At 58.8% G+C, this 138,637-nt stretch overlaps 4 protein-coding genes across 5 annotated transcripts; 3 read left to right on the plus strand and 1 right to left on the minus strand.

Annotated features, from left to right (window-relative positions):
- The first annotated feature begins 29,930 nt into the window (after nucleotides 1–29,930).
- Nucleotides 29,931–53,378, plus strand: TAF8 (TATA-box binding protein associated factor 8). 2 transcript variants are annotated; one of them, XM_055136609.1, is made up of 9 exons: nucleotides 29,931–29,986; nucleotides 31,904–32,060; nucleotides 35,806–35,904; nucleotides 36,387–36,449; nucleotides 37,350–37,474; nucleotides 40,901–41,048; nucleotides 42,003–42,145; nucleotides 45,166–45,305; nucleotides 45,611–46,932. In XM_055136609.1, the coding sequence occupies exons 1-9, from the start codon at nucleotides 29,942–29,944 to the stop codon at nucleotides 45,621–45,623; spliced, it is 933 nt and encodes a 310-aa protein (XP_054992584.1). In that variant the 5' UTR covers nucleotides 29,931–29,941; the 3' UTR covers nucleotides 45,624–46,932. The 2 variants fall into 2 exon arrangements, with proteins under 2 accessions (XP_054992584.1, XP_054992585.1); XM_055136610.1 differs by lacking the exons at nucleotides 45,166–45,305; nucleotides 45,611–46,932 and adding an exon at nucleotides 53,241–53,378.
- Nucleotides 53,379–59,530: 6,152 nt separating this feature from the next.
- Nucleotides 59,531–96,606, minus strand: C4H6orf132 (chromosome 4 C6orf132 homolog). The gene is made up of 6 exons (XM_055136684.1): nucleotides 96,462–96,606; nucleotides 84,306–84,412; nucleotides 65,561–65,636; nucleotides 63,353–63,358; nucleotides 60,119–63,161; nucleotides 59,531–59,703 (listed from the first exon to the last, which is right to left on the minus strand). The coding sequence occupies exons 1-6, from the start codon at nucleotides 96,604–96,606 to the stop codon at nucleotides 59,586–59,588; spliced, it is 3,495 nt and encodes a 1,164-aa protein (XP_054992659.1). The 3' UTR covers nucleotides 59,531–59,585.
- Nucleotides 96,607–108,898: 12,292 nt separating this feature from the next.
- GUCA1ANB (GUCA1A neighbor) lies at nucleotides 108,899–118,372 on the plus strand. The gene is made up of 2 exons (XM_055136685.1): nucleotides 108,899–108,916; nucleotides 118,073–118,372. The coding sequence occupies exons 1-2, from the start codon at nucleotides 108,899–108,901 to the stop codon at nucleotides 118,370–118,372; spliced, it is 318 nt and encodes a 105-aa protein (XP_054992660.1).
- Nucleotides 118,373–125,411: 7,039 nt separating this feature from the next.
- Nucleotides 125,412–132,757, plus strand: GUCA1A (guanylate cyclase activator 1A). Its single transcript, XM_004605919.2, has 4 exons — nucleotides 125,412–125,657; nucleotides 130,003–130,152; nucleotides 130,998–131,091; nucleotides 131,788–132,757. Exons 1-4 carry the CDS (start codon nucleotides 125,457–125,459, stop codon nucleotides 131,949–131,951), a joined length of 609 nt encoding a protein of 202 aa, XP_004605976.1. The 5' UTR covers nucleotides 125,412–125,456; the 3' UTR covers nucleotides 131,952–132,757.
- The last annotated feature ends 5,880 nt before the right edge of the window (nucleotides 132,758–138,637 follow it).

Consider the following 138,637-nt stretch of genomic DNA (forward strand, 5'->3'; position numbering starts at 1 on the left):
ACGGGAGATCAGGGCAACGCGAACAAGGAGGCTTTCATCCTGCTGACAGGACGCGGTGGACAAGGATTAACTGTGCGTGCAAGGTGGGCGAGCTCTGGGAGGGGAACAGACCCCACCACAAGCCCAGTGGGCTCGGAGGGCAGCGGGCTCCGTGCAGAAGTTCACAAGGGCAGTGGGGAGCCCGTGGCCAGGGGCGCAGGGGGGAGGCGCCCAGGGGAAATCCCAGGTTCCACGGCCAGGAGCAAAGCCGTCTTTAGCGGAAAGAAGCAAGAGGGCCAGGGCGGTCGGCTGCGGGAGGGCACTTGACTTGCACATGGCTGACGCAGGCTCGATCCCCGGCGTCCCGTAGATCTCCTGGGCACTGCCGGCATAATTCCTGAGTGCAGAGCCAGGGGTAGCCCCTGAGTGTTCCCAGGTGTGGCCCAACAACAACAAAGGCAGGCAGGAAGCCACAGGTATTGTGCCTGGGCCTTGAGCAGACCACCATGCTGCCCAGACCCTTGTCCCTGGAGAGGAGGAAGACGGCCCACCATGAACCAGCCCCTGGTCAGCTCGCTAGTGGGCAGCCAAGTGGTCTGCACTCCAAGGCAAACACTCTTCCTCCACTACGCTTTCTTCTTTAGTGTCTCTTGGGGGCTGGGGGGTGGATGGAGGGAGGTGCACGTGTCAGGGATTACTCCTGGCTCTTCGCTCGGGGATGACCCCTGGCGGGGCTCCGGGGACCATATGTGGGGCAGGGGTGGAACCGGGTGGACTGCCCCCGAGGAAGCGCCTGTGCCCCGTCCTCTCAGGCCTCATGGTTCGCGTTCTCTTCGCTAGCACCAGCCCCAGGCCGGCTCCGGCACAGCACTCGAGAGTGAAGAAATCAATGAAGCAGTGTTGGGTCCAGACTGGCAGCAGAGACCTCTCTCTGTACACGTGAAGGGGGAGGCCGGGAGACGGAGCGTGGATGGAAAAGAAAATAATCGCTTCGTTACCACTTCCTCTGGGGCCGGGTCATGGTTTGTAACTGTGCAACTGGCTCTTCCAGCCTGGCATGCACGCACACACACACACACACACACACACACACACACACACACACACACTCTCTCGCTCGTGCACACATACACACATGCACACATACACACATGCACACACATATGCACACACATATGCATGCACACATGCACACATGCATGCACACACGCATGCACACAAGTGCGCACACATACACACACACACACGCACACGCACGCACACACACAGAGCTATTTATTCACTCCCTGTGTGAGGGGTAAATACAGAGCGGGTCCAAACAGGCTCCCCCAAGCCCTCCGGGGGAGACCTTCCCCAGGTGTCGCCGTGGCTCACGCCCTAGAGAAGTCCCAGGTGCTGTTTGCTTCATGCTGTGTGTGTGGGTCCCGGTCACTGGGGAGGCCTCAGGTGCAGCAGGGGAAGTCAGGAAACGCGGGGGGAGGGGCAGGGCCGGTGTGGGAGGTCCTCTCCCGACCCACCCCTGCCTCCAGGGCAGGCAGGGAGGCACAACTCACGCACCCCCAAGAAGTGGCACAGCCGGCCCGGGAGCTGGCACGGAGGCGGGAGGCCCTGCTGGGCAAGCACCCTTTGGGGGTTCTCAGTCCCCGGGGAGGGCTGGGCCCAGGTGTGCTGGGGCCGCGGGTACACAGCCACCCTGTGGCACAGGGTTGAGCCTCCTCATTTGCAGATCCCCTATTTGCAAACTTGCCTGTTCACAAAAATGTGTCCGGGACCCCGCATCAGTACCCACACGTGCCTCACGCTCTTTCACTAGCGTGCACAGACCACAAACTTCTTTTGGTTTGTTTGGGGGCACACCAGGGCTCACTGGGGGCTCTGTACTCAGGGGTCACTCCTGGCAGGGCTGGGGTCCCCAGAGGGGGCGCCAGGGATGGAACCCGGCCCAGCTGTGTGAAAGGCGAGCCCCCTCCCCGCTGTGCTCTCGCTCCGGCCCCCATGAACCACCTGAGTCACTAGCCCAGGGGCACTCAGCTGAGGCGAACCAGGGGACCTCCTGCCACCTCCCCGAGGGGTCCCACTGTTGGGTTATTTCGTGCCACTTTGGGATTTTTGTTGTTGTTGTTTCTGTTCTGTTTTCTAGGCCACACCTGGCAGTACTCAGGGCTGATTCCCGGCTCTGTGCTCAGGAATCACTCCCGGCAGGGCTCAGATGACCATATGGGGTACTGGGGGTAGAACCTTGGTTGGCCAGAGCTAAGGCAAGTAGACTACCCACCGTGCTATCGCTCTGGTCCTGAGAAAGTCTTCCAGTTAGTTAGTTAGTTAGTTTGCTTATTGTTGGGCCACACCCAGTGATGCTCAGGGCCCACTTCTGGCTCTGCACTCAGGAATTACTCCTGAGGGTGCTCAGGGACCATACGGGATGCCAGGGATCGAACCTGAGTCAGCTACGTGCAAGGCAAGTGCCCTGCCCATTGTATTATCTCTCCAGCACCCAGTTTTTCTGAAACCTTTTTTACCCTGTGGGTTGATTCAGCTGTTTATAATGCCCCCAAGGAACTGGAGCGATAAAACAGGGGTTAAGGCACTTGTCTTAGCTCCTCCGGATCCCACACCACACACGACCTCTGACACCACCAGAAGTCATTCCTAAAGCCAGGGGCAGCTCTGAACATGTTGCACATAACCGAACCCCCTCACTTAAATGATAACTCAGAAAGAAAATGCCCCCCACGTGGAATATTGGTGGGCAGGACGCCGGGCTGTGTCCGTTACATAAGCCTCCTTGAGCCGTGCGCTCCGGGGTGACGAATCAGCCGTGGACATTTCAGGGGCCCCGGAGACAGCGCCATGATTCTTGCACACTCTTTGCGTGTGGGAGGTCCAGGTTCCAACCCGGGCACCAATGGGTGCCCCCCACCCCAGCCCCTTAGCACAGAGGTGTCCCCAAAACCAAAGTAACTAAGGCACAGCTGGGCGGCTCTATCTCTCCGGGACCCGAGAAGCCGCTAGCACCTTCGTGCTCCCTCGAGACGGAATGAGTAAGTACAAAATCCACCCGCAGAGCCCAGGAGCATCTTCAGGGCGAGGGGTGGGGGCCCAGGACTCCGGGGCCTTTTGGGGTTTGAGGGGGGCCACACCCGGCGGTGCTCAGGGGACCGGGTCGTGGTGGGGAGGCAGGCCTGCAGAGACGCCACCGTCCTCTCGGGGACAGGCCGCGGCTCAGGGCCTTCCCCGGCTGGCAGGCAGGGCTGCGGGCTGGGGTCTCTCGTTTGCTTTTGGACCCTGGGCACACCTGCTGGGTGCAGCGGGCCTGGGGTAACTCAGTCTGACCCCGTCTACGGGGGCGCCCACGCTCTGAGCCACCCTCCAGGAGAGACAGAGGGCGAAGGTGGACGCCCGCAGGCCACCAAAGGACAGAGTGGGACCCTGAGAGCGCCCCAGCCCCGCTGAGATGAGGGGCCCTCGGGGTCCAGGCCACGGCAACAGGCAGCGCTGGCGAGGGAGCAGGAGGCGACACCAGGAGGCCCCTGGCGGGGAGAGAGATCATGTCTGTGGCAGAGCAGGGACGGGCCAGGGGGCCCGAGTTCAGGTGACCTACTGCCCCTTTCCAAATAAAATTACTCAGCGCCACCCCCTGGGAAGTGAACAAAGAGAAAGTCCCCCCCCCCCCACTGTACCTGAGGCCACTACTCCCCACTGGACCCTCCCATACAGCTGGGTGGGAGGGGAGAGCAAATATCACCTGCCCAGGCCAGCTCTGAGGGGAGAGGGAGACAGAGAGACAGACAGACAGAGAGACAGAGACAGAGAGAGACAGACAAAGAGAGACAGACAGAGAGGGAGAGAGAGAGAAAGAGAGAGAGAGGGAGAACACACTGTCAAAGACACCTCAGAGATCAAAGGCCCACAGGGGAAGTTTCCACACACACATTTCCACTTGCCACACAACCTCCTTTTCTGGAGCTGAGGTGCTATTGGTGAAGGAGGGGTCCACCCAAACCAGAGCCCCAGAGGACCTGCTGGGGTGGGTAAGCGAGGCCAGCACCCCTCAGCCGAGGAGTCACGGCCCATGTCCCCACCAGCAGAGAGAGAGGGAAAGAGAGAGGGAGGGAGGGAGAGAGAGAGAGAGGGGAGAGAGAGAGGGGGGAGGGAGGGAGGGAGAGAGAGAGAGGGAGGGAGGGAGGGAGAGAGAGAGGAGTGAACCCCCTGGGCCGTGCCCTGCCCCAGGACTGCCATCCCGGCTGGTGTCCGCTGGTGCCTGAGTGTCCTCGAGTGGGTGACGCCTTCCCCCACAGGGCGCTGGGCCATCCAGGAGAGCAGGCGTGGCCTCCACTGCCCCCTCGGAGCCTTTCACTCATCTGCTCCTGAGGAGAGGGTTGACGTCCATGGGGACTCGGCGTGGCTGTTTCTGAGAAGGGATGGTGGAAAAGCAGAGGCCCAGGTGCAGACGCTCTCTCAGGAGGACAGCGAGCGGCCCTCCCCTCCCTTCCCGTCCCTTACACAGGTCCGGCACCTGGCACTTCAGGGCAGCTGCCCACCACAGACCTGGGGCCGGGCCACACCACCACCTGCAGACTGGCATTTCCAGAAAAGAAAACGTTTTCCCGTCTCCTTCAGGAAGCTCCTGACTCAGCCTGCTGTCAGATGGAGTTCCAGAAGGTTCCATCCTCCTCTCCTCGAGTCAGTCTACCCATCTCTTCTGGGGGAGAGAATAAGGACTTGATCTCTTCAATGCCCTCGCTGCGGGTAGGGCTGCGAGCCACACTGGCCCGTCTGAGGAAGGGCTTCCCAAAGCGGGGAGCCCCACCTTGTGCAGTGCTCCTGAGGTGGGGTCCCACAGGACCTCTGGGTTTGACCGATCCCAACAGCACATGTTCTCACCCCCTACCCAGCACCTACCAAGCCCCACCTATTTAAAAAAAAACCAAAACCCAATTTTTAAAAAGTTGAGGGAGGTGTGGAGGTACCAAGATAGTACAGTGGGTGGGACGCATGCTGTGTGTGTGGCCAACCCTGGTTGGACCCCTGCAACCACATGGTCCCCAGAGCACTGCCAGGCGGCCCAGGTGGGTGCGGACAGCACATGGCTGGAACCACACTCTGGGTTCCCACACAGAACCCCAGCCTGGTGGGCGGGGCAACACCTGGCCTCTGGGAGGGGCACATGGAGGTGCTCAGGGATCACTCCTGGCAGGGCCCGGACTAGACGCGGTGCTGGGGATCGAACCCTGCGTGACCATGGGCAAGGCAAGCGCCCTGCCCGCTGTACCATCCCTCTGCCCCCCGCCCACCCCGCTCCCAGCCTCCTGAGTGCCATTGGGAAGCTCTCTCCCCGCCCCCTACCGCGCCCCCAAAGTAAGAGCCTTCAAGATGCTTCTGGGCAGAATGTGAAAGAATCACTCTCTCCCTGTGACCAGAGAAGGCTGGACAGCCCTGAGCCAAAGGGCAAAGGGCGTCAGCGAGGGGGTGAGGCCTCAGGGTGCCGCCCCTCTACACTGGGCCTCCCGCAAGGAAACTCTGGGAACATACTTCATGGCTGTCCCACAAGGCACCTTGCCCAAGCCCTGTGAGCTGGATTCTCCCTCTCAGACTCTGCCTCAAACCCACTGCTAGCCCTGGTCACTAGAAGCCCTGGTCACTAGAAACCAGGCCAGGGGGAAAGGAATCTGGTCTCTGCACAGGGATCACTCCTGGCAGTGCTGGGTCAAACCCGGCCGGCCACACACACCAACACCTTCACCACCGACCTGCTTCTCGTGGTGCCCTGACAAAGAAGGGCAGGGCCATTCCTCCCTATTGCCTGGGGCCCCCCCATACGTGTGGGGCTTCCTCGTGGGGGGGCTGAGTCCTCAGCGAACCCCCCTTGACTGATATGTGAGAGATCGTCATGTGTTTAAGCTCAAGTTTTTTGTTCCTTCCTGGACCACATCTGGCAGTGCTCCGGGCACTCCCGACAGTGCTCAGGGAACCGTGCCGTGCCCAGGACCAAACCCGAATGCTCAGCATATGCTCAGTTCTCTCAGCCACCTGCCCAGCCCAAACCCTTGAGCTGTGGTCTCCCTTACAGCAGTCTGACCGCCACCCCGCCCCCACCCCGTGCCAAGCCCAGTCAATTCCAGCCCATTCCACGGTGCCAGGACCCTGCCCCCAAGTCCCCGCCCTCAGCCCTCCAGGGGGAAGACAAACCCACTTTCCACCGGGTCTCTGCAAAACTGGAGGCCACAGGCCCCTCCTTGCAGTCTGATTCCTCCCACAAGGACCGTTTCTCAAACCGCCCACCCACTTGGACGAAAAAGCTCTGCCCTGTGCTGACGTGGGGCATCGTTCCGAGGGGCCGTGTCCTGTGGGAAGACAGGCATAGGAAGCCGCTCAGACCTGCGCCCGTCTCCTCTCCACCATCGAGCCACCTGGGACCCTCCCTCCGGCGGCTTCTTTTTTGGGGGAGAGGGGGTCACACCCAGCGATGCTCAGGGGTCACTCCTGGCTCTGCACTCAGGAATTACTCCTGGCGGTGCTCAGGGGACCCTAGGGGATGCTGGGAATCGAACCCGGGTCGGCCACCTGCAAGGCAAACGCCCTACCCGCTGTGCTATTGCGACATCCCCTCAGACGGCTTCTTCCTTAGTGAAATGAAGCCCCTAGGCGCCAGGGAGCTGGCTGCAAGGGATGGACCCCAGGTCCAGCACGTGTGTGGCCCTGGGTTTAAGCACTGGCACCACACATCTCCTGAGCACCACCAGGAGTGGCCCCTGGGCCTCTGAGCACTGCTGGGAGGCCAAAGAAAGAAAGAAAAGATAAAATGAAGATAATCCTCATGGCTGGGAGGTTCGAGGAAAGAATTCGAGGTTATATATTTGTAGAGTTGCCTGTGGCTGCGTGTCTGGCACGCAGTAAGTGCTCACTAAACCATGCATGTTTTTTTTTTTTTTTTTACCACACCCGGTGGAGCTCAGGGCTTACTCCAGGCTCTGTGTTCAAGGATCCCCCCTGGTGGGGCCCAGGGATGCACAAATGATGTTGGGGATTCAACTGGTTGGTCGCTGTCTGCAAGGCAAGCGCTCACTGTCCTGGGCCCACATCCGGCCTGCTGTAGGGGTGGAGGGGGGTGGTGACAAGTGAGGCCACAGCTGGAGGGTGGCCGTCCAGGAGGCGGAGGCTGTGGGCACAGGGAGGCAGGGGCTGCGCTGGCCGCGCTATCTCGGGAGGAGAGGGCGCCCACACTGGGTGGGAGGGCGGCGGGCACAGCTGTGGGCCCATCTATCAGCTGCCACCAGCTCATCCAATTCCCGTGCCCGGCACGCCCGCCTGTCCCCACCCTGCGCCTGTGTGCCCACCACCGCCACTGCTGCTCTGTGCCAGCTGCTGTCTTCCTTCCTGCCCCTGACAGAAGCCAGGGCTGGGGAGCAGCTGCCTTGCCCGGCGACCCCCCCCCCCCCGCCCTGCCGCCCCGGGCAGTGCCTGTACCCCGTGTACGCAGAGGCTGGGTTCCATGCCCCGGGCGTGCGCTCGTCTGCTCCCTCCATCCGAGGCCCTGGGATAACAGCGCCGGGCGGCAGGAATGGGGACACGCATGGTGAGCGCCTCGGCACGCGGCCCCGCACCCGGCCAGCTGCCCACAAGGTGGACAGGGCCGGGGAGTGCCGGGGGGTGTGGCTTCACGCCATGTGGCCCCTTTCGAAATACTGCGTCACGTTTGGAGCAGGGGCCCTGCAACATTCTGCCATCGGGTCCGTGGAGTGGGGGGCTGGCAGGTCGGGAAGGGGGGAGGCTGGCGGAGGTGTGGGGGGGTCATCAGGGTCTGGGGCACCCCCGCTAGGCTGCCGGGAGTTCTGCTCTGAAAGGGCTGAGCCCTCACAGTGCTTCCCTCACAGAGGTCAGGGTACACACTGCACACACCCGCTGCACACACACACACACACACACACACACACACACACACACACACACACACACACACGCACACACCTGCTTCCCTCTTTCAGTCATGCCCACCCAGGGCAAAAGTGGGGTGGGGATGAGTCCCTCCTCGAGTCAGGGGTGCTCCCTGCAGCCCTGGGGCCGGGAGCCCTCCTGGGGCCCTGGGTATGTCTTGGCAGAAGGTCACACACCTGGAGGTGCGAGGCCCCGAGTTCGACTACCAGGACCCAAATAATGGAGCAGCGACTCCCCTGCAGGCTGGATGGGGGGTGGCTCACCAAGCCACAGCCCAGACTTCGCCCCGGGGAGGCCCTGGGTTGATTCCCGGCAGTGCACGGTGCCGTGAGCACGGCAAGCGGGGATCGCCGAGCCACTGGGAGCAGCCCCTGAGCACTGCTGGGTGTGGCCCCGGACACTCAGAACAAAGGGAAACCTACGTGGCTCAAGCAAGCAGGTCCGGTCTGTCCTGTCCAGCGGGCAGAGCACTCGCACGTGCCCAGCCCGAGTCCCAGTTGCAGCAGCCCGTAGGGCCCCCCAGAGTGATCCCCGAGCACAGAGTTAGGAGTAAGTCCTGAGCACTGCTGGCTGCAGCCCTCAAGGCAGAACAAAGCGACAAACACAGCCCATCTGGTCCAGTAGAGTCTCACAGCTCGGGACGGTGGGCCTGGGGTCACAGGGAAAAGCATCAGCTCCGGCATTGGGCACAGGCGTCCCCTGGGGGAGGGCCTGGCCTCCGTCCCCAGTGACTCCAGAGGGACGGGGTGTTTGCTCCCACCCTCAGGGATCCGTGCCTTCTTTCCTTGACTTTTAAAGTCTTGGTCACACCTGGCAGTGCTCAGGGCTGACTCTGGCCCCGACTCAGGCTCCGTCCTGGAGGGCCGGGGCGGGGGGAGGGTCCATACAGGGCCCTGGGAGTCGACGCCAATAAGGCAAGCACCCTGCCCACCGAGGCACTCTAGCCCCTCTCTGTGATGTCTAAGCCCCAAGTCAGTGCTCCCAGACGGCAGTCTGGACTATCTGGGGTAGTACCCTGCATCCTCAGGAGACACAGAGTCTTCCACGGGGGTCCTGGGAGCCCCTCACCACCCCCAGAGAATGCACGTCCCGGGACTGCTCGGGGCCCTGCAGAAGGCAGGCCTGCCACTGCTGGGGGTACGTCCATCACAACCAGTGCTCCGCAGAGGATCAGGAACTCAGCCTGCGGGAGCCCTCCACTGCCAGGATCCTGCCTCAGTTTCCCCAGAATGAACCCCCCCAACCCCCACAGCAGCGTCTGGGAGAGTGTGAGGGTGGCCCAAAGCGCCGGGAGCCTGGAAGAGGCCCCTCTCCATCCGCCTCCGGCCACCTGTCCCGAGTCCTCACTGCCCTCACACAGCTGGAGAGGGGCCCCGGTTCCTGCTCCAGGAGGCGGGGGGCAGCTGCGGGGATGTTCAGGGACCTCCGCCAAGGCCAGGGGAGGCCCCCTGCAGCAGACGGGTGCTGAGCACGCAGGTCCGGGCGGGGGTGGGGGCCTTGGGAGGAGTGGGGATGGGAATGGAATGCAGCGCCCCTCTCCAGAGGACACAGCTGCTCCTGCTGATCGCTGTCAGGCACGATCCAGACCCGGCCCCTCCTCTGTTGCTGGGCCGGCCGGGCAGACACCGCCGGCTCCCAGCTCGCGCCTCCCGGCTGCCCCCGCGCCCAGCCGGCAGGAGACGGAGGAGGGAAAGGCCACGCTAGCGCTGGCTCGCCTCAGGGCGGCCTGGATATCTATCTCACGGGACTCACAGGCCCGGCAGAGAGGGGCCGGGCAGAGGCACAGCAGGAGGGCGTTTGCCTCGCACACAGCCCGCCTAGGCCCGACCCCTGGCATCCATCTGGACCCCCGAGCACCACCAGGAATGACCCCTGAGCATCAGTGGTGTGGCCAGAACCCAAACGGACAAACCAAGGTCACAGCAGGGCAGCGGAGCTGAGTTCAACCCCCAACACCCCATACCGCCCCCTGAGCTCCTCCAGGGAGTGATCTCTGGGTGCAGAGCCGGGGTACGCCCTGAGCACTGTCAGGAGTGCCCCAGAACAAGCCAAAAGAACAGGCGAGGGCCAGAGCTGTGGTTCGGCAGTTGGGCCTTTATTTGCCTTTCATGTGTGAAGCTCTGGTTCCATCCCCAGCAACACACACACACACACACACACATATTACACACACACACACACATAGTCCACACACATACACACACACACACATAGTCCACACACATACACACATACTCCACACACATACACACATACTCCACACACACACATAGTCCACACACATACACTCATACTCCACACACATACACACATACTCCACACACATACACACACATACACATACACACAGATACACATACTCCACACACATACACACACGCACACTCCACACACACATACTCCACACATATACACATACACACATACACACACACAGACGCACACTCCACACAAATACACCCATACTCCACACACACACATATACACATACTCCACACGCATACCCATACACTCATACACACTCACATACACACACTCCACACACACACATACATACACACACTCCACAGAGACTGACTTTCTATATAATATGAAACATTGCATTTTTCATGTTATTACAGAACTGGAAAATATTGAGAAAGGGTTGGAAAAGTTGAGGGGGAAAGAAACACTCATAGTGCCTCTGGAACACAGCCACTGCTAATTCAATTTTTGGTATATTTTCTTCTAGCCTCATTTCTACTATGTATGCATCTATAAATGTGTGTAAAAGGTATAGTTGAAAGTATTATATATACACGCATATATGTAAAACTCTGTATTGACTTTTCTTCCCTAACATACCCATCAAGGCAATCTGTGCGTTGCCCCAGGGTTTTCCAAAGTGACTTTGCTAACGGCTCGCGAACGTCCCGTGCTGTATCAGGAGGCATTGCCGTTATTCCAAACTTTTGTCACTGTTCATAACACTTGGGTGAAAACCATCAAGGACGGCGCTAGTTTCTGTTTGTTTTTAGGTTACACCCTTGGGGGCTCGGGTCTCATTCCTGGCTCAGTGCTTGGGGACCCCTCCTGGCGCTCTCAGGGTTGCCAGTTGCAAGCAAGTGCGCTACCCACTGTACTATCCCTCCAGCTCAGGGACTGCTTATTATTTCCTACAATTACAGTTACGGAATCTAGTCAGGGCCTGACTATATTCCACCGCCTTTAAAGTAGAATTTTAAAGGCGGCTAGTTGGAGTATTTGGGAGACGTGCAGTTTCAACAGATCTAGACAAACTGCTTCCTGGGGCGGCGGCCAGGGGAACCAGCCCGCCAGGGCACTGCCGTGATGGCGCTGCCTGCTCTGCTCCCCTCCTTCTGCAGACCTTTCTCTTTCTTGGCTGTTGAGCATCCAGCCCAGTTTCCAACCGCACTGCTGCTTCCTCCTGGGGGCTCCCATCTCCCCGGGTGTAAATCCAGGACCCACCTTCCCGACCACACCGGGGGCAGCGCTTTGATTCCTGCAGACTGGGTGCTTTGCCAGTTTCTGCCCATTTCCACACTCGATTCTCCAGCTTTAATGGTGAGTCTGTGAGTTCTCAACCTCCTTCTGCCCATAAATTCCCTCTGCTTGATCCTGGAGAGTCCATTTCTGTTCCTGATAGAACCTCGAGAGTCGTGATGCCTGGACAATGTAAGTTTTTCCTGACTTAGATTTTTTTCTGTAGGTTTAATTTTTTTTTTTTTGGAGGGGAGGGGTGATGCACACCTGGCTGAGCTCAGGGCATACTCCTGGCTCTGTGCTCAGTGGTTACTCCTTGGTGATGGGGGTGCTGGGAATTGAACCTGGGTCAGCTATACAGACAAGATAAGTGCCCTATCCTCTGTACTATTTCCCCAACCCTAATTTAGTGTTTTATAAATTTCAAGTACTGGGTCATAAAATGATGACACCAATCATGAAAAGCACTGAAAAGAACACCTGAGGGACTGGACGAGATAGCACAGAGGGTGAGGTGCTTGGTTTGCATGAGGCAAACATGAGTTCTATCCCCGGCATCCACATGGTTCCCTGAGCACCACCAGGTATGATTCTTGTGGGCGAAAGAAAAAAAGAAAGAAAAGAATGACTGAACAGGGGTCCCGGGATGTAGCTCAGTGGCAGAGGACCTGCGTGGTAGAAGTGAGGCTGAGAGTTCAAGCCCCTCCTCACCTGGCCACGTGGGATCCCCAGTGACCTGCCACCTTTGATTACTGGTTCCACCACCCTCAACCCTCAATGGGCACCACAACCAAGTGTGGCCCTGAGCACCCCCACAACAAAGAGGAGAGAAAGGAAGGGGGGTGTACGCATTAAAAAGTAAACAGGATTGGGCCGGAGCAATAGTACAGCAGGTGGGGCATTTGCCTGGCACATGGTTGACCCTGGTTTAATCCCCGGCATCTCATAGAGTCCCCCGAATCCACCAAGAGTGATCTCTGAGCACTGAGCTAGCTGAATGGGGTCCAAAAACAAAACCCAACTTAAATAGAATTAAAAATAAAATGATGTTGCCAGATAGTTCATGATCAGAGAGATCGTAGAGTGGGAAAGGTATTTACTTGGCATATGCCCGGCACGGGTTTGATCCCCAGCACTTCATTTGGCCCCCTGAGCCCATCAGGGATGATCCCTCGGTGTAGACTCAAGAGTAAGCCCTGAGTACAGCTGGCTGTGGCCCCCAAATGGAAAAAAAAAACAAAACCCAGGTAATACAGATGTTAAAACAGGCATTTGTGAGGCTGGCACCCCGGCAGGTACAGCGGGTAGGGCGTTTGCCTTGCGCAGCTGACCTAAGTTCAATTCCCAGCATCCCATATGGTCCCACAAGCATCACCAGTAGTAATTCCTGAGTGTAGAGCCAGGAGTAACTCCCACGCACTGCCAAGTGTGGCCCAAAAACAAAAAAAATTTTTTTTTTTTTTAAAAAAGAAAGGTGTTTAGGTGTTTGCTTTTCTTGCATCTCACAGATCTTGGTTCAAATCCCCAGCACCTAAGGGCCCCTGAGCACCACCGGAGCCATTCCTGAACATAGAGCCAGGACAAGCCCACATGCCAGGACTGGGTTGCTAGTTGAAAGGGCAAGAGCTCATGCTTTAAAGTGGGAGTCCTGAGTTTATTCGGTTTGGGGATGGCAGGAGAGTTAAGAAAAGGGATTTATGGGGTTGGAGTGATAGCACAGCGGGTAGGGCGTTTGTCTTGCATGCGGCCGACCTGGGTTCAATCCCCGACACCCCATATGGTCCCCCAGGCACCTCCAGGAGTGATTCCTGAGTGCAGACCCAGGAGTAACCCCTAAGCATTGCTGGGTGTGACCCAAAGAGAAATAAATAAATAAATAAATAAATAAATAAATAAATAAATAAATAAGAAAAGGGGTTTATGTGGAAGGGTGGGAGGAAGTGCTCCTCCGTGGGTCGGGAGCACAGCCTCTGGGGGAGGGGCATCTCCAAGGCTCTCAGGTGGGCAGTGCCAACGGCCCATGATTCAGGATGGACCTGGCCCCGCAAGCACCCAGATGAACCACTTTCAACTACCATTTCTTCAACTTTCATCTGCGTTAAACTCGGTCCAGCACATCTCGGGTCTTGGGGATGGGCCTCCTCTGGTGACCAGGGAACTCGAACCCGGCACAGAGCCTCAACCACATGCGCCTTGTTCTGCAGTTTGGTGGGATGGACATGGACTTGGCCACGGTGGGCCCTGGCGGCCGTGTCCAGGGGCTCCCTGCAGACCTGTCTGAAGACTGGGAGGGGCAGCACGAGAGCAGACAGGGATGCCCGGGAGGGGCTGCAGAGACAGTGAGGCTGACTTTGCACAAGGCTATGCTCCATCCCAGCACCACATACGGGCCCCTGAGCCACGCCAGGAGCAATCCCTGGGCGTCGTCAGCGGTGGCCAGTTCCCCTACCCCGAGTACACACACACACACACACACACACACACACACCTGTCCACTGCAAATCACTGTTTCCAGAAGCCCTGAGTTTGATCCCTGACACCTCCCAGTTATGGAACATCACCAGGAAAAATAATTAAAAATTTTTTTTAATGTCAAAGGTACATCTGTGGGTCAGGAATATAGTGGTAGAGTGTATGATTACTGGTATGAGGCCCTGGGTTCCACTCCTGGTCTCACCACCACGAAAAAAAATAATAAAGAAATCATATTATGTGTATGTAGAGTCCCTGTCACTGTCACTGCCATCCCGTTGCTCATCGACTTGTTCGAGCGGGCACCAGTAACGTCTCCATTGTGAGACTTATCGTTACTGTTCTTGGCATCTCCAATACAGGCTTGGGGGACCATATGGGATGCCAGGAATGACACCCAGGTAGGCTGCGTGCAAGGCAAGTGCCCTCCCCACTGTACTATCACACTCCCGCCTATGGTGCAAAGTGTTTCTAAGGCCAGAAAGTTTGATACCCGCAACCCTAGATTTCACATGCCAGCAAGTAGATGCAGTGTCTCCCCAAATTCTTATGTCTTACAGAGTCATTCAAATGACATTAGAAGTTAACTATTATTACAGAAATAGTAGTGATTATAGACACAGTCCCTCACTATTTTAGAAATAATCAGCAGCCCCCACACTACCATGGAACAAAGAATAAGAAAAGAAGTATTTCTAAAATTGGGTTTTCCGTAAAACACTCGAATCTTCAGGAAAATAAAAAGACACAAAGGCAAGCACCATCTAAAATTGCTTGGAAATCATTTAGCATCGAATCCAATCCTTTTCCATTTTTTTCTCAAATGCCACCTCTGAGAAGAAATTCTTGGTTAAGCCTCCGAAAGCAACTGTTCCTTCCTCCCGTTCCCCACAGCCCTGTCACTCAAGGCTTTCCTGCCACACTGCCGCCCCGGGGCAAACGCACATGCATGTCCTGCACGTGCGCTATCCACTATCCCACATGCAGTGCCCTGGACCATGGGAGACAATCCTGACCAGAAAAAAAAACACCACAGAAAAAAAAATACCAACCCTTTACAGAAGAAGGTCCCAACCTCAGTGCAAACCCCAGCCCAGCTCAGCGGCTGCTCGCCGTGGAGACAACCGGACGCTGCAAGGAGGGAGAGCAGGCGCAGAGACTGGGATGATCCTTCTGTTTAGCACACTGACGTGGGCGCTGGGACGTACGTTAAACCATACTGGAGTGTGAGCCACAGGTGGTCCACACCGGTACCAAGGTGTGGAGGGGGAGAAAGAGGCGGGGGGGCTTGTTTTCAGGCTAACTCTGAACTCCAGGTAAATGAGGAAGAGACAAGGACCCTGGAAGGGGGAGACCGGGTTGCAGGGAGAGGGAGGGGCCAGCCCGGGCTCCTGCCCTACACGGCCGGGTTCCACGCTGGACCAGGCCTGCGGCTCACTTCTGGCTGCAGCATCTCCACGCGAGGGTCACGGCTGTTAGTACCAGGGGCCTTTCACCCGAAAGGTGTGTCCCAGCCCCTCCCCGGGACCACAGCCCTGCCCGAGCCTGAGCCTGGGGAGAGGGGGACGGCGCCGGGAGGAGGAGGGGACCGCCTGCAGCCCCGGCACTGTGGTCAGGCTGATTCATCCCAGCTCCCCGAGCTCGAGGCCTTCGCCCCACCTAGCCAGCTCTCACGGCCGCCGCCCTCTTCTGCTTCCTGCACCAACGGCAACACCTGCGCTGCATGCGGGGTGGGGCATGGGGTTCCTTCCCGTCCCCTGGCCTGGCCCAGCCCACCAAAGAAACAAACCCCGAGCACCCGGGCCGGAGAACAGCCGGGGGGCCCACCCTCAGCTTCCCAGCAGCGCCCCAAGGCCGGCACTGGGCGCGAGTGTGGCTGGGGCCGTCAGGGCTGCCCGGGGACTTGTGTCCTCATCAGCCCACACTGACCAGTTATACACTAACCTACCCTCTTGCACAAAGGCAGCTCAGGGGCCCCCAGCCTGCTCCACCCATCCCGGGACTGTTCAGAAGGACGACTCAGCAGGGAGTGTGGCGATCTGACATTCCCCAGTGGGTGGGCAGACACACACACACACACACACACACACGTGCACGCTCACACACTAACACCACTTGCATATATTCACACACACTAGTGCACATACTCATGAGTGCACACACACTCATGCACCTATACTCATGCTCTCACATGCACACACTCACGGTCACACACACGCTCACACGCTCATGCACACACATACTCACACGCTCTCACATGCACATATACTCACATGCTCTCACATGCAAGCACTCAGTCACACACACACATACACTCACACACATCCATATATACTCACACGCTCTCACATGCAAGCAGTCACACACATACATTCACACACATGCACATATACTCACACGCTCTCACATGCACACACTCACAGTCACACACATACACTCACACACATGAACATATACTCACATGCTCTCACATGCGCATACTCACACACACATACACTCACACACATGCACACATACTCACACTCACATGCACACATAGTCACACACACACATACTCTCACACATGCACATATACTCACACACTCTCACATGCACACACAGTCACACATACACTCTCATATACATGCACATATACTCACACACTCTCACATGCACACACTCACAGTCACACACACTCATGTAGGCACACCCACTCACACACACACTCACAAAGCTAGCAAGGATCGGCTCAGGTCAAAGTCCCTCCAGACAGCAGGCTCAATGCAGACTGGCTGTATGACCCTGGGCAAGTTATTAAACCTCTGCCTCAGTTCCTCTATCTGCAAATTAAGAAAAAATTTCCTTATTTTTTTTGGGGGGTATATTGGGGGAAATCACACCTGCAGTGCTAAGGGCTTACTACTGGCTCCGAATTCAGGGATCACCCCAACAGGATGCCCGAGGTTGCACCCAGGTCGGCCATGTGCAAGGCAAATAACCTGTCCACTGAGCTATCTCTCTGACCCCTTCCTGGATTACTGTAAGAAGTGAATTAATGCAGTATCATCACTAAAAAAAACCCCAAGCAAAAAAGAAGTGCTAATAACCATAGTGATTACATAGTCTATAGCTCATGTAGCTCATCTGGGTTATATAGTAGATGTAACATAAAGTTATATGTAACTTTGTATAAGTCTTTACAGATGATATAGTCTCTGTGAGCTGCATCGTCATATGGACCTATATTTGGGTGTTTTAGGGCACACCAATTTGGAACCTCTCAGCTCGGGCGTCACTCATGGCCATGCTCCTGGAGCTGACCCTAGCCCAGAGCACACACACAGGCACACGGGCGCCTTGAGCTCCTGCCCAACCCTGAGGAAGGCTCATGACATTCTCTGGCACACTGACCCATAAGGAACTCGGGGATCAAGGTCGTGGTACCCTACACAGTCCAAAGCCACGTCTGTGGGCTGGGGGACGGCTCATGGAGTGGACGCGCTGCACGTGGAAGCCAGGGTGGGGCCCCTGTACTGCAAGGTCCCTGAGCACTGCTGCAGTGAGCACAGACCAGGTCCCGAGCAGCCCCGGTTTGGACGCCAACACACAGACATCAATGTCACTGTGTCTACTTTGACTCATTCTGCACTAACGACCAGAACCCCGACAGTCGATGAGTGAGCACACCTGTACGTCCTACTCTACTTTTACAATTAAGCTACTTTTAATTTTTTTGGTGTGTGTTGGGGGGGGGGCATTGGGTCACCCCAACTCTGTTCAGTGCTTACTCCTGGCTCTGTGTTCTGGGCCAGTGTCTGGTGGTGCTGAGTCTCGAATCCTTGTGGACCCCAGCAAGGCAAGCACCTTACCTGTTGCACTTTCTCTCAGGCCCAGGCTAGGGAAAATGCTGAGTTTCCAAGAAACAGCTCAAGGGGCTGCACGTGTGCTTTGTGTGTGTGTGTGTGAGAACACCCAGCTCTTCACGGTGTCCCAAACAGGGAGTCAGGAAAACATCCGGTGCATGGCCAGGTAGAACCTGCCCGCCCCCAGAGTGTTAATAAAATCATTTAAAATACTATACGATACCTAGAGTTTGTTTGGTTTTAGTTTCGGAGCCGTATGAGGATGTGCTTAGGCTTACTCCTAACTCTGCACTCAGGGATCACTCCTGGAAGGGGCCTCAGGAGACCCTGTGGGATGCCGAGTACCAAACCTGAGTCAGCGGCTGCAATGCAAGAGCCCTGCCCACTGGACTATCTCCGGCCCCTGGACTATGCCTATTGTATCTGCACACCACGTCTTCAGACATAAACTGTACTGTACAAAGACACACCATTACCGCCCCCAACATCCTTGCTGCCTGGGAAGAAAAGAGGATTTGGAGAACGTCCGCACAACCATCTTCCAAAAGGAATAAGAAATACAACTCCCAGAAGCAGCATCAGAGGAAATGCAGGGGGTGGGCAGTGTTGAGGATCTCAGGACCACCCAGGAGAGACCAAGCTTAAATCTGATGACTGTCGATTCTGAAGCAGGGTCCCAGAGACAGCTCCAAGGCCTGTGCGCCATGCTCCAGGCAGGGCCAGGCTTCTGTCTGGCCCCCAGGGAGAATGCGAGCACAGAGCCAGGACAAAGCCCCATGCACAGCCAGGTGCAGCCTCAGAACCGGCCGAAGTTTGGCTCAGGACACAAAGGCAGGGTAGAGAAAGGCGCCTTCTCCTCAGAAACCAGGAAAGGAAAAACTCAGCCTGGTTCTAAACGTGAGCCGTAGTTTCAAGAGAAGGTGGGGGCGGCCAGAAGAGAGGAAGAGGAGGAGGGGGGAGAACGGGGGTCTGGTCTAGCTCAGGTACCCAGGACCTGGGGAGGTCTGAGGCTTGTCTGGGGGCCACACCCAGCAGTGCTCAGGGAGGACTCCTAGTTCCACACTCAGGGATTGATCACTCTGGGCACAGGACTCTCTTTTTCTTCGGGTTTTTTTTGTTCTCAGTTGTTGGGAGCGATAGCACAGCGGTGGGGCGTTTGCCTTGCACGCCGCCGACCCAGGTTCGATTCCTCCGCCCTTCTCAGAGAGCTTGGCAAGCTACCGAGAGTATCTCGCCCGCACAGCAGAGCCTGGCAAGCTACCCATGGCGTATTCGATATGCCAAAAACAGTAACAAGTCTCACAATGGACTTGTTACTGGTGCCTGCTCGAGCAAATCGATGAGCAACGGGATGACAATGACAGTGACAGTAGTTGTTGGGTCACACCCAGTGATGCTCAGGGCTGACTCCTGGCTCTGCACTCAGGGGTCACTCCTGGTGGTGCTTGGGGTCCATATGGAATGCCGGGGATGGAACCCAGGTCTGCCGCATACCAGGCAAGCGCCCTCCCCACTGTCCTACTGTTCCACTTTCTACCTGAGATGCTGTAACCCCAAACCCTCCCTCCCATACTGGGGATAAAAATAGGCTCTAGGGGCCAGCGAGACAGTACAGGGCATCAGGCACTTGCCTTGCATGCAGCCGGCCCCATTTTGGTCCCCCCAAGCTTCCTGGTCTCCCGGCCTGACAGAAAATAAAAAGCTGATTCCACATCTGAACAAACTTCAGGTTTGTATTCAGTACGAGATCGTTCTCCTTTCTCTCTTATTGTTTGTGAGTTTGGTCCCACCTCACCGTGCTCAGGGCTTACTCCTGGCTCCGCACTGAGGAATCCGTCCTGGCGGGGCTCGAGGGATCAGATGGGATGCCGGGGACTGAACCCGGGTCAGCTGCGTTACAAGGCAGGCACCCGACGTGCTGTCCTGTCTCTCTGGCCTGACACAGTTCTCTTTTCTGTCATTTCTTTCTCACTCCCAGGGTGCTCCAGGGGACCATATGAGGGGCTGGGGGGTGTCCAACTGGGAGGGCTGTATGCAAGGCAAGCGCCCTGCCCACTGTCTCGGGCCTTCTCTGTCACTTTCTCTACCTCGGCCACCCCAGCAGTGCTCAGGATCAGAGGCTACTCCTGCCCTGGGACCCTGTGAATCCATCACAGGGCTTGGCGAGGCAGTGCTCAGGGCGCACAGGCTGGGCCTGGCTGCAGGGGAAGAGGCAGGGCGGGCTCGGTGAGGTGGCCCCCTCCCCCTGGCACTACCTGGGCCCTCAGCGCCTTCCTTAGAGAAAGTGCCTGGGCTAGGTGCGAGGAGGGGCGAGCGGGGCCTGGTGGGGCCCGGGGGCAGAGCACAGAGCTTCCCTGTGGCCGGGACAGACGGGCGTCCAGGCCAGAGAGAAGGGGCTCTCCCGGGGCCACGCCTCCGTTCCAGAAAGCAGAGCTTGGGAAAGAGTCGTGGAGACCAGACAGATGCCTTTGGGGAGACGAGGCGAGGCGGCGGGGGTGGGGGGGGGGCTGGCTGGGCCTCTGGCCCGCCCCCCACCCTCTCCCCCTCCCGCTGTCTCCACCGCCCCCGGCTGGGGCCCCTGCCGAACCCCAGGACTGCGTCTGTCTGAAGCTCTGCTCTGGCTTCCTTTCCCAGAACTCGGGTGTGTGTGGGGGGCCTCCTGGGGCGGGGTGGGGTGGGGGGTGCAGGAGGGGCCGCCCGGAGGGGAGCGGAGGGAGGGGAGCTGGAGCGAGGAAAGCTGGGGCCAGAACTGGGAGTTTCTGGGCTGGCCCCAAGTTCACATATTCCGGCCAACCGTCCACCCACAGGCCAGGGCCTGGGGGCTGAGTTTTATTTAAGAAAAAAGAAAAGTGTGGGGGGGACTAGATGAAGTCATAGATGGGATGGAGGGTGGGGGGCGACACCAGGACAGCCCCCATGGAGCTCAGCCTGGCCCCCGTCTGCTCTGCACATGGCGGGACTCTGTGGGCGGGAGCACAGTGAGGGCCCGGGAGCCTCATCTGACGCTCTGTGCCTCAGTTTCCCCGTCGGTGAAGCCCTAACGGCGGGGCCTCCCTGGCAGGGTGCTTGCGAGGACACAGACACATAGTGCCTGTCCCCCAGCGGGCACTCGGCCACCTTATCAGCGCTGGCGGGCAGGCGGTGTGGGGGAGCTGCCCTCCGATTACAGGCAGGGACGTCACTCCACAGGGACGGGACACGCGCGCCCCAGCGCTCAGGGAGAGGACGCCCCCAACGTGTGGGGCGAGCTGCCCCCCAGGGCAGGGCCTGGTCGCCCAGGGGCGACAGTGCAGCGGGCAGGGGACTCGCCTTTTGTGGTCCACCCTGGCATGGCCTCCTGAGTCGGCCGGGACTGACCCTCGAGCCACCAGTCAGCCCTGAGCTCTGCGCCCAAGGCGTGACCCAAAAACCAAAACAGGAAAGAAAAGGGGCATCCAGTCCCAAGGGTGCTGGGGAAGGTGCCCTCAGGGCGCGCCCTCCATGGCGCCCCCTGGCCACGGGCGTTTCACTGCGCCCCGACCCAGCCGGGCCTGGCCTGCAAGCCTCCCCGGCCAGGGCGCTGTCTTTTCTTTCCTTTGGCTTTTTGGGTCACACCCGGCGATGCACAGGGGACCATATGGGATGCTGGGAATCGAACCCGGGTTGGCCGAGTGCAAGGCAAACGCCCTGCCCGCTGTGCTATTGCTCCAGCCCCTCTGTGTCTTTTTAACCCATGGGAGGGGGCCACAGCAAAGCGTTGGGGGCTGGAGCTGTGACACAGCAGGTGGTGCGCTTGCCTTGTGCGTGCAGCTGCTCCGGGTTCGAACCCTGGCATCCCGTCTGGTCCCCCCAGCATACTGCCAGGAGTAACTCCTGTGCTGAGCACAGAGCCAGGAGTGGCCCCTGAGCATTGCCGGGTGTGGCCCCCAAAGAATAGCAAAACAGAACAAACCAGAGATCCCTTGTCTCCTGCCTTCCCAGAGGCCAGGCCTGGCCGTGCTCCCTCCCTCAGGAGGGGCCGTCCTGGAGGAATTTCCGCCAGGGTGGGAGACGGGGCAAATAGTTTCCTTAGGTGTGGCTCTGCAGGCCCCCCAGGAGACAGGCAGTGAGCCGGCCTTTGAAGGGCGAAGGCCGCAGCAGGATGCCAGAGCTGCCCGCTGGCCTGGCCCTGCTCCCCATCTGGGGTCTCCCGCCTCAAGGGCAGAGGGGTCAAGGGTGGGAAGGAGAACGTGCAGGAGAGGGAGCACGGGGCCCTCGGGGGCCAGCAAGTTCTGGGCAGAGACTGGAGGCCCCAGGACGGCCTTAGGGGGGTTCTGCCTGGATGTGCACCCGGTTAGACAGGACCAGCGGGAGACCCTGAGAACCCAGATGGTGACTGAAGGTGGCGCTCTGGGCACAAGCCGGCTCCTGGGGTGGCATGCTGGGCACCAGCGCCACCTGGTGGACACATCACACATGGACACCAACGTGAGTCGGGGCGTGGGGGTGGGGGCATGGGGGTGGTGAAAACCGGGGGGACCACTTGCTAGAGGTGCAAGGGGCTTTGAGCATCTCTTCCGGCAGGATCCCATGCCAGCATGTGCTCCGGACTCCCCTGGGTCGTGAAGCTTCTTCACCACTGATAACGTATTAGAAAACTCTTTGTTAGGGGCCAATAGTACAGTGGATAGAGAAATTGCCTTGCAAGTAGCTGACCCAGGTTCAATCCCCGGCATCCCATATGGTGCCCCCAAGCACCGCCAGGAGTAATTCCTGAGTGCAGAACCAGGAGTAACCCTTGAGCATTTCTGGTGTGACCCAAAAAGCAAACACACACACACACACACACACACACACACACAAAAAAAAAAAAAAAAAACCCAAGAAAACTCTTTGTTTGAAGGGCTGGGGTGCTAGTACAGCAGGTAGGGGGTCGCAGCGTATAATCCTCAGCATCCCATAAGGTACCCCCGAGAAACGCCAGGAGCGATTCTTCAATGCAGAGCCAGAAGTAAGCTCTGACCATCACCGGCTTACAAACTTAAAAACTTAAGTTCTGTATTCCAAAAACTTCCAAACAACAACAACAAAAAGAAAACTGTTAGAACTTTCTTAGGACGTTGGAAATGTCTCCACCAGTCTCTTCACCCTTACCTGGGAGACAGGCAAACTCTCAAAAATATTTGAGGCCAGAGAGAGTTTCCAGGGGCCAAGGTGCTTGCCCTGCACACAGCCTGTCCCAGTCTGTTCTTTCTGTTTGTTTTTGTTTTGGGTCACACCTGGCGATGCACAGGGGTTACTCCTGACTCTGTACTCAGGAATCACTCCTGGTGGGGCTCGGGGGACCATATGGGATGCTGGGGACTGAAACCGGGTCGGCCCCGTGCAAGGCAAGCGCCCTCCCCGCTGTGCTATGTCTCCAACCGTCCATCTTAGTTTGGCCCTCTGAGCACTGTCAGATGTGGTTCAAACACGCCTCACCCAAACCAAGCAAAAATATATGAACGGCAATAACACCCCTCCCAAGCCACCTCCTCCCGATGTTTCGACCTTCCAGGGTTTGACATATAACCCCCGCCCCTTCCTTCCTTTCTGGGCCCCACACGGGTACACAGGACTGCTCCCTTGGTGCTGAGGAGGGGGTGCTAGTGCGATTCCACTCTCCAGTGTGGGGGGACCACACAGTGTGCGGGGGGTCAGGGTGACCTGTCTCCCCCACATCTCAACCTTTCTTCCTTTTTTGTTTTTGCAGCTACACCGGACTGTGCTCAGGGTTTATTCCCGGCTGAGCTCAGGACACACTCCTGGTGGGTCCATACGTGGTGCCGGGAATCCAACCCAGGCCATGCAAGGCAAGGCAAGCGCCATACCTACTGCATCTTGTTCACTCGATTTCTTGCTTACTCCTGGTCTTGTGCTCAGGGGTCAGGGATCCCTGGAAGGGTCTGGGGGGGGCCATGTGGAGTGGCAGCAATTGAACCCAGATGCCACATGCAAGAGTCTTACTTGCTGTACTATATCTCCAGCTCTTAAAATTTTTTTCATCATTTCTAAACCATCTTTGGATTTTATTAATCCATTAATTAATTGTTTATTTGAGGTCACACCCGGCAATGCTCAGGGGCTACTCCTGGCCCTGCACTCAGGAATTATTCCTGCAGTGCTCGGGGGACTAGATGGGATGCTGGGGATCAAACCTGCGTCGACCACTGTATTGTTGCTCTGATCCCAAACACTCTGCCCACCCCACTGTGCTATCTCTCTGGCTCCTCGGGAGAGGGTGAGTTTCTCAGCTCGAGGCTGGGGCACTGCTCCTTCCTACCCGGGGCGGTCCTGGGTTGGCTGAGGAAGGCCAAACACGTAAGGACAGCTCTGTGTCGTTCAGCTCCTGACTGGCCCTTCTAACCGCATTCCTGCGTTTCAGGAGGGCACTGGGGCGGGAGAGGGTGAAAGGGCCAGTGGACAGAAGGCGGTGTGTACCACGTGACCCCATCCAACATGGACAGGCTTGGGGAAAGCAGTGCTTGCCCTGGCTAAAGAGGCCTGAGCAATCGGGCATCGGGGAGGGCATTTGCCTTGCATGCAGCCGACCTGGGTTCGATCCTTGGAACTGCTTATGGTCCCCCAAGCCTTGCCATGAGTTACCCCTGAGTGCACAGCCAGAGTAAGCCCTCAGCACTTGTCAGGAGTGACCCCCAAACCAAAAGAAATTAAATATAAATGCCTTGGCGGGTACAAGAAATACATCTCTGGGGCTTGGGCTATAGTACAGTGGGTAGGGCGTTTGCCTGGCTCGTGGCCGACTTGGGTTCGATTCCCAGCATCCCCTATGGTCCCCTGAGCACCACCAGGAGTAATTCCTGAGTGCAGAGCCAGGAGTAAACCCTGAACCCGGGTGTGACCCAAAAAGAAAAAAGAAAGAAAGAAAGAAAGAAAGAAAGAAAGAAAGAAAGAAAGAAAGAAAGAAAGAAAGAAAGAAAGAAAGAAAGAAAGAAAGAAAGAAAAGAAAAGAAAGGAAAAGAAAGGAAAAGAAAGAAAGAAAGAAAGAAAGGAAGAAAGGAAAAGAAAGAAAGAAAGAAAAGAAAGGAAAAGAAAGAAAGAAAGAAAGAAAGAAAGAAAGAAAGAAAGAAAGAAAGAAAGAAAGAAAGAAAGAAAGGGAAAGAAAAAAGAAAGAAGGAAATAAAGAAGAAGGAAAGAAGGAAAGAAGGAAAGAAAGAAAGAAAGAAAGAAAGAAAGAAAGAAAGAAAGAAAGAAAGAAAGAAAGAAAGAAAGAAGGAAAGAAAGAAAGAAAGAAAGAAAGAAAGAAAGAAAGAAAGAAAGAAAGAAAGAAAGAAAGGGAAAGAAAAAAGAAAGAAGGAAATAAAGAAGAAGGAAAGAAGAAGAAAGAAAGAAAGAAAGAAAGAAAGAAAGAAAGAAAGAAAGAAAGAAAGAAAGAAAGAAAGAAAGAAAGAAAGAAAGAAAGAAAGAAAGAAAGAAGGAAGGAAAGAAAGAAAGAAAGAAGGAAGGAAAGAAAGACCTTTGCCGGGCAGAGAAAGGGCGTCTTGGCAGCAGCCCCAGAAAGCCCGAGCCCTCCCTAAACTTCCTCTTGTGGTTTCTCGAGAGTACGACCTGTTCTCATACCCACGAGGGCTGGGGCACATCAAGGGTTCCACCGCACCCCACCCTAGGACGGGGAGGGGTGGGGAGGGCAGGCCTGAAGGTCTGTTTACATCCTGCTCACCTGTGGTCTCGGGGTGGCCGGCCCTGCCCAGCCCCCACACCCACCCTTCTCTAGCCTGGCCCCTCTCACTGCAGGCCGAGAGGCGCTTAGAAAGATCGAGAGCGGAGTGGCCAGTTCCTGCCCTTGACCCCGGCTGCCCGGTGGTCACCCACACAGAGGAGCTTCAGGTGCAGGAAGGCGGGGAAGGTGAGCCAGTGAAGCCCCCAGCCGGTCCCTGACCCCCTTCCTCCTTCAGCCCCAAGGGGAGGGGTCTGGAGCTGAGGCCTCACAGATCCCTAACCTGGGGTTGGGAAGACAAGGCAGGGCAAGGCATGGCCTGCACGCCGCCTGCAGACCCCAGTTTGAACCCCGAACCCGTCAGTGGCAGGAGTGACATGGTCCCCTGGGTGGAGAGCCGGGAGTAGCCCCAAGCACCTCCAGGAGTCACCTAACCCCCTCACCACACACACACACACACACACACACACACACACCCTCCATAAAGGAGATTCCTAGCAAAAGGGTGTCTTGGTCTCCTTCAACCCCAGAGCCCGCACCCACACCCCTGGCGAGGGCTTATCTGGCATCCGGCTTTGTTCTATCCTGGGGTGGCAGTCCGCAGGGACACAGGCACCCGCTCTGTCCTCTCTCTCCCTCTCTCTGTAGGACCCTCATAGCACGGGCCCGCTGGAGCGCTCACACCCCCCAGCTCTGGGTCATCCAAGACACACCCCGAGGGACCCCTTTTGGTTGGGGTCACAGAAGCCCCTCGGTCACCAGTGTGAAGAACAGGGTCTCCCCGTGTGGGAACCCCACCAGGTGGGCAGGCTCTGGTCACCGTGACAGGAAAGGAGCGCCATGTGGCTCTGCCCTGAGGAGGGTCACTGCCTGAGCTCGAGGGCCGTCGGCCATCGGGAGGAGGGGGACCCCCAGCCACCTCAGTCTGAGCTCAGACCTGGAACTCTTGCTTCCTTTTTTTTGGGTGACACATGGCAATGCCCAGGACCGTCTCCCAGCTCTGCACTCAGGAATCACTCCTGGTGGTGTGTGGGAACCACATGGGATGCCGGGGATCGAACCTGTGTTGGCTGTGTACAGGGCAAGCGCCCTCCCTGCTGTGCTGGACTCGGTCCAGACTTGGAGTTCTCAAGGGAAGGCCACAGGAGGGAGGCACAGGCACCTTGGAATCACGAGGCGGGGGGGGAAGAACTGGGCATACCGGGGTCCTGCAGGAATTCTAAGGCGTGCTTCCAGTTCTAGATGGGGTGTGTATGTACGCATGTGCATGCATGTGCATGCGTGTGTGTGTGTGTGTGTGTGTGTGTGTGTGTGTATGCACAGAAGCTCTGGCTTCCCTGGCATCATGTTCCCAACACACAGCCTGTGGAGACAGCACCCCCACATCAAAGGTGGCAGCTGAACCCACACATTGCCGTATCTGTCCTCTCTCAGGAAACAGAAGAACCCACCACTGGCAGTAGGGCAGCGGGGTCCCCTCACGGTCGACCCCCAGAGAACAGGTGGGGTGCAGTGGCATGCACAAGGACTGGTCAGAGAAAACGGACTCAAGGGCAGGGATGGGGAGTGGGAGTCCCGGAACTTATGTGCTGCCACCTCCCAGGGGGGCCCTGCACCTTGGTGTCCCCCCCAGAAGCTGGACCTTCCCAGAACCCACCTGCCCATTCTCCCCTCTCCGTCAGGCACAGACTGTGGGGTGAGAGCAGAGACGCCCCCGGGGCACCTTTCCCAGTGCCCACCAGTCAGGGTGCAGTGCAGCTCTGAGCAGCATTAAGTGTCCCCGTCCTGTATCATCCCTCTGAAGGCTTCCCAGCCACCCCAGCGTCTCTGCAGCCACAGAGCCAACCTCTGCAAACCCGCACCCACACCCTGCGGCTCGGTCGTGCCTCTCACTATTTTTTGTTAGCTCGTTTGGGGGCCATACAAAAACGGCCAGCGTTCAGGGCTGACTCCTGGCTCGGTCTGTGCCGCGGGCTCCATCACTCCCGGTGGAGCCCGGGCACCCTGTGGGTGCTGGGGTTGAGCCCAGGTGCGCCACGCGCAAAGCAAGCGCGTCGCGCTGCGTCTCTCCTGCGCTCGGGGTTATCCCATAGGAGAGAAGAGGCGCAGACTCCCGCGAAGACGAGCACCCAGGGGGCGAGGGACCCTCCCTCCCCGCCCCTCCTCCCGGCGGGGCTCGGGCTCGCCTCCCAACAGGCAGGAGTCTGAAGGGGGCTAGGAAGGGGGGCTTTCTTGTGCTCCCACCCTACAACAGCCCACTCAGAGGCAAAAGGAGCCCAGCCTAGGGACCCGCAGGGAGCGGGTGAGAGCATGCTGGCCCCCCACCACTCCCCCAACACGCGGACCCTCCCGCTCCCCACCTCACGCGCCCCTACCCCCCCCCCCCCATCCCTCCAGGCTTACCTCCCGGACAGGTCCAGATCGCGGCGGCCACGCGTCTGTGGCCCGGCTTCGGCTGGGGGTGGGAGGAGGAGGGTCCCCTAGGGGCGTGCCCCCAGCAGCAGGCTGCGCCGCCGCGGGCGCGGCTGGCTCGCAGGAAACGGGGGTCGGCCCCGGCTCCGCCCCGAGCGCGCGGGGAGCGCGCCCTGCACGCCGCTCTCGGCGGTCCCGCGCCAGCTCCCCGCACTGACGGGCACCGGCCCCGGCGTCAGCACGGAGAGGGTCACCGGGGGGCTCCCAGGGCGCTCTCCGGCGTCGCCCCCCAAAAGCGCGTCTGGGCTGGGCCCGCCGGGCGGGGCGGGGGTCACCCAGGGCATGTGGCTCCTTGGCACACGCTGGTGATGCCCGCGATGCTGGAGCGGCCGCGGGGGTCTGTTCCCAGGTTATCCAGCACTTTCTTTTTTTTGGTTTTTGGGTCACACCCGGCGATGCACAGGGGTTACTCCTGGCTCTGCACTCAGGAATTACCCCTGGCGGTGCTCAGGGGACCATATGGGATGCTGGGATTAGAACCCGGGTCGGCCGCGTGCAAGGCAAACGCCCTACCCGCTGTGCTATTGCTCCAGCCCCTATCCAGCACTGGAGCAATAGCACAGCGGGGAGGGCATTTGCCTTGCACGCGGCCAACCCGGGTTCGATTCCCAGCATTTTATGTGGTCCCCCAAGCACCAGCAGGAGTAATTCCTGAGTGCAGAGCCAGGAGTAACCCCTGGGCATCGCTGGGTGTGACCAAAAAGGAAAAAAAAAAAAAAAGAATGACAAGAGTCGTGAAGATGCCCAGACTCAGAGCTGGAAAAGTTTATTGGAAAGTGGAAGACAAAGGGAAAGGCACTCCCCAGATGTCCCCAGATGGAGAGGAACTTAGTGTAGGACTAACGGGAAAGTTTTGTGTAGGCTTTTTTTTTGTGGGGGGGTCACACCCGGCGACGCTCAGGGGTTACTCCTGGCTTTGCACTCAGGAATTACTCCTGGTAGTGCTCAGGGGACCATAGGGGATGCTGGGAATCGAACCTGGGTTGGCAAGGCAAATGCCCTACCCGCTGTGCTATTGCTCCGGCCCCTGTGTAGGCTTTTTAAAGGCCCTTTGCATTTCTTAGCCCTGGACGAGCATTATAGAGAATGTAGGGAGGCCACAGGGTGGGCAGGCCGGCTGGTCTTCCTAGCCATCTGCCTCAGGTGCTGTGCATTGTCTTAGTCTCCCTGTGAGCCTAAGCTCTGGGGCAGAATTTTATTTTTTTTTATTATTATTATTTTTTTTGCTTTTCGGGTCACACCCAGCGATGCTCAGGGGTTACTCCTGGCTTTGCACTCAGGAATTACTCCTGGCGGTGCTTGGGGGACCATATGGGATGCCGGGGATCGAACCCGGGTCGGCCGCGTGCAAGGCAAACGCCCTACCCGCTGTGCTATTGCTCCGGTGGGGCAGAATTTTATGATGGACAATTGTTAACCCTCTGTTTATCAGAAAACCTCAGGAATTCGCAGGAGGTCCAATACGCAGGATGGACCAGCGCCCCCCCCCTTAAAAAAAAAAAAAAAGAAAGGGACTGTTCACAGCAGCTGGCAAGGGTAAACTGAGGCCTTCTCTTTCAGTATTATGTTAAACAGAGAGCAGCGCGGTTTCCTGGCAAGGATCCCGGGGACCCAAAGAGCACTTTGCTCTCCGAAAGTCACGTGAGCCAGGGTCCTAAAGTGCATCCCCACGCACCCACCCGCTTCCCTTTTAAAAGCGTTTTTTTTTGGGGGGTGGAAGCTGGAGTGGTAAGTACAGCAGGGAGAGCGCTTGCCTTGCACATGGTTAAACCCGGGTTCGATCCTGGGACCCCATACGATCCCCTATGGCTAGGAGTAATTCTGAGTGCAGAGACAGGCGTAACCTCTTGGCATGGCTGGGCGTGGCCACATACAGACACACAGACACACATACACAGACACACAGACACAGATATACACAGACACACAGACACAGACACAGACACAGACACACACACACACACACAGAGGCGCTGGACCCACCCCTTTCCGCCTTGCCCCGCCCACCGCCGCTGCCCGCCCCGCCCCGCAACTACAAGTCCCAGCGTGCTCTGCGCGCGCACGTTAGTTACGCCAGAGCAAGATGGCCGACACGGCGGCTACTGCCGGGGCCGGCAGCTCCGGAACGGTAAGAGCGGGAGGCGCGGGGCGAAGCCGAGAGAGTCCGGGAAGTCTGTAGCTGCCCCCGTCCTGGGTAACGAGTCGTCCTGAGAAGCCCAGCCACGCCGTGAGCTCCGCGCGGACAGGGGCCTTCCGGGCCTCACACGGCGCCTGTGCGGGGCACTTGGAGCGGCCTCCTGACTTGGCCGGCTCGCCCGCTCATTGGCTCGTCCCTCTGGGCGGGACTTGAGAACCCGGAACGCCTTCTGATTGGTCCCAAGAAGCCGTTTCTGCCTTTTTTATTGGCCAGCCGAAGTTGGGAGGGATTCCCGTTTCAAAATATTTAGATTTCCTACTTCTCTGAGCTGCTTTTCCTTTGCTTCTCCCCCTACCCCAGCTCGTGTCCTGTTTTTCATTTTTTTTTTTTTTTTTGCTTTTTGGGTCACACCCAGCAATGCACAGGGGTCACTCCTGGCTCATGCACTCAGGAATCACCCCTGGCGGTGCTCAGGGGACCATATGGGATGCTGGGATTTGAACCCGGGTCGGCCGCGTGCAAGGCAAACGCCCTACCCGCTGTGCTATCGCTCCAGCCCCCTTTTCATTTTTCTTATTAGTGAAGTGCTCTGGAGATGGGAGACATGATTGATAGCCAAAGAGATAGACACGAATTCAGTCTCATGGTGCGTGTTTCTTCAGTCGTGTGTATACTGATAACCTACTTTAAAAAAATAACACTCATTTTAGCGGACATTTGAGGGATAGACCAGTGGGTAAGGCGAACCCGGGTTCTCACCCAGGCGCCACGTATACTCCCCCAGGCTCTGCCAGGAGTGGTCCCTGAGCACTGCTGGGTGTGGCTCCCAAACACAACCAACAAAAAAGGTCACTTTGTTGTTCGAATAACATAGAGCCATTTTGTATTACCAGAATTTTAAGTTTTAGGTATGCAGAAAATCTCTCTTTTGTTGCACTTTTAGCGCCCCTTAACCACGAATCACAAAATCCCGTTGATCGTCGATTTCTTGAGCGGGCTCAGTAACGTCTCCATTCATCCTATCCCTGAGATTTTAGAAACCTCTCTCCACTTGGCCTTCCCAATGATGCCGCATTGGAGGCTCTTCCAGGGTCAGGGGAATGAGATCTAGCTTTGGCATATGAATACACCATGGGAAGTTTGCAAGGCTGTCCCATGTGGGCAGGAAACTCTCAGTAACTTGCTAGTTTCTCCCAGAGGGAGAAGTAGGTTATAAGATATAACCTTCTGGGAGCTTGCTTTTAAGTCTCTGGATGTTGGCCATTGATGGGATTACACACACCTGGGTTCCTCTGCCGGTACCTTCATGCATGAGGCCTGTCCGAACATGTGGAGAGGGGCCTCCAATATGGCTGTAGCTAGGTTCCGGTGGTCTTCAGCCGCTGGGAGCTCTGCTCAGGGTGGGGAGGGAAGCTGGAGCCCATCCCCTCCGAGGGCCCCCAGGGAAGACAGCCAGGCATGCGGGCAAGAGACTCTCTGCATCGCTCTTTCTGGGAGCTTGCTTTTAAGTCTCTGGATGTTGGCCGTTGATGGGATTACACATCCAACAGGTTGATGGGATACTAGTCCGAAAGTAATGAGTGGTCGCAAGGTCAACCTAAAGTCAACCTGTGCCCCTTAGTAGTTGATCAAAATCTGTAGGTGGCAGGAGCCAGAGAGTACAGATAAGGTGCCTGCTTTGTTTGCAATCGACACTGGCTCTATCCCCAGGACACTGCATATGGCCCCTCTAGTGCAGAGCCACAAGTGACCCCTGAGGAAAGTCTGTAGCCTGAACGTCAGGGACTGCCACATTTTATTAAGCACTGATAAAGAGTGGTAAAGGAACCTTTGTTTGCCAGTGTGAACTATGTAACTGCATCCTTGTCTCGTGGCTGAAAATCTCTCCTCTGGGCTGCTGATTGACAGAGATCAGGAAGTAAACAGTCCACTAACCCGGCTGATAATTACCATCTGGCTCGGCGGCGAACTCTGCAAGTGGTGGTGAGCTCCTTGCTGACAGAGGCGGGGTTCGAGAGCGCTGAGAAGGCGTCGGTGGAAACCTTGACGGAGATGCTGCAGAGCTGTGAGTACCAGGAAACACTGACCTTCACTGTGGCTCATGCCTGCCTGGTGGTGGAGCTAGAGAGGGCAGGGGCAGAGTGGCTCCAACGTTTCACAAACTGACAGACTGTGTAAGTCATCACTGCCTTTTAGTTGGCCAAGCCACCTGAACCTCAGTGCCCTGGTTTGTGAATTTGCATCTCATGAAGCAATAGCTACCTCGTAATTTTGTGCTGGGAAAGCTGGGAGCTCTTGATGACCTGCGGGTGCTGTTACTGTTGCTGTTTGTTGTCCCTGCCCAAAGGACTAGCAACGCACTTGTTGGCGGGTCATGACACAGATGCTGCCACTTTATAGAATCAGATACTAGGTATTAGAGTGTGTATAAAATAGAGAATTCAACCAACCATCCAACCAACCAACCTCGGGGGCCAGAAATAGTACAGTGGGGAGGGTGTTTGCCTTGCATGCAGCTGACCCCGGGCAATCCCACGTACCCCATATGGTCCACTAAGCACCACCGGGGTGATCCCTGAGCAAAGCCAGGAGTAACTCATGAGCACCACTAGGTGTGACCCGCAAATCCAAAAAACTTTTAGGGTTATAGAGGCTGTGAGTTAGTACTGTGGGTAGGACGCTTGCCTTGTCTTGCATGCAGCAGACCCAGGGTCTATCCCGGCATCCTATCTGGCCCCAGAGATTGAACCCAGGGCCCTACCATTTGAGCCACATCCCTTGGGTTAATTAGGTAGGGTTGTTTGGGGGGATTTTGGTCACACCTGCTGGTGCTCATGAGGCACTCCTGGCTCATAGTGGTTCCAGGGTTGCTTCTGCAGTGCTTGGGGACTGTGCAGTGCTAAAGATTGACCCCAGCCTTCCCACATGCCACGCACACGGCCCTTTGCACTCTCCCTGGCCAGCACAAATCTGTTCTTTAAAAGATCTTGGGAGTGAGCCTGGAAGGACGATCCAGTGGGTAGGGCACTTACCTTGCACACAGCCACCTCAGGTTTGATCCCCAGCACCCCGTATGGTCCCCTGAGCACCACCAGGAGTGATTCCTGAACACAGAGCCAGGAGTAACCCCTGAGCATTACTGGGTGTGATTCCCCTCCTCTCCCCCAACAACAACAAAAAGAGACCTTGGGTGTTAGGACCAGGGAATTGATGAAATGCATGCCTTGCGCCTTTCCATTTGATTTCTTACCTCTGCCCCAAAAAGTGAAAAACAGAGTACCCCTTGGGTTCAGAGTGCAAAGGTCTCCTGGTGTTTCTGTTTGCTGCTAACCTGCTCTGGCTTCCCGGTGCCTCCTGGGCTAAGAAAGGGCAAGTGGGCGAAGATATTTCGACTGCTGTCTGGCCTGGCATGTTTGGTTTTGGTTTTGGGACCACAACCAAGGCACTCTGAATTTACTCCTGACTCTGTGCTCAGGGATCACTCCTGGCAGGCCTTGGGACCCTAGGGGGTGCTGGAGATCGAACCCAGGACGGCCGCGTGTAAGGCAGACACCCTGCCTGCTGTACTGTCTCTCCAGCCCCTCTCTGACTGATTTCTAAGATCCTGCCAATCTGGTGAGGGTCTCTCCCAAGGAAAGGATGCTGCCTGTTCTGAGGAGTGGAAGCTGGTTGTGGTGACTTGCCCAGGGATCCACGGGTCAGTCTTCAGGGGGACACTCTGTCCCCCGAAGCACCTCCTTTTGCCTTCTCAACTGTGCAGCCCCTAGGGCAGGGGCTCCCCACCCTGCTGGGCCTCTTTTACAGCAGAGAAGTTCGGATTCGTTTCCAGAAAAACACTTAGCACAATTGCAGGGCTTGCAAGGACCCTCCCATGTACTTGCACTGCCCACTCGGGACAGAGAGAGAGAGAGAGAGAGAGAGAGAGAGAGAGAGAGAGAGAGAGAGAGAGAGAGAGAGAGAGAGAGAGAAGAGAGAGAAATTCAGTGGCATTCATCTGTGTTGTACAACTGACAGTACTGCCCATTTCCAGAGTTTCCCATCACCCCACATAGAAATGCTGTGCCCATAAATGATTATTTCCTTCTCCCTCGCTGTCCTCCTTCTAGGCTGTCGTAACTTCCATTCTGTTTCTTCGTGGGAAGAGGATGTAGAGGCTACTGACTTTGTGCTCAGGGGATCACTCCTGGTGATGCTTGAGGAACCAAATGCAGTGCAAGAGGTTAAGCCCTGGCCTGGAGCGATAGTACAGCGGATAGGGCATTTGCCTTGCACACAGCTGACCTGGGCTCCATCCCAGGCACCACTTGGCCCTGATGCAGAGTCAGGAGTGATCCCTGAGCACCACTGGGTATGTCCACAAAACAGTACAGAACAGTGGACTGCTGGAGACTCAGCTCAGAGAAGTGGGGTGCAGGCTCCAAGTTTAGCCGTTGATACCACATGTCCTCCCGGGCACCCAGCACCCCGGGTGTTAGCCTTGTGGGACCTCAAGCACCACGTCTCTGTCTTTGTACCCCGAATCCTCAGTCAGATTTGCACCGCTGGGCCAGGTATCACCGGGGAGGCCCCGGGGCCATGACAGGGGAAGGCCTGGAGGGGGCATAGGGCTGAGGCGCTTGTCTGCGCAGGCCCTCCCCGGTTCCATGTCCGGCGCCCCTGTGGTTCCCTGCGTCCTGCCGGGAGCAGTCCCTGACATAGGGCCCTTGGGTGTGGCCCAAGCCCTCAAATAAATCTGCTTAAAAAGTGGAGAGGGCTGGAGGGATATAGCACAGCGAGTAGGGCACTTGCCTTTCATGCCGCCGACTCAGGTTTAATCCCTGGCATCCCGTATGGTCCCGTGAGACCTGTAGTAGAAAGCCCTGAACACCTCTGGGTGTGCCCAAAAAGAAAAAGTGGAGTCCTAAACCATTTGACATTTTTGTGTGTGTCATGGGCTGCAAGCTCAGCCTTGCACGTGGCCGACCCGGGTTCAATTCCTCCGTCCCTCTCGGAGAGCCCGGCAAGCTACCGAGAGTATCCCGCCCGCACGGCAGAGCCTGGCAAGCTACCCATGGCGTATTCGATATGCCAAAAACAGTAACAACAAGTCTCACAATGGAGACGTTACTGGTGCCCACTCGAGCAAATCGATGAACAACAGGATGACAGTGACACTGACAGTGACAGTGTATGGCATCTGCTTTTCTGTTTTTTCCTTCTGTTTGTTTTTTGTTGCTGCTATTGTTTTTTTGAGCCACCCCAAAGTGCTCGGGGGTTCCTGCACTCAGGAATCATTCCTGGCAGGGCTCGGGGACCATGCGGGACGCCAGGGATTGAGCCTGGGTCTGCCACAGGCAAGGCAGGTGCCCTCCCTCCTGTGCCATGGCTCCGGCCCCTGTTGCTGTGGTTGTGACGATGGGGGTCACAGTCCTGGCAGAGGTGGCCACGGGGGTTTCCCGTTCCCGGCGCTGTGCTTGTGCGTTTGGCCGCGGTGCTCGCCCTGTTCCCCTCGGAGCGTGGTGCCTGCGCTCTGCCAGGGTGGCCGGGGCCCAGAAGGCAGTGCAGCCCTGGCTGCACTAGGCCATCAAGCTCCCAGCGCCTGGCGTGTTGTAGCATCTTCAGACGTCTCCCATGTGGCGACGTGTGCTGGCATTTCGTGTCGTTCCCCGTTGAAGGAATGTACTGTGCATCCCTCCCTCCATGGCGGGACACGGCAGTCTCCCGCCTGTGGGCCCTCAGGAAGCCTCCGCTCCGAGCACCGGGTCTTGCGTCCTGTGGGCCGTCTGCGGCTCCCCGGTGCCCTGAGGAGAGACGCTGCCTTTGCCCCTCAGACATCTCGGAAGTCGGGCGGAGCGCCAAGTCGTACTGTGAGCACACGGCTCGCACCCAGCCCACGCTGTCGGACATCGTGGTCACCCTGGTCGAGATGGGTGAGTGCCGCCCCGTGGCCGTCTCCGGGGCCCTGTGGGAGGGACGCGGGGCGTGGCTGGGTGGTTCTCAGGGAGAAGGTTCGTGGGGACGCGCTCTCTGGGTGAAGGGAGGGTTTCTGGGCTGGAGTGAGCGCTCGGGTGGACATGTGTGCGTGAGCCCCGAGTTCAGTGCTCAGGACCCTCCCCACCCCCACCCCGGGCACCTGTCGGGGTGCTCCTCATGACCCCAGCACCACTGGGTCCAGGCATTGAACTGCTTGGCCAAGTGCCACTGAGGGGGTGCTCCCTGGACCTCGTGAGCACTGCTTGGGAGAGTCCCCTCTCCCAAAAATGAAGGCCCCAGAGGACGCCTCTGGGTCCCTTTCAGAGGCTTCCTAGCCATGGGGGTGGGGGTCTGCCCCGAGCAGCTGCTCCCCCCGCTCCCCCTGCCCCTGCTCATGCCCAGTCTCCCAGACGGTGGCTCTCGTGTTCCCGCCTCTTAGGTTTCAACGTGGACACTCTCCCCGCTTACGCAAAACGGTCTCAGCGGATGGTGATCACTGCCCGTAAGTGACCGGGACCCCTGGGCGGCGGGGACGGCCCTCTTCCTGCTGCTGGAGGCCTCAGCCACAGGGCCTGGGGCAGGTGTGGTCGCTTCTGCCTCGCTGTGACACCTCAGGACCCCCTTTCGTCACTCGGGGCTCCTGGGGGGTCCCCTGCACCAGCTGCTATGTGTGGCGGGGACGTCCAGTCGCCAGAGCTGCCACCCAGACAGACGGTCGGTGTTGGGGTCGGGAATGTTCTCGATCTTCACCCGGTAAACGTTTCTAGGGCCCTTTTGGTTTGGGTCTTGGGGCCACACCCAAGAGGTGTCCAGGGCTCACTCCTGGCGGGGCTCCGGGCTCGGGCCTGGCTGGCCGCCTGCGAGGCAGACCCCTGCTCTGTGTAGTTTCACAGTGGGTGAGTGCAGCCCGGGGGGCTGTCGGGTCACAGTGACAGACTGTGCGTCCTCCAGAACTACCTTTCCCGCTACACCAGCGGCTTGGTGAGCCTCTTCCCCATGAGGAAACCCTCACGGGCTCGTCTTGGCTTGTAAGGCTGGGGAGAACCAGCGGCTTTGTTTGTTCCCCGCTACTTTCTCCACGCTGGAGTCCTTTCAGAACTTCCGCCCAGAGTCACCACGGGAAATGGCATTATCACTTACGCCGCGTGTGCTTTGTCTGTAGCTGTCCTCTGGCGCCCGTGGGACGAGAACTGCCTCTGTCCCCGCGCTCCCTCTCACCGATGTAGATGGAACCCCTTCGCCCGAGCTCCCGGGCTGGGGGCCGCCTCGCGTCTGCGTCCCTGTGCCTCTGGTAGAAATCTGTGCTGCCTGTTCCCCAGGATCGAGGCCCTGCGTTCCGTGGGCGAGCAGGCGGGTCTGGGTAAAGCGAGTGGAGGAGTAACCGGGTGTGACTCCTTTGCAGCTCCTGTGACCAACCAGCCGGTGACCCCAAAGGCCCTCACTGCAGGGCAGAACCGGCCCCACCCGCCGCACATCCCCAGCCACTTTCCTGAGTTCCCCGACCCCCACACCTACATCAAGACGCCGGTGAGTGACAGGGCTGCTGCCCGCCTGAGACGGACAGGGGCGGGAGGCGGGGCTGGCCCAGATGGTCTCCCCATCCCAGGAGTCTGTTGACCTGAGCACCGAGGTGCCCAGGGACCTCTAGAAGGAACTGGAAGGCACGGCCACAGCATGTCACAGCTTTCTCGGAGGGATTTGGGGGATTTTTGTTACACAGTATGCGCTTTGCTGGGCTTCCCAAATTTCCCATAAAAGTTATTTATTTGGTTTTTTTGGGCCACACCGAGTGGTGTTCAGGGGTTACTCCGGCTCTGCACTCAGGAATCATTCCTGGCAGTGCTCAGGGGACCCTATGGGATGCCGGGGATCGAACCTGGATTGGCTGTGTGCAGGGCACACACCCTGCCCTACCTAGAGAAGTTAAAAAATTATTCAGAGACCTGTTAAGTCCTGTTCTGAAATGGGATTCACCGTCCCTGAGTTCTAGGGCAAGCGGGTGTGAGTTGCACATGGTTCCTGGGTGTCCTCTGTGCCTGACTGGCAGTTTAGCTTCTCTCAGGCCCATCCACACACTTCTCCCACCCCTCACCCCCCGCACTGTGGAACTGTGAAAATGGGGCCGTCACGTGGCTGTTGGGTGGGTCCTGCGTGCGTTTTCTCCGCACCTTAAGTACAGGCTGTCCAAATCGCCTTTGACCATAAGTAGCCTCTGTCCCAGTGTCCTGCGGCTGCTAGGACAAGGTGCCCTAAACAAGGGGACACAGAAACAGCAGAGATGTACTATCTCGGTTCTCAAGGCTAGAACTTCAGAATTAAAGCTCCCTCTGAAACTCTGAAAGAATGCTTCCCTTTTTTTTTTAATGTTTTGTTTTGGGCCACATCTGGCAGTGGTCAGGGCTTACTCCTGGCTCTGCACTCAGGAACTACTCCTGGAGGTGCTTGGGGATCGAACCCAGATTGGCTGCATGCAAGGCAAACGCCCTGCCGCTGTGCCACAGCTCCAGCCCCAAGGATGAAGCATTGCGGTGCTTGGGACCATGTGGTGCCAGGACTGGACCTGGGCCTCCCGTGCAGAGCAGGCGCTCAGCCCTGGCGGCATCCCCGGCCCTTGTTTCGCTCTTAACAGGGAACAGTTGAACCCGCAATGATCTTAGCTCTCATTTCACACTTATCAGTAGAAACTGGGGATGTGGTTCAGTGGCTGAGCCTTGGATGTGCCCTGGGTTAGAGTCTTGGCCCTGCCTGGTTCTCCGAGCACTGCTGGGAGTGACCCCTGAGCACCAGACCAAGCCAAGTTGGAGCCCCGAAGCAAAAACAAAACAAAACCTTTGTTCCTGGGCACGATGTGATCCCCTCATTAGCACTGTGACCTCCAGAATCAAAATAAATAATAAAAGTCCTGTTTTCGTACCATCTCACACCTGTGAGAATAGCACATACCAATAAATCTGGAAACAGTTGCCAAGGGGGTGGTGAGAATGTTGGTGGGAATATCCTCTGGGAATTACTCTGTCAAAAGGAATTTGGAGATTTCCCCCAAAACAGGACTAGAAATCCCATACGAAACAGTAATACCACTGCTTGGCATCTTTCTCCAAAACAAAAGCATTAATTCGAAAAGATATTAATTACTGTTAATTGCTGCACGTAGTACAAGAGGCAAGGTAAGAAAACAACCAGGGGCCGGAGCCATAGCACAGCAGCCGACCCGGGTTCGATTCCCAGCATCCCATAATTCCTGAGTGCAGAGGTGCAGAGCCAGGAGTGACCCAAACAGAAAAAAAAAAAAAAAAAAGAAAGAAAGAAAGAAAACAACCCATATGCTTGACTCCAGATGAACGCATCAAGAAGTTGTGTGATACATAACCAATGAGATAGCTCTAAGGACAAGATCCTGTGACTTGCAGCACGGAGGATGGAAGTAGAGGGTCTGCTGAGTGGATCAGCCAGGAGAGAGAGGCATCCAGAATGATCTCTCAAATGTGACACTTAAAGACACAGCAGGGTAGCAGTAAGGATCCAAGGTGGCGCCTTGGATAGGACAGTGGGGAGGGCACTTGCCTTGCACACGGCTGACCCGGGTCTGATCCCTAGCATCCCATATGGTCTCCTACGTACCACCAGGAGTAACCCCTGAGCATCACTCAGTGGCCCAGAACACCCCCCTTCCCAAGAGAAAAAGTCCAAAGCCAACACTTGGCAGAACTCACACACATGTGAGTTCGGGGTGGATGAGAGGCAGGGGTGAGAGATGGGTGGTGGTGGGTGTGGTGCCGGAGTTATGTCCATGAGAAACGATTAATATTGTGAACCAAAAATAAAGAATTTTTTGAAAAGATTTCAGCCACCCCTGCCCCTTAAAATGTATTTTCGTTTTAAAGAAAAGTTGCTTTGGGGTCATTGCTAAGATACGCCCTGGAGAGCCGGGAGAGAGCAGAGCTCTGCCTCCGCATGCGGGAGGCCCGGGTTCCATTTGTGGTACCACGTGGCCTCCCGGGGGCCCCCTAAGCACAGAATTGGGTGTAGCCTGAAAACAAAAGGGCAAAAATACCCCCCTTTACCATCGCAGCTCCAAATGTCCTGGTTCATAACTTACTCTGATGAAATCTTACTTTGTTTGGTCGAGAAATAGTATAGCAGGTACTTGCTTTGCTTGTGGCTGACCTGGTTCGATCCCCGGCATCCCATACGGTCCCCTGAGCCCTGCCAGGGGTGATCCCTGAGTGCAGAGCCAGGAGTGACCCCCGAGCACCCCCACGTATGTGCGTCCCCTCCCCCCCAAACAGAAATCTCAGTTGTTTTCCACTCCATGGATGATTGCCCAGACATTCCTGTTTACGAGTGTCCAACCTGCCGTCTTCTCTGCACCCTGACACCTGCAGTCTGTGATTCTCTGAAGGAATCTTTTGAAGTAACATGTTTGTTCTTTGAGGGTGGCTGCCAAGAACAAAGGTTTGCGCATTGCAGCGCCACTCACCGGGCCCTGGCCGGACCTCTGCTGGCAGAGCCTAATAAAGCTCAGGCTCAGTCCTCCAAACACTTGCAGCCTCCTTGATTTCCAGGGTTTTGTTCTGGGGCCACATCTGGCGATACTCAGGTGTTACGAATCCCTCCTGGTAGTGCTCGGGGACCATATGGCATGCTAAGCATCAAACCCTGGTTGGCCGCGTGTTTTGTTTTGTTTTGGGACCACACAGTGGTACTGGGGCTTCATCTGGCTCTGTGTTTGGGGGGCCCGGGGCCGGGTCTGGGCCGTGGGCATCTCCTGTATGCAGGGCTCGTGCTCGACCTGGGGACCTGTCCCTCTGGCCTGATTCCTTAATTTTTAAGATTTAAAAATGCTAAGGAGGAGAGACCCAGTGCAGTAGGTGGGGCCCTCGTCTGTAACCGCCCGGGTTCGGTCCCTAGCGCGGCACGTCTGAGCTGACCCGCTGCCTTTGCTCTCTCTAGACCTACCGGGAGCCCGTGTCCGACTACCAGGTCCTGCGGGAGAAGGCCGCGTCCCAGCGCCGCGACGTGGAGCGGGCGCTCACCCGCTTCATGGCCAAGACGGGCGAGACCCAGAGTCTCTTCAAGGACGACGTCAGCACCTTTCCACGTGAGCAAGCGTTCCCCCCTGGGCCCCCGCCAGCCTCTCTGGAGTCCTGTCCCGGCCGCTCCCTGGCGGCAAGTCCCAAGCCCGGAGTGTGTCTCTCTGGTGTGTTGTGGACCCAGACGCTCGCTCCTGACTGCGCAGGCCCTGTGCGCGTGCTCGAAGCACATCCCAGCTCCCCTGAGTTTTTTGGGGGGGTGGGGGTTGGTTTTTTTTTGGACACCACCTGCCCGGGTGTGAGGTTCGTGGCTCCGTCCGTGCATTGCATGTCTCAGCTGCTGGAGTTCTTGCACCCTGGAAAACATTTTTTTTTTTTTAATTTTGTGTTGTGGGCCACACTCGACAATACTCAGGGCTTACGCTTGGCTCTGTGCTCAGCGGTCTCTCCTGGCAGACTTGGGGGCCAGGGATTGAACCTCGACCCGCTTGATCGCTGTGTTATCTCTCCAACCCCAAACAAAATATATATATATTTTTGGGTCAGACCCAGCGATGCTCAGGGGTTACTCCTGGCTCTGCACTCAGGAATTACTCCTGGCAGTGCTCAGGGGACCATATAGGATGCCAGGGATTGAACCTGGGTTGGCCGCATACGAAGCAAACGCCCTACCCGCTGTGCTATCACTCCGGCCCCCTAAACCAATTTTTTTTAAATGAATCTTTTCTTTTCCTCAGTGTCTTCTCAAGGGGCTCATGTGCTCATTTTCCTGCTGTTTCCCCGGAGTGCTCAAGCCCCGTGGTTGCTCTGAAAGCCCCTCATGGCCTGGGGCAGGAGGGGGTTCCGCTGGCACTCACCACAGCTGCCCGGGCAGGGCGGGCTCTGAGGCCTGCAGCACGCCTGCTCTGTGGGGTCTGGGTGACAGAGCCGCCAACTCTCTCTGCCCCGCGCCCTCCCCTCTGCCACGGCTCGCTCCTTGTCCAGCGTGAGCCCCCAGCGTCCGTCCGTCTTCCCATTCCCAGTGATCGCTGCCCGGCCCTTCACCATCCCCTACCTGACGGCCCTGCTGCCGTCCGAGCTGGAGATGCAGCAGATGGAAGAGACGGATTCCTCGGAGCAGGATGAGCAGACGGACACGGAGAACCTCCCTCTTCATATCAGCACGGTGGGTCCTGCCTCCCGCCTGCCGCCCCCCCACCCACTCCTGCTGCCTCACCCTGGCCACTGCAGCTGGGCTCGGCAGATTCGTGTCTGGGGCCCAGGGAACTGCACACATGGCCAGGTTGCCAGGGCCGTGCAGGGCAGAGGGACGCGGGTGAGGACAGCATGGACAGGGGGCCCTCCGTGTTCTCTTGGAGTTGTAAGTTAGGTCATGGGAAGGAGCTGTGGACTCAGGCAGGGTGGGGTAGGGAAGGGTGACCCTGGAGGGGAGACCTGGAGGGGAGCAGGCTGGCACATACCTGGGAGTAGAGCCTTCCTCACTGGGGGAGCAGCAGATGCAAAGGCCCTGGGGGCCCCGGGAACCTACCTGGAGTCCTGCTCACCAGGCGGGCCACAGGTATCGGGAGTTGCTCAGTGAGCTGGCGGGGGTGAGTCTGCCTTTCTGGCTGCCTTGCCCCTGGACGTGCTCTCAGTAGGGTGGAAGCCTTAGGGTTGGTGAACTGCAGCCGGGCCCCGAGCAGAGAGGCGGAAGGAGGGGTGGCCACAGGACAGGGCCAGGTGGGGGCGGAGGGCCCAGGCTCTGTGGGCACACTCCGTGCCCGACCCCAGGAGACAGGGCGCTGCCTTCCACGAGACAGGTGGGGTTGGACAAAGCCCGGGTCTGGGGGGCCTGAGGTCAGTTTGAACCGTGTGACTTTGACCCTACACAGGTGGGCAGAGGGTGTCTGAGTGGGAGTTGCTGTTTGGGGGGCGGGCGGGGGGCAGGGACTCGAATCCACACAGAGTCCTGAGCCATGAAACATCCCTTGCAAGGAGGGAGACGTGCCGGGGGGGCACTTGCCTGCGCTTGGGGTCCCCTGAGCCCCAGCAGAGTCAGGAGCACCCCCCGAGCACCACCAGGTCTGAGCCAGGAAGGAAGAAGGGTCCCCAAGCACCCCAAAGAAAGAAGAAAGAGAAAGCAGGGCCGGCTAGGTAGTACGGGGGAGGCACTTGCCTGGCACACAGCCCACCTGGTTTGTCCCCCAGCACCTCCAGGAGTGGCCTCTTATCCCCAGCCTGAGCACAGCCCGTGTGGCACAGTGCCCTCTCGCAGGAAGGGGCGGGCGGGAAGGGAGGGCGCCCGAGAGACGGTGCAGCGGGGTGGCCGCTGTCCAGTGTCTGGCACTGTGGTTGGTTCCCGAACACCACCCATGTGGCACCAGCCCCAGGAAGTGGTGCTTAGTGTTCAAACGCCTCCTTAGCGCACATCATCAGAAAGTCCTGCAGATGTTCCCAGGGAGCCTGCTGTGTGGAAGGAGGGGGGTGGCGTGGTCAGCATGGGGGCCCCTTGAGGACAGGAGGGAGGGGACACTGCCAGGATGCTGGGTGCGGAGGGGAACAGGCGGGAGAGGCCTCGGGGAGTGTGTGGAAGGGAGACGGGCCCCGCGTCAGGTGCCTAGGTACAGAGTTGGCGAGTGGAGGGGCCTGGGGGTCTTGCTCTCCTGCCGAGGGAGGCGTTCTCAGCAAGCCAAAGGGCGAGGCCCCTTGTTCCCGGGGAGCGTGCTGAGCTGCTCTGTTGGGCCCAGGGCTGCTTCCCGGCTCTTCAGCACCGCTGCCTGTCTGGCTTCTCCAAGGCTGCCGATGGCGACCGTGTCGTCCCTCGCGTCTGCTGGGCCCTCCTTGCTTGGCTTCATGTTTCTTGATGTGGCTTATTCCTTTCGGGGCAGGGCTGGGAGCCACTGGTTTCTCTCCACTCCTGGTTTGGACTCGGTTAATCTGGCGTGAGACACGGTGACGGGGCTCACCTTGGGCGGTGGTGCAGGGTGAACCCAGGCCCCGAGACACGCCGGGGCAGTCTTCGGACCTGTGCCCGCCCCCAGCCCGCGGCTGCTCTCCAGATGACTGAGGCCACCCAGAGTTGGGTGGTGGTGGGGGGGGGGGCTGCTGTGGCGAGAGCAGGACCCCTGCTCTGCTGTCTAGCCCTTCCTCGATCCCCGCGCCAGCCTCAGACAGCAGGCCCCGGTTCCATCTCCCGGGCCGTCTCCCTGCGGGTGTCCAACTGCAGCCCTCGTGGGCATCAAGCAGGTGAAGCAGCGTTTGGGGCCGTTTGGGGCCTCTGCTCTGCTTCCGGCTGCCCCCAGGGGCCTGCGATCTCACCGGCCTGGCTGTGGGGGAGGGGACGCTCAGGACCCTGGATGGAGTCGGGTCATTTGGGGGGATCCAGCAGCAGGACCATGAGAGGGGGACAGCGGGCGCTAGGAGTGGGGGGGGGGGTGATGGGGGCTAGGAGTGAGGGGGCCAGTGGGAGCCCCGAGTGAGCCTGTCTCTTGAGGCCCAAACCACGCGCTGGCGTCCTGGGCTGCTGCCCCTGGTCAGGGAACCTGCTTTCAATTAGTGCCGTCTGGTCGCAGCATCTTCACTCTCACATGGTCCTTGCACCCCCCACCCCCCCACCGCCGCCAAGTGCTGCTGTCCCTTTGAACCTGCCAGCTCCTGGCTGCCTTCCCTGGATGCAGAGCGGCCGTCTCCGTGCTGATCCCTTGGCTGCCACCAGGGGGCAGCGCACCCTTTGCGCGGCACCCAGGTCTGCAGGCGGGGACCAAGGTCCCAGTGTGCTTTTCTCCTCTCCCCGCAGCTCTGCCTCCTTTTCAGAACCTGGAGAATAGCAGGTTAAATAAGAAGGAAACCAGTCAGTCTTATTCCCAGAACCAGCTTTAGAAATGTCAGCGCTGGCCCGGGAGCCGGGCTGGTGTGCAGGCTTTGCGTGCTGGGACCCAGGGTTCCACCCCCCGGACCACGTCCGCTCCCCGCCTGCAGATGTGTCAGATGTGGGCACAGAGTTTACCTTCGACGTGTTCCTTTCCCACTGTCTGCACAGTCGTGACTTTAACAACAGGAGAGAGAGTGCCGCAGGCAAGGCGCTTCCTGGCACGTGGCTGACCCAGGGTCCCTCCCTGGCACCCCATATGGTCCCCCGAGCCCCCCGAGGGCAGCCAGTCTCATCACCCCGCTGCCCTTTTGCTTTCTTTCGGCTCTTGCTCAAAGGAGGATCCTGGAGCCGAGAAGGAGAACAGCTCGGCCCTGCAGCAGAACCCCTCCCTGGCGGGGACCCGGAACGGGGAGGAGAGCGTCATTGATAACCCCTACCTGCGCCCCGTGAAGAAACCCAAGATCCGCAGGAAGAAGTGAGTTGAAGGGCCAGAGAGAGCTCAGGCTGTGAGCATGTGCCCTGCATGCGGCCAACCCCCTCTGACCCCTGCACCAGGAGTGATCCCTGAGCACTGCCAAGCGTGGCCCAGGCCAGACAGAGAGAGAGAGAGGACTCTTTAAAGGAGTTGGAGGCTGGAGTGCAGAGTGTCCGCTCCATGCACCCCCTCCCCAGGTGCTCTGCCGAGCCTGGGCAGAACAGCGCCTCCAGGGAGAGCAACGGAGCCCCCCATGGCCCTGCGCCCCAGCCGCAGGCAGGCCCACGCGTCCCTCTTCTTCCTAGGTCCCTCTCGTGAGCCTCGGACAAAGCCTGCCCGGGAGGGAGGAGGAGAAAGGGCCTCCTGGCGTCGCTAGCAGGCGGCCGGGATGCAGCTGGCCAGGACTTTAAAGCTGACCCGTCTTCCCTGGATGGACGAAGCTGTCTGGGTGGGCTTCGTTTCTTATCCCAAGAGTTGGTTTTCTCAGACCCTGGAGGCCAGGCCACGGGCAGGCCAGAAAGGATTCTCTGTGTGCTGCCCACTCACCTGAGACCCCTGGGCCCCTCCCCAGCCTCACAGGTGGCGGGTGATCGTCCCTTTGTCTCCTTCTGTCTCCTCTCCCCGTGGAGCTGCCGAAGGCTGGCCCTTCCCTCAGTCCCCGCACTGAAGTGATGGCAGCCGAGAGCCGCCAGTGTCCCAGGAGCTTGGTCTCTCACTGTCCCTCTGCGGAATGTGTGCGGGGACTGCCAGGCCAGCAGCTGTTCTGTATTGTGGCTGAATGGACGAACCGGATCTTAGACCCACAGGATAGGGTGGGAAGGGAAGGGCTGGCCCTGTGCGTGCAGGGTAGAAGCCAGCTGAGAGCAGCCTGCAGGCCAGGCTGGCTGTGCAGCCCGAGAAGCCGAATCCGCACCCCCCACGGCCTCCTGGATGAGAAGACTCCTCCCCTGCCACGTGTGTCCTTGCTGCTACCCGCCCACCCCAGGACTAGTGGAAGGAAGATGGCGGGCCAGCCACTGGGGTTGGGGGTCTCCAAGGGAAGATCTCTCGAAACCCACCCAGGGGAGAAGAAAGGCAGTGATGTGACGTGTGGACGGGCTCACAGTGCAAGGAGGGGGGCTCCCCAGGGCTGCCCTGCCCGCCTGAGGGTCTGTCCTGGGTGAGAGATGCTCTGAGATGCCCAGGGGGCTGGCACATCTCCCTGGCTGCTGTGTAAGGCATGCACACGTCTCCCCGTGTGTATTTATGAATTTCTATTTTTTTATGGAACTATATGGGAACTCATGAAGGGAAAGAGGTAACGAGCCAGATTAAGAATGTGAATTGTGGGGCTGGAGCAACAGCACAGCGGGAAGGGCGTTTGCCGTGCACGCCGCCGACCGGGGTTTCTTATCCCAAGAGTTGGTTTTCTCAGACCCTGGAGGCCAGGCCACGGGCAGGCCAGAAAGGATTCTGGCCTGGCATCCCATACGGTCTCCGGAGCACCGCCAGGAGTGATTCCTGAGTGCGGAGCCAGGCGGACCCCCTGAGTATCTCCGGTGTGTCCCCAAAAGCCCCTTCCTCACCCCCAAAATATGTGACTGTGTTCTCTGTTAAAATTCAATAAAAAGAAAAATGTATGAATGAAGCAGAATTGTAACCTGTGAACCTACTTTGTATTCATGAATCACCCGAGTCAGGCATGAGATCACGGGTTCCAATTGTTTGGCCTCTCTCCTCCAGAAAAAGGATTACCCATGGGTCGTCCCCCCCACTCAGCTCCCCGCTCCCCTGAGTGCACCCAAGGCTGCTGTCGCGTCATCCCAGCACTGCCCATGGGGGCCGGTTTGGCCACTCTGGGAGGGACGCACACGGAACAGACGCCTGAGCCTGGTTCTGCTGGATTCAGCACCTCTAGGGACTGTCCGGCCCTTTTCATCTAGAAAGTTCTCAAGCACAGAATCAGGTGGTACCTACCCTTCCCTCCCGCTCCCTCCCCACCTCCAGTTTCTCACACTTCTTTTTTTCTTCCTTTTCTGGAACATTAGAGCAAGCCCCAGAGCTGTGCCATTTAATTTGTAAGTATGTCATCTCCGGTAGAACTTTCTTCCAAGTTGGGGAGGATTGTTCATTCCCAGGCCCCCCCATGAGTCACACTGGAACCAGGAGGCTGGGCAGGAGCCTCCACGGCAGAGTGTGGATGCCTGGGGTCCTGGGTCTGCCTCCTGCCACCACCACCACCCAGGAGACGACAGTGGCACTGTGCACAGCATATATTCGTGTGTGTGTGTGTGTGTGTGTGTGTGTGTGTGTGTGTGATGTTGGTCTGTGTAACCACTCTGCGGTCACTGATACATCATTTCCGGCACAGGCTCTCCTGTATGTGTCCACACGCAGTATGCACAAGCACATATATTCTCACCCACCTGCCTCCTACGTCCTGGCAGCCACCACTCTGCTCCTCAGCTCTTGGAGGAACGTTTCAAGAATATCACATCTGTCACATCCAGGTCAGGGAGGTACTCTGCATGTGGGAAGCCCAGGTTCTGTCCCAGCTAGCACACCGGGCCCCTGAGCACCCTCCTTAGTATGGCAAAAGAGAATCAAAAATGTATAGGGGCCAGAGAGGTAGTGCAGTGGGCAGGGCCCTTGCCTTGCATGTGGCCAACCCAGGCTCAATGTACAGCACCCCATATGGTCCCCCAAGCCCCGCCAGGAACGATCTCTGAGCACAGCCAGGTATGGCCCCCAAAGAAAACAAGTCACATAAATGGGATTGGGTACTTTTGTGTCTTTAGGGGGACGTGCCCAGAAGTGCTAGGGGTGGCTCTTAATTCCTAAGGGCCACTTCCTGGTACTGGTACTGGGGATCAAACCCAGGCCTCCATGTGAAGCGTCAGCCTCTGAAGCGTCTCCCCAGCCCTGAGCACAACTGGATGTGATCCGAAAACAAAATTTTAGACTTTAATCGACATTAATCTATATATTTGAGGTCTAGCTTTAGATTGTTTGCCTGCAGATGTCCATTTACTCCAGCACCGTTCCTGGAGGTACCTCCCTTCCTACAATGAATTGCTGATGTACTTGTGTCAAAAATTAGGGGTGTTGGGCCGGAGCGATAGCACAGCGGGTAGGGCGTTTGCCTTGCACGCGGCCGACCCGGGTTCGATCCCCGGCATCCCATATGGTCCCCCAAGCACCGCCAGGAGTAATTCCTGAGTGCAAAGCCAGGAGTAACCCCTGAGCATCGCTGGTTGTGACCCAAAAAGCAAAAAAAAAAAAAATAGGGGTGTTTTTTTGGGGGGAGGGGTATATTTGTGTGATAGACTTTTTACATGATCAACATCACAGATATATGTTAATAATAGTAAATATCTTAAAAGTAGTATGCTCAGGGGCTGGAGTAATAGCCCAGTGGGTAGGGCATTTGCCTCACGCAGCCGACCCGGGTTCGAGTCCCAGCATTCCATATAGCCCCCCGAGCACCGCCAGGGGTAATTCCTGAGTTCAAAGCCAGGAGTAACCCCTGAGCATCGCCGGGTGTGACCCAAAAAGAAAAAAAATTAGTATGCTTAGCAGGTGAACAATAATTTCATAATATCCAGTAATACTCAGTTCATATTCAGTTTTTCCCAGTTGTGTCAAAAATGTGTTTATTTGGGGTTGGAGAGATGGTGCAGAGGATAAGGTGCTTGTCTTGCACACGGCTGGTCCAGGGTTCGATCCCGGCACCCCATGTGGTTCCCCAGCCCCTCTAGGAGTGATCCCTGAGCACAGAGCCAGGAGTCGTTCCTGAGCACTGCTGGGTGTGGCCCCCAAACCAAGCTGCTCCTTGTGAGCAGTTGGCTTGTTGGAGCAGGAGCAAAATGAGATCCGCACTTGGGTGGCTGGAGCGATAGCACAGCGGGTAGGGCATTTGCCTTGCAAGCGGCCAACCCAGGTTCGATTCCCAGCATCCCATAGGGTCCCCTGAGCACCGCCAGGAGTAATCCTGAGTGCAGAGCCAGGAGTAACCCCTGTGCATCAACTGGTGTGACCCAAAAAAAAAAAAAAGAAATCCACACTTGGCCTGGTTTCACGTTTCCTCCCAGTGGAAAGGTCCCTTTGGGTTCTGGGTGTTGAGGGGTCGCCCTTCCCCAGCCTCCCTCATCCTGGCAGGGGCGTGCAGGGGAGGCACAACAAACTTCTTTCCTCCCTTCCTGACAGTTCTGCGGAGATCTGTGGTGTTCGCTGCAGAAGCAGTTACAGAGCTGCCCGATGCCCTGGGGAGAGGCTGGGGTGAGAGGTCAGCCCTAGACACTGGCTCTCGGGACTTGGCGTTCTGGATTTCCGAGGCATCTCTGTGCGTCAGTATATCACATCACAGTGACATTAGTGTTTCTGAACCACAGCATCCCAGCGCCGAGATCTCCAGGCCAAATACGGAACATCCAAACCAGTATTTAGGGGTGCGGGAGGTAGCCCAACGGGCCAGGACACATGCTTTGCATAGCGTGGGTTTGGTTTTGTGAGTTTGGTTGGGGTTTTTTTTTGGTGGGGTGGTGGCATATGCGGTGGTTCTGAGAGCTTACTCCTGGTTTTGTGCTCAGGAACCACTCCCTGTGGTGCTTCAGAGACCGCACCCAGGTCGGCCATGTGCAAGCAAGTGCCTTAATGCCTGCACTGTCTCTCCAGCCCAGGAACCTGAGTTCCCAGTCCCCATCGTCTCTGGGTTAGCTCAGCGCCAACCCCAGCACCACTGGGTGTGGCCCCAAACCAGACCCCCCCGCCCCGTCTCTTTCTCTCCCTCTGGTTTTGCTGGTTTGGGGGCCACACCTTGTGATGCTAGATTCAGGGGTCACTCCCAGTGGTCTGGGGTGGGGGGCAGGGGCCCCCATACAGTCTCACCCTCTGACCCAGCTCCCGGGCACCAGCCAAGCCTACAGAATGGCATCATAGGTGCCCTCATCAGCAGGAATGAGCGACTGTCCCTGCTTTATGAAGAGCAACGGTCTCCCATCATCAGATCTCTCTGTGGCTTTACAGATGATCCGTCGAGAGCAATGCTGGGGCCAGAGAGACAGTCCCGGGGTGAGGGCACTGGCCTTGCTCACCTCAGGTGCGCATGCAGTGTGTCCGGATTGGCAGGGGGCCGCTCCCACTGGAGCCCCGAGCCAGGGGCCAGAGCCGTAGCAGCAGCAGGAGGGCCCGCCCTTGCCTTGCACAGTGCTGACCCGGATTCGATCCTGGGCCCCATGTGGATCCCCAAGTGATCTCTGGGTGCAGAGCCAGGAGTGAGCCCACTCCCCGACAAACAGACACAATGTCCCTGAACAGTGGCCTTGAACAGAAGGGCAGGCTTCCTGACAGCTCTGGGTGGGGCACCTCGCCTGCCCCCCGTCAGCCTCCAGGTCCTGCCATCGGGTGCTGTCGGGGCCTTCCCGCCCCTCCCCAGTCAGTGGCCATGTCCACAGAGCCTTGGCTGGTGGCGCCTCCTTGCAGTAGGACCCGCAGAGCCCTGCTCCTCTTCCCCCAGACCCGTGTCCCACCTGACTTGCTTTTCTTGTGGGGACACACCCAGCAAGTGCTCAGGGGCTGCTCCCACCTCCTTCCTTGGGGGACCCCGTGGTGCTGGTGAGGGGTCCGGGGCTGTCTCAGGGGTAAGTCTGTGCGCTAGCCCTTTGAGCCGTCCCTTGGCGTCCATATATATACATATATATATTATTATTTTTGGCTTTTTGGGTCACACCCGGCGATGCTCAGGGGTTACTCCTGGCTCTGCACTCAGGAATTACTCCTGGCGATGCTCAAGGGACCATATGGGAAGCTGGGAATTGAACCCGGGTCGGCCGCATGCAAGGCAAATGCCCTACCCGCTGTACTATGGCTCCAGCCCCTCGGTGCCCATTTTTTAAATTGTCTTACCCCGGCCCCCCCGACTCTTGAGGTCCGTTGCCCACCCATTATTTGTTCTGGATAACTCCTCTTTCACATACTCAGTAACTACAGCCTTCGGGACCCAGAGGAACAGTACAGTGAGGGGGAGGGTGTGGCGCCTGCCCTGGGCGAGACCGACCTGGGTTCGATCCCCGGCACCCCATATGGTCCGCCGAGCTCCCCCAGGAGTGAACCCTGAGCACCGCTGGGTGTGGCCCCCGACCAGCAGCTGTGTCCCTTGCCGTCTGTCTGCCCAGCGTTGTTAGGCTCCAAGGCTCCCCTGGTAACAGACACGGCCTGGCCTTGCCGCGGGCGCCCAGACCTGGAAAACCAAACCAAACCGTCCCAGGTTCCAGGCCAGTACCGAGAAGGGCTGCGCTGGGCTCTGTACACCTAGTCCGGGAGGTCCCCGGCCCACACTGGGCGCCCTCTCCAGCCCTCTCCCTCCCCCGCCCCCTGCCTTCAGCAGACGTGCACTGAGTGACCGTGGCCAGGCGTGCGGGGGCCACGTGTGGGAGGCCTCACAGTGGGGGAAGCTCCCAGAGACCAGTCACGTCAGGGGCGAGTTGGAGCACTGGAGGGAGAGCAACAGTGCACCTAGTTGGACCATTCCAGAAAGCCTTATTTCCTTTGGGCTTGGTGCCGCACCTGGCGGTGCTCGGGGATCACTCCTCGTGGCGCTCAAGGGGCCACCCAGGGCACCAGGGATCAGCCCGTGCCCAGGGCAAGTCCCTTACCCCTGTACTCTCTCTCCTGCCCCTTTATTTGTCTTGTTTTTGCTTTTTGGGTCACACCCGGCAGTGCTCAGGGCTTACTCCTGAACCTGCACTCAGAAATTACTCCTGGTGGTGCTCGGGGACCATTTGGGATGCCAGGGATCGAACCCAAGTCAGCCACGTGCAAGGCAAACACCCTCCTCCCCGCTGTGCTGTTGCCCTGGCCCTACTCTTGGGCCTCCTGAGAAAGGCCTCGCTGACCACTTGTCTCCCAGGTGCCGTCCAGGGTGGGGTCCAGGGGCGGGTCAGTGGGTTGGCGGCTGTGTGGGAAACAGGGTGGCTGGGAGAGGTGCGTGCCGGAACCTAAGGGAAATCCTGTGAGGCTTTGGCCAAGAGCAGGGGCCTGTGGTCACTGAGGGGAGGAACCGGAGGGAGGGTGGACACCCAACCCCTGTGTCCTGGACACCCCGGCAGTGAGGGCCCGCCTCCCCAAGCCCAGCATGGCCCAGGAGGTGACGGTGTGGACGGGTGGGTGGGGGCAGCCGGAGCAACGGCTGGGGTTCTTGCTGCAGGGAGCCCCCGGGCTGCGGCTTTCGGCTCTTCCCCCAGCCCAGGGGGAGGTCAGCCCTGGCCCCTGCGGGCTGCCCAGAGAGGGAAGGAGCAAACGCGGGACTGACTCTGCCCCCCACACCCCTGCAGGTTGTCGGGGAGACCAATAAACACAGGAACCGCATGGGTGGGGCTAGCAGGGGAAGCTTCCGGAAAGGGTGAGGAGCCAGAAGGGAACCATGGACTGAGGAAAGGCAAGGAAGGCCCTGACCCAGCCTGGACACCCTCCCTGCCCACCTCGAGGTTCTCAGCAGCGGGGGGTGCAGGTGCCGTGAGAAGGGGCTTTGGGAGAGCTCCCGTGCCGCGGCCGCAGAGCCCCAGGCCTCCCTCTGCCCCAGCTCTCGGTCATTTGATATTTTACTTGATTGTTTGTTTGTTTTGGTGTTTGGGTCACAGCCGGGGATGCTCAGGCGTTCCTCCTGGCTCTGCACTCAGGAGTCACTCCTGGAGGTGCTGGGGAACCCTAGGGGATGCCGGGGATCGAACCCATGTCAGATGAGTGCAAGGCAGCTGCCCTCCCTGCTCTGGCCCTGGTCCTGACATCGAGGGGTCAGGAGGAGCCGTTTCTTGGGTGCAGAAGGAACCGGGACCCACGGGGCCTGTGATGGCACCAGCCTGGAGGCCGCCCTGACTGTCTGCGTCCCGCCCCGCCTCGCACCCGAGCCACCTGCTCTCTTCAAGCGCTGACCTGGGTTTGTCCTTCTGTCTTCCTCAGGCGCCAAAGGAAACAAGTGTTTAGTCCTCCCCACACTGCCCACCCGTGCCCAGGCTGAGTGGGGGCAGCCGGCCTGCGGCCAGAGCTCTGCCGTGGACGCCCTCCTGGCTGCGGACAACCTCAGGTATTTCTCTTCCCCTCTCGGAGCCGGCAGCCGCCCCTTCTCTGCGTTAGACGAAGGGAGAAGTTCCTGACTTTCGAGTAACCCACAGACGTTTTCAGTATAAAATTCTGAAGAGCACGGTGGGGGGGGGGGCAGGCAGCTGAGTGGGAACACAACTCCCCCCCCCATGTTCCTGTTCTCATCCCCGGCGATCCCCAGGTGGCAGTGTCCCTCTTCCCGATGTCCTCTTCCGGAAGCAGTGTCCAGGCCTCCCGTGTGTTTGCCTTCTCCCCCTTTGGGAGTTTGTGGACTCCCCCTCCCCCACATCGGCACCTCTCTTTGCCGGGGCTCCAGGCCCAGAATAAAAACGTTTCTGTTACTTGGCAGCTCGGTGTTCACAGCTTGGCCCTGCCTCACCTGCTCAGTGGTCTCCGGGATGCCCCCTTCACTGCTTCTGGCCTCGTGAGGCGGTGCCCTCTCCCTCTGACCTGGCCCCAGCCCCGGCCTGGCCTGTCCACCTTGTCCACCTGTGGCTCCCGGAGCTCCTGGGGCAGACTGTGGCGTCTTGTCCTGGTTTGGCTTGCGTGGGCTTGAGAAACCGAGGCCCTTGGCTGGCCTGGGGGATATCGTGTGTGCCCCACCCCCAGGGACTGAACAGAGTCCAAACGGCCTCCAGGTTGGGGCTTCCCAAAGGCCCACCGTGGGGACACTCGAGCCGGGCCTGGAGTCAGCCACGCAGGCCCTGGACACAGAGACACAGAGGGAGCTGAGGCTGCTCCCGTGAGCTAAGGGCGGGACCAGGCTGCGGCTGGAGCTGAGAGTGGCTGGCCCCTCTGGGGGAGTCTGCCCTTCTCCAGGGGGTGGGAGGGAGGCGCCTCGCCCAGCGCTGCTCAGGACGTATCCCGGGTCTGCACCACTGGGTTTCCTCCTGCTGGTGCAGGTGCCACCTGCAGCCGAGTGCGTCTGGGACGGGGTCCCCGAGTGCTCCTGCTGGCCCCGTGCACACTCTGGGCACTCAGCCAGACCGGGCCATCCCCGCCTGCTGCACCCCTCCTCCCCGCCCCAGCTCGAGCCGCCTCCCTGGAACCTCCCAGTTCCCAGAAAACAGCCTCCCCCCTCACCACCCAGCAGCAGTGGACACTCACACTCGGCTCCCACATGGCCTCGCCCCCCTGACTGCCCTCTTGAGGCCGGTACCTGTCCCCTGCCCGGAGGTCACCAGGGGTCAGGAGACAGAGCCTCCTGCAGGCAGTCGAGGCTGTTCAGGATTCAGGCGCCCCCCCCCCCGCCCCACCCTGTCTGCACCCCACAAGCAGGCACACAGACATGCCTGTGAGTTCTTCTCTGGGTCTTTGGTGTTTTTTGTTTCCCCCCACGTCTGGTGGTACTCACGGCCTACTCTTGGTGCTGTGCTCTGGACTCACTCCTGGCGGTGCTCAGGGGAACATATAAGGTGCTGGGGATCAATCCTGGGTCGGCCACATGCAAGGCAAGTGCCCTGCCCACTGTAGCATCACTCTGGACACTTCTCTTTTTAAAGAAACACAAATGGCAACATTCCTTGTGCATACTCTGTGTTTACTCCCCTCCACTTAATATCTACTGGTGTTTGTTTCATATTGGTTCATAGGAGCCCCGTTATTTTATTTTATTTTATTTTTTTTATTTTTGGGTCATACCCGGCAATGCTCAGGGGTTACTCCTGGCTCTTGCACTCAGGAATCACTCCTGGCAGTGCTCGGGGGACCATATAGGATGCTGGGAATTGAACCTGGGTCAGCCACATGTGAGGCGAGGGCCCTGCCCACTCTCCTATCACCCCGGTCCACACTCCCAGCAATTCTGCAGTGAGAGGGGCCATTTGGTCCCAGGGGGCAAACTCTGGGCCTGTTCTTGACCCCGTGCACACTCTCTCCAGCCCCGAGCTCAAGTATTAGTTCACCTTTTTTGTGTGGTTTGGGGACCCCACCTGGAGGGATGTGGCGGGCTACTCCCAGTTTTGTGCTCGGGAGTCCAGTAGGGTCAGGAGGACACAGGGACTCGACCACCTCCTGTGTGCTCGGCTCTCTGAGCCCCGGGCTTGTACCCTTGCACCCCTCGGGGCAGGGCGCCCTCCCCCACGCGTGGCAGAAACAGAGACACCCAGGCCCAGCCCTGTCCTCCTTGTCAGGTGACAGCTGCAGCCCTTGAAAGGCGGAACCGCCCCCCTCCCACCCACCCCCCGCCCTGGGGAGCCCCAGCTCGTCCCCAGCTCCCCCTCCCCACGCTCCCACGCACAGCCCCGGGCACCCGCCCGAGCCTTTCCCCAAACCTTCCTTCTCAGTTCCCAGAAAGCTCTAGGTGCTCTGAGGTCTGGTCAGAACCGTGAGCCCTGGCGCCCGCACCCCCCTGGGCAGGCATGTCCGGGAGCACTGTCCCTCGCCGCCCTCCTCTGGGGACAGGCCTGGCTCTCCGGCCATGCCCCAGCCGCAGCTCTGCTCCCCTGGTTCCCGGAGGGAGCATATGGCCCCAGAGGGGGCATCTCCAGGGCCAGTGGTTCCCCGGGGCTCTCATGCCCTACGGTGCTCCGCCGTCCTCCCCAGATCCCGGGGAGATGCTTGTGTTTGCCCCCCAGACCCACTCCCCACCCCCAGGTGCAGGTGGCTCGGACCAGCTTCCCCAGCAGCATCACAGGGCGGAAGACAAGGTGCCATGGGGGGCTCCCCAGAGGCGGGGAGGGGGATCCTGCAGCCCCTCTGACCACTGCCCTTTCCTCCAGAAGCCGCCACACCCACAGCCACACTGCTCTGGGCTCTCTCCTGCTCGGCAGTCTGTCAGCCTGCAGGGGCGCCCGAGCCCAGGGCTACCCTGCTTGGCATGCCAGAGCCCTGGGGCCCCTTCCCGGCTCCGCATGGTCCTCCACACTCCTGCTCAGACTGGGCATACCACATGTGGCTGACTCTGGGGTGGCTGGACAGATGAGGGGACAATCTAGGTAGAGGCTTAGAACTGTGCCAGGTTTGATCCCTGGCATCCCATATGGTCCCCAGAGCCTCCTACGTGTGACTCCTGAGCATTGCTGGGTGTGGCCTCCAAACCCAAAAATTAAAAAAAAAAAATTCATCACTCCACTCGGGGGCTGGAGTGATAGCACAGCGGGTAGGGTGTTTGTCTTGCACACGGCCGACCCGGGTTCGATTCCCAGCATCCCATAGGGTCCCCTGAGCACCACCAGGAGTGATTCCTGAGTGCAGAGCCAGGAGTCAGCCCTGTGCATCGCCGGGTGTTACCCAAGAAGAAAAAAAAATGTTGACACTTAAGGGGGCTAGAGAGAGTACAGCAGGTAAAACCTGTCCACAGCCGACCCGGGGTGGGTCCCCAGCACCCCGAATGGGCCCCTGAGCCCTGCCCGGAATGAGTCCTGAGCATAGAGCCCTGAGTGTGGCCCCGAAACAAATAACTTTGGACACTTGGTGCCTGGAAAGTCAGTCCAGGTGTTCAGACCCTTCCTTGCCCCAGCTGACCCAGTTTGACCTCTAGCATCTCTTCTCCAGAGTCCTGCCAGGAGTGACCCCCTTGAGCACAGAGCCAGGAGTAAGCCCTGAACACTGCCAGGTGTGGCCTGAACCCCGACCCCCTGTCCCCCCCCCAGAAAACCTGTGTATGCCCAGGCATGGCACATGGCCAGCTGCTCCTTCCTCTTCCCGGCCTCCTGGAACAGGAGGGGCGGCCCCGGCCACTGCAGCCAGGGCCCTGGGGCAGGGCAGGGCCAGTGCTTCAGCTCCTGCTGGGCCCTGAGACCTGAGCAGGGCACTTGGCCTGTGGGATTCTGGCTCCTCACTGGCCAGCTGGGGCGGTTCCGTGGGGCCCTGGGCGGAAGCGCTTCTTGGGCTGGGCTCTGGGCCCCGGCTAGAAATGTGAGTTCTCAGGCCCCGCCCCAGTGTGAATCAGGAGCCCTGGGGACAAGTCCCGGCAAACATGTGTTTCGACAAGTCTTCAGTGCTTCTGCGGCAGGCTGTCGTGGGGTGGGGAGGGCCGTTCCCCGCCCCAGTGCTAGGGTCACTTCTGGCTGTGCCAGGGGGCTGGGGCGCTGGGATCCAGCCGGTGTCAAGTCCGTTCAAGGAAAATGCCTTTGGGTTTCACTTTGGAGCCAGATGTGGTGGTGCTCAGGGCTGACTCCTGTTCTCAGTGCTCCGGGGACCAAATGGGGTGCTGGGGATCAAACCTGAGTCAGCCGCGTGCAAAGTGAACTCCCTCCCTGCCGCACTACCTCTCCAGCCCCGAGAGCGATCATGAGTGGAAAACGTTCTTGTTCTGGGGGCCACACCTGGCCATGCCCAGGGCTCACTCTTGGCTGTACACTCAGGGATCACTCCTGGCGGGGCTCCGTGGTGCGAGAGATCGAACCTGTGTTGGTTACAGGCAAGGCACGTGCCCTGCCCACTGTACCATCTCTCCGGCCCCTGAACTGCTTTCTTGTAGCAGGCAGAAGTGGGTTGACAGTGCTCTCTATGTTCAGTGGCACGTCACGTCAAGTGGTCGCCACTCAGATACTGGCCGAGTGTGTGACTCTCACGCCCGTAGTGCCGAGGAACCAGAGGACAGATACGGCACGTTACCTCCAGGCCAGCGCTGCCCCTTCTGCTCCAAGGATTTGGAGTTGGGGAGGGGACCTCTGGGGCCCCAAGAGAAAGCCTGGGGCTCCCTGGCTCAGCCCCCACCCTGGGCTCAGCCTCCCTCCCTCCCCACACCCCTGGTCGCTCCCAGGCATCAGTCCACAGCCACTCTGCTGAAAGCCAGTCCAAACCGGCCCGTTTATTTCCCCAGCCACACAGGTGAGAGCCACCCTTGGGTGCCGCCCCAGAGCCAGATACAGCCAGAAGCCCGTGCTCCCCTCCCCGGCCTTCACAGCAGCTACACTCCGAGAACCGCTGTGGGGGGGGGGGGGGCGGGCGGAGCAGTAAGAGGAAGGGGGCAGCCCGGCTCCAGGAGGGCTTTGCTTCCAAAGCATCCCGAGTGCCCCCCCAAACTCTCTCCCTGAGATGTGCTGCCTGTCATCCTCACAGCCTTAATGACCAGGCGTCTTGCCCCAGAGGGGACTGTGGGCGGGAGATGTCGCACAGCACGGAATGCAGCCTCTGCAGGCCACACGCCCGGCTCCCTCCCCGGCACTGTGTGACCCCCAGACAGTGAGCCAGGAATACCCCCATAGTAGCACGGCATATGCTCTTTCCCCCCGCCCCCCAAAAAAATCCCAAAGGGAAGTGGCACCAAGCTGCTGGCTACCAGCCACACCCCTGCGGTAAGCCCTCCCAACCCCTCCCCTCTGGGCCCCTTCGGCCCACTACCTGAAGACGGGCGGGATACTGGAATACTGCTTCCCACTACGTCTGCTGGCGTGCTCCGGTGCACACCGTCATTTTCAGTGAAGGGGCTACACCTCGTGGTGCTAGGCTGGATTCAGGGGTCCCCACTATTTGGTGTTTGGGCCCTTTAGTACTAGGGGGTCTCCCAGGGCTGAGACTGCTGGGACTGACCTCAGGGCCTTACACACACGAGTCGCCAACCTCCCGACATCTACTGTGCTCTGAGTGGCCATGCCACCACTCCCAACTCTCTAGCACGTTCCCCACCTACAGCCAACTCCACCCAGACCACCTGCCTCCTCTCCGTGCTCCCCAGACCACAGTGAGGGCTCCGTGATACCAAGGGCTGGGAGTGAGGTTCCTTCCGGGCCCCACACAGGACGAGCCCCAGCACCCCTGGGTGCCCGGGCCCAGTTCCCTAATGGAGAACTGAAGAGAGCTGAGGCTTCCTCTGCTGCCTCCCACCCCACACTTGCTCCGTCTCCCCTTTCTAGAGCTTTCTAGCCCGCCCCTCGCAGCAGCTCCTCGACACCTGCACGTCTAGTCCAGGCATCACCTTCTGGTGGCGTATGGTGGACTGGGAGATCACCCACCAAGAGTGCCCCGCACCCCCGACCCCTTACGCCCCCTTTCCCAGCCCCTGCCCCGCCCCTCCTCGCTGTGGAACCTGCTCGGGGGGGCCCGCTTGTCCAGTGCTGCCCAGAAGCCCTGCTACCAGCTAAGTACATCTGCCCCCACCCCACCCCCACTCCTCACCTTCCCCGGGGCCCTGCTCCTTGCTGGTTGCCACTCTGTATTCAGGGAACATGACCCCCCCCCCCACCATGTCTGTGCCACGCCCTCCGAAAAAGCAGGTGTCCAGATTGGCCCCTTAGGCTGGCACTGAGAGCGCTGGGCTCAGGACATGGATTTCCGATGGGTGCCCGAGTAGGCGTAGGAGATGGGGTGACGCGTGCCCGGCCTCACGGTGAACGTGTTGATGGGGCTTCCGTAGTGAGGAGTGCCGTGGGGAGTCCTGCGGGCGAGGGGAGAAGGAAAGAAGGGAGGTTAGTACCTGCAGCCAGTGGGGTGCTCCCCACCCCGCACCCCTGCCAGGGCCCGAGAGGGAGAGAGAGGTGAGTGCTGTGGTGCCTGCCCCCACAAGTCCCAAACTGTCAACCCCGTGTGTGTGTTGGGGGGGGAGTGGCGAGGGAGGCAGGGACCCCCAGCCAGCAGCTCCGACTCCCCGGCAGACTGGGGAGGATGCGTCTACTTGGAGCTGCACCACCTGGCCAGGCCTGGGTCTGATTCGCTTTCTATGGGTGCTGGAAGAATGAGCCTACCGGGCAGCCGGGGGACGGGGCAGGATGGTGGACGGAGCCAAGGCCGCGGCGGGGGGGGGGGGGGGGACGCGCGCTACTGCAGGGGGTGCGGCCCGCCCCTGCGCTCACCTGGCGGGCCCGGGCGCATAGCCGAAGTCGCCCGCGGGCGCCGGGCCCCGGGGCTCCCCGCGGGCGGCGCCCTCCAGCGACATCCTGCGCGCGTGCAGCCCACCCGGGGCCGCGCGGCCGGCCGAGTGGACGCGCCGCATCTCGGGGCCGGCGGGCGGCGGGCCGAAGCAGTTGGGGGTGCTGAGGCTGCGCGCCGTGGCCCCGCGGGGCGGCGCGGGCCGCGGGAGCTCCCCGACGTACAGGCGCTTCTTGATGAGCGAGCGGCCCGTGCCCGAGCCGCGCTCCCGGGCCCCCGCGCGGCCGGACAGCGCGGCCAGGCCGCCGGGCCGCGGCGGGGACCCCCGCACGGCCCGGGGCGGCGGCGCGGGCTCGCTGCAGAACTCGGGCGGCGGCGGGATGAGCCCGAAGCCGAACTCGGGCTCCTCGGCCGCGTCGGCGTCGTCGCTGTCCCCGCCCCTGCGGGACGGCGAGGGCGGGGACGAGAAGGACTTGGGCGGCAGGGGCCCCCGCGCGGCCGCGGGCCGCTCCTGCGTCCAGCCGTCGGCGTCCCGGTGCGCCGGGGGCCTCCACGGGGCGCTGGCCTTGGGGACCACCGTGAAGGAGTTGGGCCGGCTCTGGGAGTAGAAGATGCTGTCGGAGGCCTCGGGCGGGCCGCCGCTCTGGCCCCGCAGGCTGCCGGGCAGGGAGGAGCGGCCCAGCGCGGACCCCCCGGGCCGGCCCTTCTGCGCCCGCTGCCGCGCGGCCAGCAGCAGGGCCATAGGCGAGCCGCGCTCCACCACCTCGCCGGTCACGGGGTGCCGGAGGACCTCGTCCTGCGGGGGCGCCTGCCGGCGGGAGCTGTCCAGGGGGCCACGGGGCGGCTGGGGCAGGCCGGCCTGTTTCTTGGGCGGGAGGGCAGGAGATGAGAGGGCCTCGGGGGGCCGCTCTTCTGCCTCTGCGGAGTCCAGCAGCACCGGCTTCTTCCAGTGTCCAGCGGCCGCACCCGGGGTCTTCTCGGCCGTCCGCCAGGGCGGCGTGGAGGGCAGGGGCGCGGCTTTGGGCGGAGAAGCCGACCGGGGGGCCGCGGGGGTCTCCGGGGGCCGCTCTTCTGCCTCTGCGGAGTCCAGCAGCACCGGCTTCTTCCAGTGTCCAGCGGCCGCACCCGGGGTCTTCTCGGCCGTCCGCCAGGGCGGCGTGGAGGGCAGGGGCGCGGCCTTGGGCGGAGAAGCCGACCGGGGGGCCGCGGGGGTCTCGGGGGGCCGCTCTTCTGCCTCTGCGGAGTCCAGCAGCACCGGCTTCTTCCAGTGTCCAGCGGCCGCACCCGGGGTCTTCTCGGCCGTCCGCCAGGGCGCCGTGGAGGGCAGAGGCGCGGCCTTGGGCGGAGAAGCCGACCGGGGGGCCGCGGGGGTCTCGGGGGGCCGCTCTTCTGCCTCTGTGGAGTCCAGCAGCACCGGCTTCTTCCAGTGTCCAGCGGCCGCACCCGGGGTCTTCTCGGCCGTCCGCCAGGGCGGCGTGGAGGGCAGGGGCGCGGCTTTGGGCGGAGAAGCCGACCGGGGGGCCGCGGGGGTCTCGGGGGGCCGCTCTTCTGCCTCTGCGGAGTCCAGCAGCACCGGCTTCTTCCAGTGTCCAGCGGCCGCACCCGGGGTCTTCTCGGCCGTCCGCCAGGGCGCCGTGGAGGGCAGAGGCGCGGCCTTGGGCGGAGAAGCCGACCGGGGGGCCGCGGGGGGCGCGGCGCCGGCCGGCCTGGACAGCCGCCCGCCCTCCGGCCTGTGCTCGGGGCTCCGGCCGCCGGCCGGCCGCGGCTTGGGGGGCAGCGCGCCCGGCCCGGGCTTGGCGTCGCGCTCGGCCGAGGACAGCCGGGCCTCCAGCTCGCTCCTGATCTGCCGCACGCTGGGCGCCGGAGGGTCCTGGGGCGCGTAGTCCACGGGGGGCAGGGCCGGCCCCGGGCTGGTCTCCCTCTCCTGCGGGCCCGGGGGCGGCCCCGTCCTTGGCGTCGGGGGGTCCTTGGGGGGCCCCGGCCGCTGGTCCCGCCCGCACAGGTAGGCGGCCAGCTCGCTGCGCAGCTTCTCCATCTGCCCGGGGTCCCAGGAGCCCGCGTCGGGGGCCGCGGGGGCGGCCGTGTGCTCCGGGCTGGGGGGCCGGGGCTTCGGCTTGGGGGCCGGAGAGCTGGATTTGGGGGTCTTCGGAAGGCTTTCGGGGGCTGCTGCGGGGAGCGGGGGTGCCGGGGGCGGGAGCGGGGGTGCGGGCGGGGGCGGGGGCGGGGCCTCGCCCTTCCTGGGACTGGCGGGGTCCGCCGAGCGGGGCTCCCGGGACTCCCCCGGGCCGGCCGACTCGGGGGTGCTGTCCGAGGGGGCGTGCGCGGCGGCGCGGATGTGGAAGCTGGGGGGCAGTGGGAGCCGGCTGGGGGCCTGCCTGGGGCGCCCCTCCTCCTCCGGAGGGGAGTCCTGGGTTTCCGGAACCGGGATGGACGAGGTCCGCACCGGGGTCGGGGGAGGCACTTTGGGGGAGCGGGGGAATGTGAGGTGGGGGTCGGGCTTCGGGCTCCCCTTGGGCTCTGCCGGGCTCCTGGGGGGGCTGCCGCCGGGGCCCTCCGGCTGTCGCCCATTCAGGGCCACCTCGGACTTCCACTTGGTGACACCGCCGGGCGGGAAGGGGCGAGTCCCCGCCGCCCGCGGGGACACTGGGGCCGGGGGTGCGGGCGCGGGCAAGGGCGGGGGCGCTGGGATGGCCAGGGGCGGGGCGGGGGGGATGAAGTCAGGAGGGGTGGGCGTGGAGGGGGAGGGGAGCGCGGGGCCGGGGGCCGCGGCCCCCAGCCCTGGGGGTGTAGGTGGGGCCACACTGGGCGGGGAGGGAGGCTCCAGGAGCAGGGGCGGTGGGGGCGGGGCCGTGGGAGGGGGCGGCGGGGGTGGGGACTCCCCTCCAGGCGGCGAGGCGTCCAGGTCCACTGGCGGCCGCGGGGCCGGGCCCGGGGGAGGCGGCGGGATGAGCGGGTCCAGGCCATAGTGCCCAGGCCGCAGGTCCCCCACGGAGCTGTACAGGCGGAGGTTCCCGTTGACCAGTGGGCCTGCAAGGAGGGAGAGGGGAGGTGAGGAGGGCACGAGGCCCCTTCTGTGCAGCGGGGGGTGGGGGTCCCCGGGGGGCTTCGAAGCCCCCTCCCCAACCCAACCAGGGAATTCCCAGCCAAGGAATGTGTCCAGGCCAGAGCTGTCCCGAAAGGCTCCCCCGTGGTCCCCGGGAGCCTCTGGAATGTTCTACCTGTGCCTGATCACTCCCACTCTGCCCAGCTGGAAGCCAGTGTCCACTGACAGCCTCTGGCAAGTTCAGTGGGAGATGGCGGGAGGCCAGGGCTGAGGCCCCTCACCCTCTCCACCCCTCTAAGTGACCCCTTTATCCCTTGAGTCTCCCCCTTTTGAGTCGGCCTTTGGTTTCTCACAGGGGCTGCGGGGTGCAGAGCCAAAACGACCAGGGTTCAAAGCCCACTCTGCCACTTAGCAGACGGGGTGCCTTGGAGGCATTAATTAACCTGGCTGAGCCTCGGTTTCATCATCTAGGAAATGGGCAGATTGTCCGTGCGGTCTCATAAAGCTGCTGTAGGGTAACACGGGAGACTCGCTTAGGTGCAGGGAAAGGGCTGGGTCCAGAGCTTGGCAGGTAACGAACAGTGAGTGCAGACAGAGGCAGACAGACTCTCGGACTCCCGGGAGTGAGGGACAGGTGAGAGATGCAGTTCCTGCTCCCTGAAGACCCGGGAGCTACCAGGAACCCAGATGTCCACCTCCCAGCACATACATTCCAGACTGCGGGTCCGTGCGGAGTGTGACCTGGCCAGGGTGCAAAGGTGCTGATGGAGGCCCAGGCTCTAGGGCCCAGCCCCAGCCCCCTGCCCAGAGTCTGCAGACCTCCAGGACCCTGGGGACAGTGTCTCTGAGGGACCCTCTCTTGGTTGCTAGCAAGGAAAATCTGCCCCGCCCTCCGACCCCGAAGATCACATCTGTGGGGCCGAAGCAACAGTACCAGTGTGTAGGGTGTTTGCCTGGCATGTGACAGCCCATATGGTCCCCGAGCACCGCCAAGAGGGTTCCTGAGTGCAGAGCCACGAGCAACCCCTGAGCATGGGAGTGAGCCAAAAAGCAAACAAACAAAAAGGTCAGGCTGAAGGGCAGTGGCATGGCAGGGGTGGGGGCGGGGCAGCAACCGATCCACCAGCCCTGATGCCCGGAGCCAAACGGCAGGTCAGCAAAACCCTGGCTCTCCTTGGCATACGGACTGAACGCAGGGCTCAGTCCCTGGCGACGCTCGCCCTCCACCCACTCCACTCCTGGTGGGGTGGAGGGGGAGCCCAAGTATTAACCGTCAGACCTGCACAGCCAGGATGACTATCTCTGGGGCTCGGCCCCGAGTCCTCGAGCACTACTGCACAGAGCAACCCAGAAAACTCAAGGCCGCCTAAAGCTATTTTGTTGCTCTTTGTTTTCCTGGAAGGAGGCTCCTGGCCTGTGGAGGTCACTCAGGGTGGATGAAACCAGTCCCCGCTGCACCCCCCTCCCCGTCCCCCGGGGCAAAGCCTGCTCCCTGCCCTTCGAGCCCTCTCGGTGTTTTTAATTCTCTGGGCCACACTCCAAGGTGCTCAGGTCCCTGAGTTCGGGGACCCCCAGGATCACAGTGCTCTGGGGTGAGCGGCTGGCAGGTAGCGGCTGGACCCACACATGTCAGGGAGCCGCTTCCCGGCCCCTGGAGCCGCGTCTCCCCGACCTCGAGAGCGGGAACACAGCATGTCAGTGAGCGACTGCCACTTTCGGGGAGGCGTGATCTGGGGAGAGGAAATCAGAGGGCGGCTGGGCTGCTGTCCAGCCAGGGCCCGAGAAGATGGCAGAGGAGGTGTCCAAGCAAGTGAGGGGGGAGGGAGGGGCACCGGCCCGCGGCGGGGGGGAGGTGGTGGGGCGTCAGGGGAGCCAAGGAGACAGGGCCAAACTCCCAGTCCTGCGGGAGATTTTTCTTTGTGTGACAAATCAGGGGGAGGTTTTGTTGGTTTTCAGGGGGGAGAGGGGTGTCACACTTGGCGGTGCTCAGGGGCTATTCCTGGCACAGGGCTCAGAGGTCACGCCCAGCAGTGCTCGCAGGACCCTGCAGTGCCAGGATTCAGCTTGGGGCTCCCCTGCCTGTGCTCCATCATGGCAGGTTTTGAGCTGAGAAGGGACTTGCCTGTGCCACGGGCTCCTTGAGCTGTCCCTGTGCTGCAGGTCACTGGCAGCGAGGGGAAGCGGTTCAGGGCCCACCTTTCCTCCTCCCAGTTGCCCTCGGCCCCTCGCCCTGCCACTGCTACCCACCCACTCCCACCACTGCAGCCCCGACCCCAGGGGACCTGTGGACTTGGCTCTGGCCCAGGAGGGAGCAGCACCGATGTGGGGCGCGAGGAGGAAGGAAAGAGCGCCAAGACCCCCGCCCAAGCCCTGGTCCTCCTACCTGTCACTTCTTTGTCTGCAAAGTCTTCTGGGACGGACGGGGTGGGCACAGCCAGTCCATGGTTCTCCTGGGCATTCTGCACGGGAGCAGAGAGGTTAGTGGGCAGGCAGAGAGGAGCAGTTCCTTCCCGGACGGCTTTAAACTCGACAGTGATGCTGATGGCTGCCGAACCCATGACTCCGGAAAGCGGAAAGCTCGAGGCTCGTAGGCGTGGAGAGCCCGAGGTACTGAGGCATCACCGCCCTGAAGGAAATATGCTATTAGCTGCTGGCAAACCTTGGTTTGCATCGGTGTCTTGATATATATATATATATATATTTTTCTTATTGAGGTCACACCGGGCGATGCTCAGGGCTGACTCCTGGCTCTGCACTCAGGAATCACTCCTGGAGGTGCTCGGGGGACCATATGGGATGCTGGGAATGGAACCCGGGTCGGCTGCGTGCAATGCAAACGCCCTACCCGCTGTGCTATTGCTCCAGCCCACTGTCGGTGTTTTGAGTGTTTCTGCTTCTTCTTCATCATGATTTTGGTTCTTGTGCCACACCCAGCAGTGCAGTGGGGGAGTGGGTCACTCCTGGCAGTGCCAGGGCTGGAACCCAGGGCTCATCACTCGAAGTGTGCACTGCGGCCCTCTGAGCATCTCCCAGGCCTGTGTGGGTTTCTCGTGAATCCATAGCAGGATTGTACTCCCTGCTCACGGGAGGCATACTAGCGCCTGCATGGATGACACGGCCTGTCACACTCAGGAATGAGGTGCCAGCATTCTATCTGGCATCGTTTGTTTATTTGGGTTTGGGGCCACACCCGGGGGCACTCAGGGTTTACTCGGGGCTCTTTGTGCAGGGATCACTCCTAGCAGTGCCCAGGAGACCATACATGGTGCCAGGGATTGAAATCAGAGTTGGCCGTGTGCAAGGTAAAGTGCCTTACCCCTTATACTATCTCCCTGGCACCTCTGTTGGCATTTTAAACCAAGACTGCATGGTACTAAATGGAAAAGTTGTCTGCTATTTGCAGTATAATGCTGAAACAAGAAGGAAAAGCGTCGCCTTGAGTGTGCATCTGGCGACTCCGAGTTTTCACTCCTCTGGGTGTGTCCAAAGTGCCCTGGGTGGTCACAGACCTCCGTGAGGAGGCGGAGCTGCACAGACACACTCAAACAGCCACTGGCTGCCTCTGGATGCGATTTCAACTAAAATAGCACCAGGGGCTGGAGCTCCCCCACAATGCCCCCCGAGCGCAGACCCAGGAGTAAGCCCTGAGCACTGCTGGGTGTGGCCCAGAAACCAAACCGAACCAACCAACAGAACCTGGAGAGCCCGAAGGGTGGAATAAATGCCTTATAGACATGGCACCTAGGCGTTCAGCCTGCAGGCCAGCGTGGCCCCTGGGTGGGCCTCTGGGCCGAGCAGCCCACAGCACAGCCCGGAAGATCCGAATATGTAAAACACGACGGGCAGAACCCGCAGCGCCTCCCCACACTAACCGCAAGCTAAAGGCAGGACCCTTTGGCCAGCCTTCCCTCGTTCCTCCCTTCCACTGGGGACTCGAAGAAACATACGGAAACAGCAGTGCCCTGGGATACTTGGAGCCCTCTGATGCCCTCTGATCAGCAGACCACAATAGGTTTACACAGCTGCCCGCTTATACATATTAATTTGCATTTTTCCCCAGAGCTGCACTCGCCCCACCCCCGCCCTCATAGGCAGGCAAAGTGCCCTGCAGAAGTGCGTCTGTGTGTGTGTGTGTGTGTGTGTGTGTATGTGTGTGTGTGTGTGTGTTTCTTTTTGGGTCACACCCGGTGATGCTCAGGAATTATTCCTGGCGGTGCTCAGGGGACCATAGGTGTTGCTGGGAATCGAACCCGGGTTGGCCGTGTGCAAGGCAAATGCTCTACCTGCTGTGCTATTGCTCCAGCCTCTCCATCTCGCGTCTGATTCCCACTCACCAGTGTCGGCAGCCCACGTCCTGGCTTCCAGCCCAGAGTTCAGTCTTTAGCCTCCAAGCTGCTAGTGGTCAGGCTGTGTCCTTCCTGCCCCCCATTGCTAAGTACTGCCCCTACCTCTGGGCTCAAACACCCCCCCTCTGCCCTGTGGACAAGAGTCTAGACCCCCTGACCAGATGAGATGACCAGAAGCGTTTGGTGGTGGCTCGTCTGAAACCTGCGTGCCCCCGGCTCTGCCCCCAGGTCTGTGGCGCTCACACTCTGGATTCTTTGCTTCTCTAAACCCACATCCTGGGACCGAGGAGATTGTACAGGAGTAAGGTGATTGCCTTGCAGGCAGCTGACCCTGGTTCTCTCTTTCTCTGGCATTCCGTAATGGTCTCCTGAGCACTGGCTGGAGTGATCCTGAACACAGAGCCAGGTGTACGCCCGAAACACCACTAAGTACGCCACCCCACACCCCAAACGCCCCCCCCCAAGGGGAAAAACTCTCATCCTGTAGAGTTGGGAAGGTAGTTCGGCAATGGATCGCTTGCCTTGCGTAGGTGAGGTGCTGGGTTCCACCCCTAGCATCACACAGAGAGGGGGTGGGTGGAAAGGTGGGTGAGAGATAGTACAGGGGGTGAGGTGCTTGTCTTGCACACGGCGGACTCCGGTTCAATCCGGGCATCTCATATAGTCTTCAAGCACCAACAGGAGTGAGTCCTGAGCACAGAGCCAGGAGTAACCACTGAGATGGGGTGTAGTCCTCCCCCACGGTGGGGGGGGGCAGGGAATAAGACAGAGAGATAATACAGTGGATGCACACAGTCAACCTGGGTTTGATCCTGGGCATGCTGTACGGTCCCCCGAGCTTTGCCAGGAAAGACCCCTGAGTACAGGGCCACTGGAGCAGGGCGGGGCTGTGGGGCCAAAGAAATAGTCCTGGGGTTAAGGCTCTCGGCTTGCATCCCCTGCCCCTAGCTAGACTCTACCACCAGGGGTCACTCCAGATCACAGAGCCAGGAATACCCCCTGAGCAGCACAGAGGTAGCCCAAACACAATAATGATGATGATGATGATAATTAAAAAAATAAAAAACAGTGAGTCAGATGTCTGAGCTTTTTACTTGAGGGTGGGGGGGATGCAGCTACACCCAGCGATGCTCAGGGTTACTCCTGGCTCTGCACTCAGAAATTACTCTTGGCAATGCACAGGGGACCCTATGGGACACCAGGGATCGAACCCAGGTTGTCTGCACGCCAGGCAAGCACCCTCCTGGCTGTCCTGCTCCAGTGCCAGAGGGCCCCCAGCAGCACCAGATAAGGTCCTGGGAACAAAAGCCAAACGAACCGCTTTTCCTTCAGGGATCAGTGGAGGTGGAGAGAGGGGAAGAGGGCTCCCTCGGGGAGGGATGACAGCTTTGGGAAGGTGCTAAGAACACTGGCTTCGGTTTCCGTGGGCCGGGCTTGAATGCCAGTGAGTGACTGCAAGTCCCTTGAACCCAATGAAACGATGATAAAAACTGAATCTCCCTTGAACCCATCATCAAAGCAGCAGAGGGAAGCGGAGAGAAACCGGAATCCACTCCGTCTAGAGAGGCTGGGGAGATCAAACGATGCCACACACAAAACACACTTCGCTCCTGGCACATAGTAAAAGGCCAGTAAACACCAGCAGTGCTCATTACGGAGGAGTCCTGTCTTGTCCTTGCGAGTCCTCGCCTGGCCTGGTGGGGCCGCCCCACCATGCCCCCAGCTCACAGCTCTGGCTTCCTGGTCATTCTGGGTTCTGCCCTGCGCCCTCCTGTGGCACGGGTGCTGCCTGGAGCAGGAACCAGGTCTCTGTTACTGTTTTTTGTTTGTTTGTTTTTAACTTTTTGGGTCACACCTGGCGATGCTCAGGGGTTACTCCAGGCTCTGCACTCAGGAATTACTCCTGGCGGTGCTCGGGGGGCCCGATGGGATGCTGGGAATCGAACCGGGTTGGCCGCGTGCAAGGCAAAGGCTATCAGAGCACAGTGGCTATCATACCACTGTGCTATCACTCCGGCCCCCTACTGTTTTGTTTTGTTTTGTTTTTTCAATTTTCTGGGTCACACTCCGGGGTTTTCAGTGCTGACTCCTGAGTCTGTGCTCAGGAATCTCTCCTGGGTGCTTGGGGGACCAAATGGGGATGCTGGGGATCGAACCCAGGTCAGCCGCGTGCAAAGCAAACACCCTTCCCACTGTGCTCCCGTTCCAACTCCAGGAACCAGGCTTTACTGTTTGTTCACCAGTGGGTAATGGTGCTGGCCCTCCTCGCTTCATGACTGAAACACATTATAATTTTTAAAAATTTATGTATTTATTTACTTATTTATTGCTTTTCGGGGCCACACCCGGTGATGCTCAGCTCCTGGTTGTGCACTCAGGGAGCACTCCTGGCAGGCTCAGGACCATACATGGGCTAGGGCTGGCATCAGGGTTGACTATGTGAAAGGCAAGAGCCCTACCCACTGTGCTATCTCTCTGGCCCCTAAACACATTTTTTTTTTTTGCTTTTTGGGTCACACCCAGCAATGTATAGGGGTTACTCCTGGCTCTGCACTCAGGAATTACTCCTGGCAGTGCTCGGGGGACCATATGGGATGCTGGGAATCGAACCCGAGTTGGCCGCATGCAAGGCAAATACCCTGCCCGCTGTGCTATCACTCCAGCCCCAACATTTTTTATTTATTGTTTTATGCTTTTCTTTGCCACCCTTTCCTCCGCTCTGCCCTTGTGAGGACAGAGGTGGCACGTACGCTGGGCTGTGGTGTGATTCGGTTTACACAGGCCACTGAGGCACTGCCGGAAGTGGCTCCTGGGAACTGTATGTGGTGCTGGGGATCAAACCTGGGTTGGCTACAGCTGGCGTCTTACCTCCTGTGCTGTTTCCAGTGCCTATTGTTTCGTTCTGGCAATGGGCCTCCTAAGCAGTGCTCAGGGGTCCACGCCCCGTCACACACGATCTGGCTCTGTTCAGTACTTGGGGCTGAGGCAGGCTGCTCAGGCCCAGAGGTGCAGGGGCCACCAGGGTGCTGAGGTCAGACAGCACTGGGGGTTGAGCCCGGGCCCTACGCGTGCCCGGCCTGTGCTCCAGCCCTTAAGCTGGCTCTCTAGACCTCTTATTTTCTTTGTTTTTCAGAATTCTCTCCCTTTTTATTTTCTAAGTGTTATTCTCTCCCCCTTACCCGTGAGATACACAGCTACAAAGTTGTTCATGATTGGGTTTCAGTGATACAATTACATTTCCCACCACCAATGTCCCCCGTTTCCCTCCTGCCACCCCCCACAGCCTCCCTCTATGGCAGACACTAGGCACTGTTCTCTCCCTCTCTCTCCATCTCCCCCTCTCCTTCCTCCCCCTCCCTCTCTCTTTCTCTCTTCCTCTCTCTCTCTCCCTCTCTCTTTTCTCCTCTCTCCCTCTCTCTCTCTCCCTTTATTTTTATTTATTTATTTATTTGCTTTTTGGGTCACACCCGGCAATGCACAGGGGTTACTCCTGGCTCTGCACTCAGGGATTACTCCTGGCGGTGCTCGGGGGTACCATATGGGATGCTGGGAATCGAACCCGGGTCGGCCTACCCGCTGTGCTATCACTCCAGCCTCTCTCTCCCTTGAGGCACAAAGGTTTACAATACCGTTACTGAAGGGGTTTCATGAATATCCCTTTACCTCCTTTCAGCACCCAGTTCCTGTCCACAGTGATCACTCCACCTCTCATTGAAATACCACTCTTTTTCTTTTCTTTTTTGGGTCACACCTGGCGATGCACAGGGGTTACTCCTGGTGGTAATTCCTGGTGGTGCTCGGGGGAACATATGAGATGCTGGGAATCGAACATGGGTCGACCATATGCAAGGCAAACCCCCTACCCGCTGTGCCATCGCTCCAGTCCCTACCGCTCATTTTTAACACCTCTCAAAACCTGTGATTCCGAGCCAGTAGGAGGTCAGGCCAGTGCGTCAGGCCGCTGTCCCCAGGTATTCTGTCATCACACACACACATGCACACGTCGATGATCACTAATCACTGCCACCAGGCAGTTACACTCTGCCCCTGCTGGCTAGAGGGTCCGGCCTCCTCAGTTTGGAAAGCAGAGGGCAGGCCCTTAGTATCTGGCGTCCTGGGCCCCTGTGCTAGGTGGGCGGAGGAGATGGTCCGGGCTGCTCGGGGACTGCTGGCCCACCCGGAACCCCGACTCATCTTGCCCATCTCTGCGTAAGTGCGGAGCTAACATTCCCTCTTCTGTAGGCCTCGATAAGGCTCAGACAACATCCCCACCCAGGCGCTGGGCCTTCCCGCTCTCTCCCCACAAAGGGACCAGGTCGTCGGGCACGAGGCCCGTCTCCTCCCTGGTACCAAACGTGGTCCCCTGAGCCCTGCCAGGCGTGATCCCTGGCACCACCAGGACTCCCCACCCCCACTCCCGGAAAAAAAAAGCACATGGGGGACAGTCAAAGCCCAGCTCTTTGGAACCCCGGGGGCACCTCCTGGGCCCCCCAGTGTGTCCACGCAGTTGGGAGAGGGAAGGAAGAGGGGCGCCCTCAGTCAGGGCCCGGGCAGGGGGCTTGGCCACCCTCAGTGGAAACATCTGTTTCCCGCCACACACATATGGGCTGTGCTGGGACCCCCCCACCCCCACCCGGCCTGGGGGCAGCGCTGTGGCCCTCCACCACCCCCAGCTGGGGCAGGTCCCAAAGCCCCCTCCTCAGCCCTCAGGAGCCCCCAGGACTGAGCCCTCTGCTGCCTCCCTCTCGCCCCTGCTCTGGGCTGTGTCTGGGCAGAGGCAATCTCGGGGTCCGCTCCTGGCGGGGACCCGGGCAGCCGGCCCAGAGAGGTTGCTCATGGTTCCGCAGCTGATACGCAGGGCCGAGGGGCCGCACCGGATCCTTGGGTACCCATATCCCGATCTGCCGTCCTCCGCCCCAGGGAACCGAGAGGCAGCCCGGGACACCTGCACGCGGGGGTGTGGGCTGGGTCCTGGGCGTGGGGCGGCGGTGCCACAGAGGACTGCGAGGGCACAGTGTAGCCCTGGCGCCTGAGCTGTGCTGAGACAGGAATTCCCTGTCGTGGGGAAGCCCTGGCACTGCCACAGGGACTGTCCCTGCTCCGAGCTGCTGGAGAGCAACGGGACACCAGGGATTCCCCGCAGAGGGCCGGGAAGAAGCTGTTCGCATCTGGGCAAAGGGGCAAATCCAGCCAAGGTGCCAGTCTGGGCAAAGGCTCTGGGAAACTGTGCTAATCCGCAATTCTCTCACAGTAGGGTTGGGTCACACCTGGTGATGCTCAGGGGTCACTCCTGGCTCTGCACTCAGGAATCACTCCTGTGGTGTTCAGGGGGACCATATGGGATGCTGGGAATCGAACCCAGGTCAGCCGCGTGCAAGGCAAAAGCCCTACCTGCTGTGCTATCGCTCCAGCCCCTGGAAACCATGTTTTGAGCCTCAGCATTAATATATATGTATAATATAAAATTAAGGGGCCAGAGATAGCACAGGGAATGGCTGGCCCTGATCAGACCCCCAGCCCACATGGAGCCCCACGTATCACCAGGAGTGATCCCTGAGCACAGAGCCAGGAGCATCCCCCAACGCTAAATATGGCCCCTCAAAAGACAAATAATAATAACGGGCGGCAGCTGTGCTAGGGCAGGTGCTTGTCTAGCATGTGGTGACCCAGATTTGATCCCCAGCACCACATCTGGTCCCCCGCATGCCAATGAGTGACCCATGAGTGGAGCTGGAGTGAGCCTGAGACTGCTAGGTGTGGCCCCCTGCAAAACAGAAGGAAGGAAGGAAGGAAGGAATGAAGGAAGGAAGGAAGGAAGGAAGGAAGGAAGGAAGGAAGGAAGGAAGGAAGGAAGGAAGGAAGGAAGGAAAAAAGGAAAGAAGGAAGGAAGGAAGGAGGGAGGGAGGGAGGGAGGAGGGAGGAAGGGAGGGAAGGAGGGAGGGAAGGAGGGAGGGAGGGAAGGAAGGAAGGAAGGAGGGAAGGAGGGAAGGAAGGAAGGAAGGAAGGAAGGAAGGAAGGAAGGAAGGAAGGAAGGAAGGAAGGAAGGAAGGAAGGAAGGAAGGAAGGAAGGAAGGAAGGGGGAAGATGGTCCAAAGACCTGGAGTGCAAGTGGAACACCCGGGTTTGATCCCTGGAGTGACCTCAGAGCTAAGCTTGGAGTAGCCCTGTGAGCACCACTGGGTATGACCCCCAAACCAAAGAGTTTTTAATAAACTATAAATTATTATTGCAGTGCCATGCAATGCCAGGGAGCAAGCCGGGGCCCAACACGGGTCCCGTCACCAGTCTTAGAGTGGCTAGTTCCATGATAGATAGACCTTCCAATCAAGAAGGTTGGAGCCGAGCAAACAAAGGCAGGGGCAGCAAAAGAGAAAGTGCTGAGGGGTCCCGCAGAGAGCACCCTCTGTGGCACCCTCCGCTTCCACTCTGAGAGTACCAGCCGCCTGGGCACTTGCCTGGCATGGGGCTGCGGTGGCTGCAGCTCAGGTTTGAGTCCTGGGCTCCCCGAGCACAGCAGGGGGTCATTCTGAGCACAGAGCCAGGTAGCGTCTCTGAACACCTCTGGATGTGGCCAGACCCCCTGCACCCCTGAAAAAGGACCACCGGCAGCTACTTCCTCTCGCCAAGTCTGCACCCCTGCATTTTTCATCCCTTACCCCATTCACTGGGGACCGGAGTGATAGCACAGCAGGTAGGGCATTTGCCTTGCACGCGGCCGACCTGGGTTGACCCGGGTTGACCTGGGTTCGATTCCTCCGCCCCTCTCAGAGAGCCCGGCAAGCTACCGAGAGCATCCCGCCCGCACGGCAGAGCCTGGCAAGCTCCCCGTGGCATATTCAATATGCCAAAATCAAACAGTAACAAGTCTCACAATGGAGAGTTACTGGTGCCCACTAGAGCAAATCGATGAACAATGGGACGACAGTGCTACAGTGCAGTGCTACCCCATTCACTCAAAATTTCTTTTTTCAATTGAATCACCATGAGCTGCATAGTTACAAAGCTGTTCATTATTGGGTTTCAGTCCTACATGTTCCAACACCCCTCCACACCCAGCTGCACCCCACCCCATTTCCCTCCACCACACACCACCCCAGTCTGCCTCGAAGGCAGGCAACCCCCACCCCGTTCTCTCTCTCTCTGCCCTTGGTGTTACCCATTCATTGACAGCTGCCCACTAAGTGCTCTTGTTGCTATCTGCGTTGCACAGGTGAGGAAGTTAAGGCACAAGGAGTTGAGGTTTGCCCTTCCAGCATCTCAGAGGTGGGGTGGTGGCGGGGATGACTCTGAGGCAGAGGAAGTGGCCGACTGCCTGCCCGGGACTCGCCCAGAAGGGAAGTTCAGGGAATTTTTTTAAAAAACAAGTTTAAAAAATTTGGGCCACACTTGGCAGTGCTCAGGGCTGACTCCTGGCTCTGCACTCAGGGATCACTCCTGTCAGTGCTCAGGGGACCCTATGGGACGCAGGGGATGGAACCCGGGTCAGCCCTGTGCAAGGCAAACGCCCTCCCCGCTGTGCTCTGAGAGTGCGTGCTGAGTGGAGTACTGTGCAGTGAGCAAATGACTCATGCAGTGAATAAACTCCTGCAGAGGCGAATGAGCGGTGGAAAGGCGACGGGCAGGCGGAAAGCAGGAGTTCCGACGCAAAGCCTCGTCTCTCGAGAGCTCCTGGTCTCTTCCAGAAGTGCTCTGAGGAGCTGCCTCCCCCACCCGGGCCTGTGTACGGTGACTCCAGGCCCCAGACGTCCATGTGGACAGCCGGCCTGATGATGGGCCCGACATGGCCCCTGTCTTGGGGCAGGGCTCAGCCTGGGGGGCGGGCCGGGCTGGGGGAGAGCAGGACCGGGCAGCCGCTTTCCCAGGAGCCAGGGGATGACACCAAGACGGCAGGGCTGGACGTGAGGTCACCCCTCGCCTCGGACACGGGCACTGATGCAGTCATTTGGAGAGCTGGCTGCACCCCACCCCACCTCACTACCCCGCCCCTACACAGCGCAGGGCGCCATGGGAAAATGACAGGGCCCGGCCCCGGGGCTGCCAGCAGGGGTTGGCCTGGCCTCGAGCACTCTCGGGGCCGGGGGCGAGTCTCTCCAGGGTGGCAGCCCCGCTTCAAGAGCCGCAGTCACATGGACACAGGACAAGCAGGTGTGCTTGGGAGCGCCGTGGGCCGCCTCCCTCCGCCCCACCACTGCCCCCGATGGCCACGGCCACTCCCTGCCCGGGCCCGGGGCAGAGTCCAGCCCCAGCCCAGCCAGGCGGGGCCCTTCCTTGTCCCCACTCTCGGACAACACCCAGAAGCCAAGACACTGATCACCTCAAAGAGAGGGTGCAGGCGGGCCCCAGCTCCCGGCTTGGCCAAGCTGCCGGTAAAGCACCAGGCCGGGGACATGCAGTTACCCGGCAAGGGCTGCGGGTGCGTGGGAGCGTCCCTCGGAGAAGAGCTCTGTCCTTCCTGGTACTTATCGCTGCTTCTTGGTTCCCAACAATGAACATCTGTGTTTAGCATTTTTTTTTGTTTTTTTAACGCTTGATATAATAGTTCAAAAAATTGGGACAGAATGATAGCTGATGGCACAGCGGGGAGGGCGTTTACATGGCACATGGGTGACCCAGGTTCGATCCCTGGCATCCCATACAATCCCCCGTGCTCCCCAGGAGTGCTTCCTGGCTCAGAGCCAGGAGTGAGCCCTGAGCCCAGCTGGGTGTGGCCCCCAAATACAAACAAAACCAAACCTGGCAGAAAGATCACTCAGTGGGCTGAGCCCAGGCTGTGCCCCCCAGAGCACTGCCAGGAGCACCTGCTGTGCTCTGAGCATGGCTGGGTATGGCTCAAAAAACAAAAGAACACCATCAGGGAAAAAAAAAGAAGAGAAAAGGTAAAGAATCAGGGCTATTGGGCTAGTGGCGCCAAATGAACTTTGGAGTCAAACTAGGTCTGAAATCCTGTTAACTTGCGGCCAAAAGCACAGAGAGCGCACCCCTCTGATGCCTTCTGAGACTCAGTGTTCTCATCTGGAAAATGGGGGTGACCCCGCCTCCCCTGGCCTCCAAGGGGCTGCGACACACCTGCAGAGTCCCTTGGAAACCACCGCCCCAGGCTGACCCCACCTCCACGTCTTGGGGTTCCGTGCTTCAGGCCCCATCCTGGAAGCGTCTGCTGGGTGAATCCCAAGAGGCTGGTCACTCCCTGTGGTTACTCCCATCTCCCAACATCCTCTGCTCCCTCCCTGTCTTTCTCTGTATTGTCATTTCTGGGCCACTCCAGCTCTGCCCAAGTATAAAACTCCTGGTGGGCTCGCAGGCCCGTAGGGGTTGCCAGGGATCTACATCTGGTCAGCCGCGTGCGAGGCTAGCGCCTACCCCCGTCCTGTGGCTCTGGCCCAGGCCCTTCTCGCTTCGACACGTAGGAGACCTGAGCTCTGTCCCTGAGTCACTCCCCCACCCCTTGACCACAAATATTTGGAGGGGAGGAGAAGAACGGACAGCAGGAAGGAGGAAGGCCTGGCCGGGCTGCCCCCTGGGAATTCCAGGAGGTCAGGGGCAGCTGTGAGCTGCCAGCCCCGCCCCCCGGGGCCTCCCCGTGTCAGGATGCACACCCCCCCTCACAGCTGGGATTCCTTCAAGCCCAGCCAAACCCCAGTGGACAGCCCCCGGCTGACCCGGGGCACACACAGGCTGCCAGAGCTCCAGGCGGGTTCCGGCTGCAGCCCTCGGGGGTGCCCCATGGTGGGGTGGGGGCTGCAGGGGTGAGGGAGAGGCCCAGGGCGTGAGAGGTGGAGCAGGGGCTGGGCGGCCAGGAAAGCCTCCGAGCGCCCATGTCCCCCGCTTGTTTGAGGGGGGCTGTGAGAAGGGGGTCGGGAGGCTCCCCTGGTGCAGGTTCTCGGAGCCTCTAGCATTTCATCCAGGGGCTGCCTGGGCCTCCGTCCTGGAGGCAGCCCCTCCTGCAGGCTGTCCGTGACCCCGTCTTCCTGGGCCCATTCCAGAACCACCTTGACACCCTGGACTCTGTGCTCGGGGACCCAGGGCACGTGCCCTCAGAGCCCACCTGGACCCAGGAGTTGCCCCACCCCACTCAGGTGACCCTGAGCCTCGGGACTCATGACGGCAACAGAGCCGGGACCTGGGGGCGACATGCCTGAACCCCTGGGGTGACCAGGATGGGGGGGCTGCAGGTGGGCACGGGGGGAGGATGGAGGGGCGAGAGGGACAGCACGGGGGCTCAGGGGCTTGCCTGGCATGTGGCCCACCCAGAGTCAATCCCCGGCACCACCATCCCCTGAGCCCCGCCAGGAGTGATCCTTGAGCACAGAGCCAGGAGTAAGCCCTGAAGACCACCGGGTGTGCCCCCCAAAAGATAAGGGTGGCATTTTGGGGGGTTCGCGCTAAGGCCTTCACTGTGAGAGAAGGAGCTACAGGGGGCAGCAGGGGGTGGGCCACTGTGGGGGCCAGAGCCCATCTCTGCTCTGACCCCCGTGCCCTCACACACATGAGTCCCATGATGGCCCATTCACCCTTGCAGCGCCAGCCCCAGCCCCAGGGGGGGCCTGGCATCTGTCCAGGGAGGCCCTCCTGCAGCTGGGCTGGGGAGGGGAGGGGAGGGGAGGGAAGAGTTGTGGGTGGGGCCGGTGCAGGTGGTGTTCCTGCCCCGCCCAACCCCTCCACAGACCCGGCCCTCCTGACTCATGGAGGGTGGGGTGATCCAGGGAGCTCTCATCGCCCGGGGCACCCCCAGAGGCCTGTCCAGCCAGTTTCGTCATTTCTGCCACCTCGGCATTTTTTAAATCCTTCCTATGCATCACCCTGGGGAGAGTTGCATTCGAACCCAGGGCCCAACGAAGAATCAGCCCTCCCTAAAACTAACCACTGTTTTAGGGACACAGTAAAAGCCTGGCAGAAGCTACGGCTGGAGCTCCGGACCCAGCCCCCCTGGGAGGCAGAAGGAAATGGGCAGAAAGACCCTTCACCCCCAAGGACACGGCTCAGTGGTGTGGACGGGACTGAATTGGGAGGAAACCCGGGTGGGGGCTGCCTAAGCCTTATGGAGCGGGTGGCCAGTGTCACCCTGCCCTCCCCGGGGCTCTGGCTTTCGTGCTCACGGACGCGAGGGGCCGGAGTTCTTGGCACAGGACGTTCTCAGGGAGACGGAAGGGGCTGGAGGAGGGAGAGAGGTGTGAGCGCTGAGGAGCCCCCCACAGCCCTGCTCGTGGGAAGCCCCGGGGGGGTGAGGCCCGGACGGCGGTTCTATGGCGTAGGAAGCAACAGAGTGAGCCAAAGGCCCTGAGTTTAATCCCTGCTTCCACTCACATGCCGAGGGAACCCTGAGCATCCCAGAGCGGGGTGCGGAAAGGGACCACCCATTTGTGAGGGCCTGGCTTCTCTGGTGGACCCTCCAGAGAGGAGCTCTTTCATTGTCCTTATTGGCTTGGTTTTGGTTTTGAGGCCACGCCAGTGGTGTGCAGGGGTTACTCCTGGCTCTGTGCTCAGGACTGACAATGAAAGCAATGCTCAGGGAACATATGTGGTGCTGGGGAGTTAACCAGGGTCAGGCCAAAGTGGTCTCATGTAAGGCAAGTGCCTTCCCTCCTGTATCTATATCTCCAGCTCTGATTTTGTGATTTTTCTTTTAAACTGGGGTGGGGGGGGCGCGTGAGGGCCAGAGAAACGGGTGTCACACTCAGCAGTTCTAGGGGGCTGCTCCTGGGGACCATGCAGTGCTGGGGATCAAACCTGAGGCTCCCACATGTGAAACTTACACACAAACACAATAAGCAATCTCTGCATGAGAGATCTCTCAGGTCCAATTAGAGAATTTAAAAAAAAACTTTTTTTGGACTTCACCCAGCTTATGCTTAGGGCTTATTTTTGGCTGAGCTCAAATGGGGACCGCATGTAGTTCCAGAGACTGACCCCAGGTCGGCTGCACGCAAGGCAAGTGTCTCACCCACCGGACTGGCCCTCGGCATTCCCACAACCCATTGGCAGGGCCAGAACTGCCAGCTCCCTGGGGACCCATCTGGGCCCCGGGCCAGCACTGAGGGTACCCCACGAGCTTACATAACTGGCCCTTGGAAACCTACGGGGTATGTCTCAGTCCTCCTCAGAGGACTTACCTGACCCACTTCCCTCTTTTCTGGGAAAAAGAAAAAAATCACTCATCCCTGCCCAACCCCCAATCCATGCTTTTGAGTGACCGAGCAGAGAGCACCCCACTGCACCTGGGCTCATTACTGCCCCTGACCCCTGGGAGGCTCCGTGCCATCTCCTTCCCCCCTGTCCGTGGCGCCCTCTTGGGAACACTGCACACTGAGTGAGTGGGCATTTGGCAGCAGCACCGTCCACCCCCGGCCCTGGCTGCTTCCTGCCTCGACCCCTACAAGGAAGCTTCCGGAAGGCAACCAACCTGGCGGCAGGCAGAGATGGGGGCTTTGCCAGGGTCCTTTATTTGGGAGGAAGTGTGTGAAGGGGGCACTTCCAAGCAGTGCCCAGGGGACCGGGGGCTACTCTCGGCAGTGACTGGGGGCTAGCAGGACGGCACCCAGGGGTGTCTGGGAGGCCATGTGACACAGGGCCCGGCACAGACACGCTCCAGCCCTTTGACGCCGCCTCCCCAGCCCCTGTGCTGGCTTCCTGGGGGCTGCCACTGAGGCCTAGCTGAGGACGTGCGAGTGTGGGAGGGGAGGGGAGGGCCGGGCCACCAGCCCAGATCCCCGCCCAGCCTGACCCTGGCACCCGAGGGCGGGGGCAAACGTGTTGGTGTGTGACCCGCACCCACGCATGGCTCTGGCGCTTCCTCCTGCCCTCTCGCCCTGGCTGGGACAAGGCAAAGGGCCTGGCCCCAAGCCCGAGGAAGAGATGACGGATTCCCCTCGACCCGGAGCAGGTGGTGAAGGGTGCCGGGCTGCTCTAGTTCTTGCGGCCTGAGTCATGCGATGGCCTCAGGGTCTGGGCCACTGGGCCCGGGGTCCCTGATCTACAGGAGTATCTTGAGAAGCCGTTCAGGCAGGCCTCCCAGAGGCCTGAAATCTGTGTGTGTGACTTTGTTGTGCATGTGTGTGTGTGTGTGCATGTGTGTGCACGCACATGCGTGTATGTGTGTGTGACACAGCTGTCCCATGGTCTCTCAGGGGAAGGGAAGGAGTTCCAGCCCAAGCCAGCACATCAAACCCTTGGTGGGAGAGGGTCACCTGCAGAGGAGTCTCTGCCGGCAGACCCCACGGGAGAAAGAACCTTCCAGGCTTCACTGTCTTCGAGTGTGGGGCAGCGTCGCAGCCCGGCTGCCCGGTTGCCAGGCCCAGCTCTACGGCAGGCGGGCTCTGGGACCTCCCCATTCTGTGCTCGTGTCTCCCTGCAAAGTGGGGGCTCAGACAGCAGCGCCCAAACAGGAGACACTCGAGACTGGTATTTCCCAAAGAGGGTCGTGAACCCTGCACCCGCTCCCTGGCCCCACCCTGCGCTGAAGTGACCCCGGGGCGGCCAGTGAGTAGCTTCGGGTACCGTGCAGGGCGCGGGGTGCGGAACAAACTTCTTTCTGCACAGAGGGGAGGGCGGCAGGCCAGAGAAGTCCGGGGCCTCTGCCAGGGGCTTTGGGAGCACATCTCAGGCCCCGGGGGTGAGTGGACGACCCCAGCCATGGCCGGGCCCTCCCGGGGCTGAGCCCACAACAACGCCCCTCACCAGGGCACGGGGCGGACTTTCTTTCTCTTTCTCTTGCTTCATTTTGGGGCCACAGCCTGCAGTTCTCGGGGCTCAGTCCTGGCTCTGCACTCGGGTGTCACTCCTGGCGGACTCGGGATCATGTGGGATGCCGGGGACGGGACCTGGGTCTGCAGTGTGCAAGGCAAGGGCCCCCCTGGCTGCGCTATGGCTCTGGCCTCTCTCTCTCTCTCTCTGGCAAGTGCCCTACCTGCTATTCCACAGCTCTGCCCGCTGGCTCTGTGCTCAGGAGTCACTCCCCCTGGTACTTGGGATGGGGGCTCCGGGGATAGAGGTGGGGTGGGCTCTTCCCTGCTGTCCTCTCTCTCTCCAGCCCCTTTCTGTGGGCAAGCTCGTTCTCTGGCTCTCCCCAGCCGGGGCTAGTCTGTCCAGGAGGAGCCACGGTGCCTGTGGCACCGGCCATGGAGACAGCCAGACCAGCACCTATCGGAGGCCTCAAGCCAGGAGGGCTGCCTGGCCCCAGCGGCGAGGCAGGAACCGGAAGGGGTGGGACCCTGGCCCTCATGACAGGTAGGGACATGTCAATCCTGGGGCGCACCTCTCTGTAATTCTGAGTAAGGGTGCTATGGTGAGGGAATAGACTCTAATTCATCTTTAACAATCAGAAGTGAAATTTAAAGTTTAATTAAAACGAATCGGAAATGATCTCGTCCGCATTTGCCTGTGGACTCCGGGAATGGTTTTATGGATCTCTGGAAACAAGTGTGTGGGGAGGGCCGGGTGGGGGGGGGCGCTGGCTTTCTACCTTTCAGGTGGGGGTGTCCTTCCTCTGTTTGTCGTAATATTTATGCACTGCTGTTACTTTTAGTATATTTCGGACTGGAGCGATAGCACAGTGGGTAGAGTGTTTGCCTTGCAAGCGGCCGACCCGGGTTCGATTCCTCTGCCTCTCTCGGAGAGCCCGGCAGGCTACCGAGAGTATCCCGCCTGCACGGCAGAGCCTGGCAAGCTACCTGTGGTGTATTAGATATGCCAGAAACAGAAACAACAAGCCTCACAATGGAGACATTACTGGTGCCTGCTCGGGCAAATCGATGAACAACAGAGCGGGGGGGACGACAGTGCTACAGTGCTGTTATTTATCTACCCTAGTTTCGTTTGCGGGGCCCTAGGCCCATGTGGTGTGGGGGATTGAATCTGGGCCTCCCAGCCCTCAGCGCTGTCTTCCCTTCCCTGCCCCACATTGCTTTTCTGACTTGAAACTGTCCTCTCAGGGATGTGTGTCCTGCCGGCTGTCCACCCTGGGGCCTGGGGACCCTTAAGGAGAACTAAGACGTGGGAGCGTGTCGAGACGGGGTCTGGCGGTGAGTCAGACAAGCCAGAGGCCTCTGCTGCTGGAACAGGGAGGTGACGCGGCCCCGCACGCTTGCGGGCACCGGCTCAGTGGTTGCGGGAGTCCTGAGAACTCGGCCCAGGATGAATGTCCTGTTGGTCTGGGCGGGACACACCCTCATGACAAGGCTGTGACCCCGGAGACAGAACTGTCCCCACCAGGACCAGGGCTGACAGGAGCGATCCGAGGGCTTACAGGGGCTGACCCTTGAGGCTCGAGATCTCCCTAGCTGTCGCCACCAGCCTCAGGGCTCAAGCGACCCCTTGAAATGTCGCTGTCGGAAGTGGAGGGGCTGCTCCCAAACTCCCCCCGGTCTGAAGAGCAGGGAAGGGAGAGTGAGTGTCCCTGTAGGACCCCTTCGCAGGGTAGACACTGAAGTCATCATCTGTTGAAGAGGTTTGGTTTGGTAAAATGTATTTTCGAAGTTCATTTTGCCTTCTTTCTTTTTACGTGGGGGCAGGGTGAAGGGAGGAAGGCCTCCTGAGCCACTCCTAGAGGTGCTCAGGGGACCTTGCAGGGTGGAAATCAAACCTCTGCGGGCCAGGCCTATTCTCCAGGCCTTCGGATGGTCTCTCTGCCCCGGTTCTGTTTTGCTTTCAACATAGCTGCTCAAAAGTTTGTTGCTGTTTGACACCCAAAACAAGAGAGAGATAGGGGCTGGAGCAATAGCACAGCGGGTAGGGCATTTGCCTTGCACGTGGCTAACCCGGGTTCGATTCCCAGTATCCCATATGGTCCCCTGAGCACCGCCAGGAGTAATTCCCGAGTGTATGAGCCAGGAGTAACCCCTGTGACACAAAAGGGAAAAAAAAAAAGGAAAGAGAGAGCAAAAGGGAATGCCCTGCCACAGAGGCGGGGTGGGGTAGGGGGAGGGATGCCGGGACCATTGGTGGTGGAGAGTGGGCACTGGTGGAGGGATGGGCACTCGACCATTGTATGACTGAAACACAAGCACGAAAGTTTCTAAGTCTGTAACTGTAGCTCACGGTGATTCACTAATAAAAAATTTTAAAAAATGTTGCTGTTTGTTTGGGGGCCACACCTGGCAGTGCTCAGGGCTTACTCCTGGCAGAGCGTAGGGGCCATACATGGTACTGGGGATGTGAACCAGGCCTTAAGCCCTGTCCCATCTCTCCAGCCCATTGCTGCTGGACATTTTTAAATGACACACATGAGCTCACACTGATATTTCTATTGGGCTGTGCTGTGTTCCAGAAAAACCCGGAACTCTCCTTCAGGAGACTGACCCTGTCACATTGCTGTCATTCCCCATCTCTGTCTCATCAAAGAATAAGGGCCCAGCCATGGGCTCCGGACGGGAGGTTTTGGTTTGTGCCGTTCTAGACGCTCAGACATATCTGTCCCAGTTCCCTTCTCCCAAGGGTTTCTGTGTTTTGTCCTCAGACAGGTCAGGACTCACCTCTTCCTGGAAGCCTGCCTTGACTCCTGGCCTATGGCTCTGTCCCTGACTCCTCCCCTCCCCTCTCCATGCTCCTGCCAGCCCAGCATTTGCACACCCCGCCCGCAGTGTGGGCCTGCAGTGTGGGCCGGCACGGAGCAGGCAGCCAAGAGTGGCCGTGAGTGACTGCTCAGCTGGAGGGACCCAGTGCCGCACCGCCTGTGTCCAGGGCCCTGCAGGCTGGCCTTGGCGCTCATCCTGGCAGGGCTGGGCCCGTGGGGTTGGCATAGGAAGGGAGGGGAGGGACGGAGCGAGGCCCGTGGGGGCAGGTACTCACCAGTGGCAGGAAGGTGAGCAGGGGGCGCACTCTCGGCCGCGCCTTCAGAGTGGCGGTTCCACACTCACTCACCGTGTTGAAACGCCCGTCTCCGTAGTAGATCCCATCTGGGGGGGACACAGAGGGACGAGGTGAACGGGGGCCCATGGCAGCAAGCCTGCCCTTCGCCGTGGTGCAGGACGAGCCCCCCCCCCCCCCGCACCCCGCCTGTCTGACTCAGCTCTCTTGCGCAACAGTGAGATGGAGCAGATACCCACGGGATTCACACAGGGCCCCCCAGAGCAGGGCTGGGAGGGGCTGGGGCTCTGGGCCCCAGTAGCCACCTCTCCCTGACCCCCATCCCAGCCATCGTCTCTCACGTCCTCCCCCGGGGCGGGCCGAGACCTGGCCTGGGCTCCAGTGCAGCTTATCTCTGACAGCGGGAGGAAAACAAGTCAGCTCCTCTCTCTCAAGTGTTTGAGTTTCTAATCTGGAACAAGGAGAGCGGGGGAGGGCCCAGCCTCTCCTTCAGACTCTGAACACACACCCCCACGTCCAACGGACGCGGGTATGGCTGCATGCAGGGGATGTGGCCTGCAGGGTGGAGCCGGCAGAGAAGGTCAGCAGGGGCCAGCCCTGGCTCAGACTTGCCCTGCTGCTTGGACTGCCGAGGCCTCAGTTTCCCCATCTGTGCAATGGGAGCACCAAGGGTGCCACCGTCAGAGGGCCGCTGTGGGGCCTATAGGGGCTGGGGCCAGGTGGGAGCTGACAAAAGTGACTGGCCCCTTCCCGAGAAAAGATGATGCGATGGAGTTTCTCCCTCCTGGAAACACGGGTCTGTGTTCAGAGTGGGGAGCGGGGAGCAACCGTCCGCACGTCCTCGCCTGTCTCCCTCAGGAGCACGCGCACGCAGGAGAATTGATTTCATAGGCCGGAGTGACGGCACAGCAGGAGGGCTGCTTGCCAGCGTGGCAGGTTCAGTCCCAGCATGGTCCTCTGAGCTCCCTTGAGTGCAGAGCCAGAAGTAAGCTCTGAGCACTGCTGGGTTTGAGCCCCCCACCAAAAAAAAAAATTCAAAGGCCAGAGAGAGCCAGAGAGAGAGAACAAAGGGGCCAAGGCACCCAAGCCTGACGCCACACATCCCCCGAGCCCCGCCAGGAGTGACCCCTGAGCACCGCTGGGTGTGGCCTAAAACTAAAACCAAACCCAAATCAGCACCCGCTTAGGTTAGGGCCTGGCCTGGTGCTAGGGCACGCGCTCTGTTGGCGTGAGACCTGGGTTCCACCCCCAGCTCCACTCACATGTTTTTCTGGAGCACGCACTGGGGTCCCCAGCACTGCTGAACCCGAGCAGCCTCAGCCGAGCACACGGGGGCGACCCCCAGACACCCCTCCCAAAGGAGCCGTACACGCAGAGCCAGGGTCCTGTCGGTCCCAGCGACGCTGCCATGAGCAAGCAGGACTTCTGTTTGTTTAGGGGTCACAGGGCTTACTCCTGGGTCTGCACTCAGGGGGACCACATGCGGAACTGGGCGTCAAACCTGGTCAGCCGTGAGCAAGGCAAGCCCCTGCCTGCTGCACCATCTCCCTGGGCCCTGCAAGCAGACATCCTGTCCACTCAACAGGGCCCCAGGGACCTTCCCTGCCCTGTATGGCCGGAGAAAGACGGTCAACATCACAGTTAACCAGCATCTACTGCGAGGAACACTGAATTCATGGGCATCCCATTTGTCCCCTGCACCTGATTTTAGGAAAAATCACTGCAAGGCAGTCAAGTGACTTGTTCCAAAGTGGTGGGGCTTGTCAGGGAGTCCTGGCATCACGGACCACCAAGCACGCTGGGCAGCCTCGGGGGCTTGCTTGACTCCTGGAGCCTGGAGCCCCCAGCTACTGGATGCAATTGCTTCTGAGCCAGTGAAGGTTTTTCACTGTGTGTGTGTGTGTGTGTGTGTGTGTGTGTGTGTGTGTGTGTGTTGCCAGGAATGGAACCCAGGTGTCCCACACGCACGCAAGTGCTTGGCCCAAATCCTTATCTCTTAAAAGGGACCCAAAGGCAAGTTCTGCAAGTGTGTCTCCTCACACCCCTTGACACTTAGAGGGTGGGGGAGCATGCACGGTCCCCCAAGCACTGAAGAATGTAGCCAGAAAAAAGAAAACAACAACAACAACACACACACACACACACACACACACACACACAGAAATCGATTTGGCTTTATCAGAGAGGACAAAGCTAGAGATAACTGGACACACCTACTCCTTGCCCCGGCTTCAAGAATCTGCATGTGGGGCTGGAGCAATAATACAGCGGAGAGGAGGCTTGCCTGGCCCAGGGCCAGCCAGGGCTTGATCCCCACATCCCAGATGGTTCCCTGAGCCCACCAGGAGTGATTCCTGAGTGCAGAGCCAGGAGTCAGCCCTGAGCATCGCCGGGTGTGACCCTAAAACAACCAAAAAGAAAAAAAAAACAAACAAACCAAGATCTGCAGATGGCACCAGCATCTCCCAGATGCTTCTCAGTGGTGCCAGGTGGACATCAAGGTCCCAGACATGCCCCAGGTGGGGTGGGCACTCACACCAGTGCCGGGGTCTGACGCAGGGTCCCCGGGGCGGTTATAAGGATAGTAAGATAGCTGGGGCCCTGGAAGCCAGACCCCAGTGAGCGCTACAGAGTAAATGAAGCTCCCAGGGCAGCCGTTTCGGTGGGCTGCAACACCTCTAGGCATCTCGCGGTCATTCCTTCCCCGAGTGCAGCGGGCGCACGCACCCTCCCCGAGAGGTGCAGGTATGAGCTCCGGGCCTCAGAGGAAGCGTGACACTGGTGACGCCGGGCTGCACAGGGCAGGGGTGCCGCTTGCGAGAGCTCCACGGGGCAGCAGCGCCAGGAAGGGCAGGAGAAGCCCAGGGCTTGGCCCCGGCCCGGGCCAGAGCCAGGGTGACGCGGCCCTCTGAGCCCCCTGGCCGACTCCCCACCCACCTCAGAGTCTGTGACTGAGCCTGGTGCGGAGGCCCTGTGGCTTGGTCTGCGGTGACTGAGCAGGAAAACCCTTTCTAAGAACTCAGCTGTTCTCTGGGAAATTTGTTGGAGGAGGGGCCGTGCTGGAGGCAGGAGGGGGCTGTGGGCACCTCCGAGAAATGCCGTTCGGTTGCCCGGTGCTGAGAGAGGGGAGGCGGGACGGGGAGGAGGGGCAGTGAGGGGACACCCCGCCGGCACTCTGGGCGCTGAGTTCTGAGGGGACCGTGAGTGGCCGAGGGCAGTGGGCGGAGGCGGAGAAACAGAGTCCCCCTGGACGCCCAGGACGGGCCGGGTCTTGCTGGTGCTCAGGAAAATGGACAAAACCAGGACCCAACACATGTTGCTTTATTACAACAGGTAGGTTGTTTGCCTCGCACACAGCCGGTCTAGAGCACCGTCAGGAGTGACCCCGGGCACAGAGCGAGGAATAAGGCCTGAGCACTGCCAGATGTGCTCCCCCTCCCCCAAAACATGGTTTTAAGAGGAAAAAGATTGGGGGCTAGAGAGCTAGTACAAGGGTAAGGCACTTGCCTTGCACGTGGCAGACCCTAGTTCAATCCCCAGCACCCCATATGGTCCCGAGTCCTGCCTAAAGCGCTCCCTGAGCACAGAGTCAGGAGTAAGCCCTGAGCACCACTGGGTGTGGCCTCATAGAAGAAAAACAACGTGGGGGGATAGCTAGGACCCCACAGACGTCCCCGAGACCCCTCACTCCTGCACTCTGCGCCCAGCTGGCCAAGGCCGCAGCAAGGGAGGCGGCTGTGGCTACACCAAAGCTGGGGCCTCCGAGGGCTTGAGGACAGGAGTTTCCGAGACTCAGGGACAAGTTCCAGCTAAAGAGAAGACAATCGGTCCACCTGGGGCATTTCCTGACCAAGCCCAGGAGCCTGGCTCAGACTAGCGGATCTGGGAAGCTGAGGGCAGGGCAAGGGGCTCCTGAGGGCCTGGAGGGGAGTCCGGGCTGCACTGGGGGATAGGGAAGGCTGGGCAGGCCCTGCTGAACCCCTGCAGGACCCTCGGTCAGACAGGAAATCTGTCCTGTCTGCTTGGAAAATCCGGTTCTGTCTTCCTGCCTCTTTGCTTGATCCTTTCCCTAGTGAAAGAGTTCTTAAGGGTTTCAGAAACGTTTCTGTTTCTTTGTTTGGGATTGTGGGTGTGAGGGGATGGGCTCCCGGGGGGCTCAGGGGACCCTCTGCAGTGCCAGGGACAGAACAAGGCAAGAGCTCTAACCTGCCTTTATTATCTCTCCACCCCACCTCCCTTTTATTTATTTATTTGCTTTTTGGTTACCAACCAAATAAAACCTGGCGATGCTCAGGGGTTACTCCTGGCTCTGTGCTCAGGATTTACTCCTGGCGGTGCTCGGGGGGCCATGTGGGATGCTGGAAATCGAACAAATGCCCTACCTGCTGTGCTTTCACTTCAGCCCGCCCCCCTCCGTTTTATTTATTTATTTTTTATTTTTTGCTTTTTTGGGTCACACCCAGTGATGCACAGGGGTTACTCCTGGCTCTGCACTCAGGAATTAACCCCTGGCGGTGCTCAGGGGACCATATGAAATGCTGGAATTGAACCCGGGTCGACCGCATGCAAGGCAAACGCCCTACCCGCTGTGCTATTGCTCCAGCCCCCCTATTTATTTTTCTTTAGAGCATCATTTATTTTGTCTTCCCTTCTCTGTCTTTGGTTGGGGGTGGGGGGCACTCTTTGGTTTGTTTGTTTTGGGACCACACCTAGTGATGCTAAAGGGTTACTCCTGGATCTGCACCCGGGAATTACTCCTGGCGGGGTTCAGGAGACCATCTGGGGGGCTGGATATCGAACCATGCAGGCTGTGTGCAAAGCAAGGGCCCAACTCTGCTGGGGTAGGGGGTGGGGAGATGGGGCGGGGGAGGGGGGACAGCCCACACTTCTGAGAGCGGACTTGCAAAGCGTGTGCCCCAGCCCCTGGAGTCATTTCCCCGGGCCCTCCGACCGAGGGGCATTATCCTTGGGCATGTCCTTGCCGTGGTGACCAGGAGGTCACACCGCCAGTGCTGGGGTTGCTCTGGGCAGTGTGGGGTGGTGCTGGGGATCAAACCAGGCTCCCCACCACTGAGCCACACATCCCTGGGCTTTCAGAGGTTTCGAGCCACGCAGATCTGAGAGGGGGGTCTGCCAAGGGCCGTTGGGGCCATGAGAAGGCGGGGGAGTATGTCCGTCACAGGCTCAGAAGCCCACAGAGCTGGGCATGTGGCCTTGCACATGTGGGGCCCCGGGTTCCATCCCTGGCACCGCACGATCCCCAGAGCAGCAGCTGGAACAAGACCCCAAGTTTGGGGTGTAGCCGCCTCGAACCAACCGAACAAAACAATTCAGATGCCTCCAAAAAAAGGTGCCTTGGGGAGCAATTCCGGCATCCGGGCGGCCACAGAGACCCACAGCGTCCCCACCCCTGGGTGTCCCACACCCGGGAGGGCGGGTCCTCATATCATCTCACCATCCCGGGAGGCAAACTCAGGTGACCTGGGACATTCATCTCAAAGAACCGCATGAGCTAACACAGCGGCAGCTGGTGGGCCTCTGGGTGCCAAGTCTGATCCGCTCGGCAGAGCGGCCCCTCTGCTGGCCTGAGCCCCCCCGCCCACAGCCATGCTCCCGCGTGCTCTCTCCCCTCAAGACCCGACCTAGCTGACACAGCAAACAAATATCCAAGACCCACGGGGCCGCCCCTCGCCCGGGCAGTGACTCTGTTTGGGGCTGGCTGCCCCCATCTCCGTGTGACCAGCAGAGCGCGTTTCCACGGCCTGAGGAGGGTCTGCCCGGGACTCACCGGAGGGGCCAAAGTTCCCGTCTGAGGGGGGAGGCAGACTGGGGGAGAGAGGCAGGGGTGCGAGCAAGGCCTCACCTGTGAGTCCGACTGGGCTTGGATTCCGGTGCCTCTAAATGTGGGGGAGGTGGCCGAGCGACCTGGCAGGCCGGACGCCTCCTTGCCTGCGGTCGGCCCAGGCTGGCATCCCATCTTGTCCCGAGCCCTGCCAGGGTGTTCCTGAGCACAGAGTCAGGAGTAAGCCCTGGCCTGCTGGGTGGGCCCTGTCTGGGGCTGCGTGCGGGCAAAGCGTTCCTTCCGCACTTTGCCACACCACACCCACTGTGTCCGGGCTCACTCCCGGCCCTGCACTCAGGATGGGGCCTTACGGGGGGGGCCGGGGGACTGCCGGCTCAGCAGCGTGCAAGCCAGGCTGCCCTCGGGCCGCTTTCATTTCTGCTGTGGGTGTGTCTAGACCTCGACGCTGTCTCCTCAGCTCTGGTAAGTGGGACCCCACAGTGGCGGTGTGAAGTGAGCAAGGTGGGTGTGCGACAGGTGCCCGGCAGAAAAGCTGTATGCACAGCTGGGAGGGCCGGCCTCCTGGGCATCCCTGCGCTCTCCTCCCCTCTTTCTCTGTGTGCGTGTGTGTCTGTGTGTGTCTCTGCATGTGTGCGGTGTGTGTGTCTGTGCATGCGTGAGTGTGTCTGTGTCTCTGCATGCCTGCAGTGTGTGTGCGCATGTGTGCAGGTGTGTGTGTGTGTGTGCGCGTGCGTGTCTGTGCATGAGTGTGTGTGTCTGTGCATGTCTCTGTGTGCATGTATGTGTATATGTGTCTGTGTGTGTCTGTATATGCGGTATGTGTAACTGTGCATGTGTACGTGTGTGTCTTGTGTGTGTCTATGCGTGTGCATGTGTCTGTGTGTGTCTTATGTGTCTGTGTGTCTATGCATGTATGTGTGTCTGTGTGCATATGTGTGTCTGTGTGTCTGTCTATGCATGTGTATGTCTGTGTGTGTCTGTGTGTCTCTGTATGTGTCTGTGTGTGTCTGTGTGTGTGTGTGTGGTGTGTGCCTCATCTCCCATGGCTTCCCACTGGCCCCCACTCCGTGTGAGTGGCCCCGGAAGCAGCAGGAGGGCAGGGCAGGCTCTGCTGGGGAGAGGTGGAGAGCTGCCTTCTCTGCAGACCGGAAGACTGAGGCCCAGGGAGCTCAAGTGGCCGCAGGCCCCACAGCACAGGTGAAGCTGCTCAGGGCGCGGCAGTGACCGGCGAGGTGGGCTCAAGCTTCCCGACCTGAGCCGCAGCCCTGCCAGCCTGGAGTCGGCTTCCCTCTCCGGAGCTGAGGCCGGACCAGCTGCTCTCCCCCCAGCCCAGGGGCTCCTCAGGGGCGAGGGCAGCAAGGCTCTAACAGGGGACAACAGCCTGTCTCTGTCAGGTGGACGGGCCCAGGGCTCAGAGAGGTTAGTGTCCCGCCTGAGGCCACACAGCTGGAGGGGAGGGTTGATACACAGGAATCTGATGCAGATTCCAGTTCCCTTTGGTCATTGTCTGTAGGGTGGGGAAAGAAGGGCGGGGGCAGGGAGTGGGGACACACAACACATGGACACCTGGGTGGGAGAAACCTCCCCGCTTCCGTACATCTCCTGCTTTCCCAGGATGAGACTAGATTGTTGGCGAAGCCCAGAGGAAGGCAGATACACCAGGAATCTGGCCCCTCGGGACACTTTCTGGGGTTCAGTCTTCCCACCTGTTAAATGGGCACAATCACTCTTATTTTGTAGGAAGCCTCCCAAAATCAGAAAAGAAAAGACAGAAGCTGGGGGATGGGGAGAGTGGGGGAGGGGAGGGGAGGGATGAGGAGGTGACAGTGGGAGGCTGCAAATGTCCAGGAACATTGCCCACCCCCAGAGCCTTGAGAGGGGCGAGACGTTGGCGGGAGAGTTGGTTGCCTTGATTCAATTCTTAACTGGAGGAACCCAGAACTGTGAACCCAACTCCCACCCCACCCCGCTCCACCCACTCGGGGCAGCCGTCTTTGGTCTCTGGGGGCGGGGCGCAATGGGGGCTGGGAGGAGCCACAGAGGGCGTTAATGAGGCCCTTCTCGCTAATTAATGGGTCCACCTGACAGAAACCTGAAAAGGCCAGTTGGGCCCAGCAAGCCCCAGCAGGCCAGCCTGGGCACACAGAGAGAGGCCTTTGTCCAAGGGCAGAGGGGACGTGGGCTGGGCAGCAGTGGGACAGGGAGGAGGGGCGGGGAGGGAGGGGCTGGGCTGGGCCTGGAGGGTGGGGCTCAGCCCACAGAGCTTTCTGCCGGCCCCGTGGCAACCCCGAGTGTCTGCAGACCCGTGCGGGGGGCTGCCCACCGGCCGCACGACGGCTGCGTGCCTGCAGGCCAGCCCCGCACAACCCCGTGGGTCACTGAACCCATCTGGGCCTTCCCCGCCTCCGTGGAGAACAGCGCACTGGGCTGCTGCCTGTGGGGAGAAATAATTGATCCCAGTGAAGGGGATCAGATTGTTACTGATTAGCTGCTGGGAGGGAGAGAGGGCGCAGAGCCAGCCTGCAGCGGGGTGGGGGGGGGGGCAAGAACTCCGGAAGTTGACAGCCACGAGAGGGGCTTATGTAATGGGGCAGCCAGGAGGGGTGTGTGTGTGTGTGTGTGTGCGGAGAGTGCCAACAAACCACAGCACACTAGGAGGGGTGTGTGTGTATGTGTGTGTGTGTGTGTGTGTGTGTGTGTGTGTGTGTGTGTGTGTGTGGTGCGTGAAGCGCACCTCCAGGGCGGGGAGGAAGCATTGCCCCTTCACGGCCCCAGCCGGAACTGGGTTCGCCCGCTCCCCACCCTTTAACAGAACCCGAGACCCAAGGTCACGGAGCCGAGAGCAGCAGCCACCCTGGGGAACTCAGGGGCTCTCCCAGACTGCTGAGCGAGGGCACTGGGAATGGCAGCAAAGGACGAGCCCGGCCCACCTGGGCAAGGGAACTGGCATTCTCCAAGCTGCCGGAATTGGAGAGAAAGATCTGCGGGCGGCAGAACAAAGTATCGGCCCGAGGTTGAGTAATGCAGGTGATCTACATGTGTGTACCTATGGACAGCTACCGGGAGAACCAAGGCAAGAGCAAGAGCAAATAAGAATTTGCGGTGCCGGGGAGGGGACGGGCAGCTCAATGGCTCCTAGAGGCACTGAGGAACCCAGCCATCTGGCCCTGTCTCAGCAGCCCGGTTCCCTTATCATCTCAGCCGAGATCCCCATCTGCTTTCTCATGCATTAGGAAAACAACCGAGCGGCTTTTTAAGACCCTAGCGTGGGCTGGAAGAGGACAGAGGGCATAATTAAGATGGCAACCGCATGGCATGAAGCCCTCTCAAGAAGGACTGCAGTATATGTTCAGGAAGAGGAAAATCAGCTCATTGCCCCTTCACTATTTGACTATTGGCCTGGTACTGCTGCCCTCAGACTATCTTGTGCAAACAGAGTTTAATATGAACACAGTCACGGTGGGGAGGCGGGGAGGGGTGGGGGGAGGCAGGGAGGGCGTCTGAAATGCCCTTACTCATCCCTGCACTGAGGTTTCCCTCCTCTGCCAGAGCCAGCCAACAGCCCCGAGAAGGCCCTGGGCTCCCCAGGCCCAGGGGCTGTGATTGCCACCCTCTGGACCTTGAGTCTGCCTCCTCTGTTCTGCGTAGAAGAGGGCTCGTCGGGAAGTGGGGCCAAGCAGGCAGGGCAGGGAGTGCTCGGAGCTGGGGCTGTGCCGCTCACACTAATCTCACGGGAGCCAGCGTTTGCTTTCTGTCAAGTGCCAGCAATGGAACACTTCGGGCTGCAGAGTGGGGCACAGCCGGTGGAGCAGGAAGGCAGCCAAGGAGGAGAACTGATGGGTGTGATATCTGTTCTAATAAAACTTTATTTACAAAAACAGGTCATGGGCCAGATTTGAGCCAGGGCCAGTCTGGACTTGCAACCCTTTCCTTTTTCTTTCTTCCTTCCTTCCTTCCTTCCTTCCTTCCTTCCTTCCTTCCTTCCTTCCTTTCTTTCTTTTTTGCTTTTGCTTTTTGGGTCACACCCGGCGATGCACAGGGGTTACTCCTAGCTCTGCACTCAGGAATTACTCCTGGCAGTGCTCAGGGGACCATATGGGATGCTGGGAATTGAACCCGGGTCGGCTGCGTACAAGGCAAAAGCCCTACCCGCTGTGCTATCGCTCCAGCCCCATCTTTCTTTCTTTCTCTCTCTCTTTCTTTCTCTCTTTCTCTCTTTCTTTCTTTCTTTCTTTCTTTCTTTCTTTCTTTCTTTCTTTCTTTCTTTCTTTCTCTTTCCTTCTTTCCTTCTCTCTCTCTCTCTCTCTCTCTCTCTCTCTCCCCTTAGGGGGTGAGGGGAGACCACATATGGCAGCACTCAGGTTTACCCTGGTCCTTTACTCAGGGATCACTCCTGGTGGTACCTGGGGGACCATATGGGATGCCAGGGATTGAACCTGGATTGGCCACAGGAAAGACAAGCGCAAGTGCCCTCCCCGTCGTCCTATCGCTCCGGCCCCGAGAGCCTTACAGACCCCAGCTGTCATCAGCCGGCAGCCGTGGACATCACCCCCAGGTCACCGAAGAAACAGCTGAGCCCTAGCACTGGCTAACCCCCACAGGGGTCACAGCGGCCTAGCATTTCCATCACGTCCCAGGCCCCTTCATGCTGGCCCCTCCTGGTCCCCAACTCCCAATGCAGGGAGGGACACCTCTGCCCCACCCCGGCACCCTGGGGAACAGCCCGGAAACACGGGGAGCCGCCCTGCCAGGCACAGGTTGTTTTCTAGGCCTCTGTGTGCAGGGTGCCACCAGGCTGAGTCAGCGGGGGCCCAGCCCTGCCCTGGGGAAGGGAAGAGCTGACAGCCCCCTCCCGCCCTCCCCGCAGCCCTGCCCAGGCTAGAGGGACAGGACACCATGCTCCCCGCCTCTCCGGGGGACCAGCCCCCACCAGCAGTCCAGACAACAAAGCAGGGAACTAGCTAAGCCATGCCATGGCCCCCCTTGATAAATGTGAGGAGGGGCAAGTGCCTGCTTGAGGCAGACGATGCTCAGTCTGACCCCCCCCCCCCCACGCTAGCTCAGCCAGCTGGCCACGGCTATGCCCTCTGGAGCGCCAGTGCCCAGATTCTAACACTTGACCCAGGAGGAAAATGAGGGCGTCACAGAAAAGCTCTCAAAGCAGGGGGTTGCACAACTCTGTAGGCCAAGAAATCACTGAATTGTGCACTTCAGAGAGTTCTGGCGTGGCCACGTCAAGCTGTGTGATCTTGGCCATGTGACTTCACCTCTCTGGGCCTCATCTGTCAAACAGGAACAATGGTGCTAAGGGGGCGAGGTGTGGAGTCACTGAGCCAGTGCCCACGGGAGTGGTTCCGGGGCGGGACGGGCGCTGGCCGGGAGGGCGTGCAGGCCAAAGAGAGGGAGACCCCTGTGCTGGAAGGTTCCGAAGCCCAGTGGTGCTAGTCCGGGGTGCTGCGGGCTGCAGGAATGCCCTGCAGAAGTTAGCTCTCCTGCCTGCCCCTTCCTGGCTATCAGAGACCCCCAGGGGGTTGAGCGGCATCCAGTTAGCTGTGTTAGCTCTGGCCGGAGCAAGGTGGGTGACACCCTGTGTCTGGCCCTGACAAGCTGGGCACTGACCTCCATCCAGGTACAGGGGCTGAGACTGTATACCCCCCCTACACTACACTACACACTCGGGGCACAGGGGCCCCTAAAAGTCAGTGAACATACCTGACAATGAGGTGCCACAGCCGCCCTGGGTCCAGAACCTTTGACACAGAGGTGAATTCCTCCCCCAGCCCTTAGGGCCCCCCCGGAGCTAGACCCAAGTGAGGTTGTAAGGGAGCCTCGGGACCAGGCTGCCACGCTTCCTGGTGACTGAAGACAGGGCCGGGCCACAGCTGGGGGTGGGGGTGGCGGATGGAGGGGGCCCCTGATCTGGGGTTCCTGGGTCTGAGCCCGTAGACTAACAGCACAAGAACCTGTGTGCTGCCCCTGTAAGGGACAGTCCGGCACAGCCTGGGACCCCGCTCGCCAGCCACACCTGCTGTTAATTTCTGGGGGCCTCCCCTGCACAGTCCGGTGTGGGGCGCCCCGGGTCGCACAACCCCAACCTCCTTTTCGGCCCCCGTGAGTCAGGAGAAGCCGCGGCTTGGGGCTGGGCAGAGCAGAGCGCGGGCAGCGCGCGCGCGGGAGGAGGGTGGGGAGCTCCGGGAGTACCCGGGGGCCGCCGGGGCCCGGAGGAGGGGTCGGACGGCGGGCACCGGGCGCCCCCCGCACCCCCGGGGCGCGGACCCCGCGGGCCGGAGCAGGCCCCCCGCCGCCCCGCAGGTCCCCGCGCGGCGCGCACTCACCGAAGTCGCGGGGGCCCTCGTCGGGGGCTTCCTGCGCGAAGATCCAGGGCGGGTTGGTGGCGTAGAGCGAGGCGCCCGCGGGGCTGGCGTGCTTCCTGCCGAAGAGCTTGCTGAAGGTGCCCTGCACCGTCGGGCTCTTTCTCATGCTGCCGCGGCGCGGGCGCGTCCAGAGGACCCCGCGCCCCTGCCGTGCCCTGCCCTGCCTGGCCGCTCCGCTCCGCGCGGCTCCCCGTGGCCCCGCCGGCCGCGCGCGCCGGGAAATGCGAGCTACCTGGCCAGGTAGGGGCGGCCGTCGGGCCGGCCCCGCCCCCGCCGCCGCCAACTCCCCCGGCCGCATTCCTGCCCTCCCGCCGCTCGCCACAACGGCCCATTGTTGGCACTGCCGGGGTGGGCCGGGGACCCCGCCCGGCCGGCCGGCGCGCCCTGCCCGGGACGAGCCCCCTCCCCGCCCCGCGCGCGCACAGGGGCCGCGCGGGGGTTCAGGGCCGGGTCAGCGTGGGAACAGGGGCAGCGCCTGGAGGGGGGTGGGGGGTGCAGAACCTTCCAGGGCCGTAAGGAAGTGGCCAGGCAAACAGGGCCCAGGCGGAAGGGCCAGGGCAGAGGGTAGACCCGCCTGCTGAGAAATGGGGACGTGCGGATTGCCGAGAGCCTGCGGGGGACCACGTGGGGGGCCTTGCTGCACATCAAGTTCTTTTGATCTTTTCTGGCTTTCAGTGATAGCCCAGTGGGTAGGGAGGGCGCTTGCCTTGTAGGTGCCTCACCTGCAAGGTTCCATCCCTGGCACGGCATGGGGTACCCCAAGGCCAGCCAGGAGGGATCCTTGAGCACAGAGCAAGAAGGAAGCCCTGAGCACTGCTGGGTGTGCACCCTTCTTCCCCCAAAAGAGTTCCCGTCGCTTAAAGACTGGGGTAGGGCAGCTTCCAGATCCACCACAGACCTGGGTGCCAACAGCAGCACCACCAGAGTGTGGCCCAGTGCCCGCCCCCAACCCAAGATATGACCCTCAGGGTGGGTGGAGCACCCAGGGAGCAGAGCTGAGGCCCCTTCAGGACCCTAACTGGGCTGGGAACCTGTGACAGGAGCTGAGGCGCATGCTGGGACAGAGGGCAAGATGGGAGGTTTCTGGGGGCATCCAGGCAGAGATTGCGCCCCTGGAGCACCCCGGGACGGGCCCCTCCACCCGGCCCCCTCCCCTTCCTCCCACTAAACGCTCTCAGTACCCAAGGCTCTTTTTCCCCCCCATTTTGAAATACTTTTAGTGGGGTCATGTAATGACCTCACCGTACAGCCACATGGCCAGTGCCCGCTCCCCCTCACTCCTCCCCATCTCCCCCTAGCTCTCTCCCTCACCTCTTCCCAAGGAAGCAGAGACATTCTCCTGCAGACCCCCCATCCTCTCCCCTCCCCCTTCTGTTTCTCCCTCCCCCCCCCCCCCCCCCCCCCGCTCTCTGCACACTTCCACCCCTCTCTCAGCTGAAGGTGGAAAGCTCTGGCCCTCTGGCTGCCTACCCCGCCCCCAGCGTGGCCACGGCCACTGCCACCACGGGACAAACTCCGCAGGACCCACGCCCCCACGGAGCCCCGGAGCGCCCCCCGTCCCGTGCCGTCCAGCCCCCCTCCAGCGCACGTTCCCCTGGCCTCTCAGTGCTGACTGGGGTTGTTTCCCCAACAGACACTGACATTTTGTTCAGCTCTCAGGGACCCTGGACTTTGAAGTGACCCTTGGCGGTTTGTGGCTGTGAGTGAGGTCACAGTTTTCCCACTGGGAGGGGAGGGGAGGGACCTGCCGAGGTACGGGTGGGGTGGGCAGGGAGGGAGGGCAGGAACGTGTCGTCTTTTATTTATTTATTCTCTTCCTTTCTTTCTCTTGGTTTGGAGGCCACACCTGCTCACGCTCGGGGGACTCTGCTTGCCCCTTGCCAGGGAGGGAGTCACCCAGGGTCCTGGTGCCCTGTGACGATCCGAGCCCCTGCCTGCAAAACACGTGCTCACCCAAGAAGCATCTTTTATTCTATTTTATTTTATTTGTTGGGGGAAGGAGCACGTCCAGCTGTGCTCAGGGATCACTCCTGGCAGTGCTCTAGGGGACATATGCAGTCTTGGATCAAAGTGGGGCCCACCACCCTATCTCTCCGTGTCCCCAGAAGCAACTTTTAAGCTCTCTGTTTCCCCAGTGTTGGGTCAGAGCCACACCCGGGTCACCTGGAGGTTCTCCTGATTGCTTAAGTGCTGGACGGAGCGCTCGGGGTTCTTGGGGAGTATAAAAGGGTTATTTCTATCACAACGGAAGTTGGGGTTTCCTCGGGGAGATAAGGTCCATATGAATCTGGGTGGCAAGAAACGATGACTAAGGAGAGAACTGCGGTTGCTCTCACAACACACACGGTAGGAATTCAGAGGAGGGAAGGGCAGTGTGGGCTGGAGAAGTCCAGGAAGGCTTCCTGGAAGAATCGACACTTGAGCTGGTCCATGAAAGATGACAAGGATGCGATGAGGAAGGCAAGTCTCCCAGCCTCAGCAGACACCCCGAGCCGTGCGCCTTCTCTCTCACTCCTCCCACAGTGCACCCGCTAAAGGCACAGGAGAGCCCCCACGCCCGGTAACATCCTGGGTGGCATGGCAACCCGGCCGAGTGCACTGGGCTTAAGGCACGGCATAGGGGTGTGTTTGTTTTGGAGAGCACCCCGCCCCCCTCCAGCATGGGGCCCCTCCTGCCTCGGCACTGCCAAGGTCCTGTACCTGCACAACCCCAGCAGAGTCTCTGTCAAAGGCTGTTTTCTGAATTTACCCCAGAGAAGGAACTTGCCTGAGAACACAGAACCTCTCCTGAGTCAAGCATGTGGGAGATGGAGAGAGAAGTGGGGAAGGGGGATGGGCTGCAGGAGAGGAGCTGGGGAAGAATCAATCTCTCTCTCTCTCTCTCTCTCTCTCTCTCTCTCTCTCTCTCTCTCTCTCTCTGAACCTGGCAAGCTACCGAGAGTATCCCGCCCACATGGCAGAGCCTGGCAAGCTCCCCGTGGCGTATTCGATATGCCAAAAACAGTAACAAGTCTCACAATGGAGACGTTACTGGTGCCCACTCGAGCAAATCAATGAGCAATGGGACGACAGTGCTACAGTGCTACTTTTTTTTTTTTTTTTTTTTTTTTTTGCTTTTTGGGTCACACCTGGCGATGCACAGGGGTTACTCCTGGCTCTGCACTCAGGAATTACCCCTGGCCATGCTCAGGGGACCATATGGGATGCTGGGATTTGAACCTGGGTCGGCCGCGTGCAAGGCAAACGCCCTACCCGCTGTGCTATCTCTCCAGCCCCTACAGTGCTACTTTTTAGGTCACACCCGGTGATGCTCTGGAGTCAACCCCTGGCGGGCTCGGGGGACCATATGATCCCAGGGATCGAACCCTGGCTTGCTGTATGCAAGGCGAGTTCCCAAACCCACTGTACTGTCGCTGGGGCCCCTGGGTGATGAGTTTGGGAGGGCGTGCAGGAGGGGCGGGGGGCTCAGGAGGCACTCAGGGGGGCAGGGCTGCAAATCGGGGATGGAGGTGCAAGGGAGGTTACAGCAAGGTCAACGAGGGTGCGGGCAATTGCTTAGCAGATGGGAGGCAACCCAGATGGCGGAGCTGGAGGTTCAACCAGCTGGGGCACAGCCACACAATGGACACAGCCACACAATGGGCACAGCCACACAGTGGGGTAACAAGGCAAGCCCAGAAACCAGTGAGTCAGCTCACGGTGACCTCCCAGAGCAGCTGATAAACTGCTGACCCACGGTGTGACGTGGGGGTGACAGTGTGACGGTGTGACGTGTGGCGTGCTGCCGTTTGCGAAGGGGAGGAGCAGAGGCTGGTGTTTGCTTGTACTCACACCAGGCAGAAATGCTTTGCTCAGGAACAGAGGAAACTAGTGAAAGTGGTCACGGGGGCAGAGGGCAGCCGGACAAGGAGGAGAATTTTCATGGGAGGCCTTGTTCGACGTGTAGTTGTTTGGCTTGGGGTTCAGTGTGTGTGTTTGAGGGCCACGGCTGGCCATGGCTGGGGCTTCTCGACTCAGTGCTCACTTCGGGCAGAGCTCAGGGAACCGGGTGGTGCGGGGGATGGAATTCAGGACTGCCGCGTGCAAGCCTGCCCACTGAGTATCTCTGTGTCCCCTGCACTTTCGGAGCTGGCTGTGCTCAGGACTCACTCCTTAGTCCCTACTCTCTCTCCCACCCTCTCTGGAGCTCTCAGTACATTTTTTCTTTTTATATTTTCTTTTTGTTTTTTCACTGGGGTGCCACACCTGGTGATGCTCAGGGGTTACCCCTGACTCTATGCTCAAGAATCCTCTGGGCAGTGCTCAGGGGACCATATGAGGTGCTGGGATCAAACCCAGGCCAGCCACAAGGCAAGGACCCAACCCACTGTACTATTTCTCTGACCTTCCTTTTTGTGCTTTTGAATGTTTTCGTTTGGGGGCCACACCTAGTGATGTTCAGGGGCTACTCCCAGCACAGTGCTCAGGGATCAGGTGATGCCCAGAATTGGATTTGTCACATGTGTGTGCTCCAGCCCTTTGCACTCTCTCCCTAGATGTATTTTTCCCATTTTAAATCATATCCATATATTTCCCCTTTGAAAATTGAATAAGACAAGAGGCTTAAGTCTAGAAATCTGGACACCCTTCTGACTGAACTGTCCTGCAGTAAACCTCTAATACGACCAACACCAAGAACAGAGGAGCGACCCAAACGTGCTGTCAGCCCTTGTAGAAACGTGCTGTTCCCCTGGCCACAGGCGTGGGGATCTGCAAGGAAGGTGCTGCCACAGAGAGGAAGGCCCTGCAGCCGTGACCAGGGCAAAACCTTGAGGGTCTGCTGTGCCCTCTGGCAAGTTGTCAGCATTGTTGCGAATTAGCAAGTGAAAGGCAATCCACATAGGAATCCACACAGGAATGCACAACTCCAACTTCCTGGAGTGTGTGAAGGAAAATGAAGGCAGAGACCAGAGAGGGAAGCCAGAGAGCCCGAGTCCGTCGCCGGGGAGGAAGCTGCCGTGCCTGTGGCAGACCCAGCCTCAGTCTCCTGCCCAGTAGGCGGGTTCCCCGCACCAGCAGAGCCAGGAATCGCTCCGAGCATGGCCCCTCTGGCCTCCTACCCCAACGAAAGGAAGCCAAAGAGAAAGGCCTCGGGTTCAGCTGCAGGACCGCCTGCTCCGTGCAGCGAGCACGGCTGGGGAGAACCAGAGGCCAGGGGCCCGAGCTGCTGGAATTCGCAGGAATCCAGGACACGAAGGTATGGAAAGGACCAGAGCAGTACTGCAGCAGGTATGGCGCTTGCCTTGCCCACGGGCGACCCCGCTGGCCTGGGTTGGAGCCCCGGCAGCCCATGTGGTCTCTCGAGCCCTGAGTGCAGAGCCAGGAGTAAGCCCTGAGCACCACCAGGTGTGGCCCAAAAACAGGAGGAAAAAAAGAGTCGCATCGTCGGCCCTAGTCCAGCTGTTGGGCTTTGGACCGGTAATCCCTGCGCAAAGGATCTGGGCGGAAACTGCACGTTCGAGCAGGGTCCCACAGGGGATTCTGTGTGACGGTGAGAGCCCGGAGCCCAGGAGCAGCCTGGGGGACGGTCTTGACGGCAGCAATTGCTTTAAGGTGCCCCTCTCGCAGTGGAGAGGAGGTGAGGGCTTGGGGAAGCCAAGAGATGGGTCAGGTCATTGGTTAATTCCTGTAAATGAACGTAAACAGGAGACAGAAGGGAGGCAGGGCTTGTGTGCTGGAGGTAGGCCATCCTGCAGATGGATCCAAGTGGCTGATGTAATGGGACACAGGAAGGGAGGAAGGAAGGAAGGAAGGAAGGAAGGAAGGAAGGAAGGAAGGAAGGAAGGAAGGAAGGAAGGAAGGAAGGAAGGAAGGAAGGAAGGAAGGAAGGAAGGAAGGAGAGGGGAGGGGAGGGGAGGGGAGGGGAAGGGAGGGGAGGGGAGGGGAGGGAGAGTAAACACCTTGCATTTAGAGGAAGTCACAGAAATATTGGCACTAATTTCTGTCTATGGCGTGCTTCATTTTTGTTCATTGGGCCACACGTGGTGCCCAGGGCTTCCTCTGGCTCTGTGCTCAGGGACCATTCTTGGTGGTGCTCAGGGGACCGTGGTGGGGATCAGACCAGAGCTGGCTGCGAGCGGGGCAGGTGCCCTAGCCCCGTTGGCTCTGCCCGCCCCCGTTTAGGACATAAGGGGTGGTTGCCCAGGGGCTCCCCGCAGGGTCTCAGCACCTCTCTCTCCCCTCCTCCATTTCCAGTTCTGACTGGGGATGGAGAAATGGGGGATATCGGGGTGACCCCTGGGCCCCAGGAGGACGGGATTCTGGCAGGCAGGATGCTGGGATCAACCACATCACCCCAATCCCACTCACCTGGGGAGGTCGGGCTTGAGGGAACCCCTAGTTTCACCCTGGCAGCCAGTGCAGCTCTTGAGGTGAGGCAGGGTCAGCGCCTCGCCTGGTGCTCTGTCCACTCAGCACCTCCTCCAGTGGCTGCCCAGCCCCCATGGTCTAATCACAGCACCTCACACCTGTCCCCCCCAAAGAGAAACAATTAAATAACAGGCTGCCTGCAGCAGCTGGAGCAGTGCCTGTCATTAACCCCTGCTCTGCAATTACTTCGCAACCTCCCAGCGACTGCACCAGCCAGTTCCGGAATGCGGGTGGAATGGGGCCCGGAAATGGCCGTTTCCCGGGAGACCCAGCCTTAAATGTCATCAGGCTTAGGGCTTTTCCTCCTGGGAGCCGGGAGGGCCTGAGGCACAGGGCCAGAGGGGCGTCAGCTGCATTTCAGGCCCCCAACGCCTTGGATCCCCAAAGATGAGGGCCGAAGGGGGGCTTCTCGGCCCTCCTGGCAGGGGCGCCACGAGCCCTGGCCCGCGTGGATGCTGCCCGGGCGGGGAGCCCGGAGAAAGGCCTGCCCGTGTCTGCGTGTGGGGACCCCAGTTCCAGCCCTGGGTGCCAAGAGGGGGCTCTGTGGCTGCCATCCTGGGGTCACGGGACTGGGTGCCCACCCTGCAGCGAATCAGGGGTGCACCCTCGACCCCGGACCACTCCCAGAGCCCCATTTGCTCACCAGTCAAATGCATTTAAGGGGGCACAGGGTGGAGTACAGAGGGCAGGGCACGTGGCTGACCAACCCTAATCCCCCATGCACCGTAGGGTCTCCACGCACCTCCAGGAGTCAGCCCTGAGCACAGAGCCAGGAGTCAGCCCTGAGCACTGCCAGGAGAGTGTAAGTCAGGACACCCTGCTGAGGGCCTGGCTCCTGGTGGCACTTGCTGCCTGTGTGCCCAGTCCCCGCCCTGTCCCCTCTTCCTTGCCCTGACTTGGGGGCGGAGATGCCAGCCAGAGAAGAGCAGAGGCAGCCCCGGGGCCGCGGGAAGCTCCGGAGATCAGGGCCAAGGCGACAAGAGGCTCAGAAGGAAAATTCCAGTGGAGCCCGGAGACAGGGTGGGGCGCCCACAAAGTCACCTTGAAGGCCGGACAAAAACATCTCAGACTCATCCGCCCGGGAAGTAATGCACGCGTGTGTGCTGGGGTGGAGAGGAGAAAGGGGAGAAAATTCAGCCCAAACTCGGGAAGGCCCAGCAACTGGAGGCGTCAGAGTGTGAAGCGTTTTCATGAGTGACTCGGGACGGGAGGGGGCGGGCCTCGGAGGTGATGTCAGGAATGCCCGCGTCTGATTTCTCCTTCTCCCTGGGTGGTTTTACTTATTTATTCATTTACTTGTTTATTTATGTTTACTTTTTATTAATATCCTCTGTAGAAAATTCTCGTTGTTGTTTTGTTTTTTGTTGTTTGGACCACATGTGCTCAGGGGTTACTCCAGGCTCTGCACTCAGGAATCACTCCTGGTGGTGCCTGGGGGACCATATGGGATGCCGGGGGTTGGACCCGGGACTTCCACATGCAAGGCAAGTGCCTTCCCCATTGTACGATCTTTCCTCCCTCTCTGATTCTGTCTTTTTTTTTTTTTTGTCTTAGTGTTTCTGTGTCTCTGTGTCTCTGTCTGTCTCTGTCTCTCTATCTCTCTGTCTCTCTATCTCACTGTTGTGGGGGTCAGTCCTGGCCCTGCGGACAGCTCTGTGGTGCCGGATCAGAGCCTGGGTGGGAGCCCTAACACAGCTGGTAAGGCACTTGCCTTGCATGCGGCCGACCTGGGTTCGATTCCCCCAACCCCAAGTCCTCCAGGAATGATCCCTGAGTATAGAGCCAGGACACGATCAGGTGTAGCCCCCGAAGGAACAAACAAACAAGCCTCACGCCAGCGAGCTCTCATACTGGTCCACCCCCCGTCTCCCCTCAGCAAGACCACCCAGGGCGGGAGAGCGAAGGCCGGACAGACTCAGCCGACTGTCCACAGCGAGTCTGACCCTCAAGAGGGCACCACGTGCCTGTAGGGGCACAGCCACTCCTCGGGCTCCAGTATTCCGGGCTCTGTGCCAGGGCTGAGTTTTGAGCTGGGTGACAGGCGCTGGGCTTCCTGCATCAAGGCCTGTGTGCTCAGCCCGTTACATTTCTCTGGTCCAAGGCCCTGAGCTTGATCCCTCCCTGGTGGCACTGCATGCCCTCCTATTTTTTCAAAAAAATAAATAAAAAGAAAATGCTTCCAAAGCAACCTTCCAAAGCAGGTCTTTAGGAAATATGGATGTGACGTCACAGCAGTGACGTCATAGCCGGGGCTGGAGGCACCCCCCCCCCAAGCCCTACAGTGGTGGAAAGCAAGGGGCGCTTTCCCAGCCGCCCAGACAGATCTTACAGATGCAGCGAGCGATCAAAGCCGGACTCTGCACTCGGGCTCTCTCAGCACAGCACGCGCCCCTCTGGGAGGCGGGGACGGAGATGGACAGGAAGACATGAGGTGGGGCCGGAGTGACAGCACGGCAGAGAGGGGTTTGCCTTGCACGCGGCTGAGCCAGGTTCCATCCCCGGCATCCCATAGGGTGCCCTGAGCACTTCCAGGAGTCATTCCTGAGCATCGCCGGGCGTGACTCCCCTAAATAAACAAACAAACAAAAACAAAATGACAAAAAAGAAGACACTAAGTATGTTCAGTGGGTGCCCCGGCCGGGCTGGTGGGCCATGGGGCTGCGACTGAGACAAGTGTGGGCGTCAGTACCCCGAGAGGAGGCCCTGGTGTGCCAGGAGGGGGCTGTGCGCTGAAGCGAGGTTTATGAATAACTCATCCTTTTTGATTTTTTTTAGGGGGGCCACAACCAGTGCTACTCAGGCCTTACTCCCAGCTCTGTGCTCAGGGATCATTCTTGGTGGCTTTAGGGGACCGTCAGGGATGCTGGGGATCGAACCTGGGTTGGCTGCATGCAAGGAATAACCCACTATCATTCCTTGCTATTCCTGAATAACTCATCCTTCGTGCTGGAGGCCCGAGGGAAACGGGGTGGGAGGGCAAGGCTCTGAGGGGGTGGGGGCTCGGGGTGGGGTGTTGCTGGATCTTCCTGCATGCCAAGCAAGCCCTGAGTCTTACTCCCAAATTCCTCCTGAGGGCCGGGGGGCATAAACAGAGGCCTTCCTTCCAGGAACTCAGATGATGAATAAAATCAGGTCCTCGGGCCCGAGCGATAGTGCGGCCAGGAGGGCGTTTGGCCTGCACGTGGCTGACCTGGGTTCCTTCCCTGACACCAAGCGCTGACTCCCCCGCCCCGCCCCCAACAAGCACTGCTGGGATAATTTCTGAGCGCAGAGCCAGGAGTCAGCCCTAAGCATTGCTGGGTGTGGCCCAAAAGCCAAACAAACAACAACAACAATAATAATAGTAATGAGGTGCCGCCTGAAGGGTGTCAGAGAAAGGGGGGCTCCCCGGAGTCAGGCTGAGCCAGAGAGAGGCCCCTGGCCTGAGAATTGATGGCGGTCGACTGACCATCCCTGAAGTAGGCGTCGCTCTGAGCTCACGAGTTCCTCGCGGGCCATCTGGTAAACTCTCTCTTTGTGCTCGCAGATCAGCCACTGAGTCGCTCCCGAGAGAAGCCACAGGGCTGGGGGACTCGGAGCCAAGCTGGCTAGGAACCCAGGGGTTGCAGGCATGTGGCGGGGCGCCCTAGGGGTGACGGTCTCTCACTTGGCCGTGGCGCCAGGGACTCCCTCAGCGCTGGGGCTGCGACCAGGATCGGACTCTTGGCCTCATCTCGCAAGGCCCGAGCTTCTGCCCCCGGCCGTCTCTGGGACCCCGTTAGCCGTTCTGCAGCTCGAGGGGGAAGTAAGGCAGCACGGGCCAGACGGGCAAGGTTGTCCTAAGGGGCCGTCCCCAGTCTTGGCCCTTCTAGAGAGGCTCACGTTTAGATGTCCAGCCTGATAGCCTGATAGCCTCAGTCCTGTGGCCACGTAAGGTTCCTGCCAAAGGTCTCATGACTGATCCCTCCTTCCAATGTCCACAGGGATGGGGAGAAGTTCAAAGGGCACTTGCCTTGCCCATGTGAAGACTTGGGCTCAGTTCTGGCTCAGGTGGTCCCTCTTGACCCTCCAGTAGGGGTTTGCGTGGTCCCTGGCAGGGCTGGGCCAGGCGCTGAACTGGAAGGACTGTACCTCCGTCCCAGCGTCACCTCTTGGGTCTGGCCCAAGCGCCACTGGGGAGGACCCAGAAAAATAAAACACAGGAGCCAGCGACAGAGTTCAAAGAACCCCGTGCCTGTGGGCTCAATGCCTCCACGGGCCCCTGGCACTGCCAAGAGCAACCCCTGAGCACTGGCAGGTGTAACCAAAAACGTTACAAAAAGGGAAAACAAACATCTACCAAGCAAAGGATCCTCTGGCTCAGTGTCCACGGGAGGAAACCGAGGCACACAGAGGCCACAGGCTGTGTCTGGGCACCCCCACACCTCCCACCAGCCTCCTGGCCCCTCTGGACAGCTCGCTCAGGTGCCGGGCTGGGAGCCAGGACACGCGCCCCAGAACCAGAGATGCGGTCTCTCCAGCCTGCGCGTGCTCCCCCCTACCCGGCATGTGCTCCTTCCTTCCTGCTTCCTCCAGAATGTGCCCCTCCCCCCTCTATAAGTGCTCCCTCCCCCTCTCTCCCTCCCTCGCCTGGGCCAGCCGGGTGCCGGGAGATCAAGGCTCCTTCTGCCAGGCCAACTCTGACTGCAACTCCTCCCCTCCCCCCTCCACGGCAGGCTCCCCAGCAATTAGAGGTCATTACCGCCCAGGTGTGAGATCTGCGCTCAGCTCACAGCCCAACTCCCGGGCTGTCTGTGGGCCCCAAAGTTCACCAGGCACCAACAGTCAGAGCCCAGCGGGTGCCAGGAAGGAAAAGCACGCTGGACACAGCCCCAACCAGCCCACACTGTCCCTCTCCCCCTCGAACGCTGCGAGAAACCCAGGCCGCTTGCAGACAGAGTTCCTGCCTGCCCCCAACCCGATGCTGTGGGGAGACAGAGCCCGAGAGGGGCGGCCCCCTAGAGTCTGAATATGGGGACCAGACACAGCCCATTGAGCTGAACAGCCATGATTCCAGCACACTCTGTAGGGACCTCTATTCGGGTCAGCCGCTTTACAGATGGGCAGACAGATGACAGAGGCCAAGTACTTCCCCAGGGTCCCACAGCAGGAAAACGGTCCAGCCAGGATTCAGGCTCCAGGGCCTTTTCCTCGGCTCGCAGGCCCAGTCTCGGTGGCACGGCCGCCCACCACACATCCACTTACCCAGTGTCCCCACACCCACTCACCTGCCGACCTGCTGCTCAGTCACCTGTCTGCCCACCTGGCCACGCCGCCTTCACCTCTCACTCCCACTTGAGGTGGTCCGGGGGGTTGTGAACTTAAATGAAAAATTGAAGGCGCAGGAGCAGGGCCTGAGTAAGGAATCAGCTTAGAGGGCATAGTGTGAGGAGGGCGGGGGGACAAGGTGTGAGCAGAGTCCGCATCAGGAGGGGGTTAGCCTACACATTCTCTCCAGACCCAGCACTCACATCCCCTGTTCCATCACTCTCCCATTCCTGTCTGTCCACCCACCCACCCAGCCAGCCAGCCACCTACACACATTCACCCACCCACCATCCATTCACTCTCCTATCAACCCAGTTAGCTACCATCCATCCACACATCCATCCACCCATCTTCCTACACATCCATCCATTCATCCATCCATCCGTACACTGACCACTCATCCATCCATCCACCCATCTTCCTACACATCCATCCATTCATCCATCCATCCGTACACTGACCACTCATCCATCCATCCATCCATCCATCCATCCATCCATCCATCCATCCATCCATCCACCCATCCATCCATCCATCCACCGACCCATCCATCAACTCTGATGGAGAACTGACTGTGTGTATTTCTTCCCAGAAAGTAATTTCCCATTACTTTTGGGGGGAACAGTCGGGTTTCCAGGGGCATCTGAAGAATGAGGACAATTTCCTCCTCTTGCCACTCCCCTGCTGTGTGCAGTTTGTGGGACATGGAAATTGCCGAGTGGGTCAGTGTGGAGGGAAAGGACCCTTGTAGGCCTTGAAACTTCAACTGCCCCCCCCCCCCCCGCTCTGTTCCTGCATCCTGAGGAGCCACAGGAGGAATTGTGCTGTCAGTGGGGTATCACAATGCTCTGCCTGCTATGAATCCCCTGCTCTGGACACCCCCAGTCCCCTTCCCTAGTCCCCTGGAGACACTGAGTCCCCAGCCACCTCAAGTCGGACCTGACTCGTAAGAAAGAACCTTATCCAGGATGTTCCAGGTGGGCTGAGCGGGGCGGGCCCAGGGTACAAGGAATCCGGGCTGGGACTTGGTACAAAGGGCTGGATTATTTGTCCTTAAGAGTCCAAGGGTACATCCCTCCCACACACAACACTGGACATGACCCCAAACCTAAATGAGAGGGTGCAGGAAGGTGCAGAGAGATAGCCTTATAGGCACCAACCCTGGTTCAATCCCCCGCGAGCACCACTAGGGGTCGCTCCTGAGCAGAGTCGGGAACAAGCCCTGAGCACTGTCGGGTGTGGCCCCCCAAAGGTACCAGAGGCCTGTTTCACAGGAAAGAGAGTGGAGGTCCCCACCAGGCCCATCCCGGTGGCAGGAGCTGGGGCTTTCTTAGGAAAGACTTTGGTGCCTGTGCCACTCCCCAAGGCGGTTCCTGTTCTCTGACACGGAGCCCCTTGCCTCCAGGCCCCCATCCAGCCCTGCTGACTGCACCCCCGGGGGCTCCGGGACTGTGTTTTTGTCGGCAAATGTGTGTCATGAAGTCAGCACGGCATGAGTGGATTTGGACTAAATGATTTCTTTGTGTGGGTGTTTTTGGTTGTTGCTTGTTTGGGGGCCACACCCGGCTATGCTTTAGGCTCTGCACTCAGGAATCACTTGTGTCAGGCTTGAGGGACCCTGTGGGATGCCGGGGATCAAACCCGGGTCGGCTGTGTGCAAGGCTAATGCCGACCCCGCTGTATGATGGCTCCAGCCCCATGAGTTTATTGGTGAAGCCGTCCACTTTTCTGTGTTTGCTGTGGGAGCCACACCAGGCAGTGCTCAGAGGCCCTCGTGGTGCCAAGGACGAGTCCAGAGCCTTGCACAAGCTGGGCTACCCCGTGAGTCATCCCCGCTTCCCCTGGGGGGCCAGACAGAGAGTACAGCGGATGAGGTGGCTGCTTTGTCTGCAGCCAACTAACCCTGATTCAATCCCCATTGCCAACTATCCCCCGAGGACCGCCAGGGGTCGCTCCTGGGTGCAGAGCCAGGAACCGCCCCTGAGCACTGCCAGGTGTGGCCCAAAACCCAAAAAGGAAAAAAAAAAGTATCTGTCTTGATAGTACAGTGGGTAAGGCATGTGGCCAACCGGCGTTGGATCCCTGGCACTAGAGGGTTTTCTGGGCACTGCCAGGAGTGATCCCTGAGCACCACCGGATGTGCAAAAGTAAAACAACGCCCTCCCCGCCGAAATCCTCTGTACCACTCTGTGTGTGTGTGTGTGTGTGTGTGAGAGAGAGAGAGAGGGAGAGAGAGAGAGAGAGAGAGAGAGAGAGAGAGAGAGAGAGAGAGAGAGAGAGAGAGAGAGAGAGAGAGAGAGAGAGAGGGAGGAAGGGAGGGAGAGGGCCCATTATTGAGTGCTTAAGCTAAGTATTGAACCATCAGCCTTAGTAACAAATCTGAGGATCACCAGGAGTAGACCCCAGGCCCCCTCACGTACTGGGAAGAGCCCTTACCTCCTACCTCAAAGGAAGTCTCCCAAACTCCTGCATATTTTGCAGGAATACCGCAGGTTATATCTTCATGGTAACAATTTCATTGTTTTGTTTTTGTTTGGGGGCCACACCCAACAGTGTTCAGGGCTGACTCCTGGCTCTGCACTCAGGGATCACTCCTGGTGGTGCTCAGGGGACCATATGGGATGCCGAGGATCGAAGCCAGGTCAGCCATGTGCGAGGCAACTGCTGTCCTACCGCTCTGGCCTCCCGTGGCAACCCTTTGAGATAGTCTCCTGAGGGTCCCACTTCATAGGTAGGACCTGAGAGCCAGGGCCGGTGGCAGGGCTCAGAGGGCCAGCCACGGGCTTTGCATAGGGGAGCTACAGGATCCATCCCCAACATCACTTGGTCACACACCCCTGAGCGCGGCACCTAGGGGTAGCCCTAAGCACCATGGGAGGTGACCCAGAAAAACAAATGACCAAATCCTGAGACCCAGGAGCAGAGTCAAGGCACGGCGGTAGGGCATGTGCCTTGCACTCGGCCACTCGAATTTGACCTCTGGCGTCCTTATGGTGATGACTAAATATTGCCGTAGAGGCGACAGACCGGGAATTTTCATTGTTATTTTGTTTTGGGGCCACCCGCAGAAGTCTAGGGCTTCTCTCAGCTCCATGCTGGGGGCAGAGAAGAAGGTGGTCCTGGTGGCACTTGGGGGACCATGTGGTACCAGGGATGAAACCCAGGATGGAGCTGAAATTTGAACTTGAGGCCCCACAGTCTACAGCCATGTGCCAGGGCTCCTCCCGCGGCCCCGACTGCAGGCAAAGGCAGCCCTGTGGTCTTTTTATTTTATTTTATTTTATTGGTTTTGGGGCGATGCTCAGGGGTTACTCCTGGTTCTGCACTCAGGAATCATTCCTGGGGGTGCTCGGGGGCCGTGTAGGATCCCAGGAATTGAACCCGCGTCAGCCATATGCAAGGCAAACGCCATACTATTTCTCTAGCCCCCAAACCACTTTCTTTTGGTTGTTGTTTTGGGGCCACACCTGGTTGTGCTCAGGATTTCCTCCTGGCTCTGTGCTCAGGAATCAGTTCTGGCGGGGCTTGGGACGGTCATATGCAGTGCCAGGGAATCGAACCCGGGTTGACCACGTGAAAGGCAAGCGCCCCTGACCCCTAACCCTGCCGTCTTAAAGGCTCAGCTGAACGGGATCGACCCCAGGACAGCTGCAGGATGAGGCTAATAACTCCTGGTGGCCTTGCGCTCTTCCAGTTCCCACAGCTCATGAGCCCCCGTGGCAAGGCAGTGAAGCAGATGTGCTGATTAGCCCCATTTTGCAGATGAGGCAACTGAGGCAAGTAAAGCTCTCAGAAGTCCAGGGACTTGCCTGAAGTCGCCCAACCAGTAAGGGCAGAGTCAGGCCCGTGCTCGGTCAGTCCAGCGCCAGAGCCCCCAGCACATTCCACGGTGCTGGTGCTGAGGTGGCTCCGACGCCCCACCCAGCGCGGTTCGCATTCCAGCCTGGCACCAGGCCTGCCACCCAGGGGCGAGGTGACAAGAGAGGCCTGTCAGGCACAGGCCAGGCTAGCGGCTGTGCAGCTGGGAGTGTTGCCGAGGCCAATGTTGGGCGGGGGCTAGGGCCCTTGCTGCACGCAGCGGATCCGGGCCTGACCCTCGGCGCCACACGGGGTCCCCCATACATCCCCCCGCCGGGAGTGATCCCTGGTACAGAGCCAGGTGTGGCCTTCACACGTGAAAATACAAGAATCCAAGGACCTCGCCATGCCCTCCGCCCTGCGCAAAGCCGGAGGCTCTGCCTGGCCCGCAAGGGCCACACAGTCCCCGGGCCCCGTTTGAGTCCCAGGACCAGGCACCGGCCACGCGCAGACGGGCCGGGTTCCAGAGCTGCTCGGGCTGCAGACTGTGACTGCAAGCTTCCTGCAGCAAAACCAGCCCCGAGCGGGCGGACTGTTCTCTGTGCCAGCAAGAAGGGGCGGCCCAGGAGGGTCCAGAGCGGGGGGCGGGGCTTCTAGCGAGAGCCCCCGGGACCAGGCTCCCCGGCGCGAGGCCCTGGGCTCCAGACAGCACGCGGAGGGCCGGGGGCCTCCCCAGGACGCCTGCTGTCCATCTGTTGCCCTCCCAGCATCATGCCGCTGCCCTGGGGCTGGGGGCAGGGGTGGAGGCTGCGGGGAGGGCGGGAGAGACCGGGGTGTTTTCCCCAGACTCCACACCAGCGCCTCCCAGCGGGCACTGCCGCGCTGTGCGCTGAAGGTCCTGTGGGGGCCGCCGGGACTCTGGGCTCCGCGTCCTCCGTGCACTGCCCACGAGACACACTCCCCAAGGTCAGACAGACAGACAGACACCCCCTACACCACACAGATACCACAAACACCACAAACACCACACGCACCACACACATCACAGCCACACCACACACACACCACGCATCCCTGCAGACCATGCCCCCTGCACCACACGACACATATAAAACCACATTTACCACACGCCATGCACACAGCATGTACACAGTCATACATCACACACATCACATACATACCACACACCTTACAGTCCTACATGCACACTCAACTCCCATCACAGACACCACACATCATACACCACACACGCTACCTAAAACATCCCCCACCACACTCACTACCAGACCCCCTGTGTACACATACTGCACATATCCACACATACCACGTGCACACATATACATCCCACACTCCACACCACATACATACCATAGGCACACACATGATGCATCACACCACATACACCAAACACACACCACACCCCAACTATACATCACACACACATGCATGACCCACACCCAACATACATTGCACACATACCATACACACACCACACATATCACATGCATTCATATATCACACACACCATGCATGCATTACACACGTGTGCACACACCACACACATGCGCACACCATGCATGCACAGACCACACCACATACACACACACACACACACACACACACACACACACACACGGATGCACCATACTCAGAGTGCGCTGGGCAGGACAGACCAGGAGGAGGGAAGGGTTAAATGAAACCAGATGTTAACCTGGAAAATATGCGCCCCACCCTCCTGGGCTGCTGGCTGGCCCAGGAGGGGAGTAGAGTGAGGGGAGGGGGGCGGGTGCTCAGTTAGTCACTGAGCCTGGCGGGGGCCCCAGGCAGGGGCAGGGAGCTCTGGGCAGGCTTCCGCCTCTTCCTCCCTTTTGCCCAATACTTCCTCTTCCTCTTCCTCTCTCCTCCTCCTCTTCCTCCCTGGCACTTGCCTGCAGCCCGAGCACCTGGCCCTTCATGGGGGGAGGTCCTGGGAGCACTGTGGGGCACCACTGAGTCCTTGCGTGGCAGGTGGGCCGGGTGGGGCCGAGGGGCCTCCGCTCCCACACTGACCGCTGTGGGGCTAACCGCAAAGGCGCTGCTGCGACTCCTGCCTTGGTTTTGGAGCCCCACCCGATGTGCTCAGGACTTACTCCCGGCTCTGAGCTCAGGGAGCCCTGTGGAGCTGGGGACACAGCCAGTGCCTTAGCCCCGTCCTTTCTGCAGCCCCTCTGTTCGCTTCTGGGTGGCACCCGGCTCCTGGCTCAGTGAGTGGGGCTTGTCCTGGCAGTGTTCTGGGGACCGCGTGGGGCTGGGAGTGGAGCCCAGGGCCTCACGCGTAGAAGCGGACCCCCTGGCACTGAGGCACCGCCCTGCTTCCCGCTTCCCCCCCCCCCCGTGGGAACTGGCATGAGCTCAGTCCCTGCGCCCGTTTCCACGTGGCCGAGCGCTCCGGGTGCCTGCAGCCTGGCACGGGGCGCACTCCAGCCACCCAGCCAGCGCAGCCCTCGCCCTGCCTGGTGGGTCTCGACCTCGAAGGTCACCCCTCGCAGCAGCCTCCCAGCCCAGGTGCCCATGCTGAAGGTGGACAGGGGAGCGGGGTGGGCAGGGTGGCCTTGGAGTCGCACACTCATACCCCGCAGACCGAGGCTGCTGTGTCCTCGTCAGGAGAACCCACGCCGCAAGTTCTGGGAATCGGAGCGACCAGGTGCCCGCCTCAGGAGGGAGAAAAGGAAATTGGCCGGGCTGGAGGGCCAGGGGCCCGGGGGTCAGGGCGGGGCCCGGGGAGGTGCCTCAGTGCTGGAGCCTTGCTCATGGAGGCTCTGGGTTCAGTCGCAGCGCTAGCAAGAAAGAAGGGAAATGCTCGAGCTGGGGCAGTCATGCAGCCCGAGGGCGCTCGCCCCGCACACTGCTGACCTGGTTTATTTTTGTTTGTTCTGGCTGTTTTTGTTTTGTTTGGGGCCCCACCCAGCAGCGCTCAGGGTTTACTCCTGGCTCTGCGCTCAGGAATTACTCTGGGCGGGGTTCTGGGGACCATGCAGGGTGCCGGGAATTGAACCCGGATGGCTGCTTGCAAGACAAACGCCCTCCCCGCTTCACTGTCCATCCGGCCACTGCTGGCCTATTTTCTAACCCCGACACCCCGTATAGTCTGCCACGAGCACAGAGTCGGGAATAAGCCCTGGGTGCTCCCTGGGGGTGGCCCAAAGCCAGAAATTAATTTTAAAGATTAAAAAAAAATAAAACACTTATCAGAGGCTTTTGGGCCTCGGTTCCCTGTGCCAGCAGGAGACACGGGCATCGCCGAGGGGTATTTCAGATGGTGACAGCAGAGAGAGCAGCAGAGCTCGTGTCCCCCGCAAACACCCCGCCCCAAGACCACGGAGCTCAGCTGTGCGTTTGTGTTTGTATTTGTGGGTCTTTGTTTCTCACTTTGGGGTGTGTGTGTGTGTGTGTGTGTGTGTGTGTGTGTGTGTGTGTGTGTGCGTGTGTGTGTTGTGGTGCTGGGGATGGAGCCCTGGGCTTCCTGTGCTCAAGGCACACGCCCCCCTAATGAGCCAACCCTGTGATTAACCCTTTTGGACTTGTTTTCCTTCCGCTTTCAGTGGGGCGGCTAAGGCCAGTGAGGCTCAGGAGAGATAACGCCTTAAAGAGCGGGTGCTGTGCCCTTACAGGCGCTGAGACGTGCCACCTGATGGTCACCCTCTTGTTTGTTTCTGGGGCTCGCCCATCCGCTTTATTTGTTTTGGTTGGGGACCACACCCAGCGGTGCTCAGGGGTCCTCACTCAGGGGTCACTCCCCTCTCCGGCCCGCACCCTCTGCTTGACCCTTCAGGCTCGTCTGCCTGAGCGCACACTCACCCCTCTCCGCCTGGAAGGAGCAGGGCTCGGGAGGAGGGTGAGGCATGCGGAGCCCTTCCAGGGAGCACTGGGATACAGGTGTGCTGGCCTCAGCCTGAGGTTGGCCTGCAAGTGCCAGGAGGAAGGAGACGGAGCCCAGGGCTTCGCGTGCAGACCATGCTCTCCGGCCTCTCCGGCCTCTGGATGGTCAACCAGCCCCATGTCAATTTTATGATTTTTCTGTTTTTGCTTTTGGGGCAGCCATGCCCAGCGATGCTCAGGGGTTACTTCTGCCTCTGCACTCAGGAATCACTCCTGGTGGTGCTTGGGGGACCATATGGAGTGCCGGGGATAGAACCCGGGTGGGCTGTGTGCGAGGCGGATGCTCTCCCTTCCGGACTATCGCTCCAGTCCTGCTGATGTCTTGTTTTCTCTAAGAGCCACACGCAGAGGTACTTAGGGGACCGTGTGGTGCTAGGACCAAGCGCAGCATCTGTCATGCCAGGAGTATACTTGGACACTTACATTATCTCCCTGGGCACTGAGCCAGGGGTAGCCCCAAAGCACCTAGAGTGGGCCCCAAAGACAAAGACAGAAAAGAACAAAGAAAGGTAAAGCAAGAAATAAACTGAAAACCCAAATATTAATTCTGTAGTGTGTGTGTGAGTGTGTGTGTGTGTGTGTGTGTGCATTCGTGTGTGTGCATGTGTGTGAGTGTGTTTTGCCAGGGATCAAATCCAGGGCCTCTCACACAAAAAGCAAGTGATCTTGAAGTGCTCTCATGTCACAACTCCCAAATATAAATCCTAGAACTAAGGGGCTGGAGAGATTGCCCAGTGGGTAGGGCACTTGCCTTCCATGCAACTGATCAGGTTCCGTCCCTGGCACCTCCTATAGTCCCTGAGCCCACCACGAGTGACCCCGAGCACAGAGCCAGGAATAATTGCTGAGCTCCACTGAATGTGGCCCTCCCAGACCAAAAATAAATTAATAAATTCTAGAATGAAAAAGTACAATATTTGAAAATTTTGGGTGTTTTTGGACACTCCTGGCAGGACTCAGGTGGTACTCCTGGCTCTGTGCTAGGAGTCCCTCTGGCAGTCCCTCAGGGGACCATCTGCAGTGCTGGGAGTTTGAACCGGGGTCAGCTGCATGCAGGGTGAGTACCTTGCCCTCTGCAATCTCTCTCTCTCTCCAGCCCAATACCCGAAAGTGCCAACTCTCCAAGCCGAACAGAGCGGAGGTAAAAGGGGAAGGAGCCAGGGTTGAGAGCAGAATCTACATGACTACTCTCCAGATGAAAGTGCTGTGCTGGGGCCGGAGTGATAGCACAGCAGGGAGGGCATTTGCCTTGCACGGGGCTGACCCGGGTTCGATTCCCAGCATCCCATATGGTCCCCTGAACACCGCTGGGGTGATTCCTGAGTGCAGAGCCAGGAGTAACCCCTGTGCATCACCGGGTGTGACCCAAAAAGAAAAAAAGAAAAAAGAAAGAAAGAAAAAGAAAGTGCTGTGCTTTGCTCTACTGGGGGGAACCCCACACAGAGGTGGTTGCGGGGGACCAGAACTGCTGGGAATCAAACCTGGGTCTCCTGCAAGCCAAGCGTGTGCTCCAGCCTGAGGCACCATCTCCCCTGCGGGCAGGACACCCCGGGGAAAACCCAGAGGGCTGCTCCACAATTTGGGGTTTCTTCTTCCCAGGACCTGGAGTGCGACTGGTGGAACCCAGAGCTGTAGCCTGGGTGGTGAGGAGCAGGCCAGAGCCAGCCTCCCGTCCCCTTGCCCCGGCTGGGTGGGCAGTCCCACTGCTGGGCACAGAGTGGGGTGGGGAGTGGGGTGGGGTTCAAAGGGCACCCACATATGTGGCACATCAGGAGGGTGTGGTGTCCACACAGGGACAGTATGGGGGGACGCTCAGGGGGAGGTGGTAAAGCTGGCTGTGCCCCAGATGGACCCCCGGTGGGCCTTGCTGGCCAAGGGGCGTTGCTGGCCAATGTTCTAGAACAGAACGGGCTGGTTGCACGGGGAGCCCCTTCCTGGGCTCCAGCTCAGTGTGACGTGCACTTCCCGCAGTGCCGGGGTCTGGAGGGAGAAGAGGAAGGGACATGGGAGGTGGCTGTGTCCGAGGCCAGCGGACGGGAAGGTGAAAGAGCCCCCAGGGCAAGGGGCCCCGAGGCCTCCCTGAGCTCAGCCTTTCCTGCCTCTCCCTCGCAGCGGGCACGGCAGAGCCTGGGGCCCAGCTCTGCCCTCTTTCCCTTCCCCAGGACCCTCAGAAGCCCTCCACGTCCTGCCCCGGACAGAAGACACCGCCAGGAGGCGGGAAGGAGGAGGGGCTTCGGGCCCGGCGGCTGGAGCGCCTGGGCTCCCACTACTTGCCGGTGGTGGTGGGGCCCCGGGGCGCGAGGGCCGAGTTCACGGTCTACAGCCCGCAGTACTCCAACTCCCTGAGCCCCTTCTACACGCTGCAGAAGCCCACCTGCGGCTACCTGTACAGCCGCGCCGTCGACCACAGCCGCAAGCGCCTGGACGTGCCGCCCGCCAACCTGGCCATGTGGCAGTCCTAGTGCCTGGCCCTCCCCGGCCAGCACCATGGGGGGCCCAGAGGGAAGGAGGGCGGCCCCCACTCTGCAGGAGGAGCCGAAGGGGCTGACCCAGGCCTCCCTTAGTCATTAAAGATGTGTGCTTCCTTCCCCTGGCGTCTGAGTGGGGGGCTGCGGGGTGGGAAACTGAGGCAGGAGGGGGCTGGGCTGTGGACAGCCAGCTGATGTCCGGAGAGACCCGAAGGCTCAGAAGGACTCCATGCGCCTGCCCAGAGGGGCCCCGAGTGCCCAGCACGGCCCACACTGACCACCCCTTCTCCCCAGGGCCAAACTTTGCAGCTCCCCAGATTCTGCCCAGGTTCATCACCTCCCTCCCCACCCTCCCTCCTTCAGCTGTGAGGTCTCTCCGGGGTTGGAGGCGGGCCCTGGAGAGTGGGGGATGGACTCCAGGGAGTGAATGCCGCCCCTCCCCCACCTTTACAAAAATTTTAATTTGAGGCACCATGGTTTGGGTTATGTTTTGCTTTTTGTTTGTGTGTTTGGTCACATCCAGCGATGCTCAGGCGTCCTCCTGGCTCTGCACTCGAGGACCGCTCCCGGTGTTCTCGGGCTCGTATGGGATGCCAGGGATCCAGCCCTGGCCGGCTGCGGTCAGCACCCGGCCTGCTGTCCTCTCTCTCTCGGCCCTGCTCTTATTCCCAAGATGCTTCCAGGTAGGGGTATCCCAGCAGTGTGTTCTTCTGTTCTTCTAGAACCTGACTTCTTTCCCAGGGGGACCGGGCCCCTCCCCGGCTGCACTCAGCGGCTGCTTCTGTATGCATGCTCAGCGGCCAGCAAGGCAGTCCTCAGGGACTGTGTCAGGGAGTGGGCATGCTGAGAGCTCGGCCGGAGGGGAGGGACGGACACCAAAGGAGCTTTCCACATGCAGGGTAGAGAAGCACAGAAACGGGTCGTGAGTGAAAGAGGTCCAGGTTAGTCTAGAGCACGACAGGCTGGGCGGGCTGGGCTGAAAGGGCCTTCGTGAGCAGCCTCTCAGGTAGAACCCACACTGTGTGTGCATTACAGTGTGGTGTGTGCGCACAGTAGGCTTTCTTTTAAACTAGGGGCTTATATGTGTATATGTGTGAGTGTGGTACGAGTGTGTGTACACATGTGTGTGAGGTATGTGTGTGTGGTGTTGCATGTGTGAGAGTGTGCTACATGCACTAGAGTGTGTATGTGCACATGTGTGACCATGTGGTGTGTGCATATGTGACAGTGCGATGTGTGCACATGTGAGAGTGGTGTTACACGTGTGAGAGTGTGGTATGTGCACTAGAGTGTGTATGTGCACATGTGTGGGAGTGTGGTGTGTGCACTGTGAGAGTGTGGTGTGCGCACTGTGTGAGAGTGTGGTGTGAGCACCGTCAGGAGTAATTCCTGAGTGCAGAGCCAGGAGTAACCCCTGAGCATTGCTGGGTGTGACCAAAAACCCATTTCCTGCCCAAGTATGAGCAGAAGTTGTACAACCACCACCCGCCCACCCTGAGGCTGACACCAGGCCGACCCCCAATCAGCTGGGCCCTGATCTCAGACCCGTGCTCCTGACTGCCTGGAAGGAGTGGGGGTGGGGGAGCACCATGACACAAGTAAGCGCTGGAGGTCGCCCCCTGGAGGTTCACAGTGGAAGACCAGTACACGCTGGGGCCCAGGCAGGTATTGGGACGAGTTTTTTTTTGCGTTTTTTGAGTTTTATTGCGGGGCTATAGGGGACAGAGCGGCCTGCGATGCCCTGTGCCCCCTCTTCAGGCCCCAGCGGGTCCCTTGCACCAGCTGCTCTCTTGTGGGCGGTACCCTCGCACCCGTCCACCTCTTCCGAGAGTTCCTGGTGCCAGGGCCAGATCTCCCCGCTTAGCTGCCACGTGTCCAGGCACAGAGCTCACACACCTCTATCACACAGTCCCTGGGGCCGCACCCACCCTTTCTGCAGCCTCAGTAAGTGATGAAGACCCCCGCGTCGGGGCTGGAGTGATAGCATAGCGGGTAGGGCATTTGCCTTGCACGCGGCCGACCCAGGTTCAAATCCCAGCATCCCATATGGTCCCCTGAGCACCGCCAGGGGTAATTCCTGAGTGCAGAGCCAGGAATAACCCCTGTGCATCGCCAGGTGTGACCCAAAAACCAAAAAAAAAAAAAAAAGACCCCCGTGTTAATGTCACCCTAGTCTGTCATTTCGGAGTCTTCCGAGGAAGTCTTTTAGCTTGGGGCACTTTGGATTATTTTTTTAATTAAAAGAATAATAGGGTCTGGTGAGATAGGGTGGTGGTAGGACATTTTCCTTGCACACAGCTAGCCTGGGTTCAGTCCCTGGCACCCCATGTGGTCCCCTGAGCACCACCAGGAGTGGTGGGTGCAGAGCCAGGAGGAAGTCCTGAGATTGCCAGGTGTGGCACAAAAACTCAAAAAGTTGTTTTAGTTATTATGATATAGATTGAATTTTATGGTATCAGCCTTCAAAATTTTTGGTCCCTCCCCACCCCCACCCCCTCCCCAAAGTGCTCCTGACCCTCCACCATGTCCCTATGTGCCTCTTGCCTGGTCTTTGTCCCCAGAGGAAGCTTTTTAATTTTTTTTCTTTTTGGGTCACACCTGGCGATACACAGGGGTTACTCCTGGCTCTGCACTCAGGAGTCACCCCTGGCGGTGCTCGGGACCATATGGGATGCTGGGATTTGAACCCGGGTCGGCCCTGTGCAAGGCAAACGCCCTACCCGCTGTGCTATCGCTCCAGCCCCAGCTTTTTAATTTTTTTCACCTTTTCAGTCTTCCAAAAATATTTGTCAAGCAGCTGCTACTGGCGAGACCATGGAGTGCGCACAGAGTGGTAAGGCCAGTGTGTGCTTCCAGGGTCCTACTTGCAGGCTGGAGCAACTGTCCGAGAACTCTTTCTGTTGGTCTGTCTGTCTGAGGCCCCGCCTAGCAGTGCTCGGGGCTTCCTCCTGGCTCTGCACTCAGAGATCACTCCTGGCACTGCTCCAGGGACCGTGTGGGATGCTGGGGGTCAAACCTGGGTTGGCCGTGTGCAAGGCAAACCACTACCCACCACTGTACCATCACTCCAGCCCCTCTTTTTTTTTTTTTAAAAAAAAAGTCAGAGTCATTTGTACAGTCTTGCTTGGAGGCTCAATTTGTTTTTATGTTTTATTTTTACACAAAAAATCCTTTTAAAAATATTGATCATTCCAAGGTTTTTTTAAAAGTATTTTTCCCTATTTCTGTTTATGAATAAATTTTATTTTTGAAGCCTTATGGCCTGAGAGGAGAGTAGATAGAATTTCTATTCATTCTTTTCCACTTCTTCCAGGCCAGGGTTTCCTGGCTAAGGGTTTGCTCAAGGAATGTTAAAGTCTCCTATTGCTATTGTGTCATTGTCAAAATTGTCCTTCTATAAGAGATCACCAACATGTTGTTAAAGGTTGAGCCTTGTGTGCTTATATATACGTGTATATATATATGCATATACATATATCTGTAAAAAAAATTTCCAAGATTTTTTTGCCTCCTACTTTAAAACCCATCAAATGTGGTGTGGCACTCTCGGAGTATAGGTGGTATGAGGTATGAGTTGTCGCAGCCGCAAATGTGGCCGCATGGTCCAAGAATAGGTTTACTCATGGTGAAGCTCGAGTGGAGAGTGGCCGTGACCATGGCAGCCGTGGAGCTCTGGAGGTTTTTGGCTGCCAGGGTTGGGTCCCTTGGGGCGGGGAGGAGTCTCACCCACCCCCCTGTGGGACGCCCCAAGTGAAACAGCCTGGTGCAGGGTCTGGTGGTGTGGTTATGGCATGTGTCATGCTCTGCTCCCTTCCGAGGGAGAAGGACGTGTGGCTCTTGTCTTTTAAAGAAGCTCCTCTAATGCTTCTTGAAAAACTAGTTTCAAGGTTATGAACTTCCTAAGCTGTTGTCTGTTCATGCAGCTTTGCATTACTCAAGTATGAACAATAATTTTGTCGATTTTGCTCAGTGCACCCATTTCACTGAGCCTTTTGGTTTGTTCATTGTATCCCACCATTCTCTTCTGGCCAATGGGTTCTTTTGGTAGGTCTGCTGTGAATCTTATGGGTACCTTTGTATGGATATTCCTTTTTTGATCTTGTTGCTTTCATATTCCATCTCTGTCTTTTGGCTTTTGTCATGCTGAATATAATGCATCTTGGAAAATTTTTTATTTGGGTCTATTTTCACTGGGACTCTTTAGGTCTCTTGAATCTCGTTGCTTATACTCAACTCTGGGGATTTTGTTTTTGTTTTTGGGCCACCCTTGGCGGTGCTCAGGGGTTACTCCTGGCTCTGCACTCAGGAGTCACCCTGCCAGTGCTCATATGGAATGCCAGGGTTGAGCCAAGTTGACTGTGTGCAAAGCAAATGCCTTACCTGCTGTACTATCTCTCCAGCTCAGCTCTGGGAAATTCTCAACCATTATTTCTTGGGCTGAGAGGTCTTCATCAAACTCACTTTCCTGTTGCTCGGGGACTCTGACGGCTCAGACTGCTTCTTTTGAAGTCATCCCATCGTTCTTGGGTTGCTGTTCACTTATTTGGGGGGCTTTTTTCCATCTTCTGTTGTTTTTTAGATTTTTCTGGCTAGGTTTGAAGTTCACTGATTTTGTCGTCAGCTGCTGTTACTCTGATGCTGAGCCTTTCATTCAGTTTGTGTTTCTTCAGTTCTGCACAGGGAGTAGTGAAAACTACAGCCTCAGCTCAGTGACGGCTCCGCACTGTCAAGGGCTGACGCAGTTTCCAGTCTGGGCCAGTCTGGGCTTGGTGCCCAGGGCTAGGGCAGAGGGCGGAGTCTGTGGCACTAGACTCGGTTCCACCCAGCATCCTTCCAAACCGGGTCTAGGGGCTGGGAGGGTTCAAAGGGCCAGAGCATGAGGTCTCCATAGGGGAGGCCAAGAGTCAAGCCCCAGCACCGCAGAGACCCCCTGGAGGGAACCTCAGACTGGAACTACTGCTTCTCTGGTGGCACTGGGTGGACGCATGGTGCGGGCAGGGGCCATTGGCTCAGGGCCAGGCCTTTGTGTCATTGTTATTTGGCTACACCTGGCGGTGCTCAGGGGTTCCTCCTGGCTCTGCACTCATGAGGTACTCCTGGAGGTGCTCGGGGATCATCTGGGCTGCCAGGGATCAAGCGGTGCCCTCCCTGCTGTACTCTGGCCCCTCCCAAGGCAGGACTCCCAAGGCAGAAGCTGCTGGTGCTTGGAGGTTCTCTCCCATCCCATTATAAGAAACCCTGGGGACTGGAGTGATAGCACAGCGGGTAGGGCGTTTGTCTTGCACGCGGCCAACCCGGGTTCGATTCCCAGCATCCCATATGGTCCCCCGAGCACCACCAGGAGTAATTCCTGAGTGCAGAGCCAGGAGTAACCCCTGAGCATCGCTGGTGTGACCCAAAAGGAAAAACAAACAAACAAACAAAACCCAAGAAACCCTGGCTGGGGCCGGGAGGCTCTGGAGCGGCGAGAGCACATGCCTCGGATGCACCCAACCTGAGCACTGCTCGGGGGTTCCCCACCAAAACTAAAAAATAAAATGTGCTCATATATCAGCACAAACCGGGGCCCTGCCGGGGGGAGCAGAGAGTGTCCTGGCTCGGGGCCCTGGAGATGGGGAGGAAGATCAGGGGCCAGTGCCTGCTGGCTTGACCTCTGCTCCTGCCTCCTAGTCAGGTATATCTGAATTTTGGCTCCATTCATGGATCCTCAATGGAGTTTGTAGCTGCAAGCAGACATTTCCCCTGGGGAGAGGAGCTGCCACCACGTGTGGGTTCCTGGGCTTGTGCTGTGACCTTCCCAGAACCAACAGGAAGCGGCTCACTAGCTCGCCAGTGCAGGAAGCGGGTTACTCTCCCCCTCCCTCCCTCCCTCTCTCCCTCTCTCCCCTATCTCTCTTCCTCCCTCCCTCCCTCTCTCTCCCTCTCTGTCTCTCCCTCTCTCCCTCTCTGTCTCTCTCCCTCTCTGTCTCTGTCTCTCTCCCTCTCTCTCCCTCCCTCCCCTATCTCTCTTCATCCCTCTCTCCCTCTCTCTCTCTTTTTTTTTTTTTTGCTTTTTGGGGTCACACCCGGCGATGCAGAGGGGTTACTCCTGGCTCTGCACTCAGGAATTACTCCTGGCAGTGCTCAGGGGACCATATGGGATGCTGGGATTTGAACCTGGGTCGGCCGCATGCAAGGGAAACGCCCTACCCGCTGTGCTATCGCTCCGGCCCCTCTCCCTCTCTCTCTGTCTCTCCTTCTCTCTATCTCTTCTCCCTCTTTCTCTCCCTTTCTCTTCCTTCCTCCCTCTCCACCTTTCTCTCCTCCCTCCCTCCCTCCCTCCCTCCCTCCCTCCCCTCCCTCCCTCCCTCCCTCCCTCAGTGCCTCTCCACTGACCCCTGTTCTCATGCCCTGGAGTGGTGTCGGGGTTGGAGTCTAAGTGGGGATTCAGCCTCCCACAGTGGTAAAGATGCATCTTAGCACATGAGCGTGTGTGTGTGTGTGTGTGTGTGTGTGTGTGTGTGTGTGTGTGTGCGCGCTGGTACAGGCCTGTGAGTAGGGGGAGTGCTCTGAAGCCCCTGGTAGCACCGTCTAGTGCAGGAAGGCTGTACCCGGCGGCAGTGCAGTCCCGTGGCTGGAGCACTCTGCAGGAGGAACAAGCTCCTTCTAACGAGCACCTCAGTGCCAGCCGAGTCAGAGAGCGGGCAGGGGACTCGCCGAAACCCCGTCTGACCAGGAGAGGGGGGGAGGGCGCAGGATGGGGACAGCTCTGACCTGGGAGAGGGGATAAGGAGATTGCAAACGGGCTAAGAAAGCCCTCCCACCTGTCAGCTCAGGGCCGTAATCGGGCCTCTGTGCCTTGAGGATTTGTTCTATTTTCATCACTGTGGGGAGTGGGGGCTGGGGGGGCCGGGCTGGCAAAGCCCTGTGGAAGCGTTTCTCCACCGCAGCCCTAGTGTCCTCTGGGTCTGGGCCCGGGTTCCCGTGCCCTGCTGCCTTCTCCCTCTGCCCGGTCGGGCCCGCCTGTGCTGAGATCTCCGAGTGCCGAGAGGGCCCCCTTGACCCCTTGACCTTGCTCGCCCCCGGCGCTGCAGCGGCCATGGGCAACGTGATGGAGGGCAAGTCGGTGGAGGAGCTGAGCAGCACCGAGTGCCACCAGTGGTACAAGAAGTTCATGTCCGAGTGCCCCTCGGGCCAGCTCACCCTCTACGAGTTCCGCCAGTTCTTCGGCCTCAAGAACCTGACCCCGTGGGCCAGCCAGTACGTGGAGCAGATGTTTGAGACCTTTGATTTCAACAAAGTGAGTAGGGGTCGGGGGTCAGGGGTTGGGGGTCAGGGATCAGGGGTTGGGGTCAGGGGCCTGGGGGGCATCCTAGTGAAGCCCCACTCTGTGTGTTGGCGTGCGGTGGGCAGGGAAAGAATAGCTCTGCAGGAGGAGCGGCTGTATTTTTCTGGGGTGCATGTGTTTGGGGCTGCCCATCAGTGCCGGGGACCCCTGTCCACATACACTGAGCACCACCCGATTCAGCGCGGTCAGAAAGGAGTCAGACCCCAACTTGGCTGGAGCACGCTTTTCCGGGCAGCAGGGGTGGCTCCAGGGCAACGCGACGAGAGACTGTGTGATCTGGGCTCTCCTTGCCCACCCACCCCATCCGGGACTCCCTCCAGGGTCCCTGAGCCCCCACTGGGTGCCGGGCGCTGTCCACGGTGCTGAGTGTGGGTCTTGGTGCCCACAGGCTGCAGAGAGGTGGAAATCAGGGCGCCTGCGGGTGGGCCTGTTGGTGTGAGCTGGCTGAATCCCTGTGACCCGGGTCCCCCGGGTCTTGGCAGCAGAATGGGGGGAAGGTGGGGCTGCTTGGTCACTGGGCGTCAGGCAACTCGGGTCTGCGGAGGTCTATCTGTCTCCTACACGATTGCTTAGATGCGCTTGACGGGGGGGACCCCTGAATGCTGGAGAGGGCGTGGGGGGAGCTGAGCCCCAAGGGCCTGGGATGCTCGCTTTCGTCATCCAGGTGACCAGTCTTCTCCACCATGCAGCCCCTTAGCTGTGCCAACTCCCCTTATCTCACCCACGGATGCCAAAGGTATCTGGGAGGTTGCTGGCCAGCTTGCCGACAGCAAATCTTCCATTGTGAGGCATTTTTTTTTTTACTTTTTGGGTCACACCCGGTGATGCACAGGGGTCACTCCTGGCTCTGCACTCAGGAATTACTCCTGGCGGGGCTCAGGGGACCATATGGGATGCTGGGAATCGAACCCGAGTTGGCTGTGTGGAAGGCAAACGCCCTCCCCGCTGTGCTGTCACTCCTGCCCCTATGTAGCAACTGAGTTACAGTGACAGAAGAACCCAGACCTGCAGACCTGTCTCCCCACCCCTGCTAGCCTCCATGCTAAGGGGTCCCTCACCCCTCAGGAAGGTACAGATAATGATGGTGCCCTGCCATGTCCACTGTAAGCTGGGGAGCAGGTGCCCCCTGCCCAGAGGGCCCAGACTCCAGGGCGGGTGAGACCCCCACAGAAAGCTGCAGCTCAGAGGCTATTTAAAACTCACTTGCATTTCGGGTTGAGGCCAAAGAAGATTATAGGCTTTGAGTGCAGCATCGAGGGAAGCATCAGTGCTGGAGGGATTTTCGCGGGGTGTGTGTGTGTGCAGGACTGGAGATGGGGGTGCCCTGAGGCCTCCCCCTCCATGCTCCAAAGTAGTGGTCACTCCCGAGCAGGAGTGGGGAGGGCAGAGGTACAGCACCCCCACTTACACCCATGCAGACCTTCTTCCCTATGGAGGCCGACCTCTGCGTGGTGCCTTGTCCTCTGAAGGCCACTGATACGGCCATCTCACTAAGTGCAAGCCCCATCGTGACCTCCTCCCTGGGGCATGGTGTTTCCGGGCCTCACTTCCTCAGGAATTCCTTGGCTAGTTTCTATTCGTCAGTGCTCACGGCTATTCCAGGGTGTGCTGGGGGCCGGTTCCAGCGTAGCTCAGGGAATTCTGCAGAGGTGGGGATGGAACCCGGGTCTCAGCACGCAAGGGTAGCTTGACATCTCCCGGGCCTTCCTCTGGATTCTGCCCACATCTGTCCTGCCGCAAGTCTCTGCCCTGACCTCTCCCCCACCTCCCGGTCCTGCTTTGAACCTCCTTCACTGGGATTGAGTATAGTCTCTTCCAGAGGCTGGAGCAGTAGTGCAGCGGGTAATGTTCTTTCCTCGCATGTGGATGACCTGGATATGATCCCTGGCACCCCAGAGGGTCCCTCGGGCCCTGGCAGGAGTGATCTCTGAGAGTAGAGCCAGGAGTAAGCCCTGAGAACCCCCCAGGTGTGGCCCTCAAACAAACAAACAAATACAGCCCCTCCCCCTGATGCATATAGCCCCCACCCCAGGGGTCTTCTCTTCTGACTTGTGACATTAAATCCCATTTAGTCTCAGCTGAGCCCCACGGGGCAGGAACTGGGGGACGGGGCTGTGGGCCACACATGCTGCTGCTTGTAACCTACTCCCAGCTCTGTGCTCAGGGAACCATGAGGTGCGGGAGATCAAACCAGGGCCCACTGCTGGCAAGGCAAGTGCCTTCCCGCTGCACGCTCCGGTCAGGGCAGTTTTCGCCTCCTTGTTCACTGCTGAATTCCCAGCAGGTAGAACAGCGTTTGCCATGCAGCCGATGCCTTTCACATCTCCTGAGGCAATGTGAGAAATCACAGCTTTAGGGACTTGTTTTGTCCTTTGTCCCACGAGTTCACCTAGATGTGTGATTCCGAGCACTGAGTGCATCTTTGCGGTCTCTCAGTGCTCACACACAGGCATCCTCTGCCTCTTTCCTCCTGCTGTTGCAGTGACCTGGAGCCAGTCATATGTGTGGTTGTGGAGCTGGTCATGCTTGCTGGCGCGGTGGGGTGGGGGGTGCACACCTGGTCGTGGGGTTTGAACATCTCTCATGGTGGCATTCAGTGGCCACACTTTAGCTGTGGTTCAGTTCATGTGTTTTTGTTTGTTTATTATTTTGCTTGGGGGGACACTCCTGGTGGTACTCAGGGCTTACTCCTGAATTTGCGCTCAGGAACAACTCCTGGCAGGCTTGGGAGACTATACAGGGTGCCGGGAATTGAAACCCAAGTCTGCTGTGTGCAAGGCAAACACCCTTCCCGCTGTACTCCTCTCTGGCTCCCAGTTTATGTTTTGTTTTGTTTAAGTATTGTTCACACAATCCTGGCTGACCCTGGCAGCACGGGGCTCCTCAAAGCTACCCTTGGAACATGTGGGCGGCACCAGGGATCAAATTCAAAGCCTCACACTGACTTGCAAGGCAGGTGTTGTGGCCCCTGAGTCATCCCAGGGCCCTGTTACAATCACATTTTGGACAAAAGCACCCCACCCATCATCTGGAATCGTTTTCACCTAGTTTATTTTGTTGTAGGTTGAGGGCCCCGTATGGGGTCACATAGCTGAATGAAATTTAGGTCGTGAAAAAATTTAGCAATAGTAAGAGATGTCTGAATAAGCAATGATTAAAACTTAATTCAAGATCAACAGTAAAACTAATCCAAAGCGGTTCTGATTTATTTATTTTTTTTTTTTGGGGGGGGGAGTGATGCACATCTAACGCTGTTCAGAGCTTTCTTTTGGCTCTGTGCTTCAGCAATATTCCTGGAGAGACGCAAGGGAACATAACTGAACTAGGTTGATCATGTGGAAGGCAAATGCCTTAACCCCTATGCTAGTTCTCTAGGCTCCAGGTGCCTCTGGGGCATTTGCCTGTGTTACGTTTCTTAGGCAAAAGGAAGTTGCATACTTTTTTTTTTTTTTTACCATATTTCACTGCACATTTGTCACAGATTTTATGGTAGACATTTTTGTTTCCTAAAAGGGGTTGTGATCTCTGAGCCACCTCCTTGGGGCCTGGGGTCCTCATCCTACTGAGATCTGAGCCCCAACTTTAGCATAGCATTCAGTAAGAAAGTGCTTGAGGGAGTCAGAAGAATCAAGGAAAGAACGAGAAAGTACCCGTGCCTCCTTCCTCCTTACCTCGACCCACATCCTGACTTGAAGAATTCATCTCATCCTGCTGGGACATTCCTCCCCGCCACTCTCCCCATCTCCACTGCAACTGAAGGGACTCAAGACTGAGCACCCAGGAAGCACGTAGGTGGAGGGGTGACACACGTGGCGGTGCAAAGCAGTACTCCTGAAATATACACATCCTGTGAACGGAGGAGAACTCATTTCAATTTTTTTCCCCACAGAAGTTCAGGTGATATTATTTTAATTTGTTATTAATATTATTTGGTTTTGGGCCAAACCCAGCGGTGTCAGGGCTTATTCTTGACTCTGTGCCTGGAGATTATTCCTGGATGAGGCCCCTGGGGAACTCATGTGGGGTGTCAGGGGTGGAATCCTGGTGGTCATGTGCAAAGCCAATGTCCTACTATCACTCCAGCCCCCAAATCATTTCCATTTACACAAAGCAAGACGCCTGTGAAGACACTGCAACAGCCCCAGTGGAAGTCGGTTGGTTCATTTGATCTGTCTCTGGGATACGCAGGAGGGATTGTCCAGGGGGCAAGATAGGGGCAGGCACCAGGGGTCAGCCACGAGGGTGGGTCGGGAACAGAGCGTGAGAGGGAGCTTATGATGGTCGCACCCCTGCTCAGGATGGCTACATAGACTTCATGGAGTATGTGGCAGCACTCAGCTTGGTCCTCAAAGGCAAGGTGGAGCAGAAGCTGCGCTGGTACTTCAAGCTTTACGACGTCGACGGCAATGGATGCATCGACCGGGATGAGCTGCTTACCATCATCAGGGTAACTGCAGGTGCAGGGTGGGTGGGGCGGGGCCATTGGGGGCGGGGCCAACGGAAAGGCAGGGTCAATGGAGGGGCGGGCCACTAAGGGGCGGGGCCACTGAAAAGGGAGGGGCCAATGGAGAAAATTAGCAACTAAAGGGGTGGGGCCAATAGATGGGGCGGGCCACTAAGGGATAGGGCCATTGGAAAGGGAAGGGCCAATGGAAAGAATGGGCTACTAAAGGGGCGGGGCCATTGAAAAGGCAGGGCCATAGATGGGGCGGGCCACTAAGGGGTGGGGCCATTGGAAAGGCGGGGCCAAAAGGTAGGACCAATGGAGGGGCGGACCACTAAGGGGGCGGGACCATTGGAGTGGTGTGGCCACAGGCAGGGCCAATGATGGGGCGGGCCAAATAAGGGGGCGGGGTTATGAGTGTGGCCGCTGGAGGGACCGCCAGAGGGGGCCAGGCAGTGGGAGTCTTGGGCGAATTGAGAGACCCAGGCCTTGGATTAGAAGTGGGCAGGGGGGCTGGAGAGATAGCACAGCGGGTAGGGCGTTTGCCTTGCACGCGGCCGACCCGGGTTCAAATCCCAGCATCCCATATGGTCCCCTGAGCACGGCCAGGGGTAATTCCTGAGTGCAGAGCCAGGAGTAACCCCTGTGCATCGCCAGGTGTGACCCAAAAAGCAAAAAAAAAAAAAAAAAAAAAAAAAAAAGAAGTGGGCAGGACTGGGTCCGTAGTCTTGGTGCTGGGGTCACCCACGTCCTTCCGTTCCCTGAACCTCAGTTTGTCTGAGCGCGCGGGTCGCCCCCTCCCCCCCAGGGTTGCAGTGGGTTGTCTCAGCGCCGCCCCTTCTCCCCAGGCCATCCGAGCTATCAACCCCTGCAGCGACTCCACGATGAGCGCGGAGGAGTTCACGGAGACCGTGTTCTCCAGGATTGACGTCAACGGGGACGGTGAGGAGCCCTTGGGTGCCGGGGTGGCGGCAGCTGAGAGGGGGAGATCCGAGAGGGAAGCACCGCCCTCTCCAGCTTGCCACCCCTCAGCCGTCGTTCATGATGATGATGATGATGATGATGATTTCTGGGGGGAGGGTGGTTTGGTCACACCCGGCGATGCTTAGGGGTTTCTCCTGGCTCTGCACTCAAGAATTACTCCCGGGGGTGGGGGGGAGAAAAAAAAAAGAATTACTCCTGGCGGTGCTTGGGGGACCATATGGGATGCTGGGGACCAAGCCCGGTTAAACCACGTGCAAGACAAGAGCCCTCCCCGCTGTTACTATCTCTCCAGTCCCTATTATTATTATTATTATTGTTTTGTTTTGGGGTCATGCCCAGTGATGCTCTGGAGTTACTCCTGGCTCTGCTCTCAGGGATCACTCCTGGTGGTGCTCAGGAGACCATGTGGGATGCCGGGAACAGAACCCAGGTTGGGTGCCAGGCACATGTCCCTCACCACTATACTATCACCCTGACCTCTCACCTGTCCTTTATTTGGGGAATCTTGGCCCCAGGCTCTGCCCACCCACTCACAGTTCCCCCAGCACTGACTCAGCTTCTCTTTGCCAGACCCCTATTGGTGGTGATGGTGGGGTAGGGGGTCCGGACCTCAGAGGCGAAGTTCTCCTTCCATGCCGCCCTTTCTCCCCACAGGAGAACTGTCCTTGGAGGAGTTCATGGAGGGCGTCCAGAAGGACCAAATGCTTCTGGACACGTTGACCCGGAGCCTGGACCTCACCCGCATCGTGCGCAGACTCCAGAGCGGAGTGCAAGAGGAGGGGGCTGGCAGTGGGGGTCCCCCGCTCTCGGATGAATGAGCCCGCTGCCCCGCTCACTGCCTCAGGACTTGGGAGGGCGCATGTGATGGTGCCTCCAAGCCCGCATTGTTATTTTCATTCGTTTCGTATTTGGTTTTGGTTCACTCCCTGCTCAGGGCCCATCGATTGCTCAGGGTGGAGCTTGCAGGACTTTGCAGTGCCAGAGATCAAACCCAGGGCTCCTGCATGCAAAGCCAGTGCTCCAGCCCTTGGAGCCATCTCCCCCGCCCCCCATGTGGTTACTTATACTGATTCCAGGTAGAATCTGCTTAGGTCAAAGGCTCAGTGGGTCTCTTGGGGTGCACCGTGGCAGCGAAGGGCAAAGGCGGGAGTGCAGAGCAGAGGGGACAGTGAAGAATGAATGTGGGTGACTCAGCTGGTGACCCCTGGGTGGGTGCCCTCAGCATCCCTCCGGCCTCCAGGCTCTCCTGTTCCATGTCTCCACCTTCACCCTGGATATGAACTTTCCAAAGTTGATCTGGGTTCTCCGGGAACTCTGATGAACTACTACAGTTGGGGGGGGAGGCGGGCGGACCTCCACCCAGCACTGCATTCACACAAAGACCCTGCCCAGTGATTGTGGGGCTCGCTTGTGAGGTTCTTGGGGCTCATTCCTATAGCAAGGAATACACAGCACAAGCTGTCACCCGTGCAAGGGTCTCAGGCTGATGGGGAAGCCTGTAGACAAACACTGATGCAGTAAAACACGCGGAGAGATGCTGTGGAGAGGTTCCTGCAGCATGCGAGCGAGTCTACTGCAGATGGAGCCCTTGACTTTGAATGTGGAGGAGGTATTAGGGGGTGCAGTTGGGTGCAATGATGGGGAAGGCACTGGAGGAAACTTGTGTGTGGTTTGCATTGGGGGGAGGGTGAAGGGGAGGGAAGTTCCTTAGGTGTAAATTGCGGGTATTGTGTCAGACTTTATTTTACCAGGTTTAAAACAATAAGGGGTTCTTGTGTCCATTTTTTGAGAGCACCTCCTAGGGTTCCAGAAATAGGTTAAAAAGAAAATTTTCTTGGGGTTGGAGGAATAGCATAAGGGTTAAGATGCTGGCCTGCATACAACTGACCTGGGTTCAACCCCGGGCACCCTATAAAAATAAATGAAAAGCAAAAACATGAGTCTTGTCACCTTGGTAGGAGCTCTGTGAAGTTAAAGGAGCTTTTTTTTTATTATTTTGTTTTGGGAGCCACACCTGGAGGTGCTCAGGGCTTATTCCTGGCTCTGTGCTCAGGGGTCACTCATGCCGTTTGGGGCGCCTGGGATCAAACCCGGGTCGGCGTCACGAAATGCAAGCACCTTATCTGCTGTACTCTTTCTCTAATCCCCAGATACAAGTGTTTGCACCTTATCTGCTGTACTCTTTCTCTAATCCCCAGATACAAGTGTTTGACGGGGCTGGAGCAATAGCACAGCGGGTAGGGCGTTTGTCTTGCACGTGGCCGACCCGGGTTCGATTCCCAGCATCCCATATGGTCCCCTGAGCACCGCCAGGAGTAATTCCTGAGTGCAGAGCCAGGAGTAACCCCTGTGTATCGCCAGGTGTGACCCAAAAAGAAAAAAAAAAAAGTGTTTGACAGTACAGATATGAATCATGATCAGCCACAGGATGTGTATAAGTATATTTTGAGTGTGCACAAGTGTACATATCTGTGTATATATGTATGATTACATGTATATGCATGATTATGTGACTCTATAGGTATATGTATGTGTGTATGTGTGAGTATCTGTGTGCACATGTATATATGATTGTGCATGTGCATATGTATGTAATTATGTGTGTGTTTGTGTGAGTGTGTGCCCATCTATTCAGGCATTCTTGAAAGGCTGTTTCTGTTATGTTGGTCCAAGAGTGACAGAAGGCCATTGTGGCCGCAGAGTTCTCCTTTATCCCCAGGAAACCCGAATCTTCTAGAAGCGACTGGAAAGCCTGTGACTGCTGCTGGTCCCTGGGGCTTGGGGCCCTGTGGTTCCCCTCGGGTGGGGGCTTCGACTCCGTTGTTCACAGCCAGTGTCCTGACCATTCCTGCTCTGACCTACGTCTGTCCTGCAGGGCAGTGACATCTGATATCACTTAGGGGCAGTCTGTTCCAGGCGGGCTCTGTCCCCACTCACTGCTCACCCCAACATTCGGCACATCGGTGGACACTTAGAGCTCTCCAAGAACTGTGCGCCAGAGGAGTTGGCGTCTTTGTTTCAGATGCTTCTCCGGAGCTTTGGTTCTTTCCTTGGGCTGAGGGCGGGGAAGCACCGGGAGAAAGCTGCCCAGGGGTGTGAGGGAGAGGATGGGGCTAAGGGGCCCCAGGGGGAGGGAGCCCCTCGGGGCTGAGGATGCAGTTTGCTCGCACCTGTCCTGTCCATAGCTTAGTCCCTTGGAGACTGGGAGTCAGCCAGGGCCTGAGCACAAACCCGGAGAAGGGAAGGGGGGCAGGGCTGGGCCTTCTGGAAAGGGTGGAGTGAACTGGAGGGGACATTTTCCCTCCTTCACCCGGAGGCTGCCTCCTGGGGTCACGAAGGTCAGAAGCAGGGCCTCAGGAGAGGTTAAGCACCTTTCCTCAGGGGCGCGGGATGCTGCGGCGGGGAGGGCACTGGCTGACCAGGCTCCATTCTCGGAGCCCCGTACGATCCTCTGAGCCCCATCGGGAGTAATCTCTGAGCCCAGCGCCAGGAGTAAGCCCTGAGCAGTGCCTGGGGCGGATCTTGGCCTCACCCGCATTACTATTATTTTTGTTTTGAGTTATTTGTGTGTGTGTTTATACCTAAGAAAAGCCCTATATTATTTGTTTGCGATAAAACCCAGGGCTTCACATAGGCAAGGCCTGTCCGGATTCTACCACTGAGATATATCACAGCCCTTACTATTTTCATTTTGTTTTTTAATTTTTATTTATGGGTCTGGACTATATGGGTATAGTCTAGCCCACTGATGTGCCTAAGGTAGCACACATGGGTTTGGTTTAATATACTTGTTTGTATTCTCATATACATTCTTTGTCCCTCTCGGAGAGCCCGGCAAGCTACTGAGAGTATCCCGCCCGCATGACAGAGCCTGGCAAGCTGCCCGTGGCGTATTTGATATACCAAATACAGTAACAATAACAGGTCTCATTCTCCTGACTCTGAAAGAGCCTCCAATACAGCACCCTTTGATGAATAAGGAAAGACTTCTAAAATCTCAGGGCTGGGACGAATGGAGACATTACTAGCACCCGATTGAGCAAATTGATGAACAACGGGATGACAGTGATACAGTGATTTATGGGTCACACCACAATGCTTGGGCTTACTCCTGGCTCTATACTCAGGGATCACTCCTGACAGGGTTTGGAACCATATGGGATGCCAGGATTGAACCCAGGTTGGCCTCACGCAAGGCAAGCACCCTACCCTCTCTACTATCTCTTCTGCCCACTTACTATTTAATTTTGGGGGCTTGGACCAAACCTGGTGGTGCACAGGGCCTGCTCCTGGCTCTGTGCTCATGAGTGACCTTGGTGCTGGGGATTTGAGGGATGCAAAAAAGTGTCTTAACCCCTGTATTATCTCTCTGGCTGGATTTTTTTTTTTACTTTTATTTATTTATTTATTATTTTATTGAATCACCATGTGGAAAGTTACAAAGCTTTCAGGTTTAAGTCTCAGTTATATAATGCTCGAACACCCATCCCTTCACCAGTGCCCATATTCCACCACCAAGAATTACAGTATACTTCCCCCTTTACCCCCCCACCTCCCCAGCCCCCCACCCTGACTGGCTGGATTTTTATTTTTATTTATTTATTTTTTTTTGCTTTTTGGGTCACACCCAGCAATGCTCAGGGGTTACTCCTGGCTCTGCACTCAGGAATTACTCCTGGCGGTGCTCAGGGGACTCTATCGGATGCTGGGAATCGAACCTGGGGCGGCCACATGCAAGGCACACGCCCTACCCGCTGTGCTATCGCTCCGGCCCCTGGCTGGATTTTTAATCAATTGTTTTTAAGCTAATTTTTTTTCAGTTGTGCTCAGAGCTTTTTCCTGACTCTGTGCTCATAGATCACTCCTGGTGGTGCTCAGGCTGGGGATCAAACTAGGTCGGCTGTGTGCAAGGCCTTACCCTGGCCTTATCCTTGACCTCTGAAATTTATTTCTAAAGGAAACTTTTAGATAAATAGCATGCCTTGAAACTGCAGGTGGAATACCTTAGCTACCTTAGTTTTATTTTTCACATCAACATAAGAACAATCCTCGGTTCCCTTCCCCACAGCAACCAGAAAGGCTCCCTTTTATTTCTTTGTTCTTAGGGCCTCACCAGGAAGTGCTCAGTGACTGCTTCCAGTTCAGTGATCAGGGAGGGGCCACTCCTGGAAGTGCTTGGGGGACCCACATGATGCCAGGAATCAAAGGATGCATTCCAGACCCTCGAGCTCTTTTCCATCCCAGTACATTTCCCTTTTTTCCCACTTTTCCCTTTTTGGCTTTTGGGGGTCACACCCGGAGATGCTCAGGGGTTCCTCCTGGCTCTGCACTCAGGAATAACTCCTGGCAGTGCTCAAGAGACCACATAGGATGCTGGGAATCGAACCTGGGTTGACTGCGTGTGAGGCAAACATCCTGCCTACCACTGTCCTATTGCTCCAACCCAGTATGCTTCCCTTTTCATGTAGTTTAATTCTTGCTTGATTGTGGCCCACAACCAGCTGTTCTCAGAGCTGACTCCTGGCTCTGAGCTCGGGGACCATCTGAATTGCTGGAGAGTGAACCTGGGTTAGAACGTTGCACGGAGTCTGCATAACAAAAATAATTTCACTCCTGAAAAAATGTGGAATTTTTTCACAATGTGGAAACAGCTTGTCACACCCAGTGAAGGTTAGAGAAGAGACAAAAGCATCACGGGCCACTTAGAAGTTGGAGACAGAGGGTGACCGAATAAAGGATATTTGGGGGGGTGGGGAGGGAAGTGGGCCACACCCCGAAGTGCTCAGGGCTTATTCCCGGCGCTGTGTTCAGGAGTGACCCTTGGTGGTGCTTTGGAATGCAAGGTAAGTGCCCAAACCCCTGTGCCATCTCTCCTGCCCAAGAGAAGTTTTGTTCTGTTTTGGAGTCACATGCGGCAGTGCTCAGGGCTTACTCCTGGCTCTGTGCTCAGGGATCCCTCCTGGCAGGACTTGGTGGACCCTTGGGGGTGCCAAGGATCAAACCCATGTTGATCGTGTGCATGGCAAGTGCCCTCTCCTCTGTACTACTGCTCCGGCCCAAGAGAAAGATTCTTTTGTTTTGTTGTTGGTTTGGGGCCACACCTGACAATGCTCAGGGGTCACTCACTGCAGTGCTTGGGGGAACATAGGGGTTGTCAGGAACTGAACCCATGTTGGCGTGTGCAAGCACCCTCCTCGTTGTACTATGGCTGCAAGAGAAGATCCTTAAGGGAATGGTGCTGGGTGGGGTCGGGTGAGGTGATCGGGTGCTGGTGAGGACCGAGAGAACAGCCCCAGGGCAGGGTGCCCCGTCTCACTGTCATCCCCCTGGGAAGCCATTCCTGAGAGGGCGAGACCCTACCTCAGGATCCCGGGAGCCATGACCCTCAACTCCTGAGTTCAAGTCTTCATACTCCACTTCCGCTCCCAGCCCTCTTCCGGGGGGACCCCCTTCCTGGGCTTCTCATCTCTGATTTGGGCTGCATGTGCGGGTGTGTCTGTGACCATCAGGGAAAAGCATGGGGACCACCCGCCAGCCCTCCACCAAGGCAAGAGTTGTCCCAGGAGCAGCTTAATGTGTGTGTGTGTGTGTGTGTGTGTGTGTGTGTGTCTGTGTGTGTGTGTGTAGGGGAATCTCCCCCAGGTGAGTGGTGCCTCCTTTGACCCCTCTATGGCCTTGCAGGGCCAAAGAGCTAGTACAGGGATTAAGTCACTGCCTGGCGCCTTACAAAGACCCCGAGCCCCACCAGAAGTGACCCCTAAGCACCTCCAGGTGTGGTCCAAGACCCTCCTCCAAAAAGAGAGACAAACCCCGATAGCAGCACCTCCCTGCCCAGCCAGGCCAGGAAGTCCTGGCCAGGAAGCCTGGTCAGACGCGGGCCGGGTGGGACGCTCTCTCCTCGGTACAGCGGGGCACGTCTGCGGGCTCAGGAGCCCTGGGAGTCGCCCTGAGCCCAGGCCCCTCAGGACACGGCACTGCTGAGAGAGCCAGCCCCCCGGGTTCACGTCCACCTGCAGCATCTTGACCCTTCACCTGTCACGACGGCCTCCCGGGCCTCCCCCGGCATCTTGTGCCTCGTGGTTCCCAGTGATGCATCCCCACCCATCTCCCAGATGAGGGTCCCAGGTGCCCCAGGTCACAGGGCCAGAAAGTGGGGTGCTGCAGAGGGTCCTACTCGTCTCTGCCCCATTCCATCTCTGTTGTCGTCCCCCAAGAGATTCTCTCCACCCCCCCTCGGCGTGGGCAGGTGGGAGCGGGTCCCCGTCTCCAGCTGGTAACTCGCCTGGGAGGAAAGCCTGAGTGGGACCCCAAAGGCTCCCCCAAACCTAGGGACTCAGCGCTCAGAGAAGGCGGCTGGAGGGCGGAGGCGCCCTGCCCCACGCACCCCTGGCAGGCACACAGCCTGGCACGAGGCAGACCCCCCTGTCTGGGCTGCGACCTGGGCCTACTGCAGGCCCTCTGGGGGGCGAGTTCCTGGCCTGTGTAACGGCTGAGGACCGGAATG

This window comes from Sorex araneus, chromosome 4, assembly GCF_027595985.1.
Source record: "Sorex araneus isolate mSorAra2 chromosome 4, mSorAra2.pri, whole genome shotgun sequence".
Classification (NCBI taxonomy): domain Eukaryota; kingdom Metazoa; phylum Chordata; class Mammalia; order Eulipotyphla; family Soricidae; genus Sorex; species Sorex araneus.

What these genes read in the sequence shown, in the direction of transcription:
- TAF8 (XM_055136609.1), top strand. Translation starts at nt 29,942, where the DNA reads ATGGCCGACACGGCGGCTACTGCCGGGGCCGGCAGCTCCGGAACG. An exon ending in ACACCTACATCAAGACGCCG is followed by an intron (nt 37,475 to 40,900) that starts GTGAGTGACAGG and finishes TGCTCTCTCTAG; the next exon opens with ACCTACCGGGAGCCCGTGTC. An exon ending in TCCCTCTTCATATCAGCACG is followed by an intron (nt 42,146 to 45,165) that starts GTGGGTCCTGCC and finishes TCTTGCTCAAAG; the next exon opens with GAGGATCCTGGAGCCGAGAA.
- C4H6orf132 (XM_055136684.1), bottom strand. Translation starts at nt 96,606, where the DNA reads ATGAGAAAGAGCCCGACGGTGCAGGGCACCTTCAGCAAGCTCTTCGGC. An exon ending in CGAGGGCCCCCGCGACTTCG is followed by an intron (nt 84,413 to 96,461) that starts GTGAGTGCGCGC and finishes TGTCCCCCCCAG; the next exon opens with ATGGGATCTACTACGGAGAC. An exon ending in TATGCGCCCGGGCCCGCCAG is followed by an intron (nt 59,704 to 60,118) that starts GTGAGCGCAGGG and finishes CCTCGCCCGCAG; the next exon opens with GACTCCCCACGGCACTCCTC.
- GUCA1A (XM_004605919.2), top strand. Translation starts at nt 125,457, where the DNA reads ATGGGCAACGTGATGGAGGGCAAGTCGGTGGAGGAGCTGAGCAGCACC. An exon ending in AGACCTTTGATTTCAACAAA is followed by an intron (nt 125,658 to 130,002) that starts GTGAGTAGGGGT and finishes ACCCCTGCTCAG; the next exon opens with GATGGCTACATAGACTTCAT. An exon ending in AGCTGCTTACCATCATCAGG is followed by an intron (nt 130,153 to 130,997) that starts GTAACTGCAGGT and finishes CCTTCTCCCCAG; the next exon opens with GCCATCCGAGCTATCAACCC.